The sequence below is a fragment of the Palaemon carinicauda genome, chromosome 24 (assembly GCF_036898095.1).
Source record: "Palaemon carinicauda isolate YSFRI2023 chromosome 24, ASM3689809v2, whole genome shotgun sequence".
Classification (NCBI taxonomy): domain Eukaryota; kingdom Metazoa; phylum Arthropoda; class Malacostraca; order Decapoda; family Palaemonidae; genus Palaemon; species Palaemon carinicauda.
The window spans coordinates 6,676,347-6,820,525 of NC_090748.1; the positions used below are offsets into that span (position 1 = coordinate 6,676,347).

At 40.4% G+C, this 144,179-nt stretch overlaps 2 protein-coding genes across 10 annotated transcripts in view; both read right to left on the bottom strand.

The window, feature by feature from the left end:
- Window positions 1-10,749: 10,749 nt before the first annotated feature.
- On the bottom strand, window positions 10,750-78,523 carry LOC137618058 (phytanoyl-CoA dioxygenase, peroxisomal-like). Of its 3 annotated transcripts, none has more exons than XM_068348020.1 (8): window positions 78,435-78,523; window positions 55,480-55,586; window positions 52,491-52,657; window positions 44,154-44,322; window positions 40,312-40,448; window positions 28,268-28,394; window positions 16,579-16,713; window positions 10,750-12,769 (listed from the first exon to the last, which is right to left on the bottom strand). In XM_068348020.1, exons 2-8 carry the CDS (start codon window positions 55,540-55,542, stop codon window positions 12,575-12,577), a joined length of 993 nt encoding a protein of 330 aa, XP_068204121.1. In that variant the 5' UTR covers window positions 55,543-55,586; window positions 78,435-78,523; the 3' UTR covers window positions 10,750-12,574. The 3 variants fall into 3 exon arrangements, with proteins under 3 accessions (XP_068204121.1, XP_068204119.1, XP_068204120.1); XM_068348018.1 differs by lacking the exon at window positions 78,435-78,523 and adding an exon at window positions 56,649-56,708; XM_068348019.1 differs by lacking the exon at window positions 78,435-78,523 and adding an exon at window positions 56,595-56,668.
- An 18,697-nt stretch (window positions 78,524-97,220) lies between these two features.
- The window catches only part of LOC137618059 (sodium/hydrogen exchanger 9B2-like), a 161,445-nt gene continuing 114,486 nt past the window's right edge, over window positions 97,221-144,179 (bottom strand). For 3 of the 7 annotated variants that reach the window (XM_068348024.1, XM_068348023.1, XM_068348022.1), the window contains exons 8-15: window positions 140,218-140,400; window positions 123,617-123,792; window positions 121,047-121,225; window positions 120,246-120,329; window positions 117,217-117,300; window positions 111,638-111,802; window positions 109,443-109,520; window positions 97,221-98,295 (exon numbers count right to left, since the gene is read on the bottom strand). In XM_068348024.1, the coding sequence (XP_068204125.1) occupies window positions 98,158-98,295; window positions 109,443-109,520; window positions 111,638-111,802; window positions 117,217-117,300; window positions 120,246-120,329; window positions 121,047-121,225; window positions 123,617-123,792; window positions 140,218-140,400 (1,087 nt within the window). In that variant the 3' untranslated portion in view covers window positions 97,221-98,157. The remainder of the gene's footprint in view (window positions 98,296-109,442; window positions 109,521-111,637; window positions 111,803-117,216; window positions 117,301-120,245; window positions 120,330-121,046; window positions 121,226-123,616; window positions 123,793-140,217; window positions 140,401-144,179) is intronic. The other 4 variants (XM_068348021.1, XM_068348026.1, XM_068348025.1 and 1 more) reach the window with 4 other exon arrangements.

Sequence of the window (144,179 nt, forward strand, 5' to 3'; positions counted from 1 at the left end):
GTCATTTATCAAAAGAATGAAATAGGGTGTTTGACTCCAGTTTTGACATTATAAATCCCCTTTTGCATAAATATTCTACTGGATTGGCACATGATCTAGGAAACAATTTAATCGCTAACCTAATGTACTGTCTTTGTTGACCAGTTACATTTAAGTGCATTTCATTGATCTAATATGATAGACCATATTCCTTTTTGGTTTTACCAAGCCTTTCTCGTATGCCAGCATCTGAAATACACTCTCAATTGTTAAAGAAAAACTTGTCATGAAAATCATTTCCAAAGAATTCGATAAAATAGGGAACATTAGAGAACACAAAAACTTTCTGCCTAAGGATTTTGAAAGATACCACATTTTCAACAGATCTAATACATATTGTTTTCAAATATGGAGATTTGTAGAGCTCATGTAATGCACCACTGCTACTACAGTATAATCTACATCCTCTACCTCCCATGTTATTTCTAGCAGTACTTTATGCATGTCACATTGATCGAACTGATAATATATTGATTGTCTCTATTTACCTATAAGACATCGTAACGTTGCCATCTGTATATCTTATTGCAGTTTGTAGAAAAATGTTCCTTTATCAAAACTCCATTCTTTCGAATGACAACCTTTCTCAGAAGGGTGATAGTTTCTGCTTTTACTTTTTTATGTCAATACTGATACTGTACCTAAATCCTCAATTTGCACTAAAACTTTTCTTAATTTTATGGGTAGCAAGCTAAAGCATAGTTTTTGGTTAACCATGTAAGATTAGAGTGCACGGCATCACTGTAATAGTGATTCTTACACAAAGCTACATGCTGGCTTACATGTTTTATTTGGACTGTGGGCGGGGTCTAATTGCCACTCCACAGCCAGCTAAGTTTACCTCGTTACAAGTTTAAACAGACATTTCAGCATTGCTGTTTCATAGGACTCAGATTGGTGTAGTTAGGAATAATACAAATTACAATAAAAAATTGTGATATTTCAGGGACCTTGGGTTTTTTTACTTATAAGCGCTGACATTATCATAAAGCCTGCAGTAAGCGTGAAGGATCTTTGTAGGCCTTAAATTCAGGTCTCTAGCATTCTCTTTGATAATGAAATTCTGTGATTACATTTGTTTCCAAAATAAGCCAGTCTCATTCACATGATAATAGTCTCAAATGTCCAATTCATATACAATACTTCTCAATGGCAGATTTGTCAGCAGAGGCAGCTTTTCCCTGCAGGGATATATTCTTAAGGTTGAACCTCCTTTATCAAACCAGCACTTGCTGGTATTAAATTAAGTTAGTTTGGTGGGAGCTGTCTTGGATGGTCCTGGTTCTGGTTTGTTGTCACTATTCCTAAACTTGTCGCACAGCAGCCTGGCCTTCTTGCATATGGTATTGGTATCTAGTGCAATGTTCCTTTTTATCTTACAGTCACTGATCCAAAAGGCTAATGCAGACGTCTTCATCTTTTCATGGTATTATTGCAGAAGGTAACCATCTTTTTATAAGTGACATTTACTATCTTCCTTAAACAGAATTCTTTTCGTTGTTCTTGGTACTTCATTGATGCTGTAATGGTGACCCATGTCTGCAAAGCTTCTCCCATCCTTAAGCAGGATGAGTTTCATCTTCTCTGCTAAAGTAAGCATCTTCCTGTGGAACTTGGGTTCACTTCTATGAGCCTTAAAAGATGCGGGATGTTTGGCTGACATCATAGGGCTTGAAAGCACAGCAGCACAGATAAAGATGTGGAACAATGTCATGTACATATGTGTAAAAGTGAACTGAACAACGAGAGGTTCTGAATGCTGCAATTGGCTTTAGTGATGGAATGATCCTGCATTCGGGATACTGACCAGCGCGCTCTGATTAGTTGAGTTTCCACCATCAGTCAATAGTGTGCCATGTATGAAATTATCTAGAAAATTGGGGCAGAGCCCCACACCTCCAGAGTTTCATTTTCCATACAGTTTAAAGGTTGCTCATGAATAGCAGTGGCAAGGGATAGTGACAATGCCCTAGAGGCTGAGCATATATAGATAGAGAGTACAAAGATGTTAATTGAGAGTAAGATAGAGAATGGTGTACAAAAATGTTGATAGGGAGAAAATACAAAAATGTTAATTAAGAGATATATTACTTGGGCTGAACTGTAAGGATATCCAAGGGGGATTCAAGAATTTCAGCTCCAACTGTGGTCCTGAGAGATGCAATTGTTGGAGAAAGGTAACCCAACTTTGTCACTGATTGCTCACTGTTGAAGGAAAGTAGCGAGTTTGGCATTGTGTTGTGTTAGTCTGCAAGGGATGGGTACCAACAGGACATCATCTTCAAAGATTTAACATGAGAGGAAGAAGGGACACCTATTTAGCCATTCCATTACGTTTCTCTTCAAAGGCTGAGAAAGACATTGTGGTTACCCCAAAGAGAAAAGATGCTGATGTGTATTGGAAGAATTTCAGGTTACAATAATCTTAGGTAAAAAAGTAGAGGAAGTCATGGTAAGTTAAGGAAGATGATGTGTTAGTTCTAAGGAGATAAGGTCTTCTGGCAAAGAACCAAGTGTTTGGATTTGAATCTATAAAATTTGGGCTATATGTTCACAGCTTGGACTATGATGTCATTCAGCATTGATGTGCAATTGGGTGAAAACACCCTCAATTGTACTATGAAGTAAAAGTTAAAAGGTTGGACATCATAGACAATGAGCAAAATCTTCCTGAACTGATCCCATTATTGCTTCCTGCTGGAGAAGGAAGGGTTAGAGTTCATGATTCTCTAACCCTTGACAATGTCTAAGGCAACCAACTTTCATAATTACTACATGACAATGTGAAGGTGTTGTTCTTTCCTCCTAACACATCATCTCTTAATATCAAGTCGATGGCATGAATCATAATAACAGAATTTTAATAAATTTCTTTGAAAGCCCATTACAGTAGATGTGTGATGGCACGACTTGAATCGGCCATGTATAATGATCATGTCATTGAAGTAATGAAGAACTGGAAGGGTTTCACTATTGCTGACTGCCTCACATTGAACATTTAGTCAATGATGGAGAAGGTCTGCTGGACAGGTGTGAAGGACTTCATTGGCTTTGGTCCTGACGGTACCTTTAACAGGAATGTCAATAAGATATTGGCGTTGGCACAAACAGTGACAAGCTTCCAGGGAGTGGCTGAGGACAACATTTTGGAGATGCTTGATGGGTATAACAAAGGGCTTGTTGAACTAGTCCATCCAGCATGCGAGGAAGAGAAAGAAATAACCATGAAACTGACAAAGAGGAGCAAGGTATCACACTGCAGAAATTGAGGGAGATATGACAGAAGCTGGAGAATTTAAAGGATATGTCATACATCATGGACACTTAAATTATTTCAATAATTTCAATTAATTAACTGGCACAAACTTCAAATTATGACTGTATACTGTAGTAAGAAAAGGGTTCAGAAACAAGTTAACAACTATTAACAAAACTCACAAACTACACTCCTTACATTTATATTTTCATTTGCCGCTAGTCTACCTCCAGACTGGCCTCAGCAGCTTGATGTCAAAAGAAACTCTTTGAACTTTTAATCTAGGAAATAAAAAACCTGATTTGAATAAACCCTCATCTTACTTTCTATCCTGATCACTCAGACTCTTAGCCACCAATAAGATATGGTTGACATCATGACTAGCTGAACAAGTGTAACATAAGATCACTGAACAGCAGCTAGTAGCCTATTCCGTTAGTACTGCTCGGCTAGAGATGGCTAACAGGGATAGTGTGCGTTAATCTCTTCAAAACTACCAACCTTATCATCTTTTAGTAAAAAAAATGTTATTTTTATTAGTAAAATAAATTTTTGAATATACTTACCCGGTGATCATATAAGCTGTCAGCTCTGCTGCCCGACAGAAAAACCTAAGGACAAAATACGCCAGCGATCGCTATACAGGTAGGGGGGTGTACATCAACAGCGCCATCTGTCGAGCAGGTACTCAAGTACTCCAAGTAAACACAGAACCAATTTTCTCCTCAGTCCACTGGGTCTCTATTGGGGAGGAAGGGAGGGTCTTTTAATATATGATCACCGGGTAAGTATATTCAAAAATTTATTTTACTAATAAAAATAACATTTTTCAATATTAAACTTAGCCGGTGATCATATAAGCTGATTCACACCCAGGGGGGTGGGTAGAGACCAGCATTACATGTTTACATTATTATGAGCTAAGTATTTTGTATTTCATTTTAGCAGTTATTCAAAATAACAAACATAAAATAAATAAGTACCTGGTAAGGAAGTCGACTTGAACAATTACTCTGCCTTTTTAAGTACGTCTTCCTTACTGAGCCTCACGATCCTCATAGGATGCTGAGCGACTCCTAGGAGCTGAAGTATCAAGGGTTGCAACCCATACTAAAGGACCTCATCAAAACCTCTAATCTAGGCGCTTCTTAAGAAAAGAATTTGACCACCCGCCAAATCAACCAAGATGCGAAAGGCTTATTAGCCTTCCGGACAACCCAAAAACAACAATAAAAAACATTTCAAGAGAAAGATTAAAAAAGGTTATGGAATTAGGGGAATGTAGTGGTTGAGCCCTCACCCACTACTGCACTCGCTGCTACGAATGGTCCCAGGGTGTAGCAGTTCTCGTAAAGAGACTGGACATCTTTAAGATAAAAAGACGCGAACACTGACTTGCTTCTCCAATAGGTTGCGTCCATTATACTCTGCAGAGATCTGTTTTGTTTGAAGGCTACTGAAGTTGCGACAGCTCTAACTTCATGTGTCCTTACCTTCAGCAAAGCATGGTCTTCCTCATTCAGATGGGAATGAGCTTCTCGAATCAACAGTCTGATATAATAGGAAACTGCATTCTTCGACATAGGTAAAGAAGGTTTCTTAATAGCACACCATAAAGCTTCTGACTGTCCTCGTAAAGGTTTAGTTCGTCTTAAATAGAACTTAAGAGCTCTAACAGGGCATAAGACTCTTTCTAGTTCATTTCCAACCAAATTAGAAAGGCTTGGAATATCGAACGATTTAGGCCAAGGACGAGAAGGTAGTTCGTTTTTGGCTAGAAAACCAAGCTGTAAGGAACATGTAGCCGTTTCAGATGAAAATCCGATGTTCCTGCTGAAGGCGTGTATCTCACTGACTCTTTTAGCTGTTGCTAAGCAGACGAGGAAAAGAGTCTTTAAAGTGAGATCTTTAAAGGAGGCTGATTGTAGTGGCTCGAACCTTTCTGACATAAGGAATCTTAGTACCACGTCTAAATTCCAACCTGGTGTGGCCAAACGACGCTCCTTCGAGGTCTCAAAAGACTTAAGGAGGTCCTGTAGATCTTTGTTGTTGGAAAGATCTAAGCCTCTGTGACGGAAGACTGCTGCCAACATGCTTCTGTAACCCTTGATCGTGGGAGCTGAAAGAGATCTTTCCTTCCTCAGGTATAAAAGGAAGTCAGCTATCTGAGTTACAGAGGCACTGGTTGAGGATACTGATACAGACTTGCACCAGCTTCGGAAGACTTCCCACTTCGACTGGTAGACTCTAAGAGTGGATGTCCTCCTTGCTCTAGCAATCGCCTTGGCTGCCTCCTTCGAAAAGCCTCTAGCTCTCGAGAGTCTTTCGATAGTCTGAAGGCAGTCAGACGAAGAGCGTGGAGGCTTGGGTGTACCTTCTTTACGTGTGGCTGACGTAGAAGGTCCACTCTTAGAGGAAGAGTTCTGGGAACGTCCACTAGCCATTGCAGTACCTCGGTGAACCATTCTCTCGCGGGCCAGAGGGGAGCAACCAACGTCAACCTTGTCCCTTCGTGAGAGGCGAACTTCTGCAGTACTTTGTTGACAATCTTGAACGGGGGGAATGCATAAAGGTCTAGATGGGACCAATCCAGAAGAAAAGCATCTATGTGAACTGCTGCTGGGTCCGGGATTGGCGAGCAATAATTTGGGAGCCTCTTGGTCATCGAGGTTGCAAATAGATCTATGGTAGGTTGGCCCCACGTGGCCCATAGTCTCTTGCATACATTCTTGTGAAGGGTCCATTCTGTTGGGATGATTTGACCCTTCTGACTGAGGCGGTCCGCCATGACATTCATGTTGCCTTGAATGAACCTCGTTACTAGAGACAGGTTTAGATCTCTTGACCAGGTGAGGAGGTCCCTTGCGATCTCGTACAACGTCATAGAATGGGTCCCTCCTTGCTTGGAGATGTACGCCAATGCCGTGGTGTTGTCGGAGTTCACCTCCACCACCTTGCCTAGAAGGAGGGACTTGAAGCTTCTCAAGGCCAGATGAACTGCCAGTAGCTCCTTGCAGTTGATATGTAACGTTCTTTGCTCCGAGTTCCAAGTGCCCGAGCATTCCCGACCGTCTAATGTCGCACCCCAGCCCGTGTCCGATGCGTCCGAGAAGAGAACGTGGTTGGGGGTCTGAACAGCCAGGGGCAGACCCTCTCTGAGGTTGATGTTGTCCTTCCACCAAGTCAGTGATGACTTCATCTTCTCGGAAATAGGGATCGAGACCGCTTCTAGCGTCTTGTCCTTTCTCCAGTGAACAGCTAGGTGAAATTGAAGGGGTCGGAGGTGCAGTCTCCCTAACGCAATGAACTGGTCCAGTGATGAAAGCGTCCCTATCAGACTCATCCACTGTCTGACTGAACATCGGTCCTTCTTTAGCATGTTCTGGATGCATTCTTGGGCTTGACTTATTCTGGGGGCCGACGGAAAAGCCCGAAAAGCTTGACTCTGAATCTCCATCCCTAGGTACACTATAGTTTGGGATGGGACCAGTTGGGACTTTTCCATATTGACCAGGAGACCCAATTCCTTGGTCAGATCTAGAGTCCACTTTAGATTCTCCAGACAGCGACGACTTGACGAAGCTCTTAGAAGCCAGTCGTCCAAATAGAGGGAGGCTCTGATGTTTGCTAAATGCAGGAATTTGGCAATATTCCTCATCAGTTTCGTAAAAACAAGAGGCGCCGTGCTTAGGCCAAAGCACAGGGCTTGAAATTGGTAGACAACCTTCCCGTAAACGAACCTTAGAAAAGGTTGGGAATCTGGGTGGATGGGGACGTGAAAGTAAGCGTCCTTGAGGTCTAAAGAGACCATCCAGTCTTCCTTCCTGACCGATGCTAGAACCGACTTTGTCGTCTCCATGGCGAACGTCTGCTTTGTGACAAAGACATTCAGAGCACTGACGTCTAGCACCGGTCTCCACCCTCCTGTCTTCTTTACCACTAAGAAGAGACGGTTGTAGAAGCCCGGGGATTGATGGTCCCGGACTTTGACTACCGCTCCCTTTTGTAGTAAGAGAGACACCTCTTGCTTCAAAGCTAGTCTCTTGTCCTCCTCTCTGTACCTGGGAGAGAGGTCAATGGGAGTTGTTGCTAGAGGGGGCTTGCGCAAGAATGGGATCTTGTACCCTTCTCTGAGCAACTTCACAGATTGTGCATCTGCACCCCTGTTCTCCCAGGCCTGCCAGTAGTTCTTGAGCCTGGCTCCCACTGCTGTCTGAAGAAGGTGGCAGTCAGACTCTGCCTCTAAAGGATTTGGTACCTTTCTTCTTGCTCCCACGTTTACCTTCGGCACGAGCACCTCCTCTGCTGGAGGCTCTGCCACGAAAGGGCGGAATGAATCTTGACGCTGGAGTATCCATCCTGGGTCTAGGCACGGTAGGCAAAGGGGTGGCTTTGCGTGCAGATGACGCAACCAGGTCATGCGTGTCTTTTTGAATCAAGGAGGCAGCAATCTCCTTGATCAACTCCTCAGGGAAGAGGCACTTCGAGAGAGGAGCAAACATAAGCTCCGATCTCTGACATTGAGTTACTCCAGCTGACAAGAAGGAGCAAAGGTGTTCCCGTTTCTTGAGGACCCCGGAAACGAACGAAGCCGCAAGCTCACTGGAACCGTCCCGTATAGCCTTGTCCATGCAGGACATAATGAGCATGGAAGTTTCCTTGTCAGAAGGGGAGGTCTTCCTGCTCAACGCTCCCAAACACCAATCCAAAAAGTTAAACACTTCGAATGCTCTGAACACTCCTTTCATCAGATGGTCTAAATCTGAAGGAGTCCAACAAATCTTGGAGCGTCTCATGGCCAGCCTGCGGGGAGAGTCTACAAGACTTGAGAAGTCGCCCTGGGCAGAGGCAGGAACTCCCAAGCCGAGAACTTCTCCCGTGGCATACCAGACGCTCGATCTGGAAGCGAGTTTCTCAGGGGGAAACATGAAAGCTGTCTTCCCAAGGTGCTTTTTGGACTGCAACCAATCTCCCAACACTCTTAAAGCTCTCTTGGACGAGCGGGCGAGGACGAGCTTCGTAAAGGCAGGCGCGGATGACTGCGTGCCTAAAGCGAACTCAGAGGGAGGAGAGCGTGGTGCTGCAGAAACAAACTGGTCAGGATACATATCCTTGAACAGTGCAAGCACTTTCCTAAAGTCCAAGGAGGGAGGCGTGGTCTTGGGTTCGTCGATGTCCGTGTGCGGGTCGTCAAGGTGTGCAGCGTCGTCATCATCAGAGAGTCCATCATCTGAATGCTGAGGAGGAAGCGGCAAAGGAGTAGGAATTAGCTGGTCAGCTGAGTCCGGCAGCACGGGTACATGCGTGACTGCACTGGACGCAACGTCATGGAACTGTTGGCCAGTCTGTGAGCTGGCAACAACCATAGCTGCGCGGGGTTGCAAAGCGTCTACTCCTGACTGACTAGTCTGCTGTGGGCGAGTAGTGGTAACCACAGTGGGTTGCGGAGGTTGACGCACAGCGTCAAAACAAAACAACTTAACTCCACCCTCCTGTTGTTGTGGTAACTCGCGAACGTCAACGGAGGGTTCCGTGCGTCGCTGAACGTCAACATGCGGCTGGCAGGGTACACTGCGCATGGGTGGCGGGACTCTCACAGCTGGAGTGCGGGAGAAGGTAGCCTCAGCGTCTACTGGACGTACAACCGTGGTTGGTTGTAGGCTAACGGGTGCAGCGTCAACCTTCTCCGCACGAAAGTCCTGCATTAAAGATGTTAACTGCGTCTGCATAGACTGCAGCAAAGACCACTTAGGGTCTACAGCAGCAGGTGCGGCAACAGACGGTGTTACTGCCTGTTGCGGTACCGCTTTGCCTCTCTTAGGAGGTGTGCAGTCATCGGAAGACTGCAGCGAGTCCGAACTGACCCAGTGGCTACAACTGGGCCGTTGGACTTGCGCGGAAGGGACCTTGCGTTTGAGAGGCCGTGAGACCTTGGTCCATCGTTTCTTACGCGAAACATCTTCCGCAGACGAGGAATAAATGGGCTCTCTCGTCTTCTTGTGGGTGGGGCGATCTTGGCAAGATACGTCCGAAACCACGGAGGGAACGTCTGTCCGCTGATTAAAGCCTGTCGAACCCTTTGGTCGTACGACATTGCTTCTCCCCTGGGCTTGGGAGCTTGCAAGAGGTCCCGGACTGGGAGGACGACAGGCACGAACAGACGCACCCTCAAGCGCAACACTAACACTTTTCACAACACTACCACTCACTTTGTCATTACCCACTGCACTCTTACCCTTCAACTCCTTGACGTCAGCCATGAGTTGGTTACGGTCACTCGCCAATGACTCGACTCTCTCACCCAGAGCCTGGATGGCACGCATCATATCTGCCATCGAAGGTTGTTGAGTGCTAGAAGGGGGATCAGGAGCAACCATTACAGGGGAAGGAATAGGTTGTGGGGCATGGGGAGAGGAAAAATCAACGGAGCGAGATGAACTTCTCCTGACTCTATCTCTCTCTAGCCTACGTGAATATTTCAGGAATTCGAGAAAATCGAATTCCGAAAGCCCAACGCATTCCTCACATCGATCTTCCAATTGACAGGTTTTGCCCCGACAATTGGAACAAATGGTGTGCGGATCGATAGAGGCCTTCGGAAGACGCCTTGAACAGTCCCTAGCACTACACTTTCTGTATTTAGGGACTTGAGAAGGGTCAGACATCTTGAATTAGTCAAAGGGGGTATTCAAAATCTATCCAAATCGTCAACAAATAATCCAAAATTCAATCAAAGAATGCAAGGAAGTATTGAAGATAACCTCTGCAAAGCGAAAGCTAATAACTAGAAATGAGTACTTCACCAAAATCTGTGAAAATCAATCCAGTAAGCAACAGCGTATTTAGTAGGTCTTGCCGGTGGCACAACAGAGAGAAAATTGGTTCTGTGTTTACTTGGAGTACTTGAGTACCTGCTCGACAGATGGCACTGTTGATGTACACCCCCTACCTGTATAGCGATCGCTGGCGTATTTTGTCCTTAGGTTTTTCTGTCGGGCAGCAGAGCTGACAGCTTATATGATCACCGGCTAAGTTTAATATTGAAAAATCTTGTTTAAGAAGCAAGAAACTTACCTTGCTAATCCTGAGCTAAGTTGCACCATACAAACACTATGCTACACAACATATTTATGACAACTGGTAGTTACTGCAGCCTACGATGTAGATATTCTGACGGTCAAGAGATTCAAGGGGGTGGCCTTGTGTAGTATCCCTCCACCAATATGAGTATAAAACCAGGCTTTTTTGTCCAAAGAAGGAAGAGATGTAAGGGTGGCTATAGAAATTATTTTACCTTTTTAATTGAAGATCAAGAAACTCATGTTTCATAGATGAGAGCAATGAGATTAACAGGTAAGATACATCAAAATAAAATTGTTTAATAAGCCTAATTTTATGGCTAAAGTATTTCAAAAGTGGCTACAACTATTAAGACAGGAAAAATATACACTTGATCCCTTTATATGAATTTTGATATAGAGAATATACAATACAATATTATTATCCTTTGCCACACACCACACATATAATTCCCTATTTTAATATTTCTAAATTTATCGGTATGAAGCACTGTAATCTTAACAAAACCACAGTCATATTTCTAAGACTCCCATATCGAACACCTACAATATCTATCAATACAGTATATCAACTTCAGAGAGTACACTAGTCTAAGTATCAATATATATCTATCATATCTGTATTTGCTACCTGCAGTGTACATCACAATTGGTTACAAGAATCAATAGGCACATATATGAGAAGTTAAGAACAATATTTCTAAAAATTCTATATTAGATTTTTTAAGAGCTTTGGCTGTAAATGTGGGAAATATAAAACATGATGACCAATAAAAGCAATTTTTTAAAATATACATGTTCCTATCTTCTCCATAAACAGAACTACATTATCTTGATAATTATTACTTAATTTTGCTTAGTAATATAAATCATATAAAACTATATTATATCAAAACCATTGGCATTTTGAGGTCTTCAAAGTTCTTGTAACTAATTTTTTGCTGAGCAGGCTCTCATGTGCTTCACTTCATTACTTATTGGCTAATCTTTGCTTTTTACTTGTTTCAGATTTATTCTTCACTTCTGACATTCTTATTCAGTGCCGAGCAGCTTTCATTACTGAAGCCACAGGGTTTATGGTATTTTGCTCTCCAATTTGGGTTATTGCTTGGCAGATGATAAAACAAATGATAATGGTAATGATTAAGACCTCACACAAAATTGCAATGCCAAGGAAAAACTCTAACGGCAATATTAATTTAAACCATAAAAATAAACCAAATACGAACAGTCTTATAATTTCATAAGCACTGGATAACTGAATTCTCAGGATGAAATAGAAGTTTATACAATGAATTTAGAACTTACACATTTCATCTGTTAAAATTAAAAGTACTTAGAAGTTATCCAATCAAATAGACATTTCTTCAATAAGATGGTTTAATATACTAATAGCACCAAGATTAAGACATTATTACAAAGTGGTTTACAAAACTACAAAGTCATAAGCCTTGTCTAAAAGATTTGTTCTTAAAAGTGAAGGTAGAAAGTTAATATTGAAGAGACCAACATGAAATGAATAGAAGAAAAAAGAAAAGAAGGCAATACTATGTGCTTCATAAAAAATACCTTATGTGGGGGTTACCAACACAAATATTTTTAAATGATTGATTAAATGACATTACTAAATAAGCATAGCAATCAATGAAGCATTAGATTTAAAGAAACATCTAACTGTACTATACAGCTTATTTTGTGGTTAAAGCTGTTGTTTTTTAAAACTGAACAATTGCAAATAACCTAAGAAACACCCATATTTGAACACAATTAAAGAAACTTGATTTTAGCTAATGTCTGCACAATAAACCAACAACTGAAAAAAAGAAAAAAAATATGATTGTGTTAATAGGAGAAATTCAGTCAATACTTGAAAACTTTGTACTGCATTATTTCTGATAGAAAGAGTTAGTTACTTCAGCCCAATTTCAGTTGATTTGGTCTATGAAAGAGCTTAGGAGCATACAGTATTATGATCATAAGAAAATTACAAGGATATTATACATTATGTCCATAAACATAACCTTCTTATTTAAGAACATTCTACAGATAATTATTACTTTTTATTCTGTAATGCGCTATGCCTTTTTCAAAATCTCAAACTCCCAACAAAAGTATAACGTTGCTTTCACTACCCTCTTTAACTGATTATAAAACTATGTCTTGCTTGTTATATAAATTCATCTAATGACTCAATATATATTTAAAGGTTCACTTCAGTCCCACGAACTACACGACTGCGAAGTTTCCAAATTTCTTTGAAGTCTAATCCAGTCACCCCCCTTTTTTTGGCGATCTCTTCAACTTCCTTGGCAATGCTTTCCTGTGTTGTTCCTCGCACATCAATGTAGTTACATTCTGATGCTGCATAGTGACAGGAAATGGCTTTGCGGAAGTGCTGAAAATATAATCCCAGTAAAATTTGATTCCTTTGCCAAAACAATGCCTGTAGGCTTGTAAATTGCAATTATTAATGAGGAAAGTCCTTATACCATTTAATTAAATTATCTCAGGAAGGATTGAAAATTAATTTATATTTTATCCATTATTTTCCAAATGCAATACTGCACTGTGTCACACAATATACTGTAAAAATATTGGTAGTTTTTTGTGTCATGAGTTCAGGGAGTTAGTCTAAATATTATTCTATAAAGGACAGGGAGTTCAAAAAGGACCTGAAGGCCATAGAAGGGTGTGAGGACAACCAGAACATAAACTTAAAAGATGAATATACAAGACTGTAAATTGTTTAAGGTCTTGTAAGCATTAATATATATGGATATAGTATAAGCAGAACTGAGGCAAGAGAATGTACACTAGCTATAATGACACAAGATAACACAAACTTCCTGCCATTTTTAAAATCTCTGGTATTTTGGGTGCCCTTCTATCATATCCATGTCTTGGCTTGTACCAGTCTGGTGTCTGTTTTTTGTTTTTTGTGAATCTAAAATGCTTCACCAAGTATAAGTCATATCTCTTAAAAGGCAGTATGATAATTAGAAATTTCATGCTAACCTTGGGGAACTCAGATCTAATTTGGCAGATACAACAGAAAATTCAGATACTATCAAGATTGGCCAACTTGTTGCCACCAATAAACAAAGATGTTCAGTAGTAACCCTATCTAGACAAATTTATTACCTCAGAGCTGTATTAGGTGGGTAACTTGGTATGATCTGTAGTCTTGCTGCAATTTTGAGCTGACAATATAAAGTGTAGCAGGTCTGGCTATGATAAATAGGTACTGCATTATTGGTCACACAATAACCAATACATATTGAAACTATCTCTAATCTAATTTTGGTCTTCATCACATCATCAAAATCCAATGAAGAAAAATGAAATTATAATGAGCAGGACACAAACATCTCTATGCAATGCCTTCATGCAATATGAAAAGTTTTATTTATAAAACAGTATATATGGAGGAAATAGCATGGAAGACATTATTTCCTACCAATAAACTTTTGAGTGCCAACCCCTCACCAAATGATTTGGCACTCAAGCCCAAAGCCCTATCTTTGGACATTTTACTTAACTCATCTTAGCACAAACCCTAAAAGAAGATAAGGCTTTACAACATTTATTATCATATAGCTGAATAAATGTCCTTTTCTTTTATAAATAATGTTACTGTATTTATTTTCTTAAATTTTCATAGAAGTAACTAATAAAAGGAAGAAAAAATAGTAATGATTGGCATAAAGTAAGTCCAAAAGTGCCAAAGGAAGTAGGAAAATTGGAAGTAAAAATTGAATTTGACAAAGGAAAAACCGATTTTTGGGGAGGTGCTGTGTGGTCCCCAAGGACTCTTCTGCAAAATACTTGAACAGGAAATCTAATATGACATAAATACCAAATAAATATCGTCCCCACTGCTCAAGGCCAGTTTATCAATGTGCAAAGCATGGACTCAGTGCGTATATGTGAGACACTTTAGTTCAGCATATTAAACTAGACACAGCACCTCCAATAATGAAATCCTCTGGCTATCAATGACACGTCATCAATGTGAACCATCACTACAGCTTGAGGTAATGATACCTGCAGACAAACTATGCCCAGCAGCATTCTTTCAAACTTAAAGTGAGAATATGCCCAGCAGCATTCTTTCAAACTTAAAGTGAGAATCAATTGTCCTGCTACCCTGTACGAAGAAGAGGGAGGGTCGGGTCTTGGAGACCAGACATCACTTCCCCAAAATAGGGTTTTCCTTCGTCAAAACACTTTTGGGGGGTTAATGTGCTGTGTTATCTCCAAGGGCACTAAGCCTGTCACCAATTCTTCCTTTCATGGACCCAAAGAGGACCTGGTAGTTGGTCCTACCTTGTTGTTTCTCTCCCTTGCACAGCTAATGATGCCATAAAATTCCTTTCTCAGGGATTATCTAACATTATTCTTTTGCAAATTAATTTTCTTTGTGAAACATCCTCAACATCATGTTATACTGTAAAAGTTGAGTGAGCATTAATTTCCTCTTGAGCAGTAATTTCCTTTACAGGGTGCTGAACACCCTCTGCAGTTGGCGAGTGTTGGGTTAGGTGCATGCGAGAGGGAGGTATAGCACCTCGCCCACTAACCTCACTAGGTGATAGGTTTAGCACGCTAGATTCATCAATCTCTTATCAAAGAACAGAAGTTTCTCCGTTGTAAGAGTGTGAAACTATGAGGCAAAGTCCTGGCCTTGTAAAGCTCCATGAGCTTGGTTGTGCCCCAAGGGGCATGATGTACTGTAGTTCATAACCTCAAAGAGTTACTGTATAGCCTAGGGGTGGTTTCTTCCTTGTAAGAGGTTGAAACCATGAGGCACAGATTCTGAAGGACCTGGCCTCACAAAACTCCATGAGCTTTGTTGTGTCCTAGAGGTATAATCACGATGTAGGAGATAACTCTGGGGAGTTAAGAGCCTACAAGACTCATCGATGAGAGGCGGTGACCGCAACCAGTTGGCATCTAACAAGACTCGTTGTACCCTGAAGGTAAGACAGCGAAGAGCAAGCACAGCAAGAAGTCACTTAACTCCTTCTCCATCAAGCTCTGAAGAGCTCTGCAGGGAATGGATGAATCCAATCCCGTTGGAGGAATCCTCCAGAGAGAAAAAAGATAAGGTGAAGACTGTCTCTCCTGCCAGTGGGAAAGGCAATCAACCTCTGTTCCTGCCGTCGGCAACTCTCCCCGTAAGCAGGGAGATTGCTCGACAATGGTTGATGAAGGGTAAACCCTCGTAAGAAGTTGTCCAGCACCTGGAGACAGCACTCTATGCTTCCTATTATCGAGGAGAGCTCAAGTTGAAGGTTGGTATCAAGAGTTGCATGTGAAATGTAATCGAAGCTAGTTTCTAGGTTCCCCCCGAAAGAATCCCCTCCCTGACTAGAAGCACTGAAGGGACTCAGTCTGTCTCTGCTCTCATTCCTATGCCAAAGCTATAGGAATGAAGATGAGCACAAGTAAAGTGTGTTACAGTAAACTGTAACACTTCCAGAAACCATTCCGTATTGAAGAAAAATGAAAATTCAAAATCTTAAGCCAGTTGTTTCATTATTATGGTCGTTAAACCAAATAAAGCTGAGGAGAACCGACAGCGTCTGCTCTCCTCTGAGCCGAAATGTGGCTTGTGTTAGCTACTGCGAGTGTGAGCGGGGTGGTTGGTCTATCCCCCCTTAACTAGCTGAGGGGAGTACCACCTCGCTAAAAGTTTTACGGGTCGTTTCAGCTGTCGCCAAACTATATCTCCATAGTATAAAGCTAAAAGGTTTGTATTTGGTGCTGTAACAAATTTTGTTTTTATTATTTATGGTCTACAAATTCACCCTTTAAAGATATTAGCACAGTGACTCATAGGTAAGATTCATCGAAATAACCAAATAACATTCAGTTTGGGTCATTAGTCGACATTATGATGGTTAGTGAATGATTACAGATAATTAAAAGTTCTTTATGGTTTGAGTAATATTAAGACAAAATTCTGGACAATCTAATGACAGACTAGTCCCTCTATCAGAAGATGCTGGTTGTACTAATGATAAACATGATTAATCAAAGATTTCTAATAAAGATTTCTAAAAATGTTTAAAAAATATTTACCAATCACTAATCCATAGTAAAACCTATTGATATTTAGAAATACAACTAACTAAGCTAGTATTTACATATAGCCAGCACACATACATGAGAAAAAACACAGAATTGTATGTTTAATGTTACCTCTGTGCGATTATCTCCAGAACCATGAAGGAGAATGGGGTGGAAGAAAACTGTATCACCTTTCTCCATGCATAAGAGAGATTTAGGTTCATCATCAAACCCACGTACACCATGGTACATCTTGTTTACTCCTTTCTGTGAAAGAAGCAGTACAGTATCATAATATTAACATTTATAATGCCACAAAAAATCAGAGAATAAGAAACTAAAACTTATTTATAAACAACTACCAATGAATTTTCATCAGTTACAATTGAAACCACAACGACCAATTCAGCTCCACTTACAAAGGTTCTAAGTTTAAACAGTACATGAAGTTCCAATAGGAATCATAAAGGCTGGTGAAATAAAACTTCCTTGAATAAGCTTTCACTTTTATGCAAACAGTTATGATATTCATCATATTAGCTATGTTTAGTGCATGATATAGCTTAGGGAAATGCCTAATACACGTTGAGCCAATCTCAGTGTTTCATGACTCCATTATAATATAAGAAAAAAATGTGAAATGGTTGAGTGGATTTGCTTCAAGCTTTATCATGAAGTTTGTCAATAAATTTAATCTTTTTTTAGTTTTATTCTTGTTACTTAATCTAACATTCACAATGGTTTCTAGTCATTCCTAAGAAATTATTTTTTTCATAAAGCATTTTCATTGGGGTACTCATAAACTATGATAGGTAAGATGTAATTACAGAATTTCTCCATAGTAAAAAAAATTGCTGTACAGAACTGTACTGTATTTGGAAATTTCATATGAATCTAAAACAGCAGTAAGAGAGGCCACTCATTCATTTTTGTATGGACATACAGTATATGTATTAATATATCATTATACAGTATGTACTCATATACTGTAGTCTTTAAATCCTATTTTATGAACAAAAATATTCATGCATCATATGAAAACAGTAATAACAAAAATCACTGACAAATACTTGATTATGAACTTATCATTAACAGAAATATATTCTTTATTATTATTATTATTATTATCTAATCAGTTCTAATAAAATTTCTTGGCTTGAAAAGCATAAACTCAGAAAAAAAGAAGGGCATCTTTATGTGAATTTTTGAGGATTAATACTGGACACAGAGTTAAAGGGACAAAAAAAGGGAAGGGATTTGATGAAGGAAAACCCTTTTTGCTTTGTGTGTCCCCTAAAGACTTTCCTGTAAAATGTTATTTTTATTAATAAAATAAATTTTTGAATATACTTACCCGGTGATCATATAAGCTGTCAGCTCTGCTGCCCGACAGAAAAACCTAAGGACAAAATACGCCAGCGATCGCTATACAGGTGGGGGTGTACATCAACAGCGCCATCTGTCGAGCAGGTACTCAAGTACTCCATGTAAACACAGAACCAATTTTCTCCTCGGTCCACTGGGTCTCTATTGGGGAGGAAGGGAGGGTCCTTTAATATATGATCACCGGGTAAGTATATTCAAAAATTTATTTTATTAATAAAAATAACATTTTTCAATATTAAACTTAGCCGGTGATCATATAAGCTGATTCACACCCAGGGGGGTGGGTAGAGACCAGCATTACATGTTTACATTATTAAGAGCTAAGTATTTTGTATTTCATTTTAGCAGTTATTCAAAATAACAAACATAAAATAAATAAGTACCTGGTAAGGAAGTCGACTTGAACAATTACTCTGCCTTTTTAAGTACGTCTTCCTTACTGAGCCTCGCGATCCTCATAGGATGCTGTGCGACTCCTAGGAGCTGAAGTATCAAGGGTTGCAACCCATACTAAAGGACCTCATCAAAACCTCTAATCTAGGCGCTTCTCAAGAAAAGAATTTGACCACCCGCCAAATCAACCAGGATGCGAAAGGCTTCTTAGCCTTCCGGACAACCCAAAAACAACAATAAAAAACATTTCAAGAGAAAGATTAAAAAGGTTATGGAATTAGGGGAATGTAGTGGTTGAGCCCTCACCCACTACTGCACTCGCTGCTACGAATGGTCCCAGGGTGTAGCAGTTCTCGTAAAGAGACTGGACATCTTTAAGATAAAAAGACGCGAACACTGACTTGCTTCTCCAATAGGTTGCGTCCATTATACTCTGCAGAGATCTGTTTTGTTTGAAGGCCACTGAAGTTGCGACAGCTCTAACTTCATGTGTCCTTACCTTCAGCAAAGCATGGTCTTCCTCATTCAGATGGGAATGAGCTTCTCGTATCAACAGTCTAATATAATAGGAAACTGCATTCTTCGACATAGGTAAAGAAGGTTTCTTAATAGCACACCATAAAGCTTCTGACTGTCCTCGTAAAGGTTTAGTTCGTTTTAAATAGAACTTAAGAGCTCTAACAGGGCACAAGACTCTTTCTAGTTCATTTCCAACCAAATTAGAAAGGCTTGGAATATCGAACGATTTCGGCCAAGGACGAGAAGGTAGTTCGTTTTTGGCTAGAAAACCAAGCTGCAAAGAACATGTAGCCGTTTCAGATGAAAATCCGATGTTCCTGCTGAAGGCGTGTATCTCACTGACTCTTTTAGCTGTAGCTAAGCAGACGAGGAAAAGAGTCTTTAAAGTGAGATCTTTAAAGGAGGCTGATTGTAGCGGCTCGAACCTTTCTGACATAAGGAATCTTAGTACCACGTCTAAATTCCAACCTGGTGTGGCCAAACGACGCTCCTTCGAGGTCTCAAAAGACTTAAGGAGGTCCTGTAGATCTTTGTTGTTGGAAAGATCTAAGCCTCTGTGACGGAAGACTGCTGCCAACATGCTTCTGTAACCCTTGATCGTGGGAGCTGAAAGAGATCTTTCCTTCCTCAGATATAAAAGGAAGTCAGCTATTTGAGTTACAGAGGTACTGGTTGAGGATACTGATACCGACTTGCACCAGTTTCGGAAGACTTCCCACTTCGACTGGTAGACTCTAAGAGTGGATGTCCTCCTTGCTCTAGCAATCGCCCTGGCTGCCTCCTTCGAAAAGCCTCTAGCTCTTGAGAGTCTTTCGATAGTCTGAAGGCAGTCAGACGAAGAGCGTGGAGGCTTGGGTGTACCTTCTTTACGTGTGGCTGACGTAGAAGGTCCACTCTTAGCGGAAGTGTTCTGGGAACGTCCACTAGCCATTGCAGTACCTCGGTGAACCATTCTCTCGCGGGCCAGAGGGGAGCAACCAACGTCAACCTTGTCCCTTCGTGAGAGGCGAACTTCTGCAGTACCTTGTTGACAATATTGAACGGGGGGAATGCATAAAGGTCTAGATGGGACCAATCCAGTAGAAAGGCATCTATATGAACTGCTGCTGGGTCCGGGATTGGCGAGCAATAATTTGGGAGCCTCTTGGTCATTGAGGTTGCAAAGAGATCTATGGTAGGTTGGCCCCATGTGGCCCAAAGTCTCTTGCATACATTCTTGTGAAGGGTCCATTCTGTTGGGATGATTTGACCCTTCCGACTGAGGCGGTCCGCCATGACATTCATGTTGCCTTGAATGAACCTCGTTACTAGAGACAGGTTTAGATCTCTTGACCAGGTGAGGAGGTCCCTTGCGATCTCGTACAACTTCAGAGAATGGGCCCTCCTTGCTTGGAGATGATGTACGCCAAGGCCGTGGTGTTGTCGGAGTTCACCTCCACCACCTTGCCTAGAAGGAGGGACTTGAAGCTTTTCAAGGCCAGATGAACTGCCAGTAGCTCCTTGCAGTTGATATGTAACGCTCTTTGCTCCGCGTTCCAGGTGTCCGAGCATTCCCGACCGTCTAATGTCGCACCCCAGCCCGTGTCCGATGCGTCCGAGAAGAGAACGTGGTTGGGGGTCTGAACAGTCAGTGGCAGACCCTCTCTGAGGTTGATGTTGTCCTTCCACCAGGTCAGTGATGACTTCATCTTCTCGGAAATAGGGATCGAGACCGCTTCTAGCGTCTTGTCCTTTCTCCAGTGAACAGCCAGGTGAAATTGAAGGGGACGGAGGTGCAGTCTCCCTAACGCAATGAACTGGTCCAGTGATGAAAGCGTCCCTATCAGACTCATCCACTGTCTGACTGAACATCGGTCCTTCATTAGCATGTTCTGGATGCATCCTTGGGCTTGACTTATTCTGGGGGCCGACGGAAAAGCCCGAAAAGCTTGACTGTGAATCTCCATCCCTAGGTACACTATAGTTTGGGATGGGACCAGTTGGGACTTTTCCATATTGACCAGGAGACCCAATTCCTTGGTCAGATCTAGAGTCCACTTTAGATTCTCCAGACAGCGACGACTGGAGGAAGCTCTTAAAAGCCAGTCGTCCAAATAGAGGGAGGCTCTGATGTCTGCTAAATGCAGGAATTTGGCAATATTCCTCATCAGTTTTGTAAAGACAAGAGGCGCCGTGCTTAGGCCAAAGCACAGGGCTTGAAATTGGTAGACAACCTTCCCGTAAACGAACCTTAGAAAAGGTTGGGAATCTGGGTGGATGGGGACGTGAAAGTAAGCGTTCTTGAGGTCTAAAGAGACCATCCAGTCTTCCTTCCTGACCGCTGCTAGAACAGACTTTGCCGTCTCCATGGCGAACGTCTGCTTGGTGATAAAGACATTCAGAGCACTGACGTCTAGCACCGGTCTCCACCCTCCTGTCTTCTTTACCACTAAGAAGAGACGGTTGTAGAAGCCCGGGGATTGATGGTCCCGGACTTTGACTACCGCTCCCTTTTCTAGTAAGAGAGACACCTCTTGCTTCAAAGCTAGTCGCTTGTCCTCCTCTCTGTACCTGGGAGAGAGGTCGATGGGAGTCGTTGCTAGAGGGGGCTTGCGCAAGAATGGGATCTTGTACCCCTCTCTGAGCAACTTCACAGATTGTGCATCTGCGCCCCTGTTCTCCCAGGACTGCCAGTAGTTCTTGAGTCTGGCTCCCACTGCTGTCTGAAGAATGTGGCAGTCAGACTCTGCCTCTAAAGGACTTGGTACCTTTCTTCTTGCTCCCACGTTTCCCTTCGGCACGAGCACCTCCTCTGCTGGAGGCTCTGCCACGAAAGGGCGGAATGAATCTTGACGCTGGAGTATCCATCCTGGGTCTAGACACGGAAGGCAAAGGGGTGGCTTTGCGTGCAGATGACGCAACCAGGTCATGCGTGTCTTTTTGAATCAAGGAGGCAGCAATCTCCTTGATCAACTCCTCTGGGAAAAGGCACTTCGAGAGAGGGGCAAACATAAGCTCCGACCTCTGACATTGAGTTACTCCAGCTGACAAGAAGGAGCAAAGGTTTTCTCGTTTCTTGAGGACCCCGGAAACGAACGAAGCCGCAAGCTCACTGGAACCGTCCCGTATGGCCTTGTCCATGCAGGACATAATGAGCATGGAAGTTTCCTTGTCAGAAGGGGAGGTCTTCCTGCTCAACGCTCCCAAACACCAGTCCAAAAAGTTAAACACTTCGAACGCTCTGAACACTCCTTTCATCAGATGATCTAAATCTGAAGGAGTCCAACAAATCTTGGAGCGTCTCATGGCCAGCCTGCGGGGAGAGTCTACTAGACTTGAGAAGTCGCCCTGGGCAGAGGCAGGAACTCCCAAGCCGAGAACTTCTCCCGTGGCATACCAGACGCTCGATCTGGAAGCAAGTTTCGCAGGGGGAAACAAGAATGCTGTCTTCCCCAGGTGCTTTTTGGACTGCATCCAATCTCCCAACACCCTTAAAGCTCTCTTGGACGAGCGGGCGAGGACGAGCTTCGTAAAGGCAGGCGCGGATGACTGCGTGCCTAAAGCGAACTCAGATGGAGGTGAGCGTGGGGCCGCAGAAACAAACTGATCTGGATACAAGTCCTTGAACAGTGCAAGTACTTTTCTAAAGTCCAGGGAGGGAGGCGTGGTCTTGGGTTCGTCGATGTCCGTGTGCGGGTCGTCAAGGTGTGCAGCGTCGTCATCATCAGAGAGTCCATCGTCTGAATGCTGAAGAGGAAGCGGCAAAGGAGTAGGCATTGGCTGGTCAGCTGAGTCCGGCAGCACGGGTGCATGCGTGACTGCACTGGACGCAACGTCATGGAACTGTTGGTCAGTCTGAGAGCAGGCAACAACCATAGCTGCGCGGGGGCGCAAAGCGTCTACTCCCGACTGTATAGACTGTGGGCGAGTAGGGGTAACCACAGTGGGTTGCGGAGGTTGACGCACCGCGTCAAAACAAAACAACTTAGGTTGTTGTTGTTGTAACTCGCGAACGTCAACGGAGGGTTCCGTGCGTCGGCGTACGTCAACATGCGGCTGGCAGGGTACAGTGCGCATGGGTGGCGGGACTCTCACAGCTGGAGTGCGGGAGAAGGTAGCCTTAGCGTCAACTGGACGCACAACCGTGGTTGGTTGTAGGCTAACGGGTGCAGCGTCAACCTTCTCCGCACGAAAGTCCTGCATTAACGATGACAACTGTGTCTGCATGGTCTGCAGCAAAGCCCACTTAGGGTCTACAGTAGCAGGTGCGGCAACAGACGGTGTTACTGCCTGTTGCGGTACCGCTTTGCCTCTCTTAGGAGGTGTGCAGTCATCTGAAGACTGCAGCGAGTCCGAACTGACCCAGTGGCTACAACTGGGCCGTTGGACTTGCGCGGAAGGGACCTTGCGTTTGAGAGGTCATGAGACCTTGGTCCATTGTTTCTGCCGAGAAACATCTTCCGCAGACGAGGAATAAATGGGCTCTCTCGTCTTCTTGTGGGTGGGGCGATCTTGGCAAGATACGTCCGAAACCACGGAGGGAACGTCTGTCCGCTGATTAAAGCCTGTCGAACCCTTTGGTCGTACGACATTGCTTCTCCCCTGGGCTTGGGAGCTTGCAAGAGGTCCCTGACTGGGAGGACGACAGGCACGAACAGACGCACCCTCAAGCGCAACACTAACACTTTTCACAACACTTCCACTCACTAGGTCACTACCCACTGCACTCTTACCCTTCAACTCCCTGACGTCTGCCATGAGTTGGTTACGGTCACTCGCCAATGACTCGACTCTCTCACCCAGAGCCTGGATGGCACGCATCATATCTGCCATCGAAGGTTGTTGAGTGCTAGAAGGGGGATCAGGAGCAACCACTACAGGGGAAGGAATAGGTTGTGGGGCATGGGGAGAGGAAAAATCAACTGAGCGAGATGAACTCCTCCTGACTCTATCTCTCTCTAGCCTACGTGAATATTTAAGGAATTCGAGAAAATCGAATTCCGAAAGCCCAACGCATTCCTCACACCGATCTTCCCATTGACAGGATTTACCCCGACAATTGGAACAAATGGTGTGCGGATCGATAGAGGCCTTCGGAAGACGCCTTGAACAGTCCCTAGCACTACACTTCCTGTATTTAGGGACTTGAGAAGGGTCAGCCATCTTGAATTAGTCAAAGGGGAAATTCAAAATCTATCCAAGTCGTCAACAAATAATCCAAAATTCAATCAAAGAATGCAAGGAAGTATTGAAGATAACCTCTGCAAAGCGAAAGCTAATAACTAGAAATGAGTACTTCACCAAAATCTGTGAAAATCAATCCAGTAAGCAACAGCGTATTTAGTAGGTCTTGCCGGTGGCACAACAGAGAGAAAATTGGTTCTGTGTTTACATGGAGTACTTGAGTACCTGCTCGACAGATGGCGCTGTTGATGTACACCCCCACCTGTATAGTGATCGCTGGCGTATTTTGTCCTTAGGTTTTTCTGTCGGGCAGCAGAGCTGACAGCTTATATGATCACCGGCTAAGTTTAATATTGAAAAAGCTAGAACAGGGAATCAAATACTACAAATCTTTAATACAATTTGTATTATTCCTAGATATACTGTACAAAGCTTTGTCATTGATATGGGTTTACTCCTATGTCGATTTTCTACAATCAGAAAAAGAAAAGAAAAAGGGATGCTTAATTGGTAACTATAATAGGTTAATAAGCTAATCCAGTGGTGGGCAGTGCTAAGCTCTGTTGCAAGGCAAGCTTCACTCTATCCTGGTCAAGATTTGAGGGGTGAATGAGGTGGGGCCTTTGCATAAATGACTCGGGTTTGTATATCTAGGAAAAATACAAACTGTACTAAATATTTGTAGTTTACTCCTATGCACATGCAAATTTCTGAGTCATTTATACGGGGAGTATTCCTTAAGAGGGAAGAAGTCTGTTAAGAGGAGGTCAAGCTCTATGTCATGAATAGGACTCATGAAGAGGTGGGGCTGAAGTGTCAAATTTCTCTAAGTCAAGACCCAAGTAGGATGAAAAATTACCAGGTGCAGGCATCAAGAATTATATCAATACAGTACAATAAAAACCTAAACAGTCATTCTTACCTTAATTTGGGTATAACCAATATAAGTACTCCTTGGTCTAAAGCTTGGAGGAGAGTGCATCCAGGCTTGATCTACTTTAACCTTACAATGCAGAGAATAACTGATGCCGTGAAAAACGGTTAAGTGTCTCATAAGAGCTTTGGTTAGATTATCTGTTGATCCACAACAATAGAACCTAAGGAGAAAATATCCAGGGACCTATGAGTATAGCCTTTTAAATAATGGCCTATGAAGACAGTCTACCTCTTCCAGACCCCTGCACTAAGTACTTGGGCTACCGAGTGGCTTTTGCGGAAAGTCCACGGATGTCATGTGCTCGAGAAGGGGACCCTAGTGACGCTTCCCCTGAGGATTTATACGCTCTCATAATGGTTTCACACAACCAAAAGGAAATAGCATTCTTCGATACTTTCTTTTTGCAACGGCCAGTACTCACAACCAGATTAGGAATTCTTGGTCTGAGTGAGGCTGTTCTCTTTAGGTATTTCATGAAAACTCTTATGGGACAGAATAACAGATTATCCAGATCATCAGTTACCTCTTTGAGAGACGAGATTGTGAAAGATTCAAATCTACAATCAAGTACTGTATAGCTGGATTTTGTCTTAGCCACAAACTCAGTAACAACAGAGAAGGAAAATTCCTTCCAGCCCCTGGAATGTGATGTAAGATAATTTGCTTACTCTTTTAGTTGAGGCTAGAGCAAGGAGGAAGAAAGCTCTCAGGGCGAGACCCCTGTCTTCTAGCTAGGAATATCATGCATCGCAGAAACGAGCTTACACTTCTTGCTACCTAGGGAAGATGAGGAAGGGGAATGATACCTTTTAGCTCGTTTCTTACAACGGGAACGATATTTCTCCCACTGGAAGGACGGCCACTCCCTATAAAACTCACGAGGGGACTTTATAGAACATCGCTTACCATGACAGTTCCAGAAAAGGGGATGCGGATCTATCTCGACCCGACTCGTGAAAGTGCCACAGGGGCGACTATTACGGCCAGGGCAAGTCCACATTACAATAGCAACACTAGACATGACACAACAAAGCGCTGCAAAAGTAATCTAGTGTGATCAATTCATGATCATAGAGTGCCAAGAGATGACAGTATCTTGACAGGATGACCAGAAGATAAGTGAAGCTTGCCTTGTAGCAGAACGTAACAGCAGTGGAGTTACCAAGTAACCTATTTATATAATTACCAATTAGGCACCTTTTTCTTTCTTTCTGGTAACAGAAAATTGATATAGGAGTAGACCCCATATATGTGACTTGGGAGTTTATATCCGCATAGGAATAAAGTCCCTGTAGGAGCGTTTCACCGCCTGTGTACTTTACAAAACATAATTACGAGAATGCTAAAGAATTTATTTACAGCACCCTTATTGATTTCCTCCAACTTCATTAGTTCCTTATTTTCAGGTCACATTTTAGAACAAATAATTAAGGAAAGAACAAACTATGAGTCGTGAAAAGTGAATCTGTGGTCTTGTTGAACTAACTACTAATAATAGTTATACTGTAATAAAAATTACCTAATATGTTCTAAACACTACAATGCCAAATAAAAATAAATCACTGCTTTCCTTAAATCCCACTTGGATCTGACCATCTTATAATTTGACAGTACCTTACTATAATCAAACATTTTGAATTTAACACCATTTAACTTTTTTCTTGTACACTCCATTAACAGATGTTGGTAGTCATTCTATCTAAATAGTCTATAACATGCACAAGAAATATTCACACACATATGCAGTGTATATTGACTATGTATGTATGTATATGCTCACATACAAACATGCTTACTGTACCGTATATACATATATACAGAAGGTCCTCAATTTGCAAACATTCGGAAATACAAGCACATACCCAACTAAAATCATAAACATTAGATTTTGCATCAAAAGTTCATAATGATATACTGTAATAAAACCATATTATATAATTTAATACAGTAAGCAAGACAATATTTTCACTATAAAATGGGACTATTAACTGACTTACAGCTGAAAATCTGAGGCATGTGAGCTGGGTGAAGCCTACGCAAGGAGAAAATTTAACTAAATTCAACTGGCAAACAGCTTCTTGGAACCTATTAAGCTCTACTTTAAGAGCCTTCTGTATGTATGCATGTGTATTTATGTATGTGTGTGTATATATATATATATATATATATATATATATATATATATATATATATATATATATATATATAATATATATATATACTGTATATATATATATATATATATATATATATATATATATATATATATATATATATATATATATATATATATATATATATATAATATATATATATACTGTATATATATATATATATATATATATATATATATATATATATATATATATATATATATATATATATATATATATATATATATACTGTATATATAATCATCATCATCATCATCTCCTCCTACGTCTATTGACGCAAAGGGCCTCGGTTAGATTTCGCCATTAGTCTCTTTCTTGAGCTTTTAATTCAATACTTCTTCTTTCATCATCACATACTTCGCGCTTTATAGTCCTAAACCATGTAGGCCTGGGTCTTCCAATTCTTCTGGTGCCTTGTGGAGCCTAGTTAAACGTTTGGTAAACTGATCTCTCTTGGGGAGTGCGAAGAGCATGCCCAAACCATCTCCATCTACCCCTCATCAAATTCATATCCACATATGGTACTCGAATAATCTCTCTTATAGTTTCATTGCTAATCCTGTCCTGCCATTTAACTCCCAATATCCTTCTGAGGGCTTTATTCTCAAATCTACTTAATCTATTGGAGATTGTTTCATTGTCATACCATGACTCATGTCCAAAGCGTAACACCGATCTCACTAAACTGATATATAGTCTGATTTTTATATGAAATTTTAGGAGATTTGATTTCCAAATTGTACTTAACCTAGCCATTGTCTGATTTGCTTTTTTTCAATCTTTCACTAAACTCTAATTCTAAAGACCCTGTATTGGAGATCTTTGTTCCTAAATACTTAAATTATTCTACCTCATTAATCCTTTCCTTCCAATGATATTTCATCTTCCATCGCATACTCCGTTCTCATCATCTCTGTCTTTCTTCTATTTATACTGTATAATAAATCATATATGTAACATAATTAACCTGCTATGACCCTCTCCTCTAATCAACCTTCTATTGAAACTGAAAACTATGATAGATACGAGTACATGCCAGCGACGATGAATATACATAATACACTATATATAAAGAATATCATATAAACAGTATAACACACACACACATACATATATACTGTATATATATATATATATATATATATATATATATATATATATATATATATATATATATATATATATATATATAATATATAAATATATGTATAATATATATTTTGTGGCTATCTTTTCTATAACATCTTACCTCCCATTCAGGGTACTCATGCTGTTCAAGTTGACCTTTATGAGATCCTGGGAGGACAAACAGGCATCCATTGTCCTCATTTATCTTTTCCATAGCAGTCCATGCGCAAACAATTCGATTGGCTGGTCTGAAGAAGAAAGTAGAAAAATACTTTTCTCATGAACTGTTATTACTATTTACTAAATATAAGGAGACAGAAATGTATTTTCTTGCACAATACATGAAAGCATACAATACATGAAGACTGTAGAAAGCAACCCACTGGAAAAAATTTACGTATCACCAATAAAAATACTCAATAGTATTTACTTAATACCTCTATTCTTCTCCAAACCCCTTGCTTATATTAAAACGTCATCGGAGTCTACAATATTTCTTGAATTCAGATTTCTGTACACAATATAAGAAAAACACTACCATGGGGAGGTATTGGTATTTGATTGAGAGTTTTCTGGCATCCTGACATCTAAGGTCATTGATGCCGATATCATTTATTATAAATAAAGAATAAAAGGAAATTGCATTTACAAAAATAAAAGTAAAGATGTCCTTAAAAAAGTTAAATAGCTATCAGAAGACCTACTTCTTAAATAGCATTCAGAAGACCTAATTCTTAAATAGCTTTCAGAAGACCTACTTCTGAAATGAATCTAAAATTAACTCTAGCATGGTACGACACATCATGTCCAACAATCTTGGCAAGGATAAACTTGCCATCCTGACTTCGAGCCTCAAACAGATATCTATTTCTTAAAGTACTAGAAGTGGGGAATTCGGTCAAAAAATGTCTCACTGTCAAGGGTACCAAACAGTCATCACAATACGGCTGGTGTTGGCCAGTTAGCAGAAACTTGTGTCAACCGAGTTGCTTTAATAAGTCTTTCCTCCTAGTCAATGTCTACATGAAGACTAGGAGATCTAGAAACCATTCCATCTGCAGACAATAAGGGCTACTAAAATCATTTTTGCATTCATGGCTTGTCTTGGTTTGTTTAACACCTGCCTCATTACACAAATGATGGGAAAGCATAAAGTTCTATGAAGTTCCACTCTTGGAGCATTGTCTATTGCCTGAGCTCAATAGTCTGGCATTGGGGAACAATAGTTGGGAAGCTTATTGTTAATTAGTCCACTACAAGGATGCACCAAAGTTTCCAAAGTTCCTTGCATACATCTGGATGCAGTGACCATTCCGTGGGTAACAATTTGTACAGTATTGTCAATTTAGTTTGTCTGCTAAAGTATTTGTCTTTCCCGGGATGAATTCTGGACATAAAACTATCCTTTCTGAAGTGGTGAATGTTCAAATCTTCTGGACTTGAAACATCAGCTCTTCTGACTTGGTTCCTTCCTGATACTTGAGATATAACTGGGGTATGGTGTTATTCAAAAGTATTGCACCTATCTTTCCCCAGACTGTCTAGAAAATATTGGAGAGCCTTAAATATGGCTAACAACTCCAACAGATAGATAAGCAGAGTCTTCTCGGTTCATAGCCACATGCCAGCTGTGTCCTGATTATTCAGTGTGGGCACCCAACCTTACTTTGATCCATCTAAAAACAACATTAGGTCCGAGTCTTTCTGTTCTAATGACAGTCCTTGTACGTTGTTCCACCATTAGAAAGTTATCTATAAGTAACTTTGAATGTCAAACCAAACTGTGTCTCACTGAATGACTCAATTCCAAGACATCTTCAAGTGATATTGTACAAGTTACATCCTTCTCTAGAGGCCACATGGCCAAATATGCTTTATGCTTAGCCATTTCTTGGCTGTTGGTCGCTCTGAATACTAAAATTTGAGGAGAATTCTTATGAAATTCAGTAAACTCTTCATGGATGGGAAAGCCTTGAAAAGAATATACTGTAATCTATTTCCATCCCCCAACGACGTTAATAATTGGCAGGCTGTCAAATTTGATGTTTCAGAATTGAGAACTATTCCAAGCTTTTGTGTCAACTGCAACCAAAATATTTTGGCTCACATGCACTGTTTGAGAGTTTTTGGTAATATTAGTCAGAATACAAAATACTTGTAGTAGGTTCACTTCACTATGGGGTAAAAACTTGAGGAAGTGTGCTCAGTCTAAAGTACACAGCTTAAATCTGGAATGCCTTTCTTAGATGTACAAATCTCAAGTATTTTCTCGAGTCTGGATGAACTGGAATGTGAAAATTTGTCTCTTTCCTAAAATAAACATCCAAATCTCATGCTGGGAGAACAGAATGGTTTGATTCCATTTTATAGGTAGTAGGTTGGCCAGGGCACCAGCCACCCGTTGAGATACTACCGCTAGAGAGTTATGGGGTCTTTTGACTGGCCAGACAGTACTACATTGGATCCTCCTCTCTGGTTACGGTTCATTTTCCCTTTGCCTACATACACACTGAATAGTCTGGCATATTCTTTACATATTCTCCTCTATCCTCATACACCTGACAACACAGATTACCAAACAATTCTTCATCACCCGAGGGGTTACTGCACTGTAATTGTTCAGTGCCACTTTCCTCTTGGTAAGGGTAGAAGAGACTCTTTAGCTATGGTAGGCAGCTCTTCTAGGAGAAGGACACTCCAAAATCAAACCACTGTTCTCTAGTCTTGGGTAGTGCCATAGCCTCTGTACCATGGCCTTTCACTGTCTTGGGTTAGAGTTCTCTTGCTTGAGGGTACACTCGAGCACACTCTCCTATCTTATTTCTCTTCCTCTTGTTTTGTTAAAGTTTTTATAGTTTATATAGGAGATATTTATTGTTGTTACTCTTCTTAGAATATTTTATTTTCCTTTTTTCCTTTCCGCAATGAGCTATTTTCCCTGTTGGAGCCCCTGGGCTTATAGCATACTGCTTTTCCAACTAGGGTTGTAGCTTAGTAAGTAATAATAATAATAATAATATATTTCATGGTTAACACAAATTTGTTCAACTTAGCATATTGATAATTGGTTTCTATCCTCCTGGTGATTTTTCAGTCTTGAAATGCATTTGCATGTCTGCCCTCTTTTGAGATCTTGAGGATTTCTTGGAACTTAATTAGACGCAGATTTCCATAAGGGCTCCTGCAAAGGAAACGCATAATCTCTTGAAGGAGCCTGTGTAAGAGCTTGAGGTCTTTGATTAATCAGCTGTATAATAACTAAAGTTTTTTTGGCAAAACGTCTTAACACATTTGCTGAAGGTAATCATCTGTTCCCAAGTTTCCAATTTGGTTTTTGTAAAGGCATTGGAGCATATGATGCCCTTACAATCTCCTATGCTGTACAGAAATCTCTTGATTTTGGTCAAGAAGTTTCTATGATTGGCCTTGATTTTAGTGCTGCCTTTGACCGTCTTAATCATGAGGCCCTTGTTTTCAAACTCAAACAGTTGGGAGTGGGTGGGTTGTTTCTTAGAATTAAAATTGAATTTTCAAGTAATAGATCACAAAGAGTTGTTGTTGTTCCTCAGGGTAGTGTTCTTGGCCCATTACTCTTCATACTATATACACATGATATGTGGTTTGGCCTAGAAAACAAGCTTATTGCACATACAGGTGATGCTAAACTCTTCACATCAATTCCCTTTCCTGAATGTAGATCTGGGGTGTCTGAATCCCTTAATAGAGCTCTAGCTAAAATTAGTGCATGGTGGAAATTATGGGGCATGAAGTTGAACTAACAAAACTCAAAGTATGATTGTAAGTAGGTAAAGGACAGTAGCTCCTCAACATCCGGATCTAAGCATTGATGTTTCTTCAACTTTGTATGACTTAAGATTTTATGTGTGATTCTTGACAGCAAATTGACTTTTGAGAAACACATTAGGTCTGTGTCTTCATCAATTGTACAAAAAATTGGCTTATTGAGAAAGTCTTTTAAGATTTTTGGTGATCAATCTATTCTGAAAATGTGTTTTAATTATGTTATTTTTATTAGTAAAATAAATTTTTGAATATACTTACCCGATAATCATGTAGCTGTCAACTCCGTTGCCCGACAGAATTCTATGGAGGGATACGCCAGCTATCACAATACTAGAAGGGGGTGTACTTACAGCGCCACCTGTGGCCAGGTACTATAGTACTTCTTGTTGACACCTCTTCAATTTTTCCTCGGTCCACTGGTTCTCTATGGGGAGGAAGGGAGGGTCAATTAAATCATGATTATCGGGTAAGTATATTCAAAAATTTATTTTACTAATAAAAATAACATTTTTCAATATTAAACTTACCCGATAATCATGTAGCTGATTCACACCCAGGGAGGTGGGTGAAAACCAGTGTACAAGATTAAAGGATAGCTAAGTATCCCATATTTCATATAACAGTTATCTCAAATAACAATGAAATAATAAGTACCTGGTAAGGAAGTCGAATTGAACCGTTACTCTGCCTCTTTTTTAAGTTCGTCTTCCTTACTGAGCGCAGCGTTCCTCTTGGAGGCTGAATCAACCCAAAGGTGCTAAAGTATATAGGGCTGCAACCCCTACTAAAGGACCTCTACACAACCTCTAACCCAGGCGCTTCTCAAGAATGAATTGACCACCCGCCAAATCAAAAGGATGCGGAAGGCTTCTTAGCCTACCGTAACAACCATAAAAACAACAATAAAAGCATTCAAGAGAAAGGTTAAAAAAGGTTATGGGATTAAGGGAATGTAGTGGCTGAGCCCTCACCTACTACTGCACTCGCTGCTACGAATGGTCCCAGGGTGTAGCAGTTCTCGTAAAGAGACTGGACATCTTTAAGATAAAATGATGCAAACACTGACTTGCTCCTCCAATAGGTTGCATCCATTATGCTCTGCAGAGAACGGTTTTTATTAAAGGCCATCGAAGTACCTACGGCTCTTACTTCGTGGGTCCTTACCTTCAGCAATGCAAGGTCTTCCTCCTTTAAGTGAGAATGGGCTTCTCTAATCAGAAGCCTTATATAATACGAAACCCCGTTCTTGGACATGGGCCTCGAAGGTTTCTTGATGGCACACCATAAGGCTTCTGACTGTCCTCGAATAGGTTTAGACCTCTTAAGATAATACTTGAGAGCTCTGACAGGGCAAAGAACTCTCTCTAGTTCGTTACCTACCATGTTGGAGAGGCTAGGTATTTCAAACGATCTAGGCCAAGGACGTGAAGGAAGCTCGTTCTTTGCTAGGAATCCGAGCTGAAAAGAACATGTTGCAGATTCGGTCGTGAAACCAATGTTCTTGCTGAAGGCATGAACCTCACTGACTCTCTTAGCTGTTGCAAGGCAGACGAGAAAAAGAGTCTTGAGGGTAAGGTCCTTGAAGGAAGCTGACTGGAGAGGTTCGAACCTAGGTGACATAAGGAACCTTAAGACTACGTCTAGGTTCCAGCCTGGAGTGGATAGACGACGCTCTTTAGACGTCTCAAAAGACTTAAGGATGTCTTGAAGGTCCTTGTTGGAAGAAAGGTCCAAACCTCTGTGGCGGAGAACTGAAGCCAACATACTCCTATACCCTTTAATCGTAGGGGCTGAAAGGGATCTCTCATTCCTAAGATGTAGAAGGAAGTCAGCTATTTGGGTCACAGAGGTATTGGTAGAGGATATTGAATTGGCTCTACACCAGCTCCGGAAGACTTCCCACTTAGATTGGTAGACTCTACGAGTGGAAACCCTTCTTGCTCTGGCAATCGCACTGGCTGCCTCCTTCGAAAAGCCTCTAGCTCTAGCGAATCTTTCGACAGTCTGAAGGCAGTCAGCCGAAGAGCGTGGAGGTTTGGATGCAACCTGTCTACGTGAGGTTGACGTAGAAGGTCCACTCTTAGAGGTAGAGTCCTGGGGATGTCGACTAGCCATTGAAGTACCTCTGTGAACCATTCTCTTGCAGGCCAAAGGGGAGCAACCAGCGTCAGCCGTGTCCCTTCGTGCGAGATGAATTTCTGCAGAACTTTGTTTATTATCTTGAACGGTGGGAATGCGTAAAGGTCGAGATGGGACCAGTTCAGTAGAAAAGCATCCACATGAACTGCTGCAGGGTCTGGAACAGGGGAACAGTACAGCGGAAGTCTCTTGGTTATGGAGGTGGCAAACAGATCTATGGTAGGTTGACCCCACAAGGTCCAAAGTTTGTTGCACACACTCTTGTGGAGGGTCCATTCCGTGGGAATGACCTGATTCCTTCTGCTTAGGCGAACTGCTGAGACGTTCATATTGCCCTGAATGAACCTCGTGACCAGAGTGAGGTTTAGACCTCTTGACCAAATGAGGAGGTCCCTTGCGATCTCGTATAGGCTCCTCGAATGGGTCCCTCCTTGCTTGGAGATGTAAGCCAAGGCTGTGGTGTTGTCTGAGTTCACCTCCACCACTTTGCCTAGCAGGAGGGACTTGAAGTTCAGCAGGGCTAAATGAACTGCTAGTAGCTCCTTGCAGTTGATGTGGAGCCTTCCTTGTTCCTCGTTCCACGTTCCTGAGCATTCCCGTCCGTTCAAGGTCGCACCCCAGCCCGAGTCCGATGCATCTGAGAAGAGATGAAGATTGGGGGTCTGAATAGCCAACGATAGGCCCTCCCTGAGAAGGAGATTGTTCTTCCACCACAAGAGAGTGGTCTTCATCTCTTGGGTGATTGGGATAGAGACTGCTTCGAGAGTCGAACCCTTGTCCCAATGAGCTGCAAGATGGAATTGAAGAGGGCGGAGGTGGAGTCTCCCTAGTTCGACGAACAGGGCCAGTGATGAAAGGGTCCCTGTGAGACTCATCCACTGTCTCACCGAGCAACTGCTCCTCTTCAGCATGCTCATGATGCACTCTAGGGCTTGGCTTATCCTGGGGGCCGATGGAAAAGCCCGAAAAACCTGACTCCGAATTCCATTCCCAGGTACACAATGGATTGGGAGGGAATGAGCTGAGACTTTTCTATGTTGACTAACAGACCCAGTTCTCTGATTAAGTCTAAAGTCCAGTTGAGACTCTCCAGACAGCGACGACTCGTGGAGGCTCTCAACAGCCAGTCGTCTAAGTAGAGGGAGGCTCTGATGTCCGAAAGGTGGAGGAATTTTGCTATATTCCTCATCAGATGAGTGAATACCATAGGAGCTGTGCTTAGGCCAAAACACAGGGCTTGGAATTGGTAGACAACCTTTCCAAAAACGAATCTCAGGAAAGGTTGGGAGTCTGGATGAATAGGAACGTGAAAGTAGGCATCTTTCAAGTCCAACGAGACCATCCAGTCCTCCTGCCTGACCGCTGCTAGGACCGACTTCGTCGTCTCCATCGTGAACGTCTGCTTGGTGACATACGCGTTGAGCGCGCTGACGTCCAGCACCGGTCTCCAACCTCCTGTCTTCTTGGCCACTAGAAAGAGACGGTTGTAGAAGCCCGGGGATTGATGATCCCGGACTATAACCACTGCCTTCTTCTGCACAAGTAGCGACACCTCCTGGTGCAATGCTAGCCTCTTGTCCTCTTCTTTGTAGTTGGGAGAGAGGTTGATGGGAGATGTGGTCAGAGGTGGTTTGAGGAAGAATGGAATCCTGTAACCCTCCCTCAGCCAACTGACAGACTGGGCGTCTGCACCTCTCTTTTCCCAGGCTTGCCAGAAGATCTTGAGTCTGGCTCCTACTGCTGTCTGGAGATGCGGAGAGTCAGTTTTTTCCTTTAGAGGTCTTGGAGCCTTTCCTAGACTTGCTCCTGGAAGAGTCTGGACGGGAGCTTCCTCGGCTTGGGGCTCTACCACGAAAGGGCGGTATGAACCTCATAGCAGGGGTATCAGCCACTGGGGAGCGATAAGTCCTGGGGACTGAGGTAGCAACCTTAGACTTACGAGCCGATGAGGCTACAAGATCGTGTGTGTCCTTTTGTATCAGGGCAGCAGACAAGTCCTTAACCAGCTCTTCGGGGAAGAGGAACCTCGAGAGCGGAGCAAAAAGGAGTTGTGACCTTTGACAAGGTGTAATGCTGGAGGAAAGGAAGGTACACAGCTGTTCCCTTTTCTTCAGAACCCCTGATACAAACATCGACGCAAGCTCACCAGATCCATCCCTAATGGCCTTATCTATGCAGGACATTAAAAGCATGGCAGAATCCTTGTCCGCAGGTGAGGTCTTCTTGCTGAGGGCACCCAGGCACCAGTCTAGAAAGTTGAACATCTCAAATGCTCTAAATACTCCCTTCAGGAAGTGATCAAGGTCTGAGAAGGTCCAGCAAACCTTAGAGCGCCTCATAGCAGTTCTCCGAGGCGAGTCTACCAGACTTGAGAAGTCAGCCTGGGCAGAGGCAGGTACTCTCAAGCCTGGTGCTTCTCCTGTGGCATACCAAACGCTCGCTTTCGAAGTGAGCTTAGTCGGAGGAAACATGAAAGAAGTTTTGCCAAGGTGTTGCTTAGTCTGCATCCACTCCCCTAAGATCCTTAACGCTCTCTTAGAGGACCTTGCTAGGACTAGCTTAGTATAGGTGGACTTAGCTTGTTGTATGCCCAGCGAAAACTCAGATGGTGGAGAGCGGGGAATAGCAGAGACAAAGTGGTCTGGGTAAACCTCCCTAAGCAGAGCCAAGACCTTACGAAAGTCAATAGACTGTGGAGAAGGCTTGGATTCATCCACGTCTGACGAGGGATCCAGGTGTGCCGCCTCATCATCAGAAGCCTCATCACCAGAGTGAAGCGAAGAGATCGGACAAGAAAGCTGAACAGCAGAGTCAGAACGAGTAGGAACAATATTAGTGGTTTCCTCTTCAAGTATCTGTTGAGGGAAAACCTGAGGCTCAGACTGCAAAGGCTGAACAACAGACGAAGCAGAAGGAAGGCGCATGGGTGGAGGAGGCTGACTCCTGGCATGAGTGGTTGAACCCAAGGGTTGCGCTTGCTGAGCGGTTGGCGGAAGCGGAGTAGCAAGTACCTGTTCCTGCGGTGTGAGCGGAGCGCGATGAGGTAGAGGCTGCGCAGAACAAGGTAAATGTCTCGCAAGCTGAGGCTCCTGAGGCGCAAGGCTAAGGTGTTGTGGTGCTTGCCTTGTGGAGGGTTGAGCTCGCTGCAGCGAGAGCTGAGGAGACTGACTCATGGACGGGAGAGGTTGTTGTACCTCAACCGAGCGTTGCATCACTGGTGGAGCAGCAAGAGGAGGCGGAGGAAGAGTGGTATAATCCTCCTGATCCCATTGTAAAGGTTGCCTTAAGGAAGGCGGAGGCTGAACACCACTGGGAACAGCAAACTCAGAACGTGACTCAACATCGTACGCCTGGCAGGTGGTACTGCGATCAGGCGGAGCGAGCGCAGGCGGAGCGAGCGCAGGCGGAGGGAGTGCAGGCGGAGGCGGAGGCGCAACACTCTCAGCCCGACACTCACGCATTAAGTCCGAAAGCTGTGCTTGCATGGACTGTAGTAGAGTCCACTTGGGGTCGGCAGAAACTACAGTAGGTTGAGGTAAAGCCTTAACAGTCGAGCTCTGTTGTGGCAGAACCTTACTCCTCTTGGGCGGAGTGCAGTCGACTGATGACTGCGGCGAGTCAGAGCTGAGCCAATGACTGCAGCCTGGCTGAGCACTCGCGGACTGGACTCTACGTTTGAGTGGTCTAGAGACCTGAGTCCAACGTTTCTTGCCTGACAATTGATCAGCGGACGAGCGGAAGACGGGCTCAATCGTCTGCAGGTGGGAGTGACGGTCTTTGGAAGACACGCCCGCAACCACCGAGGATACTTCATTGCGCCGATCAAGGCCTGCCGAACCCTTTTGCCCTTCGACATTGCTTCTCCCCTGGGCTTGGGAGCTTGCAAGAGGTCCCGGACTGGGAGGACGACAGGCACGCATAGAAGTATCCTCACGCACCACACTGACACTGGCACTAGCACTTGGCACTGCACTGACACTAGCACTCGTCACAGCACTGGCACTAATCCCACCCACTGCACTCTTGACCTTCAGTTCCTTGACCTCGGCCATAAGAGACTTGTGATCACTTACCACTGACTCTACTTTATCGCCTAAGGCCTGAATAGCACGCAAAACAACAGACATATCAGGCTGAGGGCAAATAGTAGGTTCGGGGGTAGCCACTACAGGGGTAGGAAAAGGTAGGGGATCATGAGGTGAGGAAAAAAGTGAAGAGTGAGAAGAACTCCTCCTAACTCTACCTCTCTCTAACTTAGTTGAATATTTCAAAAGACGGACAAATTCAAGTTCCGAAAGTCCGGCGCATTCCTCACATCGATTTTCTAACTGACAGGGCCTGTCCCTACAGTCAGAACAAGCGGTGTGAGGATCTACCGAGGCCTTCGGAATACGCCTATTGCAAGACCTACATCGTCTATGGGTGGGGGCTTACGAAATGTCAGACATCTTGAATCCAAAGAGTTAGCCAAGGGGGGTTCCAAAATCAAGCAAAAGATCGATAACCGTTAATCAGTACTATATAAAAGCTATCTAAGCTAATATAAGAAGGTTTCCAGTAAAGCGACAGCCGAAATCTGAGAGAATACTTCACCAATTAGCCGTGAAAAAACTCGAAGATCATAAGCGTATCCCAGAACGTCTTGCCAGAAGCACGACAGAGGAAAAATTGAAGAGGTGTCAACAAGAAGTACTATAGTACCTGGCCACAGGTGGCGCTGTAAGTACACCCCCTTCTAGTATTGTGATAGCTGGCGTATCCCTCCATAGAATTCTGTCGGGCAACGGAGTTGACAGCTACATGATTATCGGGTAAGTTTAATATTGAAAACTTTCATTTTACCTTGTTTCAAGTATTGTTCTCCTGTTTGGTCTTCAGTTGCTGATTCTCATCTTCTTTTGTTAGACAGAAACTTACAGCCTATTAAATTTCATAATCCTGATCTAGATATTAATCTCTGGCACCATTATTCAATTAGTTCGTTATACATGTTGCATAATATTTTTCATAATTCTGATATTCCTTTACATTCAGATCTTTCTGGACAATTCCATCCTGTTCGTAATACTAGGCAGGCAGTTAATTCTAATAGTCAGGCCTTCTCCATCATGAGGCTCAATACTAAACAGTATTCTAGAAGTTTTATTCCAGCTGTGACCAAGTTGTGGAATGATCTTCCAAATTGGGTAGTTGAAATGGTACAACTTCAAAAGTTCAAACTTGCAGCAAATGTTTTTAAGTTGAACACACTATCATAAGTCTTTTATAGTTTATACATGAAATATATGTTCTGATGTTGTTACTGTTTTTAAAATATTTTATTTTAATTGTTCATTATTTCTTATATAATTTATTTATTTTCGTATTTCCTTTCCCGATTGGGCTATTTTTCCCTGTTGGAGCCCTTGGGCTTAAAATTTTTTTTCTTTTCCAACAAAGGTTGTATATTAGCTGGTAATAATAATATTTCATTTATTTATAAAAAAAAAAGAATGAGAGCAAGTCTATTCCGTCTGCAGGTAAGAACATGAGTTCCAAAGGGCATACCACTGTTTACATTCCGTGGGAAGATGTGCATATAATTTTCAAGTTTAAAAATCATGTTAATTCTTAGAGCCATGGGTTTGATTGCTTTTCTCAACCATCCTTCAAACCTTAATTTACTAAACCTGATATTTTAGTTGCTTATTTAATTTCCAACTAAATTTCAACTATGGTTTTAAGTACTGCACACCTATTGAGCTTGTCATAAACACATCTATTCTTTTAACAGCAAAATAAATTTCTCAGTGCTTATACAGCCCTTATACCCAGAGGCAAAACTCTTAACCATATGAAATCTTGCATCTAAATGGCTATATCACCCAAGAATTGAGGTAACTGACTGTTAAGAAACTGACGATCCAAGAGGACAGTGGAAGGCTGCCATCTTTTCCCATTTTTTTTTTTGCTAGAGAGGGATTAACTTCTTTATTTCTTTGCCACAAAGGACTGATGTTTCTATGAAATCATTAGACTTAGCTATAATCATAAGTAATGAGTTTGTATAAACACATTTATTTAACAAAAACGTAACTCACCTTGCAATAGCGAGTTTTCTGATTCTACAGTACTGAGTATTTCCAACAATAGTGATTTAAGCAGAAAGCAATGTCCATATAAAAGAAAAACACAAATACTCTACAATTAGCAAGCAATCTCAAAGATCTTTCGTTACAACACCTGAATGGGAAGTAGTGTAGATCCTGATGGAGAGGGTGTCGAGAAGTGCGAGTACCTGGGTCTGGTGGCTTGTTAATCAACATTGTATGCATAGCCATGATGTTGGGACCGGTAAAGCATTCAACATAGTCTAAGATCTGTAAAAAAAAAAAATTATTTTTTTAAAAATGAAATATTCTCTATGATTATCACTCAAGACTTAATAATTATGACAATTCACTTTAGCCCACCTCCGTTCAATTCAACCACATAAGCAATTCCCAAGTCTACATACACAAAAATGCTAGTGCTTTGCCTATTGTTCCAATAATATAAGTATATATTACAGTAAACATAAAATAATCAACAAGTTAACCTTGCCACACAAAGGCATTTCATTACTGAAGCATTTGTTTAAAAAGAAAATAGAAAATTATAATTTTCATTGATAATAAAATCATAATTCCATGATACTGTTTATCCTAATCATATGCAGTGCTAAAAATCAATAAAGAATAAATGTATAAAAGATTAATAAAAAAAAGAACTTTCTATAATTAATACTGATAGGTTTATGGCTGAACTAGCAATGGCAGCTAGTGCAGAGGAAGTAATGAGGCACAGTAAGTATGGCAGGTCACGGGGTAGTGATAGGAAGTTGAAGTGATCCACAGAGAGGGCAGGGGATGTGATAAAGGAGGAGTACAGTTACTGTAAACAAAACTTTGAATAGGACACTCTTTCTTGATGAAAAATGCATTTAAACTTTCCTTTTGCTATTTCCAACATGTCATCTGTATTACCTAATCCTATTGTACATCCAGCACTGCATGGGCCTGGGAGACTTATGGGAGTTCTTGTCTTGACAGCCAATGCCGCAAGAGCAGTCATAGGAGCTGAATGTCAATTCATTTACTCCTGCCTCTCATCTTGTTCTCTGAAGACTTTCTTGTTCTCTAAGTGCTTTGATAATGTGGAACTGACAGTAAACAAACAATATGCAGTGTGAAATGCTGAATGTCTTGGAATGTATATGATGAAATGAATGTGAATATCCTGTAGAGAGTAGGGTTCCCCTGCTGTATGGTACCAGAAAAGCAGTCCTTAAAGTAATTAATGATTAAAAAGGCCTAATAAATCCCCATCCATTGCCAAAAAGACAGTAAATTGTTCAATTTTGGAGAAGCATCAAGTCCATGACAGCAAAAGAAAAGACTCACCAATTCAAGAATAAATTTTAAAAGGTAAATATCCCACCTTACTTAAATATGTCTAAGAAAGAACTGCGATGTCATTTGCAGAAGACCTTGTGCTCACCATTCATATTGTTGAAAAGAAAATTCTCCTTACAGTAGTCATGAACGAGAAGCAAAAGAATTTTAAAAGATAATGCTTTGCATCATAGTACAGTCAAAACAATAGTAAATACTGCTTATGTGATGGAGCAGGGAAGTTTCAATGGATATGGGGGTAGTGTTGGTTCACATTTCCTTCTACAACATACAACACAATTGTAATGAGGTATGTGTTTACTACACTGTTTTCATTTATTGTCATATTACTAGTGTATTAGTGTTAGCATGAGTATTGTACTTGCTGTGCTTCCTGGATCTAACGTTATTACTAAACTTTTTAAGAATACAAATTATTAGGAGTGGGTAGTGTCCTTTTTGGGGTTAATGTGGTGAGGGGTCTCTGAGGACTACTGTAATCTCCACTAAAGTATAGCAAGTGTTTCAACTCGCAGAGCAGAAACTCGGTGTATATAGAGGACACCCATGGGTTCAGGCTCTATTGAATCTGTCACAGCACCTTGAATGCTGAAAATCCCCTGGAAACTGATGACACATCATCCACTACTAACAACTAACAATGTACTGGAGACATTGCTAGTTGCGCACTAATTGGCGCCAAGATGCCATTTTCATTCCTGTCGCCGAGCTATCAAAACGTTTGTTGCTCAGCTGTTAATTGATGACTGCATTTCGAGAGTATTTTTAGCTTTATTCTTGTAGCGATGGTAGCAACTTCCACACTTACTCCTGAAGCACCATCAGAATGCCAGTTCACTTTTACTACTTTATGGTCTTGTTTGTGGCTACAACCTTTGCCCTCATTCGTAACCACACATCTCCAAATCATTAACAATGTGTCGCTTTTGCTACATTAATTACGCACATAGATAACCGTCAAGTGAAAATTTTGGTTTCTCTCTTGCTTAGTGTGTTTTCAGCCACTTCTGGTATGAGATTTACAATAAAGTAGTAAAATTGTATTACAGCTTTCTAATGTTTAGACAGAACTAGCCCATGTACAGCCAAGGCAGTTACCCAACTATCGACAATTGCTAATTGAGAAAATTACCTGTACTACAAAATGAGACAAAAAACTATTGCTAGTTGAGAAAAGTTACAAAACAAAACCAGTTTCTACAGCAGGTTATTTATCCTTCTCTTATTTGAAAAAACAAGACAATTTTTTTTATTCTATTCTAACTTGATGCCCAAACAGTTCAGTACCAAAAATATGTCACTGAAACAGTCAGTGCTAGACTGGCAGTGCCAAAGTTTGTCAACAAAAAGTCCTAATCCGAATTGGTTCATATGATATGCAAACCCAATAAAGAGTGAAAGCTCCATTGTAGCAGGTGAGGAGCAGCATATCTAAGCAAAAGATGCCTTGTCTTCCCCTATTTTGTGAATCTATGCTGAGAAAATACTTTAATTCTTTCATTCTGACTTGCTTTAACTTTGACTGTCTGGTTTTTAGCTGCTGATTCTCATCTTAATCTACTGCGGTCTATTAAATTTCTTATTCTTGATTTTAAATATTAATCTCTGGCACCATCATCAAGTTAAAGAACATACATAAGATTCTTCCTAACTCTGACCATCCTTTGTATTTGGATCTTCCCAGACAGTACCATCATATATGTAGTACTAGGCATACAGTTAATTCTAAAGTCTCGCCATCTTGATCACAAGGCTCAACACAACAAAGTATTCTAGAAGTTTTATTACAGATGTAACCAGTTTGTGGAATGATCTTCCTAATCGGGCAGTTGAATCGATAGAACTTCTGAAGTTCAGATTGGCAGCAAATGTTCTTATGTTGAACAGGCTGACTTAAGTCTCTCTTAATAGTACAGTATATATATATATATATATATATATATATATATATATATATATATATATATATAAAACAGATCTAATTTTATCTTATCATTGTTACTGTTCTCAATATATTTTATATTCAATACTTTTCATATAGTTTATTTATTTCCTTTCCTCACTGGGCTATTATTCCTTGTTTAAGCCCTTTGGTTTATAGCATCCTTCTTTTACAACTAGGGTTGTAGCTTAGCTAGTAATAATAATAATTATGATATGATAAAAAGCTAAAAATATATAACCGAGGAAATCAATCACCTACCCACATATTGTTTAATTGATTGATTTGAGGTTTTCTGGCATCCTGACATCTAAGGTCATTGATGGCAATATCATTTATAAATAAAGAATAAAAGAATATTCAATTAAAACCAAAAAGCAACAATGTTTTAAAAGTTAAATAGCTTTCAGAAGACCTGCTTCAGAAGTAAAGCTAAAAATACCACTAGCAGGGTAGGACACAACATGCCCAAGAATCTTGGCAAGGATGAACCTGCCATCCTCACTTCGAGCCTCAAACATATATCTATTTCTTTCACTACTATATGTGGGGCATTCGGTCAGCAAATGCCTCACTGTCAAGGGTACCAAACAGTGAGGCATTTGCTGACCGAATGATTATGAAACAAACATCAGCAATTCAACATAAAAAATAAAACGCTTAAATAAATAATGATAAATGTTGTATACCTGAGGTAACATGCAGTGTTCAGAGAGAACCTCATCCCAAACAAAGTCCTGAATTTTGTTGACAATACGTTCAGCAGCAACACCTGTCTTATCTTTCAGAGCTATGTCCTTCATCTTTGTCATGCCTGCTGTATCAACACGACCTTCTACTAAGTCAAGGAACCTACCCCTGCAAGGTACATGAAATTAATGTCTAAATCGTACAATGCCTCCAACACTGAATAAAGGTGGATATATTAGTCTAGTACATACTGTATATTGCATTGTCAAGTTTGAAATACCATAAGAGAGTGCCAAGGCCTTAAGGCAATTTTTGTTACACAAAAATTGAAAAAAGGTAAGAAGATGATTTCAATCAATCACGTCGTATTTCGCTATAATGTATAAGAATATGACTGAAACATTCATAATATAAAAAAAAAAACTATTTATTTTGTTAATTAGAAAAACACCTGAATACACCAAATAGAGCAGTGAAAGTAATTGTTCAATCACTTCCATCACTATATACAACTTGCTACACTCTCCTTAGATATTGTGGTGCCTTTACCTAATACTGTAACTATATTGACTGATTTAGAAATATATCACAATAATAATAATATAATTGTTAGTATTTTTGTTTTGCATTACCAATGACATTAGATTATCAATAAAAAAAATGAAAAATATGTACACCATGGGTGTTAACTATGGCACAAATATTGTTAATCTATATTTATTCATAAAATTTTTAGATAACCCTTTAGAAGGAATATTTGCCTATGAATTTAGAATAAGATTTATTGATGATCTTATATAACTGAATACAGCAATTGATATAGATGTATTAATGTTAATTCAATAGACGCAAAAGTACAAGAAGTCTCTGAAACCAATATTTTCCCTTATAAAATAGAGCTCTGCCTAAATAACATCAAGGTAATAACCAACAAATTTCTAATGAAAGTTTATGATGAAACATTTTGAATTTGATAAATTAGGACTACTGTACCTACTTTTTACTACAATATGTTATTTTCATTAGTAAAATAAATTTTTGAATATACTTACCCGATGATCATGTAGCTGTCAACTCCGTTGCCCGACAGAAATCTACGGTCGGGATACGCCAGCGATCGCTATCCAGGTGGGGGTGTACATAACAGCGCCATCTGTGAGTAGGTACTCAAGTACTTCTTGTCAACAAGAACTCAATTTTCTCCTCGGTCCACTGGTTCTCTATGGGGAGGAAGGGCGGGTTCTTTAATTCATGATCATCGGGTAAGTATATTCAAAAATTTATTTTACTAATGAAAATAACATTTTTCAATATTAATCTTACCCGATGATCATGTAGCTGATTCACACCCAGGGTGGTGGGTGGAGACCAGCATACATGTTAACAAAGAAGCTAAGTATCCCGTATTTCATTTTATCAGTTATTCAAAATAACAAACATAAAATAAATAAGTACCTGGTAAGGAAGTCGACTTGAACCATTACTCTGCCTTTTTTAAGTACGTCTTCCTTACTGAGCCTAGCGGTCCTCTTAGGATGCTGAACGACCCCTAGGTGCTGAAGTATAAAGGGCTGCAACCCATACTAAAGGACCTCATCACAACCTCTAACCTAGGCGCTTCTCAAGAAAGAATTTGACCACCCGCCAAATCAACCAGGATGCGGAAGGCTTCTTAGCCGACCGTACAACCCAAAGAACAATAATAAAAAGTATTCAAGAGAAAGGTTAAAAAGGTTATGGGATTATGGGAATGTAGTGGCTGAGCCCTCACCTACTACTGCACTCGCTGCTACGAATGGTCCCAGGGTGTAGCAGTTCTCGTAAAGAGACTGGACATCTTTGAGATAGAATGATGCGAACACTGACTTGCTTCTCCAATAGGTTGCATCCATAACACTCTGCAGAGAACGGTTCTGTTTGAAGGCCACTGAAGTAGCCACAGCTCTCACTTCATGTGTCCTTACCTTCAGCAAAGCAAGGTCTTCTTCCTTCAGATGAGAATGTGCTTCTCTAATCAGAAGCCTGATGTAGTAAGAAACTGCGTTCTTAGACATCGGTAGAGAAGGCTTCTTGATAGCACACCATAAAGCTTCTGATTGTCCTCGTAATGGCTTTGACCTTCTTAAATAGTACCTAAGAGCTCTAACTGGGCAAAGTACTCTCTCTAGTTCGTTCCCCACCAAGTTGGACAGGCTTGGGATCTCGAACGACTTAGGCCAAGGACGTGAAGGAAGCTCGTTTTTAGCCAAAAAACCGAGCTGCAAGGAACATGTAGCCGTTTCAGATGTGAAACCTATGTTCCTGCTGAAGGCGTGGATCTCACTTACTCTTTTAGCTGTTGCTAAGCACACGAGGAAAAGAGTTTTTAATGTGAGGTCCTTAAAAGAGGCTGATTGGAGCGGTTCAAATCTTGATGACATTAGGAACCTTAAAACCACGTCTAGATTCCAGCCTGGAGTGGACAACCGACGTTCCTTCGAGGTCTCAAAAGACCTAAGGAGGTCCTGTAGATCTTTGTTGGTGGAAAGATCCAAGCCTCTGTGGCGGAAAACCGCTGCCAACATACTTCTGTAACCCTTGATCGTAGGAGCTGATAGGGATCTTACGTTCCTTAGATGTAACAGGAAGTCGGCAATCTGGGTTACAGTGGTACTGGTTGAGGAAACTGCATTGGCCTTGCACCAGCTTCGGAAGACTTCCCATTTAGACTGATAGACTCTGAGAGCGGATGTCCTCCTTGCTCTGGCAATCGCTCTGGCTGCCTCCTTCGAAAAGCCTCTAGCTCTTGAGAGTCTTTCGATAGTCTGAAGGCAGTCAGACGAAGAGCGTGGAGGTTTGGGTGTACCTTCTTTACGTGAGGTTGACGCAGAAGGTCCACTCTTAGAGGAAGAGTCCTGGGAACGTCGACTAGCCATTGCAGTACCTCGGTGAACCATTCTCTCGCGGGCCAGAGGGGAGCAACCAACGTCAGCCGTGTCCCTTTGTGAGAGGCGAACTTCTGAAGTACCCTGTTGACAATCTTGAACGGCGGGAACGCATACAGGTCGAGATGGGACCAATCCAGCAGAAAGGCATCCACGTGAACTGCTGCTGGGTCTGGAATCGGAGAACAATACAACGGGAGCCTCTTGGTCATCGAGGTAGCGAAAAGATCTATGGTTGGCTGACCCCACAGGGCCCATAGTCTGCTGCAAACATTCTTGTGAAGGGTCCACTCTGTGGGGATGACCTGACCCTTCCGGCTGAGGTGATCTGCCATGACATTCATATCACCCTGAATGAACCTCGTAACCAGCGTGAGCTTTCGATCTTTTGACCAAATGAGGAGGTCCCTTGCGATCTCGAACAACTTCCTCGAATGAGTCCCTTCCTGCTTGGAGATGTAAGCTAAGGCTGTGGTGTTGTCGGAGTTCACCTCCACCACCTTGTTTAGCTGGAGGGACTTGAAGTTTATCAAGGCCAGATGAACCGCCAACAACTCCTTGCAATTGATGTGAAGTGTCCTTTGCTCCTGATTCCATGTGCCCGAGCATTCCTGTCCGTCCAGTGTCGCACCCCAGCCCGTGTCCGATGCGTCCGAGAAGAGACGGTGGTCGGGGGTCTGAACAGCCAATGATAGACCTTCCTTGAGAAGAATGCTGTTCTTCCACCACGTTAGAGTAGACCTCATCTCTTCGGAAACAGGAACTGAGACCGTCTCTAGTGTCATGTCCTTTATCCAGTGAGCAGCTAGATGATACTGAAGGGGGCGGAGGTGGAGTCTCCCTAACTCGATGAACAGGGCCAGCGATGAAAGTGTCCCTGTTAGACTCATCCACTGCCTGACTGAGCATCGGTTCCTTCTCAGCATGCTCTGGATGCATTCTAGGGCTTGATTGATCCTTGGGGCCGACGGAAAAGCCCGAAAAGCTCGACTCTGAATCTCCATACCCAGGTAGACAATGGTCTGGGATGGGACGAGCTGGGACTTCTCTAAATTGACCAGGAGGCCCAGTTCCTTGGTCAGATCCATAGTCCATCTGAGATTCTCCAGACAGCGACGACTTGTGGGAGCTCTTAAAAGCCAGTCGTCTAAATAGAGGGAGGCTCTGATGTCTGCCAAGTGAAGGAATTTCGCAATATTCCTCATCAGTCTGGTAAACACAAGAGGTGCCGTGCTTAGGCCAAAGCACAGGGCTTGGAACTGGTACACAACCTTTCCAAAGACGAATCTTAGGAAAGGTTGGGAGTCTGGATGGATGGGGACGTGAAAGTACGCGTCTTTCAGGTCTAACGAGACCATCCAGTCCTCCTGCCTGACCGCTGCTAGGACCGACTTCGTCGTCTCCATCGTGAACGTCTGCTTGGTGACAAAAGCATTGAGAGCACTGACGTCCAGCACCGGTCTCCAGCCTCCTGTCTTCTTGGCTACCAAGAAGAGACGGTTGTAAAAGCCCGGGGATTGATGATCCCGGACTATGACCACCGCCTCCTTTTGTAGCAAGAGCGACACCTCTTGTTGCAACGCTAGCCTCTTGTCCTTCTCCTTGTAGATGGGAGAGAGGTTGATGGGAGACGTAGCTAGAGGGGGACTGCGGCAGAACGGAATTCTGTATCCTTCCCTTAGCCACTTCACAGACTGAGCGTCTGCACCTCTGCTCTCCCAAGCTTGCCAGAAGGTCTTGAGTCTGGCTCCTACTGCTGTCTGGAGAGGAAGGCAGTCAAAACTTGCCTTTTGCGGACTTGGAACCCTTCTTGGATTTGCCACGGTGACTGTCTGCACGGGTACCTCCTCTGCTGGAGGCTCTGCCACGAAAGGGCGGGATGAACCTAGAAGCAGGTGTGTCAACTGCTGCAGGGCGGAAGGGTCTAGGCACGGAAGGTAAGGTTTTAGCCTTACGTGCAGAAGATGCCATAAGATCATGAGTATCCTTCAGGATAAGTGAGGCAGCCATCCCCTTAATCAGCTCCTCCGGAAACAGACACTTGGAGAGAGGAGCAAACAACAACTCTGACTTCTGGCAAGGAGTGATACCAGCTGATAAGAAGGAGCAAAGATGTTCTCTCTTCTTAAGGACTCCTGATACATACGAAGCCGCAAGTTCACCAGACCCATCCCGAATTGCTTTGTCCATGCTAGACATGATCAGCATGGCCGAGTCCTTATCTGAAGGGGAAGTCTTCCTGCTTAAGGCTCCCAAACACCAATCGAGGAAGTTGAATATCTCGAAGGCACGAAAGACTCCCTTCAACAGATGATCTAAATCGGAAAAGGACCAGCAGATCTTCGAACGTCTCATAGCCAACCTGCGGGGAGAGTCAACCAGACTTGAGAAGTCGGCCTGGGCAGAGGCAGGAACCCCCAAGCCGGGTTCCTCTCCCGTGGCATACCAGACGCTCGACTTAGAAGCAAGCTTGGGAGGAGGAAAGACGAAAGAAGTCTTTCCCAGTTGCTTCTTGGACTGCAACCAGTCCCCCATAACCCTCAAAGCTCTCTTAGATGATCTGGCGAGAACAAGCTCGGTGAAGGCAGGCGCAGCAGACTGCATGCCCAGAGCAAACTCGGAGGGAGGAGAACGAGGGGTTGCAGACACAAACTGCTCAGGATACAAGTCCCTGAACAAGGCAAGGACTTTACGAAAGTCTAAGGAGGGAGGAGTAGACTTGAGCCCTTCAAAATCAGAGTGAGGCTCATCCAGATGTGCAGCTTCATCATCCGATACACCATCATCCGAAAGCTGAGTTGTAAGTGGCAAAGGCAGAGCAGAAAGCTGAACGGCTGAATCCGGCAGTACGGGTGCATGCGTACCTGCAGATCCAACATCATGCCGCTGCTGGTCGATCTGCGAGCTGGCAACAACAAAAGCAGAGGGCTGGTGTGTGGGAGGGGCTGCGGTGGGTTGAGGAGCATGCGGTATGGTATGCAGAGCATGCTGTAAGGTATGCGGCTCATGCTGCATGGTATGCGGAGCATGCTGTAAGGTATGCAGAGCATGCTGCATGGGCTGAGGAGAATGCCGCATAGTGCTGGAACCCGGCAAGTCCTGATGCGGCAGCTCACGCATGTTAGCAGATGGTGCAGCAAGAACATGCGTCTGGCAGGGTGGACTGCGCATCGGTGGTGGAGCTCTCACAGGTGGAGTGTGGGAGCAGGCAGCCGCAGTATCTGCTGAGCGCACAACCTCGGCGGGTTGTAGGTTAACAGGAGCCTTCTCAGCATGATACTCCTGCATGAATGCAGCAAGCTGAGACTGCATAGTCTGCAGCATGGACCACTTAGGGTCTACTGTGGTTGGAGCAACAACAGACGGAGCAGTAGCCTGTTGAGGGACCACTCTACCTCTCTTGGGAGGTGTGCAGTCATCAGATGACTGCGGCGAGTCCGAACTGACCCAGTGGCTACACCTGGGCCGTTGGACTCGCTCGGAAGGGACCTTACGTTTGAGCGGTCGTGAGACCTTGGTCCACCGTTTCCTCCTGGAAACCTCTTCCACAGACGAGGAATGTAAGGGCTCATTTGTCTGTATGTGGATGGGACGATCCTTAACAGATACGTCCGCAACCACTGAGGATACATCCGTGCGCCGATCAAGGCCTGCCGAACCCTTTGGTCCTTCGACATTGCTTCTCCCCTGGGCTTGGGAGCTTGCAAGAGGTCCCGGACTGGGAGGACGACTGGCACGCACAGATGTACCCTCATGCGCAACACTGACACTGACACTTTGCACATCACTAGCACTAACACTTCCCACTGCACTTTTCGCTTTCAGCTCTCTGACATCTGCCAAGAGCTGATTACGGTCATTAGCCAATGACTCCACTTTGTCACCGAGAGCCTGAATGGCACGCAACATATCCGCCATACCAGGCTGAGGACTCGTAGCAGGTTCGGGAGTCACCACCACAGGGGAAGGAAAAGGTTGAGGGGCATGGGGAGAGGAAAAATCCACAGAGCGAGAAGAACTCCTCCTATTTCTCTCCTTCTCTAACCTATGTGCATATCTAAGGAATTCGTTAAAATCGAATTCCGAAAGCCCAGCACATTCCCCACATCGATCTTCCAATTGACAGGATTTACCCCTACAATTGGAACATACGGTGTGAGGATCTATAGAGGCCTTCGGAAGACGCCTAGTACAAGTCCTAACGCTACACTGCCTGTACTTAGGTACTTGAGACTGGTCAGACATCTTGAATTTAGAAGTAGTCAAGGGGGGATTCCAAAATCTAGCAAAGTTCGTTACCAATTAATCTAAATTAATTCCAAAAGCTTGCTAAGCTAATGAAAAAGCTTCCTGAATAGCGAAGGCTATAACTTTAGAGCAAATACATCACCAAATCGTGAACAATAACTCCAAAATCAACAGCGTATCCAAGTAGGTCTTGCCGGCGGCACGACAGAGGAAAAATTGAGTTCTTGTTGACAAGAAGTACTTGAGTACCTACTCACAGATGGCGCTGTTGTGTACACCCCCACCTGGATAGCGATCGCTGGCGTATCCCGACCGTAGATTTCTGTCGGGCAACGGAGTTGACAGCTACATGATCATCGGGTAAGATTAATATTGAAAAATATCACTTAGTTTGACGTTTTCAATCATTTGTTCGTAATTCTATAGAATTACTAAAATTACGAGAATTTGTATGGAAGGTAGACTTAGATTTTTAATTGTCTTCCTTTTGTCAATAAATTAATTGAAGATGTTACCTACATTTCTGTTAAAAAAGTTTATAAGTAATTCTGAATGTACAGTATAAAGTTACATACAATCTATAAATTAAAATTTGATAAAGATGAGCGGATTTATATATACTGTATTTTTCACTAAACAACCCTTGTACAGATACTTATATATAATACACATTGCACACTATACATGCATATATATACATATATATATACAGTATATATATATATATATATATATATATATATATATATATATATATATATATATATATATATATATATATATATATGTATATACACACATACTGTTTTTGACTGCTGTACAATGATCTACAGTAAAAACCTAACATAGTTTCTCCCCAAATGTTACGAATACAAATCTTCATTCATTGATCCCTGGTTGAAAGAGGCATAAGGTTACAGGTTACAGAGAGAAAAATTCAAGTTCTTTTTTTCTATCAAGGTAAGGAAGGTCACACTTCATGGATATTAGCTATGACTCCCATATAAGTGTTGAATATTTTCCTTTTTTGGGGGGAGAATTCAGCTTCCTGAGCATCCTGGGTTTATATTAAGAATAATGTTAGAGAAATTAGCTTTGAACTTCCAAGAGAATTCCAACACATATAACAAAAATCTAACCAAAACTCATGCTTGATACACTTGCCTCCATTTATTGATAAGATCATGAGGAACCAGATTAGGGATGACGAGGAATCCATTTTCTTCATAAAAGGCACGCTGGGCAGGTGTTAGTCGAGGATTATCAAGAGTATACTGAAATTCAGTAACCTCTGGCCTTACACTCAGTCCTGCTGCAACAGGGCTTAATGACTAAGATATGGTTAAGGAAGACAAATATAATAACAAGAATCATTATACATATAGTCAAGTTATATACATAGTTAATAAAAGTTTATATTTTTTATGAATTTGTGTGGCTAATTGTTTAATTAAACTTTTCCATGATACAGATGTGCAATACAATTACCAGATTACACAAAGTTTACATGAAATTGCTTAAACTAAAATACAGGAACATAAATTATTACACCTTTCCTTATACACAAAACAAAAGAACTTTCTTGACTGACGATGAACTGGAACGTGGAAGTGAGTACCTGTTAGACCTAACATTAGTATTGTACATGGAGACTCTATGTAAATTTTGTTATTGTTACTGTCACGAACTTGTTTTATTTGGGAATGTCCAGTACAGTGGAACCTCTACACACGAACGTATCTACATCTGAATTTTCCAACATCCGAAGTAAAATTCGAGCAATTTTTCGACTCTACACCCGAATTTTATTTCGACACACAAAGTAAGCAATTTTCGTCGCACCGGTTGTATCCGAATTTTTCGACACGCGAAGTACAATTCGAACACGTTCCTACTCTACACCCGAATTTTTTTTCGACACCCGAAGTAAACAATACCCGTGCATGTAGATGGTACTCATAGCGCCAGATGTATTTCTTATTTCCGCTGATAGAAGGCAGCATTTCTACCTCGGAGGGACCCCCAATTAGCGTAGCTTGGGACATTCCTCTGTTCTCGTCGGCTTCGTGTGGTTGTGCCCTGTGCGTTCTGCTATTAACTGTGTTTTAATCGTGATTTTTTACGTTCATCCTTTTACGGTATTTTACGTAAATCATGGGTCCTAAAAGGCTTAGTTTCGCAAGTGGTAGTGGTAGTGGTGAGAAAAGGAATAAGGAAATGCTTTCTTTAGAAGTAAAGCAAGGAATTATTGAAAATAGGTTCGGCGCAAATAAAAGAGGGGTTAGGAAAATATCAAGACGTGGTCGACTTCATCGACAAATACCATCCAATGAAATTGCAGATATGTCGTGTAGTTGCGCAGTTTGATGATGTTTCCCTAACTTATTTTCGAAACATTCTGAAAAGCTGTACCAAGCAACTTTCTATCGATAGCTTCTTTAAAAAACTACAAAGCGAACTTGTGATGAAGAGGATGGAAGTGGTTCAAAGAAAACGGCAAAGAGTGAAGAGAAAAAAATTCAATCAATTTTAAGTGGAGAGAGTGAAAGTGATTAAAATTAATCATCAAAAAGAAAAAAAGAAAATGTAAAAAAAAATTATAAAATATGAAAATAAAAAAAATAAATAAGCTAAGTTAGGTTAAAGTTCACTTAGTGTAAGTTAGAATAAGTTACGGTAGTGTACGTTTATCGTAGTCAACCTCTCTACCTCCTCGCCGCCCGTCCGTCTCCTCTCTGCGTAGCAAGACCAATACCTGCGCTGGACTTTCTAAGGTAAAGTGACGCTAAAAACCTGTTTCTTATTTATTATTTCTTGATCATTATTCTTTTTTACATGTCTATTATCTAATTTAGAGTGCATATTGTCATGTGTAATTATGTGTAGTACAGTAATTTATTAAGGAGTTATCATAGTTTTTTGGGCTCAACCACGGATTAATCCTATTTCAATGTATTATTATGGGAAAATTCCTTTCTACATCCGAACATTTTCTACATCCGAAGTCGGTTGTGGAACGGATTAAATTCGAATGTAGAGGTACCACTGTACTAGATAATGTATCAAACTCTTCTGAACAATAAATAATAATTTTTAGAATCTTGAAGAGCAATACACAACTTTCTCTATCACTTTCTTGACCATTAACTTGTCTGCTAAGCAGACCGGAGGGATCGCGGGCCGGGCAGTGACTCCAAGGAGAAACTGTCAGTAATCTCGCTGTAAGTGAGGAGTTGCAAAAGACGCTGCAGAGAAGGGCTTGAGACCTACTGGAGGGAGCACTACTCCAGAAGCTCAAGGCCGTAGCCAACCTCTGCAGAGGCAAATATGTGCTCCCGCTGTGCCCTACACTGCAGCACCTTCAAGTCAATCCTTGGGAGGGACCCGAAACCCCAAGGAAGTCCATAGCTGACACAAGCGTCAAACGATCAACATTCTTATTCTTTTGTCCTCCAAAGAAGACAGAACGAACAGAGTCCATGGGGAGGGAATGAGGTGCTGGAGAAAGAAGTCAGGAGTTCTTCACCTTTGGGGATAACACCGAGAGAGAAGACTCCGTTTAGACTTCCTCTTCCATTACCTACCAAACTGGTCCCCCGAAAGTAAGTTTACATCTAGTGAGCCAGTATTATTTAGGGTTAACAGTGGAGAGAGATGGCATGTCTGCACTCCGCCCAGCCAAAATGAAAGTGACGTAATACACTGGGTGAGTGAGTGGGGTAGCCAATCTAACACCCGCTATCCCCACTAACTGGTGGTAGATTGTTACAATTCGCGCAAAAAGTTTATGGCTAGTTTCCAGCTACGCTGTAACAATATATACACAGTAAAAAGTGAAAGGTTTGTATACGTATAGGAACAAATGGCTTTTTATCTTTCTTATCATGACATGTTCATTCTATAATTGGCATTATATGATTGTGAATAAATAGGCTACCCGTAAATATTGCTCCAAGTAATGACAGGTCTTTCCCTTATAATCACAATGGTGAAGGGTAAGGTCCAACTGCATTCTTTTTCAAGAAATAAAAATTATTTACCTCACTTCAGTACAAATCTCCTTAATATAATCTTCAAAGAAGTAACGATCTGCCCTTATTGAAATGATGTTGCCTGTCATGAAATATATTAGCCATTTTTCTTAAAAGGATACAAAAGAATGATGGTCCCTTTGATTGATGTGGCCAAAGATGACCTTCATGCGCCCTTGCGCCATGGTTGCTTTTAGACGGCGACCCCAATCACAAGATCAAAAACTGTCTGAAAAGGAATAAAAGAAATTATTCTTTATTATCATTACCGTGACGATTTCTAAGTTTGGGAATTCTGGTAAATAACTATTTTTTAATTTTCAATACTTTCTAATATACAAATCATAATTTGAAATACAGTCTACCCTAAGTATGTATGTATGAATGTATGTATGTATGCAGGATGCTATAAGCCCAGAGGCCCCAACAGGGAAAATAGCCCCGTGAAGAAAGGAAACAAGGAAAAATAAAATATTTTAAGAATAGTAACAACATAAAAATAAATATTTCCTATATAATCTATAAATACTTTAACAAAACAAGATGAAGAGAAATTAGATAGGATAGTGTGCCCGAGTGTACCCTCAAGCAAGAGAACTCTAACCCAAGACATTGGAAGACCATGGTACAGAGGCTATGGCACTACCAAAGGCTAGAGAACAATGGCTAAAGAGTCTCTTCTACCCTTACCAAGAGGAAATTAGCCACTGAACAATTACAGTGCAGTAGTTAACCCTTTGAGAGAAGAAAAATTGTTTGGTAATCTCAGTGTTGTCAGGTGTATGAGGACAGAGGAGAATCTGTAAAGAATAGGCCACACTACTCGGTGTATGGGTTGGCAAAGGGAAAGAACCGTGACTAGAGAGAAGGACCCAATGTAGTACTGTCTGGCAAATCAAAGGACCCCATAGCTCTCTAGCGGTAGTATCTCAACGGGTGGCTGGTGCCCTGGCCAACCTACTACCTACTATTGTGAAATGTTAAATATTCTGAAGCTCTAATACCTATTACAGTATCTGTACTCTTTTTCTAAATTAGCTTTGTTGTAAGTTAAGTAAACTTTTCATTTGAGAGAGAGAGAGAGAGAGAGAGAGAGAGAGAGAGAGAGAGAGAGAGAGAGAGAGAGAGAGATTCACACAAATCTATCATTGCATATATGTGTACTGTATATATGCAGGAGCACCACATTACTAAAGTACAAAAAATTCCCTCGTATAAGCTAAGAGAGTACACATACCGTTAAGACGACTATGGCTCAAAGATGTCAGACTAAAAATGAAGTCAAACCTACCAGAATGTCAGGGGACTATAAACAACTGACAAGCATGAACCTTGGCACTCAACTAATTACCTTTATCACTGCAGATAACTTCTTATCATTATCAACTTTATATAAACAAACTCCGTATCATTATCCCCTTAACATAATCACCTAAAGTACTTGAAGTTCCACATAAAAAAGCTATTTTCCAACAAAGGCTTACTAAACTAAGAACAGTAAACAATTTAACCTAAAATAATACATTTTAAAAATTGTCAAAAAAAAAAATGAAAAAAAAATTCTTAGTATTTTATACCAAAACAAACACCAAAGAATGATTATGTACGTATTTGTATTGCCTGGTTCTTTAACAAGGTATATTTCTTATTCAGATGGCATATACATTTAGATTACATACCATACATTCAGCCTAATTTATTCCTGTATATGCTATATAATTTTCCTTAGTAGATTAATCATAATTTGACTACTGTTAACTTATTTGACATACATTGCCTAGGTGAAAATATTTCCCCTACATACTTTTCTCAAAGTTTAAAGGCATAATGTACAGATAATGATGAAAACTATACCCAAATGATACTGTTTTTAAACTACACTTACTGTACATATCTACAAGTATAACGGTACGTTCTTTGTCCAAAGGTTATTTGATGATAACAGCATTAGATCACATGATTACATTATATTAAAAAATCTCAGATATCACGATGTATTTTCTGTACATACGCACATGCACACACATATACATACACACACATACATACATACATATATATATATATATATATATATATATATATATATATATATATATATATATATATTTTTTTTTTTTCTAAGATGCCAATTAGTATTGACTGGAAGTGATGAAGTGCTAAATAAGCTGCTTTCAACTCCAGCACATTGTCCTCATGCCAGATGACCTTTGAGATAGGGTCCCCACCCTTTCTTTGATGCATCTGTTAAAAGGAGCTGGTCTGGAGGGGAACACACTTAACCCATTAGGTACCACGATGAAATTGCCTTATTATTCAATGATCGCATGTCCTGATGTTTCAAATTTTATTGAAATATATAGAGTAAACGGTGACATTTTCACTCATATAACTAAAAGTTATACAGGTGCATCCTAAAAGGGTAAAAAGATGCAATTATGTACTTCACTGTAACGAAGAACAGTCGCCCAATTTCAAATCCATATTTTTGAACTGTCATGTATGTTTATTTTCTTTCCCAGCAAAATGAATCATTGGTGATTGATCCTGGCTTTCACAATGTATTTGATGATGAAAATGGTCCTCTTGATAATGTTGCATTACCTCCAGATAAGTTTGATGTTATTTCTGACGAAGAAGATAGTGATGAAGATAATATGATTGAGCAGAATGACACTGCAGTACCGGGTCTGATAGAAATACATCATCATGGAAATGATGAAGCAGGCGAGGAAGCTCTACCAATATCTTCTGATGCTTCAAATAGAAAAAAAAAAAATAAGATTCTACCTGGATAAAAGAAAGTGAAGACTTTTATGGTGACGGGAGATGAAACCGAAATAAATGAGAGAACTAGCGATATAAAAATGAATTTCAAGATAAAACTCCAGTTGAAATGTTTGAAGCATTGTTTGATGGAGATATCATGAAGCACATTGCGCAGCAAAGTGTGAGCTATGCCAGTCAAAAAAATTGACATAATTTTCTGTTTTTTGATGATTGTCTGCGGAAAATAATAGGATTCTTCTTATACACTAGCTATAGGAGCGTGCCTCAAGAAAAACTGAACTGGTGTGAAGATGAAGATATAGATGACGGATTTGTTAGAAAAGGTTTTAGCAAGAATAGATACCTTGAGATAAAGAAGTACCTTCATTTCAATGACAACTCTACCTTACGCAGTAACAAACCCCAAAGATCATTCAAGATTGCTCATGTTATTGAGCTCAAGAATGAGAAGTTTTAAAAAACTGGAATACTTTAAAAAATGCTGAGTATTGATGAACAAATGATTCAACACTATGGTCACCACTTTATGAAACAATTCACAAGAGGAAAGCCCAATCACTTTGGTTATAAAAACTGGCCAATTTTTTGTTCTTCTACAGGCTACTGTTTCAACTTTGACCTCTATGAAGGAAAACAAGAACAACACTCAGAAGTAAATGGACTAGGACTTCAGGGGTTTGAACAGCTTCAGGGGTTTTGAACAAAGTTTCAAAAGTTACGTCACCGAGCAACCACATTTTTTTATTTTGATATTTATTTAACAAGGTTTCAACTCATGAAGATGTTGACAGAAAAAAAATGTTTCAGCTTCAGGTACTGTTAGAGTCGACTACACCAATAAAGGCCCTCTACAAACTGATGAATCATTGAAACAAGCAAGTGAGAGGGTTTTATGATTACTGTAAACCTACTGTCTAATTATCGAGAATCCCAGCCCACTCAGAAGGTGAAAAGGTGGAGCAAACAGAAAAAAATACAAGTTACTGTACTGTCAAACAACCAAAATGCATAGCTGAATACAACACCAGTATGGGTGATTTGATAAAATGGACTGGCTGATCAATGAGTATCAGATAAAGATATGAGGTAAGAAATGGTACTTTCCAATTTTCACCTATATTATTGACATGACTGTTGTATATGCTCACATCTTGTATTGCATGGAAAATGAAAAAATTCATCTCTTAAAATTTCAAGGAAAAATAGTGAAGAGCTGTATGCACTTCATCATTGTCTGTTCAAGGATATCTGGTCGACCATCACTTAGAAAGCAAGCAAAGAAGTGTGTACCTGAAGAGATCAGAAAAAGCAACACAGGCCATCATTTGGAATGAACTAAGATGAGCAAACAGAGGAAATTTACTGTCTGCAAAGTGAACATTGGAAAACAGTGCAGTAGATTTGATGTTTGGACTCCATGTAAACTGTTTTCCTGAATGGAATCATTAAGTGATGTATAGTAGTTAAACATAAAATCATCAACTTTGCTTATTTTGAAAGAAATAAACATTTTATATTTTTGTTTTAACCTGTTATTTGGCATTCTTGTAACACATGTTCTTCAATAAATGAATAACGATAGATTGAAGAATTTTATATCCTCTTTGTACCATGATACCCATTTGTGACTTTTTAGAAAAATGTCTATAACTTACTTAGTTATAGTTTAAATAACAAATTGGTATGCTTTTCATATTCACCGACACCAATTTTATGCATTCTAACTGAAATTATTGAAAATAAAATTGGCAATTGATGGGTTAAAGAAACCGCCAACAAGTAGGTAAGATCTGGTTACTTACTCGATTGGTTCCAGGTCTCAAGGGGAATCTGTGGTCTGCGACCAGTGTCTTTCTAAACACCATTGTAAGATCGTAGATAGAGGCAACCGTGAGTGAGGAACAAATTTCTCTAGAAAGGTCAGGTGGCCTAGTAGCTGTAGCCATTGTTGTGCTGGTAACTGTACCTGATAAAGGAAGGGATGAGCCACTTTCATGTACTGTATTGGGTTTCCCTGTCTTGGGATGGAGTAACTATCTATTACTGTGTCTATGTCTATGCCCAAGTACATATATCGTTCTTTGCTTGAGTGGAAGCCTGGACAACTCTAGTTTTATAAAGATCTCCAGATAACAACAAAACAAAGGGAGCCTGTCCCGATGATGACAAAGTTGGGAATCTAAGTCTGCCAGTAATTGCCAGAAGTCTTAGTACTGGATCAGACAAAATCTGTTGGCATGGGGTCATGCTGATACCAACGTGAACCCCAGAGTGAATACCTTGGGAGCCGTGGGCAACCCAATGCAAAGCAATTTGAATTGAAAGTCTTTGCTCCCTAGGACAAAGCATACATACTTTACTGAAAAACGATTTCTGGGGATCTGTAAATAAGCGTCCTTGAGATCATGTGAAATAATACAGTCATGTCTGTGTTGGGCTTTTCCAATGGCTGAACTCATTCAGGGCTGAAAGATCTATATATTGGTCTTCAGTCTCCTTAGGCCTTTTTGACAAAAAAAAAAGCTGAATCTATGACTGGTCAATAGTAAGATCACATCATCAGAGATGAAATGAGGGGATGGGGAGAGCTGGTGAACAGGAATCAGTATCCAAATCAAAATACGTCCCCCGTCCACTGCTCTGCTCCTCCATTTCTCTGCCAGGAACCCCCATACTGGAGGTGGTTAAGTGGGGTAATTGCCGGGCCTATTGTGATCGAGGGCCTCACCTACCTTTTCCTCTGTAATTTTAGTTCTGCCCCCTTTAATGGAAAAATGGCCGACTAGAATAAGAGGGCTTTCGAGACTCCCATAGTCTGGTTCTACAGTCATGTCTGCTTGTCTTCAGTCTAGGGCTGATCTGGAAGCTTGCTTAGATGGAGGAGACAGAGCAGATGGGCTAGTATGGGTATTGGAAGTGGAAGGCAGGTCGAGGGATCCTCAAAGACACTACCTGATGGAGAAGCAAATCCTGATTAAATTTTCCATCCGCCATCAGTTCTCCCTGTTCTAGGCGGAAGAGACAAGAACCCTTACGCAAGGAATTTCTGAGGTTCAGTACCTCTCTCTCGTCTACTTACCTCAGGAACTTAGAGGAGATCACATCTAGTTTCTTTAAAATCCAGTTGGGCCAGTGGTTAGCTGCCTGGTGAACCAAAAATTCCACAGCTTTTGTGAGGTCTGTGAACTGCCTCCTCTTCTCTGCAGCGGAGATATCTGAGTTCGACGCCAAGGATCCCACAGTATCTGCCCAGTGGTCCAAACAGGAGGCTGCGGCTTCCATGTTACAGGCCTCCAAAGTCATGAATGTAATGTGTTGAGCAGCTAGTTTTTCAGCAAAAAAGGATGGGGCTAGGGTAGAGACTGCCGGGTCCAGAGGCAGAGGAGAGGAATAAGAGTTCTGTGTCATGTAATAGCTTCTCTACCTCTATAAAGTTGGTGACAGTATCGTAGATGATCAGCCTGCTTTCAGGGAATCTTTCTGAGCTGATATCTGCATATCAACCTTGTCAAATGCCTGCTTAACAAGCTCTGACAGGGGAAGTTCTAGCCATTGTCTTGAACACTGGGGAGCACAGTACAGTCTGTCTATTGACACTTTCCTGACTTTAATTGGCAATCTAGGGGCTCTGCCAAGGTCATTAACCCTCCTGATCAGGTACAGGACCTGTACAAAGGACTCTGCTTCCTTGAACTCAGTACAATCTGGACCGTCTGCTTGCTGCAACTTCACCCCAGGAGAGGTGGCTCCTCCTTGGTGAGGAATCGTATTACATCTTGTGTTCTTATTCGATTACCATACCTAGCAGGGGCAGTAGCATGTCTAGTATTGCTCTCATTGGAGCGTGAACAGGTGAGCTGGCGCTCCAGTAGCAGTGTGCAATCACCAACAGGTACATGATCGCGAGGTGTGGTGGCGTTCCCCTACAAGATTGCAATCATGAACACCTAAGGAAAAAGTAAGTAGCACACAATCTCGTAGTTTCTATCTTCATCCTCAGTGAAGGATTGACCAACATTGTCTCTCCTACAGGGAGGTAACTGGTAGGAATTACTTAAATGAAACAACAACAAATTGGTTTTAAAAGGACTAATCGTACAATACAAGAAAAGGAAAGGCAGCAGCTCTGTTTTCTTCCAACCAGCAGTGTGTACAAGTTAGCTGACTACGTGTCTAGACCGAGGGAACTTAAGAGGTACGAACAAACACTCGTAAAGAAGTAGTTTCCCTCTAATCAGTAAGCGACATAATCTAGGCTGAATGCATGTGGAAGTTCCAACCTGCTGCACTTGTTCATCACCCATCCTTTGTCCATCTGGGAAAGCAAGTGCTTCAAATTAGCACTTCTGTCATCATTGCTAGCTTTGCAATCATCGAACGTACATGCGCAATTGTGATTATATGTTGAAGACGTAAGAAAACATCTCCCCATGGTGAGAGGACACTAAAGGTAAGGAGAGGCACGTGTGAATCCATGGGATCTTGTGAAGCTCTGTCACTGTGTGCACTACAGGCTCAGTAATGTTAAGCAGGTTTGTGTAATAGCAGGTTATTTTGTGTATATATCAGGAGTGCACTCTAAGCACAGACAAGGTCTGGCAAGGCAGGTTCCAATCTAGTCAGAGGAGGTTGTGTGTGTGAAGCAGTGTATTCATCAGTAAACGGTGATTCAAGAGTCCAAACCCCCTGCATGCTTAGACTCATATTGTTCATATGTGTGCAATAAACAGACGGCCTACGATCTTCCTTTCGGGAAGGAGAACTTGTTATTGTCAATACCATCTCCTTTCTGAACTTGTAGGGGGTAAGACAATCAGGGAAGCCCGACTCAAGGGCAGAATTTTAGCTGGCCGCTTGAGGTCTGACACAATGACAATGCCATAAAATACTGAAGATTTCTCTCCTTCGAGAGATTAAGTCCAAAGGCGTAGTGCAGTCGTCAATGGGAACAAGTGTCAGGAAATTAAAGAAAGAAAATTCTAAAGCCAATTTTGAAGAGATGGCACAGTGACTGTTCAGTGTACCAGCATAAAGGGTGGGGATTCCCCACCACTGCCCGCTAACTCGTTATAAGTTTTTAAGTGCCGAGTTTCAGATGAATTGAATTAATTTTCAGATGAATTGAATTAATTCTCATAATAAAGGACAAAGGTTTGTATTCATGTAGGAACAAGTAGTTAATAAGAAAACTCAAAATTTCTCTATATGGACCTAGTGAACTTTAGGGGACTTTAAGTAATACACTATGAACAAACTTTTTTTAAATACAAATAAGTGTTCCGTTAAGTCGTAACCATGGTGAAAAGTCACTTTTGTAAGAATTTCCATTTCTTTCGAATGGTGACCGGTAAATTCCACGAAGGAAAATTCCACTTCGGTAAACTCCACTTGGAAAATTTCCCGATGACATATTCAACGAAGGTAAATTCCACTACAGCAAACTACTGTAAAATACTTGTACACATACAAGTACAAATTAGTCGATAAGTCTATTCAACTAAATTCATAGGCCCTTATTACAGTAATACTACGTAATGCAACATGATCAAAATACTTTAGCTTTTGTTTGCCAAGACTATCTGGACGCTTAGTAAACGTGATTTTTCAATTCCATTTTCTACGGAGTCATTCCTAGCTGTGTTCATCATACTACAATCACCTCCTTACTTAATTGTGCGTATTTGTCTGTACTGTATGTTGGTACGCCAAATTAATACTAATCATTTATTGGCTTTTGTTCTGCCGTAGCTCGCTTCGTTCGCAGATAAACATTATCTTATTATTCTTATGTCCTGGCCAGTGGAAAATGATTTGCTACGAGTGCTAGCCCATGGGTTAGTATTTTTGCATTATTTGATTCATCTGACTTATCACCAAGTTCAATAGCTTTCTGCTCAGTCATAGCTAGCTTTCCTTGCGATATAACATTCTCATTGATCCTATGTTCCGGCAAACGGAACAAGTTTCGCTTCTTCCTTTAGCGCCGTAGAATAGTATTTTTGCGATATTTCATTCATTTGGAGCCTTTGTACATCAGCGGCCAGTTAAAAACTTGTGTATTATTATTATCATCATCATCATCTAAGCGACAACCCTACTGTAGTTGAAAAAGCAGGATCCTATAAGCCCAAGGGGCTCCAACAGGAAAAATAGCCCAGTGAGGAAATAAGGAAACTGAATAGTGTGCTCGAGTGTATTCTCAAATGACAGAACTTGTAACCTCAGACAGTGGAAGACCATGGTACAGAGGCTATGGCACTACCCAAGACTAGTTAACAATGGTTTGATTTTGGAGTATCATGTTAATAATGAAAGGTTAGGGTAGAAAATGTTATTTTCATTAGTAAAATAAATTTTTGAATATACTTACCCGGTGATCATATAGCTGTCAGCTCTGCTGCCCGACAGAAAAACCTAAGGACAAAATACGCCAGCGATCGCTATACAGGTGGGGGTGTACATCAACAGCGCCATCTGTCGAGCAGGTACTCAAGTACTCCATGTCAACACAGAACCAATTTTCTCCTCTGCCCACTGGGTCTCTATTGGGGAGGAAGGGAGGGTCCTTTAATTTATGATCACCGGGTAAGTATATTCAAAAATTTATTTTACTAATGAAAATAACATTTTTCAATATTAAACTTAGCCGGTGATCATATAGCTGATTCACACCCAGGGGGGTGGGTAGAGACCAGCATTATGTGTTACATTAAGAGCTAAGTATTTTGTATTTCATTTTAGCAGTTATTCAAAATAACAAACATAAAATCAATAAGTACCTGGTAAGGAAGTCGACTTGAACAATTACTCTGCCTTTTTAAGTACGTCTTCCTTACTGAGCCTCGCGATCCTCATAGGATGCTGAGCGACTCCTAGGAGCTGAAGTATGAAGGGTTGCAACCCATACTAAAGGACCTCATCAAAACCTCTAATCTAGGCGCTTCTCAAGAAATGACTTTGACCACCCGCCAAATCAAGTAGGATGCGAAAGGCTTCTTAGCCTTCCGGACAACCCAAAAACAATAATAAAACATTTCAAGAGAAAGATTAAAAAGGTTATGGAATTAGGGAATTGTAGTGGTTGAGCCCTCACCCACTACTGCACTCGTTGCTACGAATGGTCCCAGAGTGTAGCAGTTCTCGTAAAGAGACTGGACATTCTTAAGATAAAAAGACGCGAACACTGATTTGCTTTTCCAATAGGTTGCGTCGATTATACTTTGCAGAGATCTATTTTGTTTAAAGGCCACGGAAGTTGCGACAGCTCTAACTTCGTGTGTCCTTACCTTCAGCAAAGCTTGATCTTCCTCATTCAGATGGGAATGAGCTTCTCGTAATAACAGTCTGATAAAATAGGATAAAGCATTCTTTGACATAGGCAAAGATGGATTCTTAACTGAACACCATAAAGCTTCAGACGGGCCTCGTAAAGGTTTTTAAATAGAACTCAAGAGCTCTTACAGGACATAAGACTCTTTCTAGTTCATTTCCAACCATGCGATAAGTTTGGAATATCGAACGATATTGGTCAAGGCCGAGAAGGCAGCTCGTCTTTGGCTAGAAAACCAAGTTGTAGAACATGTAGCCGTTTCGGATGAGAATCCGATGTTCTTGCTGAAGGCATGAATCTCACTGACTCTTTTAGCTGTGGCTAAGCATATCAGGAAAAGAGTCTTTAAGGTGAGATCTTTCAGGGAGGCTGATTGTTGCGGTTCGAACCTGTCTGACATAAGGAATCTTAGTACCACGTCTAAATTCCAACCAGGTGTAACCAAACGACGCTCCTTCGTGGTCTCAAAAGACTTAAGGAGGTCCTGTAGATCTTTATTGTTGGAAAGATCTAAGCCTCTGTGACGGAAGACTGATGCCAACATGCTTCTGTAACCCTTGATAGTGGGAGCTGAAAGAGATCGTTCTTTCCTCAGATATAAGAGAAAGTCAGCTATTTGAGTTACAGAGGTACTGGTCGAGGATACGGATACTGACTTGCACCAGTTTCGGAAGATTTCCCACTTCGATTGGTAGACTCTAAGGGTGGATGTTCTCCTTGTTCTAGCAATCGCTCTGGCTGCCTCCTTCGAAAAGTCTCTAGCTCTCGAGAGTCTTTCGATAGTCTGAAGGCAGTCAGACGAAGAGCGTGGAGGCCTTGGTGTACCTTCTTTACGCGTGGCTGACGCAGAAGGTCCACCCCTAGGGGAAGAGTTCTGGGAACGTCTACTAGCCATCGAAGTACCTCGGTGAGCCATTCTCTCGCGGGCCAGAGGGAAGCAACTAGCGTCAACCTTGTCCCTTCGTGAGAGGCGAACTTCTGCAGTACCTTGTTGACAATCTTGAACGGAGGGAATGCATATAGATCTAGATGTGACCAATCTAGTAGAAAGGCATCTAAATGAACTGCTGCTGGGTCCGGGATCGGTGAGCAAAATATTGGGAGCCTCTTGGTCATCGAGGTTGCGAAGAGATCTATGGTTGGCTGGCCCCAGGTGGCCCAAAGTCTCTTGCATACATCCTTGTGGAGGGTCCATTCTGTTGGAATTATTTGTCCCTTCCGACTGAGACAATCTGCCATGACATTCAAGTTGCCTTGGATGAACCTCGTTACTATTGAAATGTCTAGACCTTTTGACCAGGTGAGGAGGTCCCTTGCGATCTCGTACAATGTCAGAGAGTAGGTCCCTCCTTGCTTGGAGATGTACGCCAAAGCCGTGGTGTTGTCCGAGTTCACCTCCACCACTTTGCCTTGAAGGAGAGACCTGAAGCTTTTCCAGGTCAGACGTACTGCCAGTAGCTCCTTGCAGTTGAAATGCATTGTCCTTTGACTCGAGTTCCATAATCCCGAGCATTCCCTACCGTCTAATGTCGCACCCCAGCCTACGTCCGATGCGTCCGAGAAGAGAACGTGGTTGGTAGTCTGAACAGTCAGGGGAAGACCCTCTCTAAGGTTAATATGTTATTTTCATTAGTAAAATAAATTTTTGAATATACTTACCCGATAATCATGTAGCTGTCAACTCTGTTGCCGACAGAAATCTACGGTCGGGATACGCCAGCGATCGCTATACAGGTGGGGGTGAACACCACAGCGCCATCTGTGGTCAGGTACTCCAGTACTTCTTGTCAACACCACCTCAATTTTTTTCCTCGGTCCACTGGTTCTCTATGGGGAGGAAGGGTGGGTCAATTAAATCATGATTATCGGGTAAGTATATTAAAAAATTTATTTTACTAATGAAAATAACATTTTTCAATATTAATCTTACCCGATAATCATGTAGCTGATTCACACCCAGGGTGGTGGGTGGAGACCAGCATACATGTTAACAAAGAAGCTAAGTATCCCGTATTTTATTTTATTAGTTATTCAAAAATAACATAAAATAAATAAGTACCTGGTAAGGAAGACGACTTGAACCATTACTCTGCCTTTATTAAGTACGTCTTTCTTACTGAGCGTAGCGGTCCTCTTAGGATGCTGAACGACTCTTAGGTGCTGAAGTATAAAGGGCTGCAACCCATACTAAAGGACCTCATCACAACCTTTAACCTCGGCGCTTCTCAAGAAAGAATTGACCACCCACCAAATCAAAAAGGATGTGGAAGGCTTCTTAGCCGACCGTACAACCCATAAAAAGTATTCAAGAGAAAGGTTAAAAAGGTTATGGGATTATGGGAATGTAGTGGCTGAGCCCCCGCCTACTACTGCATTCGTTGCTACGAATGGTCCCAGGGTGTAGCAGTTCTCGTAAAGAGACTGGACATCTTTGAGATAGAATGATGCGAACACTGACTTGCTTCTCCAATAGGTTGCATCCATAACACTCTGCAGAGAACGGTTCTGTTTGAGGGCCACTGAAGTAGCCACAGCTCTCACTTCATGTGTCCTTACCTTCAGCAAAGCAAGGTCTTCTTCCTTCAGATGAGAATGTGCTTCCCTAATCAGGAGCCTGAATAGGTAAGAAACTGAGTTCTTAGACCTTGGAAGAGAAGGCTTCTTGATAGCACACCATAAGGCTTCTGATTGTCCTCGTAAAGGTTATGACCTTTTTAGATAGTACCTAAGAGCTCTAACTGGGCAAAGTACTCTCTCCAGTTCGTCCCCCACCAAGTTGGACAGGCTTGGGATCTCGAACGACTTAGGCCAAGGACGTGAAGGAAGCTCGTTTTAGCAAAAAACCGAGCTGCAAGGAACATGTAGCCGTTTCAGATGTGAAAACTATGTTCCTGCTGAAGGCGTGGATCTCACTTACTCTTTTAGCTGTTGTCAAGCACACGAGGAAAAGAGTTTTTAATGTGAGGTCCTTAAAAGAGGCTGATTGGAGAGGTTCAAATCTTGATGACATAAGGAACCTTAGGACCACGTCTAGATTCCAGCCTGGAGTGGACAACCGACGTTCCTTTGAGGTCTTAAAAGACCTAAGGAGGTCCTGTAGATCTTTGTTGGTGGAAAGATCCAAGCCTCTGTGGCGGAAAACCGCTGCCAACATACTTCTGTAACCCTTAATCGTAGGAGCTGAAAGGGATCTTACGTTCCTTAGATGTAACAGGAAGTCAGCAATCTGGGTTACAGTGGTACTGGATGAGGAAACTGCATTGGCCTTGTACCAGCTTCGGAAGACTTCCCCTTTAGACTGATAGACTCTGAGAGTGGATGTCCTCCTTGCTCTGGCAATCGCTCTGGCTGCCTCCTTCGAAAAGCCCCTAGCTCTTGAGAGTCTTTCGAAAGTCTGAAGGCAGTCAGACGAAGAGCGTGGAGGTTTGGATGTACCCTCTTTACGTGAGGTAGACGTAGAAGGTCCACTCCTAGAGGAAGAGTCCTGGAAATGTCGACCAGCCATTGCAGTACCTCTATGAACCATTCTCTCGCGGGCCAGAGCGGAGCCAACCAACGTCAGCCGTGTCCCTTTGCGAGAGGCGAACTTCTGAAGTACCCTGTTGACAATCTTGAACGGCGGGAATGCATACAGGTCGAGATGGGACCAATCCAGCAGAAAATCATCCACGTGAACTGCTGCTGGGTCTGGAATCGGAGAACAATACAACGGGAGCCTCTAGGTTATCGAGGTAGCGAACAGATCTATGGTTGGCTGACCCCACAGGGCCCAAAGTCTGCTGCAAACATTCTTGTGAAGGGTCCACTCTGTGGGGATGACCTGACCCTTCCGGCTAAGGCGATCTGCCATGACATTCATATCGCCCTGAATGAACCTCGTTACCAGCGTGAGCTTTCGATCTTTTAACCAGATGAGGAGGTCCCTTGCGATCTAGAACAACTTCCACGAATGAGTCCCTCCCTGCTTGGAGATGTAAGCCAAGGCTGTGGTGTTGTCAGAGTCCACCTCCACCACCTTGTTAAGCTGGAGGGACTTGAAGTTTATCAAGGCCAGATGAACCGCCAACAGCTCCTTGCAATAGATGTGAAGTGTTCTTAGCTCCTGATTCCATGTTCCCGAGCATTCCTGTCCGTCCAAAGTCGCACCCCAGCCCGTGTCTGATGCGTCAGAGAAGAGACGGCGGTCGGGTTTCTGAACAGCCAAAGGTAGACTTCCTTGAGAAGAAAGCTGTTCTTTCACCACGTGAGAGTAGACCTCCTCTCTTCGGAAACAGGAACTGAGATCGTCTCTAGCGTCATGTCCTTTATCCAGTGAGCCGCTAGATGATACTGAAGGGGGGGAGGTGGGGTCTCCCTAACTCGATGAACAGGGCCAGCGATGAAAGTGTCCCTGTTAGACTCATCCACTACCTGACTGAGCATCGGTTCCTTCTCAGCATGCTCTGGATGCAATCTAGGGCTTAGTATATCTTTGGGGCCGACGGAAAAGCCCGAAAAGCTCGACTCTGAAGATCCATACCCAGGTAGACAATGGTCTGGGATGGGACGAGCTGGGACTCCTCAAAATTGACCAGGCGGCCCAGTTCCTTGGTCAGATCCATAGTCCATCTGAGAATCTCCAGACAGCGACGACTTGTGGGAGCTCTTAAAAGCTAGTCGTCTGACGGAGCCGGACACAAGATCATGGTACTGCTGCACAGTCTGTGAACTGTCAACCATGGGGAAGCGAGGAAGTACAGTGACAACCCGAAGCTGTCTAGACTGTCTGGGTCGTACAGACAACTCCTTATCGGGTTGCTGAGGTTGCCGCACTGCGTCACAACAAGTCACTTCTGCTGGTTGTTGAACGTCTTCCCAGTGACACACTGACTCCGTAAACAAAAAATCCTCTAACAAGGACTAAGCTTGGACTGCATGTCTTGCAACACAGCTCAAGGTCTATGGGAGCAGGTGTGGTAACAGACGGGGTTAGCGACTGAAGTGGAACCATTACCCTCCCTGGAAGCATGCTATGCTTAAATAAAAGTCCATAGGAGGCTAAGCAGCTAAAGGCTCCTCTCCAAATGACAGAGTCCTCAAGGGAAAATCAGAAGGAGGGAGAATAGTACTTTCTCATTTACAGGAACCATATCCGAGAAAAGCTAAGTTCTCTCAGTGAGGGTTTCACTGGTGCAAAAGCAGCAGACTAGAAGGCAACGTTATGAAACTGCTTGACAGTCTAGTGAGTTGGCAACAACCAAAGATGTGTGACTGAGAAGCATGCGGTAAGGTATGCAGAGCATGCTGTATGCAGAGCATGCTGTATGTAGAGCATGCTGTAAGGTAAGCAGAGCATGTTGCATGGCGTGCGGCTTATGCTGCATGGGATGAGGCTCATGCTGCATGGGATGAGGCTCATGCTGCATGGTATGAGACTCATGCTGCATGGGATGAGGCTCAAGCTGCAAGGGATGAGGCTTATGCCGCATGCGTTGAGGAGGATGCCGCATAGTATGAGGCTCCTGCCTCATGGGTTGAGGCGGTTGCCGCATAGCATGAGGCTCCTGCCTCATGGTTTGAGGAGGATGCCGCATAGCATGGGGCTCCTCATAGCATGAGACTCCTGCCTCATGGGTTGAGGAGGATGCCGCATAGCATGAGGCTCCTGCCTCATGGGTTGAGGAGGATGCCGCATAGCATGAGGCTGCCTCATGGGTAGAGGAGGATGTCGCATAGCATGAGGCTCCTGCCTCATGGGTTGAGGAGGATGCCGCATAGCATGAGGCTCCTGCCTCATGGTTTGAGGAGGATGCCGCATAGCATGAGGCTCCTGTGAGGTTCCTGCCTCAAGAGTTGCGTCTGCCTCAAGGGTTGAGGAGGTAGCTGCGCAGAGAGAGGCTCATGCTGTGAAGAATGCGGTTGCTGCATGCGTTGAGGCGGCTGCCTCATAGCATGAGGTTCCTCAAGAGTTGAGGCTCTTGCCTCAAGAGTTGAGGTTCTTGCCTCAAGAGTGGAGGTGGCTGCCGCAAGAGTTGAGGTTGCTGCCTCAAGGATGGTGGAGGTTGCCGCAACGCAAGAGGTTGCTGCCTCGAGGATGGAGGAGGTTGTCGCAACACATGAAGCTCCTGCCTCAAGGGTAGAGGAGGTTGCTGCAAAGCATAAGGCTCCTGCCTCAAGTGTTGAGGAGGTTGCCGCATAGCAAGAGGCTCCTGCCTCAAGGAAAGTGGAGGTTGCTGCACAGCGCTGGTATCTGGCAACTCCCAATGCGGCAGCTCACGCGTGGAGGTAGGTTGAGGAACCTCAACATCATACGTCTGGCAGGGTGGACTGCGCAGAGGTGGAGTTGAGGCGGCTGCCTCATGAGCGCTCGCAGGAGGAGGTGTGCTAACCTTCTCTGCCTGAAACTCCTGCATCAACACCGCAAGCTGAGACTGCATTGTCAGCAGCATAGACCACTAGAGTTTAAGAAAGACAACAACAAACGGAGCTACTGTCCGTTGAAACTGAGGGTCTAAAACAGCTGGTGCGGCAACAGACGGAGTTACTGTCTGTTGCGATACCACCTTGCCTCTCTGGGAGGTGTGCAGTTGTCGTACTGCAGCAAGTCCGAACTGACCCAGTGCTAATGGCACCACCTAGGAGTTGGACTTGCGCGGAAGGGACCGACTTGCACTTAAAAGCTGCAAGATTTGGTCCATGGTTTCTGCGAGAAACCTCTTCCGCAGACGAGGAATAAAAGGGCTCTCTCGTCTTTGTGTGGGTGGGGTGATCACGTCGGCTACGTGAGTTGGTAACACCCGAAACCACGGAGGGAAACGTCTGTTCGTCGATCAAGGCCTGCTGAACCCATAAGTCCTTCGACATTACTTCTCCCCTGGGCTTGGGAGCTTGTAAGAGGTCCCAGACTAGGCGAACAACTGGCACGAACAGACGAACCCTCGAATGCAACACTGTAACACTTTGCGCTTATCACTTTATCACTTTTGATTTTCTGTTTGCACTTATTTCACTGAACTCGAAACTTTAAGTGGTTTGTACCTGAAACACGCAATTCTATCCTTCATTAAAAGTTAGTAATTGCGAAAACAGTATTACAATGTAACAGAAAAACATAATGAAAGATAAATAATTCAGTGGCTGGAAAAGAGACTAAACACTAGATCAAATAAACTACGTTTAAAATCTCTCACCGCATAAAGCCTGAGAACAAGAATAAAACTCTAGAAACGTTTACCTTCTTCCCCTAAAGAGACTAGGGAGAAGAGCAAAAACGATAACAACGTTACCCGCTTGAACGAAACGTTTATCCTCCTCTCTCTCCCTCCGTCTCTATCTCTCTCTCTCTCTCTCAAGACTTAGCACCTGAGAGAAGAGCCCAATTATATATATCGTTAAAACATATTATTGTTAAAGGAAAAAAAAAAACTGAAAGATTTCCCAAATAAAAAGTTCCTTTATTAGAATTAAAACCATTTAAGCTAAGAAAGAATGAACAAAACGCTAGAATCGGTTTACTCTTACTGCAACGTGACACCGTGATAGACTCTCTCTCTATCGTAACGATAGAGCGCAAGTTGAACGTTCTGAACGTCAACAACTGCAGAGACAAAACAAAACGTTAGTTCAACTTTGAAAACAGTACAAGACTATCAAAGAAATTCTTTCAAAAACATTAAAATAGCATAATATGTTAACAGGTAAAAACGAAATGACGGGCTCAATGTTAATTAACTTCGGTTCCAAGAAAAGACCGCCTACTATTAGGAAAGGTCGAATATAAACAAATATAATAATTAATTTTAATAAGTTTATAATAAAAGGAAGTTAATCAAAGAGGCCTATAAAAGGCGGAGAGATATAAAATAAATCTATAACTTTGTTAAGCAAAATTAAGAGAGTCTATACCCTCTTCGACACCAACACTTCCGTCTAAGGGAAGGGTCGGCCATTTAAAAGTGAAAGAGAGTTCATACTCTCTTCGTACCAAAATTAAATCAAATTAATTCCAAAAACTTGCTAAGCTAATGATATAGCTTCCTGAATAGCGAAGGCTAAACTCTAGAGCAAATACATCACCAAATCGTGAGCAATAACTCCAGAATCAACAGCGTATCCATGTAGGTCTAGCCGGAGGCACGACAGAGGAAAAATTGAGGTGGTGTTGACAAGAAGTACTGGAGTACCTGACCACAGATGGCGCTGTGGTGTTCACCCCCACCTGTATAGCGATCGCTGGCGTATCCCGACCGTAGATTTCTGTCGGCAACAGAGTTGACAGCTACATGATTATCGGGTAAGATTAATATTGAAAAATAGTCCTTTCACCAAGTCAGACAAGACTTTAACTTTCCGGAAACCGGGATCGAGACCGCTTCTAGCGTCTTGTCCTTTTTCCAGTGAAAAGCTAGATGGTATAGAAGAGGACGGAGGTGTATTCTTCCTAGTGACACAAATTGATCCACGGATGACAGTGTCCCTACCAGACTCATCCACAGCCTGACTGGGCAGCGTTCCTTCTTCAGCATCTTCTGGATGGATAGCAGGGCTGGGGGCTGATCGTCTTGTTCAGCAACGTCCTCATCAGAGGGTTCCTCATCCGAAACTGATGAGGAAACGGCAACGGAGTGGGCAACGTCTGACTCGCTGAATCCGGTCGCACTGGTGGAGGCGTGACGGAGCCGGACGCAATATCATGGCACTGCTGCACAGTCTGTGAACTGTCAACAACCATGGGAGCGCGAGGAAGTACAGCGTCAACCCGAAACTGTCTAGACTGCTGGGTTGTGCAGTCAACACCCTACCAGGTTGCTGAGGTTGACGCACTGCGTCACAACAAGTCACCTCTGCTGGTTGTTGAACGTCTACCTAGTGACACACTGAACGTCAACAACCACCTCCGAGCGTCGCTTAACGACAACGTGCGACTGGCAACCCACACTGGGTTGCATCAGTGGAGGAACCACCTCAACTGGCAGACGCGAGTAGGATACCTCAGCGTAACAGGGCGCACAACCAACCGGTTGGAAGGTTGTTGGCCAGAAGGTTCTTCTCCGCATTTAAGTCCTCTATCAAGGACACAAGCTTGGACTGCATGTCTTGCAGCAAAGCCCATTAAGGGTCTACGGGAGCAGGTGTGGCAACAGACGGGGTTAGCGACTGAGGCGGAACCATTTACCATCCCTGGAAGCCTTGTTATGTGTGACATAATAGTACAGCAAAACTTCAAAGGCTCGACAACAGTTGAGAAGTTGACCTGTAAACAACTTGGAGCGTCTCCTGGCTAGGCGCCAGGGCGAGTCTACCAGAATTGAGAAGTCTATTTGGGCAGAGGCATGAACTTCCAAGCCGAGAACTTCTCTCGTGTCCTATCAGACTCTCGCTCTATAAGCCAGTTTAAAAGAAGGGAAATCAAAGGCTGTATCCCTAAAACTCCTCCTGGTGCAAAAACCAGTCGCCTAGCCAAAGTAACGCTCTCTAGGAGAGCGAGAGAGCACTAGCTTAACAACAACGGCTTCGAAGTAGCTAGGCCTAGTGTAAGTTCTGACGTTAGGCGAACGAGGAGCAGCATTTACAAGATCCGGACGAAGATCCTTAAAAAATCATCATGATTTAATTAAAGTCCATAGGAGGCTAAGCAGCTTAAGGCTCCTCTCCAAATGACAGAGTCCTCAAAGGAATATCAGTAGGAGGGAGAACAGCACTTTCTCATCTACAGGAACCTTGTCCGAGAAAAGCTAGGTTATCTCAGTGAGGGTCTCACTGGTGCATTAGCAGCAGACCAGAAGGCAACGTTATGTAACTGCTTGACAGTCTGTGAACTGTCAAAAACTGAACTGTCAACCACAACAGGTGCGTGAGGACATACAGCACTGGTGCATTAGTAGCAGACCAGAAGGCAACGTCATGTAACTGCTTGGCAGTCTGTGAACTGTCAACAACTGAACTGTCAACCACAACAGGTGCGTGAGGACATACAGTGTTCACTCGAGACTGCTTTGACTGTCTATACTGAGCAGTCAAACCAACTCTAGAATGCGGAGGTTGACGCACCGCGTCAAAACACGGCAGCTTAACTCCACCCTCCTGTTGTTGTGGTAGCTCACGAACGGCAACGGAGGGTTCCGTGCGTCTGTGAACGTCAGCATGCGTCTGGCAGGGTCGACTGCGCATGGGTGGAGGAGCTCTCACAGCTGGAGTGTGGGAGCAGGCAGCCTCAGCGTCTGCTGGGCGCACAACCGTGGCAGGTTGTAGGCTAACGTGTGCAGCGTCAACCTTCTCCGCACGAAACTCCTGCATAACAGCAGCTAACTGAGTCTGCATAGACTGCAGCAAAGACCACTTAGGGTCTACAAAAGCGGGTGCGGCAACAGACGGAGTTACTGTCCGTTGTGACTGAGGGTCTAAAACAGCGGGTGCAGCAACAGACGGAGTTACTGCCTGTTGCGGTACCACTTTGCCTCTCTTAGGAGGTGAGCAGTCGTCGGAAGACTGCAGCGAATCCGAACTGACCCAGTGGCTACAACTGGGCCGTTGGACTTGCGCGGAAGGGACCGACTTGCGCTTAATAAGCTGCGAGACCTTGGTCCATGGTTTCTTACGAGAAACCTCTTCCGCAGACGAGAAGTAAATGGGCTCTCTCGTCTTTGTGTGGGTGGGGCGATCTTGGGTAGATACGCCCGAAACCACGGAGGGAAACGTCTGTTCGTTGATCAAGGCTTGACGAACCCATAAGTCGTTCGACATTACTTCTCCCCTGGGCTTGGGAGCTTGCAAGAGGTCCCGGACTAGGTGAACGACAGGCACGAACAGACGAACCCTCGGACACAACACTGTAACACTTTGCGCATATCACTTTATCACTTCGATTTTCTGTTTTGCACTTATTTCACTGAAATCGAAACTTTTACTGATTTCTACCTGAAACACGCAATTCTACCCTTCATTAAAAGGTAGTAATTGCGAAAACAGTCGTATAATGCAGCTCATTAATACTAGCAAAAACAGAAAACATATATAAAGATAAAGAATTCAGTGGCTGGGAAAGAGACTAAACACTAGTTCAAATAAACTACGTTTACAATCTCTCACCGCACATAGCCTGGGGACAAGAATAAAACCCTAGAAACGTTTTACCTTCTTCCCCGTACAGCGACTAGGGAGGAGAGTAAAACGAGAACAACGTTACCCGCTTGAACGTAACGTTTTTTCTCCTCTCTCTCCCTCCGTCTCTATCTCTCTCTCTCTTTCTCTCTTGATTTTGCACCTGAGAGAAGAGCCCAATTATATATTGTCAAAAAAAAACATGTTATTTGGCTAAAGGAAAAAACTGAAAGGTTTTCCAAATAAAAAGTTCCTTTAATTTAGAATTTAAACCATTTAAGCTAAGAAAGAATGAACGAAACGTCAGAATCGATTTACTCTTACTGCAAAGTGAAACCGTGATACACTCTCTCTCTATCGTAACGATAGAGCGCATGTTGAACGTCCTGAACGTCAACAACTGCGTAGTCTAAAAAAACTAAACGTTAGTTCATCTTTGAAAACAGTACGAAGACTATCAAAGAAAATCTTTCATAAAACATTAAATTTAAAAAGTTTTAAATTCTTTAAAGGCTAAATACGATATAACGGGCTCAACGTTGATTAACTTCGGTTCCAAGTTAGGACCGCCTACTATCAGGAAAGGTCGCATATAAACAAAACATAAAAATTTATTTTTATATGTTTATAATAAATGGAAAGTTAATCGAAGAGGCCTAATAAAGGCGGAGAGATATAAAATATATAGATCTATAACGTGTTAAGCAAAATTACTAAAAACCTAAACACACTTCCGTCTAAGGGAAGGGTCGGCCATTTAAAAGTGAAAGAGAGTCCATACTCTCTTTGTCACCATAATTAAATCTATCCAAAACGAGTTCAAGTTTTGAGATGAAGATAAAACCCCTGCATAGCGAAAGCTCAAAACTAGAATAGTGTACTTCACCAAATAGTTGTGAAAACAAATCCAGTTAGTAACAGCGTATTTAGTAGGTCTTGCCAGTGGCACGACAGAGAGAAAATTGATTCTGTGTTGACATGGAGTACTTGAGTACCTGCTCGACAGATGGCGCTGTTGATGTACACCCCCACCTGTATAGCGATCGCTGGCGTATTTTGTCCTTAGGTTTTTCTGTCGGGCAGCAGAGCTGACAGCTATATGATCACCGGCTAAGTTTAATATTGAAAACTAGTGTTTGATATACAGTAGTTAGTTTGATAATGGGAAATGAAAGCCAAGTCAAGATTCAAACAGAGGCTGGAGGCTGGAGCGCGAAGCTACAACTCAACCCTTTGTTGAGTTTGTATAACTGAACTAAGATATACCGGTAATTAAAATGAATGGGGTGTATGTATGATAGCAGCCACCTGTACAGTATATAAGATTACGCCTGACTTGAAATACGGCAGCGTAGGGGGGTTCGCAGGACGACGTTAGCCCCACTGTTAGGTAAGTAGGTAAGGACAAGGTTTGCAGTTTAGGTTACGAGATAGGGTTTAGGTTAGTTGATGTCAATTTTTAATCCAAATGGGAGGAACTGGCCACTGATGTACAAAGGCTCCAACCTAAGTTTTTTCTGAACTATCGAGTGGAAGGAGGGTCCTGTGGCCTATGCTATGATGACAAAACAAAATTTTTTCTTATATTAAAATCTATAACTTCGTTAATTGAGGTTTCCGCCAGTAACATATGTGATTAAAAATAGTGTATTTGCCAAGATCTATTTAATTTAGCGAGTTCCAACGTCATTGCTACTATTGCACCATTCTATAATGAAATCAAGGTCAAGTTGAAGGGGTAGCCCATTGCGTAAATAAGGTCAGGTTACGGATGGTGACACAATTTAAAATGCATTCCTGTAATTTCATAATAATATTCACTAGAGCCAAAAAAATGGCAGTTATCAAAGTATCATAATCAACCATTACTAGATTTACCATATCAAAACTTAGTTTACTGTTGTTGTCAGCTGATCTCGAGTAATTCCTATTCCGTGCGCAATGTAAGCTTGCGGCCACTCTAGCACTTCATTGATAAATGCAAAACTTCTTATAATTGTACATATATCAATGAACTTTAGTGTTTTTGTTACATATTACTGTAATTAAGCTTATTCTGCACCAAAAATAAGGTATTACTGTAATGCAGTAAAACTTTACCAAAAATAATATTCCTAATGAAAATCTTAATCTTTAATATTATCCCATTTTACCTTGAAGTCAGTTGGACTAATATCTGCTAATTATCAGTTTTGACACCCATTGTGATCAGTTTGGACTTTTTAAATTCTTTCATATGCATTACCCTATTTATGTATATAACCAGCTTCATGCTAGGATTTTACAACATACATACGCTTGTTAACCATCTTGAATTTTCATGAAAAATTACGTCTGTAATTTCTTCTTCTTTGCATAGGTCACACACCATCTGTATACTTATCCCTGATATTTGCTTTTAGTTTGAACATATTATTATTATTATTATTATTATTATTATTATTATTATTATTATTATTATCATTATTATTATTATTACTTGCTAAGCTACAAACCTAGATGGAAAAGCAGGATGTTATAAGCCCAGGGGCCCCAACAGGGAAAATAGCCCAGTGAGGAAAATTAACAAGGAAAAATCAAGTATTTAAAAACAGAAACTACAATAAAATATTTCCTATATAAGCTATAAAATTTTTAACAAAAAGAGAAATAAGATATAATAGTATGTCCCAGTATACCCTCAAGCAAGAGAACTCTAACCCAAGACAGTGGAAGACCATGGTACAGAAGCTATGGCACTACCCAAGACAATAAAACAATGGTTTGATTTTGGAGTGTCCTTCTCCTAGAAGAGCTGCCTACCATAGGTAAAGAGTCTCTTCTACCCTTACCAAGAGGAAATTGGCCACTGAACAATTACAGTACAGTAGTTAACCCCTTGGGTGAAGAAGAATTGTTTAGTAATCTCATTGTCATTAGGTGTATAAGGACAGAGGGTAATCTGTAAAAAAAAACCACACTATTCAGTGTATGCATAGGCAAAGGGAAAGTGAACTGTAACCAGAGAGAAGGATCCAACGTAGAACTGTCAGGCCAGTCAAAGGACCCCATACCTCTCTCGCGGTAGTATCTCACAGGGTGGCTGGTGCCCTTGCCAACCTACTGTCTTCATTATAAGGATTGCCTTATACATAATTTCTCTGGTATAAGGCTGTGGGTCATTTCCTTCGATAAATCTCAATTTTCATATCCCTTTATTCTTTTCTTCAATAGTTCCCCTATCTTTTCCATAATTATTTTCTTAATTTCTTTTTATCAGCATCCTTTAACTCCAATTTCTTATTTCTTTTTCCATTCCATATTATTTTATAAGTTGCTTCAGCATTTTCCATACGGGGTCTTCAATCGACCTTAAATTACCTTCTGCCTTATGGGCTGCCAACCTTATACTGTACTTACCTACCTCAATGATCTCTCTGAATAGGCTTTTTTTCATCAGAGTACAGTATATGATGTCATGGAAGAGCATTTTTCATATTCTATTCTGCAAGGCACTTGCTATATTACAGTTTCTGTTAAGATGGCCCAATATTGAATAATTGCTGGATGTTCATACATATTCTCATTATCCTGTATTGAAGGTTTTCCAACTTTTTCATATATTTAGCTATTTCACTCCAGGTCTCCATATCAGCATTTTTGTATTCTTTGGGTCATATATGTGACCCTCTGGCTTTTTTTTTATTGATACTCGATTCTGTTTCCCTTTTCAGTGTATAATTCTCATAGATATCTATATTCCTTCTTACTGGCCCATTCTTCACTTTAGACTTAATCCTTCTTTTGTTAGTTATTAATATACCAGATTTTTTTGGGATTGGTGCCTATCTATAGCATATTTTACTCCTTCCTGTAGGAAAAATATCATCTACACATGGCCTACCAGTGATTCAATTTCAATATTCCTTATCAACGTTACATTTCTTTCTAATGATACTATAACATTACCAGTCACTTTAGGTTACTGCATGGCCTGGGTCCATGGATAATTGTTTTTTTTTTTTTTTTTTTGCTAATCTCAATGTGTTTTGCTGTTCCTGTTATGGCCCTCAAAAAAAAAAAAAAAAAATCCCATGTCACTGGAATAATGGAACATGAGTGAGTGATTAATGTTGTGAACATAAAAATAGTATCTGTAGAATGCCTTGGTCCTTGATGAGGATTCACTTGTACTGTTTCTTTGTCAGGTGAACAAATGCAGAGGAAATAAGTCTGACCTCTTTTACTATGTTGTTCACAATACTAAACACCCACTCTTGTTCCACAATTCCAGTGCAATGGAATTTTCTTGAGGGTTAAAGAATACTAGATAAAGTCAGACTTGTTTCTTCTACACTTGTTCACCTGACAAAGAAATAGTATAAGTGAATCTTCATCAATGAACAAAGCACACAAGAGCAAAGACTTTTCCCTTCTGCTGCTGTATGTTCCTTTTTCTTTGTTCACAACACTAAACAATCAATCCTGTTCCACTATTCCACAGCAATGGAATTATCTTGAGGGTCACAGCATACTAGAAGAATTTGGGACTTTTTTCTGCATTTTTTCTCCTGACAAAGACACAGTACAAGTGAATCTTCATCAATGAACAAGGAGTACTAGAGCAAATTAGACTTCTCCCCTCTGCTGCTGCATGATTCTTTTTTATGTTCACAACAGTAAACCATCAATACTGTTCCCCTATTCCACTGTAATGGAATTTATTTGAGGGTCACAACATATTAGTAGTCAGACTTGTTTTTTCTGCATTTGTTCTCCTGACAAAGTCACAGTACAAGTGAATCTTCATCAATGAACAAAGCATACTAAAGCAAATTAGACTTCTCCCCTCTGCTGCTGCATGATTCTTTTTTATGTTCACAGCAGTACACCATCAATCACCTTTAAATGGAGGGTTTGTTAGCTGGTTTACTAAAGTATTATTTGTGAGAAAAAGTGTATGAAGTGTTCCTCAATTACATTCTTTTGTAGTTATTTCTAGTATTATTGATGCCTACTTTCAGCAGAGGAGCCATGGCCTGTTATAAATAAATTGACTATAAATTATGTTCACTCTTGCAATTTACACACATCTATTACAATTTCCTTGGCAAATACTTTGGAATAAAGTCTTGGATAACATTATTTTCAAATACTTCTATCAAGGAAGAGGCATGTTTAAAATAATAATGGTCATTATGATAAGGCTTGAAAATCCTCTAATACAGTACAATATTTGTGAAGGGCAATAACTAAGTTTAGCTAAATTTTCAAAAATATTGATCACAAATTAGAAACACACATTGGTTACTTTCAAACAAGATGAAGATTAATTTTAAGGCCTCTAACATATATCCATTCCTGAAAATTATTGTCTTTTGTAATGAGATATTTTTGTAACTATTTTCAATATTATTATAGAGGAAGGCTAAAGAGGCAGATAAAAACTATAAAAGCTGAAATAATTTATCGAGAAAAAAAATAAAGATTCCTGATACAAACTTAATCATTATAATTTTATAATACATAAATCTACAGTGTAACTATACAATTGAGTCAACTTTTCTATATCATAGTGAAAAACTTTATTGTCAAACAGAAAAATTTAGATTTGTGTGCAAGTACAGTACACTATTTAATGGCATACAGGATACACTTTTCCTTGATAAGAGATATAAGCACTAGCTTTCTCTAATAATAACAAAGGTCAGTACATAAATGGAATATTATTTCATTGATTACAGTATAAATCATTATAATAACAGTATTCAAGGGAGGTAATTATTAATATGGGACTGTTATTCATGGAAACATTATAAGAAAGCACTGCTGTCCATACTAGTTAATATATAGGTCTGCATAAAGCCCTGTCCACAGATCAAGCATGCCTGACGGGCAAACAGTGATACCAGGCCACAATAGTTAGTGAAAATGATGGTTAATGACGCCAGAAGCGGGAAAACCAGACATCGATCTGGCATCATACAGTGTTGCCAGATCCCTGCCTTAGTTTTCCCGCTTCTGACGTCATCGACCATCATTTTCACTAACTATTGTGGCCTGGTATCACTGTTTGCCCGTTGGGCATGCTCGATTGTGTGGACAGGCCTTAAGGAATTAAAATTCCTTGATTCGTGTTCACAAACAATATAAAGATTTATGAGAATGAATTATCAGAGGTCAAATACAAGGCAGAAAACCCAGCATCAATAACAAAGTAAAGTAGCCAAACTGAGATGTTAGCACCCAAATGTTCACTCATAATGCTCATACTAAAGATGCCAGAATTAATGTTAACAGCATCAGCAAAGCATTCATCAGGCGTCATAGGAACAGATGAAATAAAAGACATTCTACTTTGGTGAGCAATTACGAGGATAGAAGCTAGAGAAAACATATTTGCAGGCTTCACCTTAGGCATAGGCATGACTTGGAGATAAAGGCATCTTAGAAGACACTAAAGATGCTGCCAAAGCTGGCACTATAGAAGCAGTGATCCCACATGTTACATTACTGATGAAGAACAAAGTGTGGAAATGAACCAATAATTTAAGGGGCTAGGCTCTCTTCTGCTTGGAAGATTTAGAAAAACTAATAAAATCAACATTACCATAAGGACCAGAGCTCAAACCAAGTTGTAAGACTAAAAACTTTATCGTGTATTTGTATAAAAAAAGATTAGTTAATTTTGATCTCACAGTATCAATTTCATACTACACTTCTCATTAAAAAAGAAGAATTTATCCTCACTCTTGATAACTATAGACCAACCATTATAAAATCAAGGTTGGGGTATTCGAGGCGTGGATACACTGACGTCTTGCTGTCTAAACAATCGAGGTGCCAATTATCTGAATTATGTCAAAGACATTACAGCTAAGTAAATACACATCGATACAATATAAATGCAAATATTTTAGCGTATTAAAAGAAAGTAGACTTGCAATGCATGAGGCACTTGTAAAAAAATAAAGAAATGTGGCATATTTTACAGTGTTGCAGTTTTGTTGTTACGATTGCCCATGGAACACGTGCTCAGCGTTATTGTATATATGAGCTGTGTGTAATAAATCGGTCATTTTGATGGGAGCTAATAAGCAAGTTTAAGATTTAAGATCAAACTAGCCACATGACTCAATAGAGAAATAAGTCAGCAACAGTTTTCTAAATATTTTCAGGTAATGGTGATAGGCTGCCAATATACTCTAATGTTAACTTTGTATTGACACAAATACAACTTGCAATGCAAGCATCTACATAGTCAAGCCAAAAAATTGTTTTCCACGTAAGGCAGTATTTTCTGCAGGAGAAGCAGTACGGAGGAATTTTCGATGATGTTTCAAAGGAAATTATTTGAACATAGAGAGAGAGAGAGAGAGAGAGAGAGAGAGAGAGAGAGAGAGAGAGATGAAAATATCGTCAATAATCATGCTGTAAATAATATCTTAGTCACTACATGCACTTTATAATAATATAGGGTGTTCACACCGAGACAAATACACACATTTCATGCCCGATGATGCAACATACATATTTGGTGCCTCAATGACGTAGCAAAGGCGGAAACATGGTAACATCGGGTGAGCGGATAGCCCTGCTTGACCCTCCCTAAACCAAGGTTTTAGATTGGTGGAACTTTACGGCTTGGCCAACCTATGACATACCTGAACTAGCTTATGACTCTGCAACAAGCAAAACAATGAAAGCCTAATCCAAATTAATTACTAGCACTTGATTCCCTCTTTTAAAGGTTGCTCATGAATGGCATAGGGAAGGGACACTGAGATTGCCCAAGCAATCAGGACAATGCCCTGGAGACTGACCATATATTATAATATAATATATTATGATCAGCGCCCAAGCCTCCTCTCCACCGGAGCTAGGACCAGGGAGGGCCAGGCAGTAGCTGCTGATGACTCAGCAGATAGACCTATAGGCTCTCCCAAACCCGCCAACCTTAGCTCACAAGGATGGTAAGGTTGCAGACACTAATGACACTAACAAGTCTGAGCAGGACTCGAACCCCCGACTTTTGAGTTTAATAATGAGTACAATCATCACAACTACTCTGACAATGAGTTTAGGTCTGTAGATGATGATAAAAGTATATTAAACTTGCACCTGATGCCATAATGTGCTTCAGTAACATTGAAAGGACAAAGTACTGATATTTCCTGAACTAAATAAATCTGAAACATACCTAATAGTAAGTAGGGCACTACAGAACAGAAAAATACTCAGAGGCACATTTAACAGCTAAGCTCAGTGAGAAGATTTTAAAAGATTCTATTAAAAAGTTTAAAGGCCACTCATGAATGGCAGGGTCAAGGGACAGTGACATTGCCCTATCGAGTAGGACAATGCCCTAGAGACTGACCATATATACATATGATCAGCACCATAGCCCCCTCTCCACCCAAGCTAGGACCAAGGAGGGCCAGGCAATGGCTGCTGATGACTCATCAGATAGAACTGTAGGCTACCCCAAACACCCCATCCTCAGCTCACAAGGATGGTGAGGTTGCAGCCACCAAAGGAAGATGGCTAGCTGTCGTGCAGGCATCTGACAACAATATGTGGTTTTATCATTGTGGAGAATGAGGCAGATTAATTGAGGTTATTTCTTATTTTAAAGGTAATTCTTATATCTTATTCTTGCTTTGAGATGTAAAACAATGGGAGTCCTGGGTAAGACATTGAAATAATGGGAGTTTGTGTCACTTGCAAACACTAGGTCACTGAAAACAATAAACCAAGGGACAATCTCAGAAGTCTTCTGATAATTTACAATATATAAGCTTTTAAATTAAGCTAAAGCTTTTACCATTTAGATAATTATATAATGTTTCATATGAAAAACAGGGAAAAGCTTTTCTAATCATAGATATTTCCTCCTAAAATTGTGGTGTTTTTTGTTCCCATGCATCCCATATGCCATTAAATACAGAAATCCTAATATAGCACTTCATTTATGTACTGATGAAATTTAGAAAGGGATGAAAATGCCATGGATGGAAGAAAATCCCAATGTGTACTGTAAGGTATTAATTAGAAAATGTACAGATGTTACCATACAAATGAAATCTTGAGTTAAATGAACTTCCATAGGGACATAGGCTGCATAAAAAGTTTGAAAACTTCATAATCAAGATGTAATACTTTATCATAAAAATAAAAATATTCACATGATGAGGGATATATGATAAGATAAGTAGCATTGCAAAGGCATAAAATCCTTAACAGTCACAGAGATAAAGATAGGAAGTGTATATGTAGTACTGCATACCACTATTGTTCAGCATCGCACTATTGAAAACTGCATTTTTTATGTAAAAAATAGAATGTCTATACAGTATCTGAGAAAACATATTACTCTTTATACACGGAAATCCTTCTTATAGGCGTCTTGTGTCCTAGTGAACACAGTAGTAATATAGTAATTCCGAGTGTTTTCTAGCATGAGTGTGAAGGGAAGCATGAGTATAAGGGGGACAATATAAAAATTACAGAATTTTCTCATTCTTGAAATGTTATAAGAACCTGAGAGCTTAAAGAAAAGTAATATACAATACAATTAAAGTTCTGAACTTTGAAAAATGGTATATAGTGTACCGAACTATTTTGAATAACTTCAATGCATAAAACTGAAAAAAAAGATCAATTGACAACAATAAACTTTAATAACTTGCAATATGTTCTAGAATTCAAATATGTGGTTGTACATATTCATCAGGAGAGCTGATCAACTTAAGACAAATATCACAAGTACAAACTATGAATGTGAATTAAAAGAGTTCCCTTTTGATACTTCAGTGTATAAACATACAATAAATGAACTGTTTCATAATGACGAAAATAACAATTGTTTTATGACTCACAAAAGTAAATGAACATCAATATATATTTTACTTATAATTATGCTACACCTTTACCTTACATAGTCAACAATTTTATAAACTATTAGTGCAATGGGATTTAAGACAAATTTTTGTAGTATATTACTGTGATTTAAGCATAAGAATCTATAAACAGTATATTTACAGCTTTTATTATAAACTACTCATTCAACAATATCTACCTCTGTCCTAAATATCTTAATACTTGTAACAGTGCTATCTAAGATCAAGCATGGACATAATTCTATGGCACAGACCTTAAGTAAAGTGTTTGGTTAGATTTCCATGTAACCTTGAATAGTTTTCATGAATGAATACGTCTCTGGCAGTGAAAGATACCTCATGTAGCCTAAGATCAATCTCATAACAAGGTTATCTTTAGTTCCTTGACACTGAGCTTCAAATGGCTGGGAAATGGACCATGTCACACACAGGATATGTTACTTACACAAGCACAGCTGGCACTAACTTTGGCAACTACAAAATCCACTGCTTAAACTCCAAACATGATACTGATAAGTTTCTCAAATGAATGAAAAGTTTCTTGAAATGATTCTTAGCTTCAAAATACCAGGTAAATATAGTAACACAGCATTTTTCAATTCTACTGAAAACCTTTCACGGAGTATTCATCTCAAATTTTGTTGGCTCATTTAAAAAAAGGCTGGCATTTGATGCAATAAGAGGTAAATCTTATTTCACACAACATATAACATTAAGTAACCAACATCTATTTCAACTTAGAAATAAACTTTAAGTTAAGTGAGAACACAGCCTCTTTTGTAAGCAAGTACAATAGTTAAGTACAATATTCATATAAATAATTTTGCATTTATAAAGTACTTAGTAAAATTGGGCCATTTTGTTCCCATTTAATTGTTTTTCTTAGCTTCAAAATACCAGGTAAATATAGTAACACAGTATTTTTCAATTCTACTGAAAACCTTTCACGGAGTATTCATCTCAAATTTTGTTGGCTCATTTAAAAAAAGGCTGGCATTTGATGCAATAAGAAGTAAATCTTATTTCACACAACATATAACATCAAGTAACCAACATCTATTTCAACTTAGAAATAAACTTTAAGTTAAGTGAGAACACAGCCTCTTTTGTAAGCAAGTACAATAGTTAAGTACAATATTCATATCAATAATTTTGCATTTACAAAGTACTTAGTAAAATTGGGCCATTTTGTTCCCATTTAATTGTTATACTTAACAAAAAAAATAAATAAAACTCAAGTACAATTCTCATAACTACATAGAATATAGGAATAGAGTTTGGCACAAACATATAACTTCAGTTAAACACCTCTCCCAATACACAAATATAGTACTCAAGTTACCAAATAATGACCCAACTCAAGGTAAAACTGCAAGATAAAATTTCATGTCATTTACATTCTTGTTACTCCACACTATAGGTATCTAAATTTATAAAACTAAATCACTCACTGTAGTCTCAGAACCAAGACTCTTACCTTTATTCCTTGGCACATACCCAACAACAAAATAATAATTACGTGCCATATATACTAAGAAACTATTCTAGGGTATTTCACTCAAAAAAATATTTTTCAAACAATTTCAAGGGTTAATTAGGTAAATGCACAGACTCTGGCTCGACTGATAACAGAAACTAATTTCTGTTGTAGAGTGAATGATGATATTGCTGTACCATAATGTTTTAAGGTAAGAGTAACAAATATCTTGATTTGTTTGATGAATAATAATAAATATTATCGATTAGGTAGACAGGAATATGTCAGAATATTGTTAGGCAATGCTTTTTCTGCTGCTTGCTATACATTAATTTATGTTAACAATTCCACTTTCTACAAATAAACAAAAGTACTAAGCAATGCTATGGTCACTGCTGGTAGCGTAAACAGTAAATCAACTGCCGGTCGTACATACTAGTACGGTATAGTATTTGCTATTGACTTGGTTTCTAAACCTTTCATTAAGTACAATGGTCAAATTTACCTGTAAGAACAAGGGTTTATAATGGTATGTGAACATTAAAATTCAACTAAACACTGGAATCAACGCTGTACAATGGAAGCAACAAAAATACTAGGCATATTTATTTAAAGACATTTTTTAAAATGAGTGGACGAAATCGCTTTAAAAAAAACTGCTAATAGACAGGCAGAAAATATAACTGTCACTCTTCTAAATAAAATTAATAGTAAAACATTCATACTCTATCAGAATGGTAACACTTAAGGTTACTGTTAAATATTAAAGGGGAGGTAGAAGAGAATACAGTACCACAAGACAAACTACTTGGAATTCAATTCCAAAATCAATTTTTTTTCTGTAATAGTGATTTAACACATCTCAGAAATTAAACACTTTCTGAGAACTACACCAGACCTTAAATAGAAGCTTTATCAGCTCAGGAATCTCTGGCAGATCTGAAATTAAGAATGCATGCCCAATATCCATTTGGCAGTTATATCTGATATAACCTCATTATTCACAAACCAATACTCTGCCAATGCATATTCTTTTAGAATTTGTGCCTCCATGTGTTTTAAGTTTTTCATAAATCTCTCTCTTAAAAGAAGATTTTCTGCTACCAAAACAGTGTTGAGGGAACTAGCTGATATTGATAACATATCTTATAATTTTTCTTTATGTAAGTGTGTTAAATTTTCCACAACTACTGACACGGCATTGGAGGGATGATAATATTTGGTTATAGAATCAACAGTGTCTATATTTATGTACATATTTAATTTGATTTGATTATAACGTTAGGACCACAAGTCAGGCACTAGGACGGTTGGGTAATTCTGTGCCAATGTAAATGCTGTATAGTAAATAAATTAGAAAAAAATATAAAATCTGATCAAGAGTACTGTAATACATATAAAAAGGTACATTTACAAAAAAAAATACCAAATTTAAAATAGATAAAAATTATAAAATGTCATGAAAAATACTTATTTCAAATAGATACCCAAGAAGTGCATCAACATTAACATCCTCTTCAAAAAATCAGTACTGGATTTATTACCATAAATTTTTCAATCATGACCTACACTTCGCAATGAAAGCATACACTGTACTGCACAAACACTCCTCTTCTACAATTTTTTCAAAGCAATTGCTGTACTGTTTTATAATGGCTGATGAGACGCTATGATAGTCTTGCGTTATAAAATTCCAGTAACCATATTTCTGGGTCGACCTGTGACGCCCGGTGAAAAGGTCCTTCTTTACACTTTTCTGATATAAATCTTCCAAATATACCAGAGAAAGATAAAAGCATGGAATGCAGAGGTTACTACCCTCGCGCGAGCACCTTGTGGGTGTTGTGTATAAAGCAGGGGCATGTGAAAACCACTATTCACAGGCTGTCTCCCATTTAGATAATTCCTTCATCAAAGGGAAGGGCCGTAACAGAGGCCCTAGCAAACACACTTGGACCACGCCACCGACACCTAACACGAGCGCCCTCTAGGACATCCTTCTGTTTTGGACTTGCTCGCTTGGTCGTATTTGTTTGTGCTCTTGGTGTTTTTCCCGTTTTTTGATTTAATTCATCATGACTGACGCTACTACTTCACCTTTACCAATGTTGAGTACCATAGTTTGTTTTGACAGCTTTTTACAGTACCGGGCATTTGTTCTCTTTCCAGTAGTGTGGATTTTAATTTTGGATCGGCTTGGCCTTCCTCGGCGTCAGCAGCCATTGTTGTTTTGTTTGCCTCACTGGAATTTCACGTTAATATTGCCCATCTGGTACTCTGTCATCTAGGTTCTTGGTTAAGTCACTTACGATTTTTGAACCATTATTGTTATCATTATGCTATTGTTGTTTTACTATGGTATTTTTTGCTAGCAAGTCCAATTTGGACGAACGAAGAATAACGTCCTTGGCTTTATTATAGTTTAAGTACTCGCCTCGGGAAGGCGTTCGTTTTTAGACTATATCTTTATATTTATTTGTTAAGCAGTCGTTATTCTTCGTTCATGGTTATTACAATTTTATTATTATTCTTATATCATATTATTGTGTGCTTTTGGTTCTTTATAGTGTAACCATGAGAGCGTGAGCATGGAGTTCTCGTTTTCTGTTGCTACAGTTACGAGTTACCCTTTCTTTCATTTTCTTTCTTAATCTCGAGTAGGAGAGGTGGATTTCCCGTTTTCCGTTTTATACGCTTACGGGTTATCCCTCCCCCCTCTCCTTCTACGGGTTTATGATATTTACGTTTTATTTTATTATGTGGTTACTGTTAATATAGCTAGCATTATTAATAGGTCCTGTTCGTGTATGAGTCATTATTTTGGGCCCGCTTTATGCCGCCACCCATAGTTCCGTCCTCTCCCCGCTCCGCCTTGGGAGTAGGTTCGGAACGTTCATCCTCTCCGCCTTGAGTTCTACTCCGCCATAAGGGATACTCATTGAGTTTGGAACCTAGTCAGATATTTGGAGTGCAACGGTGAACCCCTGCACTCGGACTCCGGCTTCGGCCTTATGCACAAGAACCTTTTCATTATTAATCACAATTTCATTATTACGGACCTTTTTCACCGGACCTCCGGCTTGACTGGAGATCACCCAGATGATCAGCATTGAGGTTAACATTAACTTACCGCTGATGTTTATAGTTACATATTACTTGGTTACAGACCTGTCACTGCATCCTCGGCTCGTCCGTGGATCCGCAGTGTACATTAGTTTATTCTGATTTTGTTTTAATATATTAATATATAACTCTAGCTCTCAATTATGGAACCATGCTATGCACACATAATTATTGTTATCTAGACTCTTTTGGTTGATCTGATCACTGACCAGAGTCTCAAGGAACATCGAGACTTATGTCTCCTTTCTTTTACAGAAGGTCCGCTGCGCTGCCAAGGGCTGCCCCGCTGCCTTTAATGATCCCGTGGGCCATGACCTATGCCGGTCCCATGCGCATTGCGCCATATCCTTCTCTCGGGAACCGGGACAAGCCTCCTATATGGTGTAGTTCCCGGAGTCGTGCACGCTCTGCTACGAGCTGTCCTCCCTACTCCTGAACGATGATGTAAGTTGGTTCTAGTTTGTTCCTTTTTTATCCTTTGGGGATGATTTAATTTGTTCTTTATATATGTATACATCGCTTATTGCGGAGAACGGTCTTCTCCTTCATCACTAATCCCCTCACCTCTTTCAGGCTGATGATGACTCTCTCCGGGCTGCAAGAGCTGCTCTCTGTCCTTGGGTGTCAGGCTTTGGAAGGAATGCTCCATCTGGCGCACCCTATCTCCTCGACGGAGACATGGCCTTTCGTCTGTTCCCAGGCTCTACCACGGCAGCAGTTCCACCGGAGACAGCGGCCCCGTTAATTGAGGCGGTTAGAGCAACCATCCCAACGGAAGAGGAAGCTTTATTGGCAGGGGACGTGTCCTCTCTAGATTTGGACGTCGAACCCATAGACGAGCAGGTAGGTGGTGCTGAGTTGGTGGACCCCCTTTTATCTCTCACTCCTTCCTCTACCTCTTCCTTCCTCGGTTTTGATAAGCCTACGGCTTCTCCTCGGGATCCCTCCGTCACTGTATGACCCAAGGTGAAGCCACTACGTACCTTTAAGCCTTCAGCTTTGCCATTATCTGCGTCACCGGTCCCCGGACCCTCAAAGGATCCTGATGTTCATATTACTTTACATAAAACCGTGACTGCTAAAAAGACGAAGTCCGCTAAGTCCAAGGCTTCGTCAGTGGGTAGTGCTCAGGATCCCTCCTTCCCCGCCGACCTGATCAGGGATATTGTTAAAGAGCAGATACAACAACATTCTAGGGCAAGTCAAGGAGCTATGACGGAGCTCAAAGATATGGTGGCGAATCTGATCCGTTCAGGAACTCAGATGCCTCCTCCTTCAGCCCCAGACGCATCGAAGTTACCCCCCTTCGATAAAAACAACCCATGGAGGTTTGCCTTGCATGCTCCATATATAGATGGTACCAAAACTCTGGATGGCATAGGCACCAGCCCTCTAGAGGACCTAGAATTTTACCCTCCGGGACTAGAATTCCAATTCAACGGCTTCGTCCGTTTGAAAGAGCATGCCTTGGTTAGGTTAGACAAGGTGCTGAAGGAAACGGTAATATTTCCTAAAGAACAGGCCCAAGCTGTCTGGGCCAGGACGTTGTCTGAATGGGGGTGCGCTAACTCCAAGCTCACCCCACACAAAGGGGCCTACACCATATTTACAACTGCTCCTGCTATTACCTTACCCATTACGGATAAATTGACAGATCTTACTATTCAAGCTGTCAAAGAAGGTTTTGCCATGCCGGCTCTTAAAGAGACGGACCCCACCTCCATGCTCATCCCGAGTACCTCTACTACCTGGGACGATGCTTCCTCTACTTTCACAGTAGGGAAGTTAGACCCAGACTGCGCCTCTACTCTGTTTTCCGAGAAGCTTCCCAAATTACCGGAGAATCTTCTCAGGACTGAGTTTGAGGCACGGAATAGGTTAGCTAGGTCTCTCCTCTCCATTACCTCCGCGGAGTCCCTGGCCTCACTTTACCCGACTGTGACCTTGTTTCGGATATTCACGAAGAACCTGTCTCTGTCCTACCAAATCGACCTACACGATTTCTGGTCGGCTCGGGTTAGTTGCAGGAAATACATTCTGTCTGAGGCCTCTATCAGACATGAACCGAACAGGCTGATAGCTTCCTCCTGCTGGGGTAAAACCCTCTTTCCTCAAGAGGAGGTGAACAAGGTTCGGCAGGACGCTGCGAGAGCAAACCAAAATTTGCAAGTAAGGTGGGGCCTCACTGCCAAAAGGAAGGTCGAACCCCAAAACAAGCTTTCTTCAAGAAGAAGCAGAGATTTACCCCTTACAAGACGAACCGGGGTCACTACCATCAATCATCAGTTACCCACTCGTCATCACAGTCTCCCTCTGCTTCGACGTCTCAGCAACCGAATCCCCCTCAACAGGTGATCTACCTCACTGCTCCCCCAGGTACACAACCCAACCCCATTTGGATGCCCTCTCCTGCATACAACCCTAGCTACGAACCCTCAGGTTCCTTTCATGGACACCAGAGAGGAAGCTACAGGGGTAGAGGACAGTTTCGCCAATGAGGCGGACCTAGGACAAGGGGTGCTCGGGGAGGGAAAGGACCTAGATTCACTCCCTCGCAATGATGTGGTCCCGGTAGGGGGGAGACTTTACCACTTTCGAGACCATTGGACCTTCAGTCTGTGGGCTCACAGCATAATCTCCAAAGGTTTGGGTTGGAAATGGTCATAGGGTTCTCCACCTCCACCAGTGACTTTCTTCCAGAAACCCACTCCCATCCTGAAAGAGTACACCACAGAGTTACTCAAGAAGAAAGCAATCAAACGGGTTCGATCGCTGAAGTTCCAAGGCCGCCTGTTTACAGTTCCGAAGAAAGGCTCGTCGGCATTGAGGGTGGTCCTGGACTTGTCAAAACTAAACTCTTACATTCTCTGCGACAAGTTCCGGATGTTGACTATCTCTCAGGTACGGACCTTACTTCCCCGTGGGGCCGTCACCACCTCTATCGATCTTACCAACGCCTATTATCATGTACCAATAGCTCGAAACTTCTCTCCTTACCTAGTTTTTGCCTAGGCAGGAAAGCCTTTGCGTTCAAAGTCATGCCCTTCGGCCTCAACATTGCTCCCAGGATATTCACGAAACTGGGAGAGACAGTGTTAGAACAACTCAGGAACCAAGGGATACAGATCATTGCTTATCTGGACAGTTGGCTCATTTGGGCCCGGTCGGCCATAGAAGGCAACAGAGCTACGAAGGAAGTACTTCGATTTCTCAACAACCTGGGATTTCGGGTCAATCTCCAAAAGTCCCGCCTGCAACCATCAGGCCACTTCGAATGGTTAGGCATTCAGTGGGACCTTTCAAAGCACAAGCTATCCCTTCCTTTCAAAAAGGTAAGAGAAATAGCTTCCAAGATCAGGAATTTTCTCAAACACAAACAGGTGTCCAGAAGAGCCTTAGAAAGAATCCTCGGCCTTCTCCAATTTGCTTCAGTAACAGATCTCCTATTAAAAGCCAAACTTAAAGACATCAATCAAGTTTGGAGAAAGAGAGCTACAGTACCTTTAAGAGACAAGGTCTCGAAGATCCCCTCTGTCTTGAAAATGAGACTACGCCCATGGTCCAAACCGAGGAACCTCTCCAAATCGGTTCCTCTACAATTCCCACCTCCACAAGTGACAATTCATACAGACGCGTCTCTGAGTGGATGGGGGGGTTACTCCGAACATCAGATGTTTCAGGGCTCTTGGTCACCCGCCATGAAACACTTCCATATCAATGTTCTCGAAGCCATGGCAGTGTTCTTGACCCTGAAGAGACTCTCTCCTCAGAGGTCGACCCACATCAGAGTAGTGTTAGACAGCACAGCCGTAGTACACTGCGTCAACAGAGGAGGATCCAAGTCACCCAACCTGAATCAGGTCCTGGTCACTATCTTCGCCTTGGCAACAGAAAAGAACTGGTTCCTGTCAGCAACTCACCTAGCAGGAGTCCAGAATGTGATAGCGGACTCACTATCCAGGACGAAACCACTGGAGTCAGAATGGTCTCTAGACATAAATTCATTCCGGTGGATACTCAGGCTGGTTCCGGGCCTCCAGGTAGATCTATTCGCAACTCAGATGAATCACAAACTTCCTTGTTATGTGACCCCAAACCTGGACCCTCAAGCTTATGCCATGGACGCATTAACCCTGGATTGGAACCATTGGAAGAAGATTTACCTATTCCCCCCAGTGAATCTTCTAATGAAAGTTTTACACAAACTACGCTCCTTCCGAGGGGCAGTGGCTTTAGTAGCACCTCACTGGCCAAAGAGCAGTTGGTTTCCTCTCCTCCTCGAGTTGAAACTCCGTCCCTTCCGGATCCCATTCCCCAAACTGACCCAAGTAGTCCAAACTCAGACTGTGTAAGATTCCTCAAGGATAGCCAAAACCCTAACTTTGTGGACTTCATGAAGTTTGCAGCTCGTAGAGACGCAAACATTGACCTGGAAAATGTTCTCTTCATCGAATCAAACAAAAGGGACTCGACAATTCGTCAATATGATTCGGCCGTTAAGAAACTAGCAGATTTCCTAAAGAATTCAGACCATACTCGTATGTCTCCGAATTTAGCCATCTCTTTCTTTAGGTTCCTATTTGACAAAGGCCTAGCAGCTAGCACTATAACCACCATCAAGTCAGCTTTGAAGGAAATCTTCCTTGTTGGGTTTAACATTAACCTAACTGATTCCTATTTCTCATCTATTCCACAAGCGTGTGCTAGGCTTCGACCTTCGGTTCGTCCACAAAAGGTCTATTGGTCTCTGAATGATGTCCTCAAACTTGCGTCAGACACGGACAATGAATCCTGCTCTTATATCACTCTTCTTAGGAAGACTTTATTACTAACGGCTTTGGCCTCAGGTGCTAGAATCTCAGAACTAGCAGCTCTCTCACGAAACTCGGAAGACATAGATTTCCTCCCTTCAGGCGAAGTACTCCTTTCTCTGGACAGAGCTTTCCTAGCTAAAAATGAGGATCCGCAAAATAGGTGGCCCCCTTGGAAGATTATTCCTCTTCCCCAGGATACTTCTCTGTGTCCAGTCACTACTCTCAGGGCCTTTTTAGCTAGAACTGCCACCCGCTCGTCTGGCCCCTTGTTTATCAGGGAATAAGGAGGTACTATTTCCATTCAAGGTATCAGACAACAAATCCTCTACTTCATTAAACATGCTAATCCGGAATCATTTCCCCATGCTCATGATATACGGTCAGTAGCTACCTCCATCAATTACTTCCAGAACATGGACTTTGATGACCTTAAAAAATATACGGGTTGGAAATCTCCTATGGTTTTCAAACGCCACTATCTAAAGAACTTACAGGCCCTTAAATACCAAACGGTTGCAGCTGGGAGTCTTATCTCTCCCCATTAATCTCTTGTTCTTCCTTTCTTCCATCTCTTCTCTTCTCCCTCCTACCCGCCACTCACACTACGTCGCCACTCTCCTGGGTGGTTCGTTAACCCTAAGATATTTACCATGTTTAATTCCTATGGTTTAACTGTTACTGTATTTACCGTTACTTTAATGTTTAGATATGCTTAGACATGTAAGATTTGATGCCTTTTGCGTTTGGACACTCGGATGTTTCCTTGTCTTCATATTTATTTAGCCTTACGTTCACTATGTCCTTTGGCTAGTTTGTAATTTTATGTTTACTTACATTATTTTATTATATTAATTTCTTACATGGTGTTTGTATTCTCCTCATTATGTTATTACTTTATTGGGCTTGGAAGGCATTCTCTGGTACATTTTCACCAGGCGTCACAGGTCGACCCAGAAAAGGGATTTTGACGAAGGAAAAATCTATTTCTGGGTAGAGACCTGTGACGCCCGGTGAAACCCTTCCTGGTTATTTTGTACGGACCCACCCTTTCCTTGCCAAGCCATATGTTCTTGCAGAAGGATGTCCTAGAGGGCGCTCGTGTTAGGTGTCGGTGGCGTGGTCCAAGTGTGGTTGCTAGGGCCTCTGTTACGGCCCTTCCCTTTGATGAAGGAATTATCTAAATGGAAGACAGCCTGTGAATAGTGGTTTTCACACGCCCCTGCTTTATACACGACACCCACAAGGTGCTCGCGCGAGGGTAGTAACCTCTGCATTCCGTGCTTTTATCTTTCTCTGGTATATTTGGAAGATTTATATCAGAAAAGTGTAAAGAAGGACCTTTTCACTGGGCGTCACAGGTCTCTCCCCAGAAATAGATTTTTCCTTCGTCAAAATCCCTTTAAAGTTCAAGCTATCACATGAAATGCCGGTTATCTAAGCCACCATTAAATTGTCCATGAGTGAATGAACTCCTTTCATCCTACAGTATATAGGGAAAATTTATGGGAATGGATATGCCCATTATTTTTGTTGCATTGATTAAAAACACGCAGTCTGTAAAACTAAAAAAGATTCCCATTTGAATGTCAATAGAATTATAAAATTTGATAAAGGATAAAAGTATTACCCTACATTCATCTTCATTATTAATGCATTTTTCAATGAAAAAAATACAACATGTAAACAAAGGAACTTCTCTGGTTATTTAAGAAAATTTAAGCTATAATTATTTTTTCTTAAATTGATCCTGCCATTAAACTCAAATATAGAACTGACTATTAAAAGAAAATATTCATAACACATAAGCAAAAAAAATTTTGAAGAAATAAAACTGGTAAAAGACAAAAATTTTAGTTAAAATGTTGCAAGAATCTAGAAGTGAGACATTCATTCCCTTATTTCACATATCAACTTGTAAAATCTTAAAAAAGTAAAAATTTCAGAACTACTGAAAGCTACTGAAAGCTATATTTTTCATTAATTTCTGCATGAGTAACAAAAAAGTGATCCTATAGATGTGGAGAACCTTGACTGGTTACTAGGGTAATATCAACTAATTTTGCTTTCTGATTGATGTCTGCAGATATTATACTATACCAGTATTTTTACAACCTTCCTTGTCATCAATAAACAGCAATTAAGCAACTAAAAACATAATTACAGTACAACTAAGGTAGCAAGCATACATTTTTTCTAACCTATGACACAGAAAAAAACTTGAGTATAAAACCTAATCACATTTTTATATTGCACTGTTCCACATATAAATAATCAATAAAAAAAGTAGTAAAAGAAAGACCATAGTTATGCTAAACTGTTGTTTCTGGATCATCAGGAGATCGTTGGACACTAGGTATTTTTGCAAGGAGCTTCGGACCAGTAAGTTTTATTGCTGCGGCACCTATAGGTGCAGTCACTAAAATCACCATCACTGCTATAGTAACAACCTGAAATCATTACAGCAGATTGATAAACAGTACTTACACGTTCACACACATACAATCATTATAATACTTCTAAGAACCTTCCTTGAAGTTCCTATTACTTCTCCAGAAGCTCAGTTTATTGACTTTTACCCAACAAAAAAATATTCATCTTTTCTTTACTTTCCCCTCTCTCACTAAAGTAAGAACTTCTAAGCAACCTTGTTTTCATTTTGTGGAGAAGGTTCCATTTCATAAATTTCTCTTAGCTGTTTAATGTTGTTGGTGATGCATCAGCTGAAACTGATCAGTTGCATCATGTTTCCAATGGCAGTGTGCTTCATTCTTTTGCAAATAACGTGAGATAATCTAAAAAAATATTACTGAAAAATGTAGATATGTTGGAGGACTTTATTCTATAAGATAATTATATAGAAATAGCTGATCTGTTATGCTGTACCAATGATTTTGATATAAATTTGTTGGATAAGGAACAGTATTTGATTTCAAAATGGTAAATATTTGACGGGGAAACGCTGACGTTTGATCACGTAACTAAGAAATTAATACAGAAAGAAACTACATTAGAAAGCTGAATAGATTTTCTATAGGACAAATATAAAACTGATATGTACTGTTAGAAATAAAGAAAGGCAATAAATTATAATTTTCATATAATAAAATTCCTAACATCAAAATGTAGATATTCTAAAATTTCTTTGAAACCATGTAAAAATTAAAAGAATGCCCTATCAAATCATAAATGAAACATGACAATTGCAATTATTTGCAAATGCACAAAGACAGCTAGAAAATGTTATCCAAGACAGGTTGGCCAAGGTACCAGCCACCTGTTCAGATACTAGGCTAGAGAATTATTGGGTCTTTTGACTGACCAGATAGTATTACATTGCATCCTTCTCTGATTATGGCTCATTTTTCCTTTGCCTGAACATACACCAAATAGTTTGGGCTATTCTTTACACATTAAATTCTTCTTTACAAGGGGATAATTATTTCAATGTAATATTTCAGTGGCTACCTTCCACTTGGTAAGGGTAGAAGAGACACTTTAGCTATGGTAAGTAATTCTTTTAGGAGAGGGTCACTAAAAAATCAAACCATTGCCCTCTAGTTTTGGGTAGTGCTTCCACTGTCTTGGGTTAGAGTTTTCTTGCTTGTAAGTACACTCTGGCACACTATTCTAGTAATAATAATAATAATAATAATAATAATAATAATAATAATAATAATAATAATAATAATAAAAATAATAGCAATAGTTTAGAATTACTAGTAAAAAAAATGACTTGAGCACTTTGGCAGTGAGCATATCTATTCTGTTATTTTGTGTAATAAATCTGTAATGAATAACACTATGCAAAAAGTTGAGATTTCAATGGAAAGGTGAATAAAATTTCTATATAATACATCAGTAGAGAAAAAAGAGCAATCATAGCACAGACAGAATACACTTTCCTCTTTCGCAACTAAATTTACGATAAAATTCTTTATACCGTACTGAAATTGATATTCTTAATTTTTTATCACCATGTAAAAATGCAAAGAATAACTTTTCAAATGGTATATGAAACATAATTGCATTTACTTGGGAATGCACAAATGGTGCTAGAACAAAAGATATTGATGCATTCGTAAACTTCCAGTGAAAAAGATGTACTAAGCGCATGTTATCATGAACGTACCTTCTTTGCCATTTTGCATAATAAATAAGTCATGGATTATGCTAGAAAGAAAATAAAGATTGCAATGAAAAGCTGAATATATTTTTTACATAATTCATCCATAAAATACTGTATATAATTTTAGTCAGAAAAAAATAGCTATCATATAGCAAAGACAAGCAATACATTTTATCTTGATGCAATTAAATTAATGATTAAGTTTTCTTATATATAGAAATGTTGAAATAATATTTTTTTGTACTGCATGAAACTAGATATTGAGCCCTTTCAAAAGGTATATGCAACATGAAAATTGCAATTATTTGCAAACGCACAAACAAGGCTAAAAGAAAATGTCTATTGCACTTGTAAAATTAAAAAAAAATATCGATTATACTCATAAAATTCTTGTGTAAAAGATGGTCTAAGAGCATCTTTCCATAAGCATACCTTCTCTGCCATTTGGCATAATAAATAACTAATAAATAATGGTAGAATGCATTATAGATAGCAATTAAAAGCTGAATAAATTTCCTATTTAATTAATCAATATATTGTGTGTATATATATATATATATATATATATATATATATATATATATATATATATATATATATATATATATATATATATATATATATATATATATATATGTATATATATATATATATATATATATATATATATATATATATATATATATATATATATATATATATATATATACACTGTATTATTATAGAAGTTGAATAAAACATTTTCTGGTAATCAAAATTCTTAAATTTTGATTTAAATTATAGTATGTATTAACTTCCATGAGAAATTTCATTGTAATGGGTGATAGGTTATAGTTTTACTGTCAAGTGTTTAGGATGCATTTACGAGGAATTCCTAAATTATAAATTTCTTTGTATCATTATATAGTTGAAAGCCCTTCATGAAAAACTAGTAATGCATTTTTCAATGTTGATGCGCTAGTTATTATATAAATTACTCTAGTTTACAGTGAATCCCACATCCCCATTGAATATTGAAATCAAGAGACCATTGAGTTAGTTTCACATTCAAGTTTTGAAACAAAAAGGAGCTATGATTTACCAAAAAAATTCAAGTTGCTAATGAAAAATGTTATTTTTATTACTAAAATAAATTTTTGAATATACTTACTCGGTGATTATATAAGCTGCAGCTCTGCTGCCCGACAGAAAAACTCTACGTTCAAAATACGACAGCGATCGCTATGCAGGTAGGGGGTGTTCATCAACAGCGCCATCTGTCGAGCAGGTACTCAGTACTCAAAGTAAACACAGAACTCAATTTTCTCCTCGGTCCACTGGGTCTCTATTGGGGAGGAAGGGAGGGTCCTTTAATATATAATCACCGGGTAAGTATATTCAAAAATTTATTTTACTAATAAAAATAACATTTTTCAATATTAAACTTAGCCGGTGATTATATAAGCTGATTCACACCCAGGGGGGTGGGTAGAGACCAGCATTAATTGTTTACATTATTATGAGCTAAGTATTTTGTATTTCATTTTAGCAGTTATTCAAAATAACAAACATAAAATAAATAAGTACCTGGTAAGGAAGTCGACTTGAACAATTACTCTGCCTTTTTTTAAGTACGTCTTCCTTACTGAGCCTCGCGATCCTCTTAGGATGCTGAGCGACTCCTAGAAGCTGAAGTATCAAGGGTTGCAACCCATACAACAGGACCTCATCAAAACCTCTAATCTAGGCGCTTCTCAAGAAATGACTTTGACCACCCGCCAAAACAAGTAGGATGCAAAAGGCTTCTTAGCCTTCCGGACAACCCAAAAACAATAATAAAACATTTCAAGAGAAAGATTAAAAAGGTTATGGAATTAGGGAATTGTAGTGGTTGAGCCCTCACCCACTACTGCACTCGTTGCTACGAATGGTCCCAGAGTGTAGCAGTTCTCGTAAAGAGACTGGACATTCTTAAGATAAAAAGACGCGAACACTGACTTGCTTTTCCAATAGGTTGCGTCGATTATACTTTGCAGAGATCTATTTTGTTTAAAGGCCACGGAAGTTGCGACAGCTCTAACTTCGTGTGTCCTTACCTTCAGCAAAGCTTGGTCTTCCTCATTCAGATGGGAATGAGCTTCTCGTATTAACAGTCTGATAAAAAAGGATAAAACATTCTTTGACATAGGCAAAGATGGTTTCTTAACTGAACACCATAAAGCTTCAGACGGGCCTCGTAAAGGTTTAGTTCGTTTTAAATAGAACTTAAGAGCTCTTACAGGGCATAAGACTCTTTATAGTTCATTTCCAACCATACGATAAGTTTGGAATATCGAACAATATTGGCCAAGGCCGAGAAGGCAGCTCGTTTTTGGCTAGAAAACCAAGTTGTAGAACATGTAGCCATTTCGGATGAGAATCCGATGTTCTTGCTGAAGGCATGAATCTCACTGACTCTTTTAGCTGTGGCTAAGCATACCAGGAAAAGAGTCTTTAAGGTGAGATCTTTCAGGGAGGCTGATTGTAGCGGTTCGAACCTGTCTGACATAAGGAATCTTAGTACCACGTCTAAATTCCAACCAGGTGTAACCAAACGATGCTCCTTCGTGGTCTCAAAAGACTTAAGGAGGTCCTGTAGATCTTTATTGTTGGAAAGATCTAAGCCTCTGTGACGGAAGACTGATGCCAACATGCTTCTGTAACCCTTGATAGTGGGAGCTGAAAGAGATCGTTCTTTCCTCAGATATAAGAGGAAGTCAGCTATTTGAGTTACAGAGGTACTGGTCGAGGATACGGATACTGACTTGCACCAGTTTCGAAAGATTTCCCGCTTCGATTGGTAGACTCTAAGAGTGGATGTTCTCCTTGCTCTAGCAATCGCTCTGGCTGCCTCCTTCGAAAAGCCTCTAGCTCTCGAGAGTCTTTCGATAGTCTGAAGGCAGTCAGATGAAGAGCGTGGAGGCCTTGGTGTACCTTCTTTACGCGTGGCTGACGTAGAAGGTCCACCCTTAGGGGAAGTGTTCTGGGAACGTCTACTAACCATCGAAGTACCTCGGTGAACCATTCTCTCGCGGGCCAGAGGGAAGCAACTAGCGTCAACCTTGTCCCTTCGTGAGAGGCGAACTTCTGCAGTACCTTATTGACAATCTTGAACGGAGGGAATGCATATAGATCTAGATGTGACCAATCTAGTAGAAAGGCATCTATATGAACTGCTGCTGGGTCCGGGGTTGGTGAGCAAAATATTGGGAGCCTCTTGGTCATTGAGGTTGCGAAGAGATCTATGGTTGGCTGGCCCCAGGTGGCCCAAAGTCTCTTGCATACATCCTTGTGGTAGGGTCCATTCTGTTGGAATTATTTGTCCCTTCTGACTGAGACAATCTGCCATGACATTCAAGTTGCCTTGGATGAACCTCGTTACTAGTGATATGTCTAGACCTTTTGACCAGGTGAGGAGGTCCCTTGCGATCTCATACAACGTCAGAGAGTAGGTCCCTCCTTGCTTGGAGATGTACGCCAAAGCCGTGGTGTTGTCAGAGTTCACCTCCACCACTTTGCCTTGAAGGAGAGACCTGAAGCTTTTCCAGGTCAGATGTACTGCCAGTAGCTCCTTGCAGTTGAAATGCATTGTCCTTTGACTCGAGTTCCATAATCCCGAGCATTTCCGACCGTCTAATGTCTCACCCCAGCCTACGTCCGATGCGTCCGAGAAGAGAACGTGGTTGGGAGTCTGAACAGTCAGGGGAAGACCCTCTCTAAGGTTGATATAGTCCTTTCACCAAGTCAGACAAGACTTTACCTTTCCGGAAACCGGGATCGAGACCGCTTCTAGCGTCTTGTCCTTTTTCCAGTGAAAAGCTAGATGGTATAGAAGAGGACGGAGGTGTAGTCTTCCTAGTGACACAAATTGGTCCACGGATGACAGTGTCCCTACCAGACTCATCCACAGCCTGACTGAGCAGCGTTCCTTCTTCAGCATCTTCTGGATGGATAGCAGGGCTGGGGGCTGATCGTCTTGTTCAGCAACGTCCTCATCAGAGGGTTCCTCATCCGAAAACTGATGAGGAAACGGCAACGGAGTGGGCAACGTCTGACTCGCTGAATCCGGTCGCACTGGTGGATGCGTGACGGAGCCGGACGCAATATCATGGAACTGCTGCACAGTCTGTGAACTGTCAACAACCATGGGTGCGCGAGGAAGTACAGCGTCAACCCGAAACTGTCTAGACCGTCTGGGTTGTGCAGTCAACACCCTACCGGGTTGCTGAGGTTGACGCACTGCGTCACAACAAGTCACCTCTGCTGGTTGTTGAACGTCCTGAACATCAACAACCACCTCCGAGCGTCGCTTAACGTCAACGTGCGAATGGCAACCCACACTGGGTCGCATCGGTGGAGGAACCACCTCAACTGGCAGACGCGAGTAGGTTACCTCAGCGTCAACAGGGCGCACAACCGACCGGTTGGAAGGTTGTTGGCCAGGAGGAGGACCCACCTCAACTGGCAGGAGCGAGTAGGTTACCTCAGCGTCAACAGGGCGCACAACCGACCGGTTGGAAGGTTGTTGGCCAGGAGGAGGAACCACCTCAACTGGCAGACGCGAGTAGGTTACCTCAGCGTCAACAGGGCGCACAACCGACCGGTTGGAAGGTTGTTGGCCAGAAGGTTCTTCTCCGCATTTAAGTCCTCTATCAAGGACGCAAGCTTGGACTGCATGGCTTGCAGCAAAGCCCATTTAGGGTCTACGGGAGCAGGTGTGGCAACAGACGGGGTTAGCGACTGAGGCGGAACCGTTTACCATCCCTGAAAGCCTTGTTATGTGTGACATAATAGTACAGCAAAACTTCAAAGGCTTGACAAAAGCTGAGAAGTTGACCTGTAAACAACTTGGAGTGTCTCCTGGCTAGGCGCCAGGGCGAGTCTACCAGAATTGAGAAGTCTATCTGGGCAGAGGCATGAACTCCCAAGCCGAGAACTTCTCTCGTGTCATATCAGACTCTCGCTCTATAAGCCAGTTTAAAAGAAGGGAAATCAAAGGCTGTATCCCTAAAAACTCCTCCTGGTGCAAAAACCAGTCGCCTAGCCAACGTAACGCTCTCTAGGAGAGCGAGAGAGCACTAGCTTAAAAACAACGGCTTCGAAGTAGCTAGGCCTAGTGAAAGTTCTGACGTTTAGGCGAACGAGGAGCAGCAGTTACAAGATCCGGACGAAGATCCTTAAAAAAAATCATCATGATTTAATTAAAGTCCATAGGAGGCTAAGCAGCTTAAGGCTCCTCTCCATCTGACAGAGTCCTCAAGGGAATATCAGTAGGAGGGAAAACAGCAACTTCCTCATCTACAGGAACCTTGTCCGATAAAAGCTAGGTTACCTCCGTGAGTCTCTCACTGGAGCATTAGTAGCAGACCAGAAGGCAACGTCATGTAACTGCTTGACAGTCTGTGAACTGTCAACAACTGAACTGTCAACCACAACAGGTGCGTGAGGACGTACAGTGTCCACTCGAGACTGCTTTGACTGTCTAGACTGAGCAGTCAAAACAACTCTAGAATGCGGAGGTTGACGCACCGCGTCAAAACAAAACAACTTCGACTGTTGTTGTACCTCGCGAACGTCAACGGAAGGTTCCGTGCGTCACTGAACGTCAACATGCGGCTGGCAGGGTACACTGGAACGCATGGGTGGCGGGACTCTCTCAGCTGGAGTGCGGCAGAAGGTCGCCTCAGCGTCCACAGGACGCACAACCGTGGTTGGTTGTAGGCTAGAGGTTGGTGTCAACCTTCTCCGCACGAAAGTCCTGCATCAATGACGATAACTGAGACTGTATGGTCTGCAGCAAAGACCACTAGGGTCTACAAGAGCAGGTGCGGCAACAGACGGTGTGACTGCCTGATGCGGTACCGCTTTGCCTCTCTTAGGAGGTGAGCAGTCGTCGGAAGACTGCAGCGAGTCCGAACTGACCCAGTGGCTACAACTGGGCCGTTGGACTTGCGCGGAAGGGACCGACTTGCGCTTAATAAGCCGCGAGACCTTGGTCCATGGTTTCTTACGAGAAACCTCTTCCGCAGACGAGAAATAAATGGGCTCTCTCGTCTTTGTGTAGGTGGGGCGATCTTGGGTAGATACGCCCGAAACCACGGAGGGAAAAACGTCTGTTCGTTGATCAAGGCCTCTTGAACCCATAAGTCTTTCGACATTACTTCTCCCCTGGGCTTGGGAGCTTGCAAGAGGTCCCGGACTAGGTGAACGACAGGCACGAACAGACGAACCCTCGGACGCAACACTGTAACACTTTGCGCATATCACTTTATCGATTTTCTGTTTTGCACTTAGTTCACTGAAATCGAAACTTTTACTGATTTCTACCTAAAACACGCAATTCTACCCTTCATTAAAAGGTAGTAATTGCGAAATCAGTCGTATAATGCAGCTCATTAATACTAGCAAAAAACAGAAAACATATATAAAGATAAAAAATTCAGTGGCTGGGAAAGAGACTAAACACTAGTTCAAATAAACTACGTTTACAATCTCTCACCGCACATAGCCTGGGGACAAGAATAAAACCCTAGAAACGTTTTACCTTCCTCCCCGTACAGAGACTAGGGACGAGAGTAACACGAGAACAACGTTACCCGCTTGAACGGAACGTTTTCTCTCCTCTCTCTCCCTCCGTCTCTATCTCTCTCTCTCTTGATTTCGCACCTAAGAGAAGAGCCCAATTATATATCGTCAAAAAAAAAACATGTTATTTGACTAAAGGAAAAAACTGAAAGGTTTTCCAAATAAAAAGTTCCTTTAATTTAGAAGATAAAACATTTAAGCTAAGAAAGAATGAACGAAACGTCAGAATCGATTTACTCTTACTGCAAAGTGAAACCGTGATACACTCTCTCTCTATCGTAACGATAGAGCGCATGTTGAACGTCCTGAACGTCAACAACTGCGTAGACTAAAAAACTAAACGTTAGTTCATCTTTGAAAACAGTACGAAGACTATCAAAGAAATTCTTTCATAAAACATTAAATTTAAAAGGTTTTAAATTCTTTAAAGGCTAAATACGATATAACGGGCTCAACGTTGATTAACTTCGGTTCCAAGTTAGGACCGCCTACTATCAGGAAAGGTCGCATATAAACAAAACATAAAAATTTATTTTTATATGTTTATAATAAATGGAAAGTTAATCGAAGAGGCCTAATAAAGGCGGAGAGATATAAAATATATAGATCTATAATGTGTTAAGCAAAATTACTAAAAACCTAAACACACTTCCGTGTAAGGGAAGGGTCGGCCATTTAAAAGTGAAAGAGAGTCCATACTCTCTTTGTCACCATAATTAAATCTATCCAAAACGAGTTCAAGTTTTGAGATGAAGATAAAACACCTGCATAGCGAAAGCTCAAAACTAGAAATGTGTACTTTACCAAATATGTGAAAACCAATCCAGTAAGCAACTAGCGAATTTAGTAGGTCTTGCCGGTGGCACGACAGAGAGAAAATTGAGTTCTGTGTTTACTTTGAGTACTGAATACCTGCTCGACAGATGGCGCTGTTGATGAACACCCCCTACCTGCATAGCGATCGCTGGCGTATTTTGAACGTAGAGTTTTTCTGTCGGGCAGCAGAGCTGCAGCTTATATAATCACCGGCTAAGTTTAATATTGAAAATTCCAATTCAATAACCTATTTCATGATCCACTATCTTTCTTATTGCCAAATTTTTCTGTACAATGAATTGATTGTTTTTATACAAAACCATAACACTTAAAACTGAAAATTTTCCCTTTTAAAGTCTTGTTAATTCATTGCAGTCTATAGGAAAAGAAAGGCAGTGGTCTGCTGTGAACCTTCAGATCCAGACTGCACACATGCAGATCTTCTATCACTTTTTTTGTGTTTATTAGATAAAAAAGACTGTAGCGTCTAGATAAGTATTTGGAGACAGTGAATGTCAGCTATATATGACAAAAGGGTTTGTGTGAAAGAAACAAATGTGTATTGCTAAAAATAAGCTTTTACATATTAAGAGGCATCCTATTGGTACTGCTGGAAACCACCTTGGTTTGCAATATAAGGTACTAAGAAATCTTAACCCTTTTACTCCCAAAAGACGTACTGGTACGTTCCACAAAACCCATCCCTTTACCCCCATGGACGTACCGGTACGTCCTTGCAAAAAATTGCTATAACATTTTTTTTTTTCATATTTTTGATATTTTTTAAAAAAAATTCAGGCATTTTTCAAGAGAATGAGACCAACCTGACCTCTCTATGACAAAAATTAAGGCTGTTAGAGCAATTTGAAAAAAAATATACTGCAAAATGTGCTGGGAAAAAAAATAACCCCTTGGGGGTTAAGGGTTGGAAATTTCCAAAGAGCCCGGGGGTAAAAGGGTTAATAATGTCCTAAGTATTTCATGTTTTCTTGTTTTTATTTTTCAAAGCCCGGACTTTCCAACGACACAATCTACAGAACATATGGTCAACTGTAAAATTATTTCAGCCCACAAATATTTTGGTAGCATCTAAGCAAGAAATAATAACACAAGATTAAACTACTTAAATTATTTTGGTAGCATCCAAGAAAGAAATAACAACACAAGATGAAACTACTTAAAATAATGACAATATTTCATTTGTTAGGAAATTCATCAATATAAAAATTTAATACGGTGTGTGAACCGTGGATACCCATAAAGTTCATAACGAGAAACAATCAGTATGGAGGACTCATTGAAAAGCGTTAAGAACAAAACGAGAGAGAGATAGGAGGGAGCCGAGCGCCATGAAAGACCCACGCGGGGTCGTGAAAAATAAAACTGTTATAATATAAGCAAAAAAAGAGCAAGGCCCCCTCCAAAATCTCAAAACTCAAAACTTAAATGGAGTGACATTGGAGTGCGACATCTTGAGGTATATCCAGAAAAAACCAGTGAAATTCACACACGTGAAACGTTGATGTATAATACATGTTCAAACCGCGTTTGGTGTGAAATTGCGAGATTGGTTCCATCACTTTTTCCGTATGAATTACATAATAGAAAAAATACACGATACATAGTTATTTAAGGCAAAATAAGGCTTAAATAGCGCGTGCTATAAAAGGAGTGACGTCACTGCCGTGGGATTTCTAGTAGTAGTAGGATGTTGAACGGCACCTCGCTGTTCGGGGATATTGACAGGAGATATCTAAATGGTGCGAGGCCTCTGGTTGTGATTAATTCACGCCCCAGTAGTATACCAACACCTTATTAAGGTGAGCGAGCTGGGTACAACCTAGCATTCCTATACAAATTTTTCTCTGGTAAATTTATAGCAGTTTTTACCTTAGAAATGATGTAAAAGGAGCATTTCACTAGGCGGCACGGGTCTCTCGCCCAGAAATAGATTTTTCCTACGTCAAAATCCCTTTGTTAGGAAATTGCCATATAATCAGCATATTCAAATATAGCCATCTTTTCATTCCCCAAATATGAAAGACTTACTTGCTCTCCTCGTGTAATATCTTCCTTGCTGCCATTAGTTAAACGAACATGGTCCAATGCCTTTGATCCTATTGCTGCCTGGAAAAATGTACAATTTTCAAACATGAATACAAGTGAATTCTGACAAGTAAATATTACACGGCACAGTCAAAATTACAGGTGGCGTATTTGAAAAGTATTGGTAATTTTTGTTATAAAAAATACAGCATAGAAAGACCTTATGAGAAACTAATGTATGGATTTTTATCTTATAAAATAACTTTCTTCCCCATAACAAAAGAAAGCAAGATGAACAGTGTTCATGTCAATATACCATTTATATGTGGAAAATATATGGTTTTGTTAAAGAAAATAGCCCTCAAAATAGAAAATACTGTATCTAGATATTTAAACAAATTTATGGAGGCTTTGATATATTTGATCCCCATAAAATACCTCACTTTTCATTACTTCTCTATACAGAAAGAAATGCAATTGTTTGCATCCAAATTTCTTGGGGGAAAATCATACTTCTAACACAATATATTCCGGCTAATAAAGTAATGGCTGTGATCTGTTAAAAATATCCTGTGTATCTACTTTGTTATCTCACCCTCAGTAATGCTCTTTGCCTCTCAGTCTGTTGATGACCACTGTCTCATGCTGCACAATTACCTATAAAATGAGTCTGACCAAGATGATTGCATAAATTCCTAATTTTTCAACCCAGAGAAAGACCTTAATAGTTTCCGGTGCTTCAGCAAAGATTATAATGACACTTAACTTGAAATTTAAACAGATATTAATGGAAGTAAAAAGGAGGCAGCATAACTGAGATCAAACATAAAGGAAATATAATGAAATACACCAATTTCATCATCTTCAAGGAAAAGAAAACGTAAAAGAGGTGGCAATGAAATTAGCCAAAATGGGAAATATATACGAGCAAACCACCTGCTCTCTGTTTTCTCTGAAAGAATGGTAAGAAAGAAACTACTTTAGATTAAAATGGAAGATCATCCAGTATGAAGGAGTAAAAAGAGTGGATGAGAACACACAAACCCCATTTCATCAAAACTACCATCAATGAACTCATATACGTGAAACAGGATACTGCACATGAAACTATTTAGCAAAACCACCGTTAAAGCAGTACTGTAACCTCTTTAACCTTTATCTCCTAGAATGGTCTAAAACCAGTAAAAAAATCAGTGTGGGAATTTGTGTAAATTACATCAATACAAAAGGATGCCTTATGTATTACATTGCAACTACTGTATACATAAACAATAAAATAGTACTGAAATCCCTTATGGGGAAGCCAATACTGTATATTCTCATCATCCCTATCCTTAAAACACACATCCTAAATAGGTGTTCCTCTACCCTTCTGATAGAGCAGCACACATCAAGATGGCACATTCATTATTATATAGTATCTCTATAAATATAAGTTGATCAAATTAATTCTTATAATGAATTTAACTTTGTACAATTATGCACAATATAAACTCTTGCCTTAACAAATTAAGGAGATACCTTTACATCCTAAAACTAAGGCAATATTAATTACATAAAATAAACAGAACTTCATGTATTTTTTCTGACAATTTCTCACGACAAACTATCAACGAACATCCTTTGTTTCCGCCATATTCTTCATACCAATCCATCAGGGAACATTCTTTGTCATTGCTCTTGGTCTATCTCATGTGTGGATCAACCTTCTACACTGCATCCCATATAAAATTGCACTTTAAAAAATGGAGCATATATAACTGAATATCAAAAAATATAACAGTAACAACAAGTTCTAAATCATAAGGGAACTACACAGATACAAACTAAGTACAGAAGAAGAAAAATGGACCATAACAAAGGGAGCCATATGTTTGTCCATGTCCCCAAAACCAAGAGGCAATGAGTAAGTGCATCTCTAAGGTTTATTTCACCTTTAGAGGGAAAATCCTTGTATTAGAGGAATAGGTTATCAAATCTTTTATTTTGGAGAGTCACAAAATTTTCTTGCATAAAATTAAAACTATCTTAAATCATACACAATGCTATAAACTGAGAGCTCAGAACTTACAAAATAGTTAAAATATGTTTGAGCTTTAAACTTGTAAAGCAAACATAGTAATGAACAAGCTGTTAATCAAATAAGATAAAATCATCTTTCTATTTAAAACTAATAAAACAGATAATATTCAACTTACTTGGACAGTTGCTTTTGGGAGCCAGGCAATGGCAATAAACAGACGTTCCCAAATATTGAAATCTCCTCCCATCACAACAATAAACGATGTAATAACTCGTAATGTTAGGCAAATCAGTAACATTAGCAGACCCCATCCAATAGTGTCAGGGTTAATAGCAACAACCTGAAAAAAGTAATAACGTACAGTACTTAGATTTTGTTATGTTCATTGAAAATCAATACTATCATATGTAGTTTAACAAAAGCATTAAGAAATGGTCATAATAAGTAGCTTTAATGAAAGTTTTAAGAAGTTTTAATTGCTTCAAAAGTTTCCTAACAGTTAATTTTGTGTGACTTAATAAGGGTCATTCATATATACTGTATTTATACCCCATGAGGCACATGAAGTACCACATATAAGATTATAAATAAAAGATATCGATATAGATATTGTCCCTTATAAGTTTAATAACATTATTAATTTGGGCAAAATTAATCAATAGAACATCAAATGTTTAATATTGTGGAGGATACTAAAACTGTTGGAAAAAAATGCTCACATTATGCTGGCATCATCACTTTCCAGCTTAGTTAATCCAACAATGAGAGAATTTTAGTTTACTTTATCCCCAATAAAAAAGTGACCGATGCTAAAACTCATGCATGTCTAGTCAAGTTCACTTATAGGACACAAAACATTTAAGGAAGAAGTCTGAGAGCCATATACAGAAAAAAGGAGTCATGTACTCAATAAACATTAAAACTACTGTATATTGAATGTTAATTTTCATCAAGGATATATAATGGTATTTTTATCAGAATAATAGTACCAGAGGTGTTACTTAGATGAATAAATGACTCAAATTCCACTAAAAATTACACAAGATCTACAATAGAAGAAATGAGATTCTAATGATAAAATTGGCTATTTCTATACTAAGCCAGTGTGCATACTGCTTCTCTCTCAAAGTTTGGCTATTAAAGTACGTATAGACATTTACCTAAAAACTTAAAAAAATGTTTTCTCTCTTTTATAGAATTGAGGAAATATAGCAGTGAATGGCAATAACCTTGGCTTGGGTATGCAATTAATGTTTAACTACATCTCGAAGTTGAAAATAATTGTCTGTCTCCTTGACGTCACTGTTAGTGGGGAAGCAGGTGGGCATTTAAATTAAAATCGGGTGAGTATAACCTATGTAATACTATATAATTTAGGAGTGCTTACTTCAGACAATGGAGGGATATTAGGCTCTAGATTACCTAATCGAAGTCTTCTGCTTTGGAATATAGTTGTGGCATGCAATGGTTTAGCAGTAAAAGGATCTAAAGTAAATAAAGAATTAGAATTTGAGGTTCTGCGAGAGGAGTTCAAATCTGTAATGCACAGAGAATTTTCAGACCCTTACTGAAAGAAACACTTTGAAAACTAGACTCAGCTTGGTAGTTAGTTTAGGTTAAGCAGAAAGGACCAGACTTAGCATTTTACGAGTGGATTCACTAGACTCTGAAGTTTAACAAAGAAAGCAAGTGATGTCAAGAGCTTAGGAACCTCAATTACTATGGGAAGTTGGCTATGTGAAATGTCTAAAGGTGCAGGCTTGTCATTATCATCGTCACTCCTGTCACAATCAACTAGCCTAGCCTTCCTTTGCTTTTCCCTTGAACAAAAAGAAAGTTTCAGACTTTCCTTTAGCACTTGCACTATCAACTTGATTGACAACCATTACAAAGTACTATCATATGAGAGGTACTGAGAAGGAAATTTTTTTTCACAAAAAATTTTATCAAAATATTGTCCCTGTAATACACCTAGGGAATGTGGATAGTTAACTTCCAGAAACAGTTACTGTGCACTTTCCACCTGGTAACTGCTTGGTAAACCAGGGAAAAACATCTTAATGCACAGTAACAAGCAAACAATTTGAAGTAGGTCTTGCCAGAAGCCGGCGACTGAAGAACCTGAGGTGACAAAGAGAATGGTGCATGTTACAACTTACTGCTAGAATGCTCTTTCCTTTACCAAGTGCAGTTGAAGAGCAGAAAATGGGAAAAGCATGAAATTTCAAAATTTTATGGGTTATGGTCACTTAAGCCGAGCTTCTGGAGAAGAAGCAATATGAACATCAGGGGAGGTTTGAAGAAATAATTTTGTTCATTTTTATCAGCCTTCTTTGATGTTCACATTGCTGACTCCCATATTCTGATGGAAGGTCAGTGAAGGAGATATAGGACATTTAAAGACCTAAAATATTTAAACTTATCTAGCCCCTTACTCTCACATATTGCCTTGGTTAGAAAAAAAAGAAAGCCTTCAAATAAATTTTGATTCCCCAGATCCCATTCCCAAATACAGGCCCTCCATCCAAATCACTTATTAATATACCTAACAGTGTATTCAAAAGGAAAGATTAATCCTTAAATTGTTTAAAATTACATTATCAAAAAAAAAAAAAAAAAAAAAAAAAAAAAAAAAAAAAAAAAAAAAATTCATATACCACATCACCAGCAGCTACTACAGCATCTAAACCCCAGCAGTTATGATAAGCAAACCAGGTTCCTTAAAGATAATTTTCAATGATTTGTTATGTTGCTGCTATGACTCTTTCCAAAGAAAGTTCCAATAGAAATTAAGAGAAGTTGCAGCTCCTTTATTATTCCCAGCAATCTTCATCTTTCTGCTTCTCTAACCTTTCAGCAATTTTAAAGGTAATGTTAATGATGGTAGTAATAACATATAGATTGGCATAATATTGATTTTTCATTAAAAATCCATCATGATACGTATCATTCTCACTCCTCCAATCTCAAACCATTTTCTCTGTCCCATCAAACATTTTAGCAACAGCACAATTGTTTGATTCCTTTATTTGTATAACTCTTAATTTAAAACTAGTTTTGTACTTTCATCTTTTTGCAGGGTGTTTTATAATTGATGTAGTTCAAAGTTGTTAAGAAATCAAACTGACTTAGAGCTAAAGTTACAAAAAATATTTTGGAAATGGAATGTACAATTATCATTTGTAAAAAGTTATGACAATCATAATACCATAAAATCACAGTATCATACTTTCATTTGCTGTAGTTTTATTATTGACTTAACACAAAAAAATTGTTTTCCTGTCATGTGACATGTAGGAATTGCTAGGGATAGGGTAAATATTTGTAATAACATCATTGTTACTGGAAGTGGTTAGTATCATCGGTTATCACTTGGATGTGTAAATGTGTTTGTTTGCTCGTTATGATTGGCGAAGAAACATGAACAAAACAATGGTTTCTGTATTAAGCGGTATGTTTAGGAAATACATGATATAAAATCACTTATTTCATTTACAGTACTTTGAATTTCTAAGGAAAAACTAAGTAGAACGACAATAGTAATATCATCATCATATAACCAATAATTGTTAACATATCTGTTGCTGCAAAAGCTAACCTATACACAGATGTGTAAATTCGTTTGTTTGTTTGTTATGATTGGTGATAAAATGTAAACAAAACAATGGTATTCGTGTTTAGTAAAAGCCTGATATAATATTGCCTTTGATTTATTTTGGATTTTTAAGGATACAGCAAAAACTAGCCTATAAAATGATGGTTTTGTAATTCACCAGACATCTTATACAACATATATTACCTAATACTATTAAAATTTTCCCTAATTTTCAGCCTCGTCTTATCTAAAGGTTGTCTTATACGCAGATACGGTACTTTAAGAACCACCTTGGAACTAGTTTCTCCAAGTACAACTGACATACAGTAGGCCGATAGCAAATAAACAAGACTAAGGTCTTTCTATGAAACAAAGTAAACAGATTGCCATTGCTTTATAAAATTAAACCATTGAATATAACTCTGTCATCCACTTATAGATCAAGAGAAAACATATCTTTCTCCTCTAAACATTTCCTTACACTTAGACCAAGCATTTCATTGATCCACTAAGTGAAGAACAGCCTGGTCAGATCACATTTAAGTAGCTTTTATGCACAGTGATTTGTCTAGAAATAAAAATAGATTCTCCAAGTAGTATATCAATAAGGGTTTGAATTATAAATCACCACTTTTATCATAATACAAGTGAGTTGAGCTGTTGCTCAGTGGCTTGTGAACGGCAATGCCTCCTCTCGTTTGATATTGGTCATGTTTAAAGGTTTAAAGACTACTCATGAATGGCAGAAGCAAGGGACAGTTACAATGCCCAAGCCCCATCTCCACCCAAGCTAAGACCAGGGTGGGCTAGGTGATGGCTGCTGATGACTCAGCAGGTAGCCCTATTAGTTCCCCTAAATCCCCATCCTTAGCTTACAAGGATGCGAGGTAAAAGACACTCCAAGAAACTATCGAGCTTGAGTGAGACTTGAATATTTATTACGGTAGAAGAGAGCCTTTTAAAACTGCGAGCGAGAGCCCTTTACAACTGTAAAAGAGAGCTCTTTAAAACTGTAGATGAGAACCCTATAAAAATGCAGACGAGCACCCTTTAAAACTGTAGACAAGAGCCATTTTTCTCCAATATTTTGTAGAAGCGTTAAAAGAATAACAGGTTCCGATATGCACGAACAGTCTCGCCCCGTTAATTTACGCCGCAAAGCATTTGCACGCCCCTTGTATTATACGAATATGGCAATCGCCAGGTAGGAACATTTCCTTATAGGTCATCATAATCTTCCTCTTCAGGCTCTTTAATGAAGAAATTAAAGATAAACAAACTCAAGCCAGTGCTCCAGGTGTACTTAATGAATTCATCTTGGTCAGTGAGGGCTTGAATTATAAGAGGAATTCTATCCTAGATAAATCATCAATCAAAATATAATGCGGTTTAGGGCAGAAACGAGTACTGTATCAAGTGCTATACTTAAAACAGATTACAGGTAGGTAGCCTATACATTAGGACCAAGTGCTACACTTTCACTTTGGATCCAAGGCTGGGGAAGTAGAATTTTCAACAGACTTATTGGTTTTCTCATTCTTGCTTGAGTAATTTCACCTAAGCTTACCCAAAAAGATTATGCAATATGAAGAAACACATTTAAAACACATAGTGTATCTCCTTTGCACATATCGCCACATCCATGAAAAACTTTCCATCAAATATACCCATATTCATTAAAGATGAAAGGACACAACAGTATGATCACAAAAGTATGTTGAGGAATGGGTGGTCAATCAGCATACTCCTTTTTTTAATACACAGGAACAAAATTATAACTGCATACATATGCTGTCTATCCAGCAATATTATTCTATATTTCATCTTATTTAGATTAAATGACTGATCATATTGACTTCAATTCCGATAATAAATACTGACGAGGAAGAAAAACAAAGTAAAACATGTGCATAAAGTCCTTGCTAGTGGTTATGAGATAAGATCAGTACCGTAATTATACATGAAAAGATGGTTTCTCCTGATGGCTAAATGCAGGAATCAGTTGAAATAAGATATGGCTCTTCTTCCAAGAATAACGAAATTCTCGGGTAACTAGAGAGCTTGAAAGATATAATTAATATATTTGTTTATGCAAAAACACTATTTTCCTGTGAGAAAAAGTAAAAATTTTAAATTATAAGAATTACAACAAAACTTACATCTATTTCGGATCCTATTAGGCTGAACATAAGTGGCATAACATATCCCCAGATACTCTTGTAGTAGTCTTCAACCTCAGGATCCTACAATGTGATAAAACATTGGGAATAAATTACTGAAACATGATTTATGTAGTGTACTTACAGACAAGCAAAACCAGGAATTTTAAACTAAAATACTTATTTCTAAACTTATCAAATAATTCTGTACTACTTACTAACTGTCAACTTCACCCTCAAAATGAAAATAAAAGGTATTAAAATTTTCCTCTCTAACAGCAAGTTATTGACTCTGTGGGACCACTATAATGCCACCCATCTGCCATGTCACGAAAGGTAAATGGAGGAAACTAGGTCCCGGAAAAACACCAACAATGGCCACCAGATAAATGGCTTTGATTCATATTTTCTGCATAGCAATATGTGCTAGTGGTTCATATGCCAGATTCCTTAGAAACTGTACCACAGCAACTAACAGGATACCATGTCTAGTGCAAGGGGAATGGCAGTGTATATTAGGACTGAGAACCCTTCTTCTCATAAGTCCTGCTTTGAATGTATATGTCATAAGATTCAGGTCATAAAATTTTGTGCCATGCGTAACTTTTATTTGTGTTCCATCTATTGGAATCTAGACATGGATGATTCCATTTCTTACAGTCATCTCACCACTATGGCTAAGATACAAGATTATGATAGAAAGGCCTCTTTTGTGCTTGACGATTTCAGTGTCCGACATAGCTAAATTGTTTCTGCAACTGAGTGTCATGGCTTAAGAGCTGTCGACTTTGGTTCTCAATTAAGCTGCATGAATATAACAAGTGAAGCAACTCGAGTCTAGTAATTACTTGGTGTTATAACAAGCAAGGTTGGTCTTGCAGTTGGGATCTCTGATCATCTTGGTTTCTTTCATAATTGAGACTGATTAGCCTGTCTCTGATGTGTCACTATTGTAAAATATATATAAAATCTCAAGTACAGTACACTACTTTGATCTTGAGTAACCTTTTTCCATTTAAATTGGTCACAATTCTATACAGTAAAGGGGTTGAGCTTGTTCTCTTTAATTAAAATTTGATCAACATAATTAATAGGCGTATTCATTCTCACGTGAAAATACCAAATGAAGGACAAACCCTGGTTTAATCATGACTGTAGATGTGCCTATTTTGAGAAACAATGAGGTTTGGAAAGGTAACAGATCAGTTCACTTGGAATAACTATACTGAGCTAAACATCCTGTTGGTCATATAGTTTATGCTTAAACTGAAAAGGAACAGAATTTGACCATATAAGACACCCTTTCTTGTTCAACTTATTTACTTAAGTTCCTCCCTTGCTTCAAGGAGGAACTGTTTGGTTTTTTCTACACATTATTTACACCACAGAGAATGAGAACTCAAGACGGCAGCAGCAGTTGGAAAAAGCATTGTTTACACATGCTCTAATCCCTACCTTATCTTTACAGTGGGGGCAAAGTATTGTAAATAAATCATTATAAAGTTTTTCTAATTATTTCTAATTTAATTTCCGATGAGCTTTTCATTTTGAGAAAGAATTGTATGTGAATTTTACACAAGTATTGAAATGATGCATTTTAGTTTCATTAAGTTTTTCATATTTTATGGCAATTTAGGGAGGCAAGTAAAACTTAAACTTAAAGGCATAGCTTACAAAATATCCAGTAATTCTTATTTGTCAGGTGATGAACCGTCTCCTCTTATCCTCAAATCCTTTTGTCAAAATAAACAAGTTACTTATACAGTACAAAAGAAAAGGACATTCATACAGGTCTTTCTAAGAATATTACACAGTACCAGTAAGTCCTTAGGTTAAAACAGTAGCAACTTAGGTTTCATGGATAAAACACAGCTCCCATGATGGAATAGCATTACTGTACTTGTTTTGTAAATTACCTTTTATTATTCTATATTCAATCCTCAATGTGTTTATTCTTGGTAAATTTATGTTTCCAGGTGATAAAGGGGGTTTTCCATGTCCTAGCTTGTGGCTTTACTACAGATTTCCATTGTAGCCCAAGAACCTAATTACTGTATTGTATCAAAATTCATTTATATATGGTCAGAAGTGTTATTTTAGTTTTCACAAGTTATTATTTGCTAGTTTTAACAGATGGAGTTTGATATACACACAGTTCTTAAGTCTACAAAGAATTGTCATTTTCACAATCTTAATTGTTCCTTATTACCTTCATTTTGAACTGTACAGTATTTATTTTTGTTATCAATTTTAGGTGCCTTTTTAGAACCTACAGTACAGTGAGCACGTTTCTTTTTCTAATTTTTTTCTGTCAGTTGAATTTTCTCTCTTTCTATGGAGCTATCAAGAATAAGCACATCTATTTGTAAAGAATATTAACTAAAATAATAAAATAGTAAAGCAAATATAATTCAATTTAGAATTCAATATAGTTACGTAAAAACATAGCAAACAAACACATATCTGCTACTTGCAATGTTTCTTAGTTATCAATGTTAAATAATTTCAAAGACCTCCAGCAAATAGTTCCACTACATACTACACACGTTGAAATAAATCTGTATGAATTATTTCAGTTTATGTTCATCCTAAAGTGTTTTTACTTTTAAATTTTACCTTGTTTTAATACAAATATTTATATCTTTTCAGTTAACATACATTCACATCTATATAATTGTGATTGCTCATCCTTATTTGCCATTTTCTAGCTGCGAAACCTGGAAATACTAAAAAATATTACTCATTGAATTAGTGGGCTTTCCAACAAATAATAAATTTAAAAAATATTAACCCTGTGAATGTTATGAGTTGACTAAAAGTAAACATTCCCTCTTACATTGTTTTCTGTCAGCAATCTACCACTATAATCAATGCTACAAATTACCCAGTGTGAACAACAATTCTTCTGAAGATTTCACATTGAAAGCTCAGCAAAACTACTGAATAGCAAAGTTGCCTAAACAGCAAAACCCAGTCCATAGGGTTGAAATACTTAGTAAATATAAAGTACTTGTAGAAACATGTCTTACCTCTGTTTCTGGTTTTCTCCAGCCAAGACCAGCAACAAATGCTACTGTTAAAACTCCAATAGCTCCAGCACTTTCTAATGCAGCCTGTAACATGGATTTTACTTTTAATAACAAACAGCTTAATCTTTGAATGCTAAGTGTCATATTACTAGCAGATTCTTATTCCAAGGATCAATACAATAAAATTGCCTCATGCCATTATAAAAGTCCTTTCATTGAAGAATTCACAAAAAATTAATAACCGATAAACTACATAGGTACTGTGATCGTCTCATGTTGAGGTTTCTCCTCGATTCCCTTAACTAGAGCAAATCATGTGATGATCTATAGATGAAAATTCAAATTGAGGGAAAATGAGATAAAGATACTTTCATTCACTTAAAGTACACCATTCACACCCAAGGCCAAAGTTTGTGAATAAGGTTATTCAATTACCCATTCAAGTAATGAATACGTACATGGTTTGGGCGGTATCGACCCAACAGATATTTGCTCAAAATTGGCTTTTGCTATGTCTAATAGGGTTTAAAGTCTCAATCAATGAAAATGGAAATATATATCAAAGTACGATACAAAGAGGATAAAAATTAACGGAAAATAAAATAACTAAATTAGTGGAAAATCACCACATAACTAATAAAACTGATTGAAAACAGGTTTGGGCATTCAAAAAATAATAGTATTTGAGACAGAAATCAGAGCTTTAAGTAGTGCAGTTATATAGCTAATGCTGGACTCTAGCATTATACCTAAATTAGCATGACAAATATATTCCAATCTATTAAAGACAAAATTACCAACCTTTTGACTGCCAAAGAGGGCCAAGCAGCCGAGCACTAAAAGAATAATTAGTTTGTACATGGGTCTGTTCTTCTTTTCTCTATAGGGTAAGTACCAGCATAGAACACCAAAGATTACACCATACATGATTCCAACAAATATCTCAATTGGTCCTTTCAATATCGTCCATGTAGGTGAACCTGTCAAGGAAGTCAATAAAATTTATTCACGATTACTTTGATTACATATCTTCATGCTTGTTAAATATAATACAGTGCTCATATCTATCCACTGACATGGGAGAAATTATGTTGACAGACTAAAGTAAGTGATAACACAGGATTTACAATGAATGGTATTTAAACAATAAAACTCATCATTTTTATACTCGCATGAAGTTCATATTTTTTCCCTCTCAAAGCCTGGTTTTATGTCGATGTTTACTCTAAAATAAAAAATTCCCCATTGTCTTCTTTCAGAAAGCTTAGGCATTTTATACAATACTGAGAAAACCTGGCAGTAAATGGCAATAAACTTAGTTTGGGATTAAGAACCTTTTGTCTTTTCATTCTTGAAGTCAAAAGTATATCCCTATCCTCTTGACATCACTAGTCAATGGGGATTACTGGTGATTATGAACATCAGGCGAGTGCAAAAATAATAACTCTTTTCATCATTAAAATTCTGTTCATATTTATAAGACTCCACTGATGGCTCCTACACCCTGAGGGAAGTGGGTTGATGAAGGAAAAGCCACGAAATGTAAAGCCATAAACTAATAAACTTATGTAGCACCTGAAACTCACCTCTTGGCCAAGTACCACGGTAATTAACCATCACCAAATATGGTGTTTATAACTGGGCTCCTAATTGTGAACCAAATAAAACTTAATAATCAAGCTTTTTACTTTTATAAAATACAAAGCACTGTGTATTATAAAGAGAGAAAAACATTTAGATCACTGATAATGTTTCTTTATATTTATGACTCCTTTAAAATTCTCAGTGTGATTCATGATTGGTAATTTACTTTTGAGAAACACATTTGACCTGTTCCTTCTTCAATTGCACAAAAACTGGCTTTCTGAGAAAGTCTTTTAAAGATTTTCAATGATCAATCGATTCTGAAGAAGTGTTTTAATTCCTTCATTTGCTTTGTTTCAAGTACTGTATTGTTCTCCTGTTTGGTCTTTAGCTGCTGAATCTCATCTTAAATTTGTTGGGCAAGAACTTGACGTCTATCAAATTTCTTATTCCTTATGTAGATATTATTCTCAGGCACCGTCAGTCAGTTAGTTCATTATGCATATTGCAAGATCTTTCATAACTCTGACCATCCTTTACATTCAGATCTTCCCAGACAGTACCATCCTGCTTTTAATACTAAGTATGCAGTTAATTCAAATAGCCATGACTTTTCCATCATAATGCTCAATACTACACAGTATTCTAGAAGATTTATTCCAGTTACAACTAAATTGTGGAATGATCTTCCTAACCAGCCAGTTGAATTGGTGAAACTTCAAAGGGTTAAACTTGCAGCCAGTTTTTATGTTAAATAGGCTGACATAAGTCTCTCTTTATAGTTTATATATGAAAAATTTATTAAAAGGCTGTTAAAGCTCTTTTATCAATTGTTTATTACTTCCCTTGTAGTTCATTAATTTCTTTATTTCCTTTCCTCACAAGGTTATTTTTCTGTTGGAGCCCTTGGGCTTAAAGTATCCTGATTTTCCAACTGGGGTTGTAGTTTAACCACTAATTATAATAATAACCTGATCATTTGATCTATCTCTAGTTGTAACTTTCTTTGAAATGTTGCTATTCTTTCTCTTGCAAATGAAACAGAAGGCCATCCACAAAGGGTGTGTAGAAAATGTCATCCTGAATTTCAAGATATTTGACATTTTTTACTATTACTTCTCGTATATATAGTTTATTTATTTCTTTACTTCCCTTCCTCACTGGGTTATTTTCCCAGTTGGAGCCATTTGGTCTGTAGCATCTTGTTTTTTCAACTAGGGCTGTAGCTTAGCTATGACAATAATAATAATAATAATAATAATAATAATAATAATAATAATAATATTATTAATAATAATAATAATAATAATAAAGATATACTGTACATTGTTTTTCACATTGTGGACTCCTACTGTGTTCACTATACATAAAACAAACCAAAAGATAATTAACTTTAATAAAGGAGAGACTCAAGTTGACCATTACTCATGACCAACGTAGATACAATATATTAAGACGGCTAGAATAGGTTCCAAGGACCACTGAGCAGTTGGAGTCAAAACTGAGCAAGATGATCCCAACAAGGACGGGATATTGGGGTAAAGAAAAAAATTTTTGTCTATTTATTTTAAGGTCGAGAAGTTCTTGCTTCATAGATATTATATGCGGAACTCCCGCGTAAGTGTAATATGAATACTGATCCTAGAGAAAATTTTAGGAGAAATATTTCTTGTTAAATGCAATAAAAACTCATGACATGTCTCAGATAACAGACAGTTCCTCTTATAATGGATACTATACTACGAATGAGATACATATGTTTTCATACAAGATTAAGGGCAACTCACCTTCAGCAAAGGTTAACCCTAGCAAAACACTGAACCCTGAGATTGCTAACACATCATCGATACTAGCAGCAGCAATAACCAAAGTGGGGATTCCTTTTTCTACTCCGTACCCCTCTTCACTCAGCTTTAACAAAGAAGGAACCACGACTGCGGGTGAGACTGCAGCCAAGATAAACCTGAAAGAGAACAATGATGAATATCTATTGAAAAAACAATGCAGATCTCTAAAAATATATTCTACCCAAACCCATTTCTTCATTACTATTATCAGCTATACCAAGAGGAAACCATCTAGTGCTATTTTAGAGTTCGTACGATCCTCTAGTAGCAGAGTACCTAACGGTTTCTTATCTCTATCTTCTGTGAGAAACAATGGGAGAGGTGGAAAATATCTGTAACATATTAAGTTTGAGTATATTCTTTCCTCAAACTACGTTTCTTTCAAAGTGAACTCAATACTTTGTGTTACCCATAATAGTTATTTGAGTGTGAAGACATTAGTTACTTATCTCATGTATAGCAAAACAGAGCCAAGGTCTGGTGAGATCAAATGAACTTCTACAGCAAAATTGAATATGACCCAAAAGTTTGGAAGGCCAATCAGTGATCAAGAAAGAGATTGGAATTTTACTAGTAATATAATCTATACTGTTTGAAATCTTTAAGCTTTAGAGCCCAAACCCCTCACAAATTATTAGAGATTCAAGCCCCAGGTTGTTTTCTTGGACATTCATCTTAGCACAGAATCTATAAAAAATAGGACTTAACATTTATCATCCTATAGCTGACAAAATATTTTTCCAATGACATAAATTATAATGTTACATATTGTGTTAAATTTACATATGCACAATTAATAAAAGAAAGAGAAAATTGGTAATTGCTAGATGTAAATTATGTCAGATTGTGCTAAAGGGAATAGAAATAGTGGACTTGAATTACATCCAATAGTGCTCAAAGGGTTAAAAAAATATTTACGAGAACAATAAATATGTTACAATGCCTGTTCCATCCCCAACTTTTTTCAGGTACAGGAAAACTTGCCCTGTTGCTACTTTTAAGGACATTAAAGTATCTATGGGTCAGAACGGGAAAGCATATATAAAAAAGGCTAATGAGATTTCTTCATGGGCAGCATTTAAAAATAAGAGTTATGCCAAAATGTTGTTTGAAAAAGCATAATTCTAAGATTTGTAATACTCACTAGGTAAGCTTGATCTTCTGAAGTATTAAAATATGACTTTTCACTAACTTCTTAAGGACAAATGGAAATCCTATTATTACTTCTATTTAAGACTTCACTGGTGGATAAAGGCAATGTATGTTGAGCTGCCTTCAACTCTAGGATGTTCATGTATAGACCTTTGCCTCTCAAAACTATTATCCTGATATCTCTACCTAGCATACAACCTGTGGTGAAAATATATGACATTCTAACACTTCTGAAAGCATCCATAAAAATAACAAGACAGTACAACAATAGAAAGATAGCTAGCTCCCATGCAAAGATTTTGGCTTTTTCAACTCTAACCGTGAACTACTGGAGTTTATTAAGTTGGTACCGTTATTTCATTAAACGGAAGCAGATTACTTGCTATCCAACTGAAATTGGAGATGCCTGGCATGGCTAAAGATATGAGCACTAAATTCTCTAATGATATTCTATGGCCCCTAATTTCCTGTCACTGGTTGGTAAGATGTGTTGAAGTTCTTGCATCCTGACTTATCCGAGGCAAATCATAGCTGTTGATGTGGTTAGATTCCTCTTAAGGAAGATGGTGACCTAGTAAACTCTAGATTACAGTTGTAAACCAAACTTAATCACCTGCCAGACCATGTAAGTCTTGAGGATTTTGGCTTCATTTAGGTACTGAGGCAGTAATTACCAGCTTTAAATACCTCACTTGAGTACTAAGCCAATTCAAGATAGATACCCAAGAACTAAGCTGAAGCACTAGACTCCAAATTTGGAGAGCTTTCTTCACCAAAAGTGCTTATTTTTTTGTTATTTACTAAGCTGAAGCACTAGATTCAAAATTTGGAGAGCCTTCTTCACCACAGTGCCATTTTTTTTTTTTTTTTTTTGAAGACTGACAGATTAGCATCCAATAATACACCATCTTCAAGTCTATAAATGGTGACAAGCGCCCACTTGGAGGAATTGATGACCTGATACAGCCCTCTTCTTTTGGGAAAGTGTCTGGAAGATATAAACAGATGTCAAAACTTTGCAAACAACCTGTACCTTCATCCAAAGCCTATCTTTTATTGCAAATCTCAGAGTTATATATCAAGAGGAGACTCTTCATGCCCTTGCCATATCTTCCATCAAATCCGCTTATAAGCTACAGGGAGCCTAAAAATATGAAATCTTCCCCTAGTAAATATTTCCACGATTGCAATAGAGTTTGAAAATTTGTATAAGCAGAGACACCCTCTTATATAGTGGAGAAGTGAGTTAAAAACTAGCGACTTGGTAACAGAAACCCATGTGAGGGTATCCTTTCTGTACTCATGTACACACTCATAATAATAAAAGGAAGAAAATCACCTACAGTTATTATTTTCTGATACTGTAGCATGGGACATAAATGGTTTAATATAAATGGGGTCTGAGTAGTGATGTGAGCAAAACGAGTGTGGTTAAGCTAGAAAGATAAGAGAGTAAATTGCTCAAACCAGCTAGAGCTACCGCAGTAGTTGCTATTTCAACTGATGAAAATAAAGGGGCTGTGGGTTACATACAATGGACTTGATGATGTAAACAGGGTAGAACAATGAAAGGCTTAGAAGCCAGATTCAATAATTTAGCACATACAGTCGACAGAGTATTATCCGACTGCTAACAATAGTAGCAAGCTGGCACAGAATTACTGACGAGTTCAAATGTTGAACAGATGCATACGAGTAGAAACACGGATGCACTGACGACAATGATGATACAAGATTTTATGTTATGTAAACTACTCAAACTACAGTTGACGGTTAGGCCACTTGACAACCAATGCCCAATGAAGGGTTTCAGTTGCTCAAGGTCTTTTTGAGAGAGATCAATCTGACCACACATGGATAGTCAGAAAGAAAAAATACAGTAAAGATCTTGTGGTTATTGGTAGAAGCCATTACAATGGAGATGACAGGTAGGCCACAGAAATGGTAAAGAAGCTATAATGAAAAAAAATGACAGTTACTACATGAATACAGATTATCTAATGCAAGAAATGGGGATATGAAGGCAAATTAACAATGGAAATTTGGGTTGGAAAGTCTATTCTGAGTTTTGCAACTCGTACATACAAGGATTGCGATGGCTTCACCAACCAATGTGCCAACCCATTCAAAGGTGATAGAATAGCAATCACCTGGAAGTATATAAGAAGGCTACTGAACCCCCATCTATGAGGATATTTATTTGATAAAAACCAAATATTGGTTGAGGTTATACAAAATATTAAAGATAATCTGTCACAAGAGAATATGCCCAGGTATGGTAAACACACAGAGAAGTATCAGCCCTAAGAATAATACCTTTAAGAAAAAGTTGTAGGTGCCAACCTCCAACCCAGGGAAGAGATTATAGTCAACAATATGTGTGGGAAGTGCAGGAAAGTGGGGCATCAATAAGTAGAGTTCCCCATCCTGGAGTCTTCCTGCTGCTATTCCTGTCAAGCCTACGGCCATATATTCCAAATTACCCGACTAACAATGATGAGTGACTAAGGGTATTCCGTCCAATGCCCCACCCAGTATCAGAGGAAAATAGGGCAGAGGTCGCAGTGGCAGGTGAATGCAAGGGAGAAATGTGCTTTCCCACTTGGCAACACCAGCAGTCAAAGAAGCAGTGAGGATCCAAGGGCTGACGAGAGGAGTGGGGACACCCACCCAAAGGGTCTCCCTTGAGACCCCTGACCTCAGCCCCGTAATACAAGACTAGGGAGAATGACAGTGGGATGCAAAGGTTTCATTAGTAAGATCATGAGCCAATCTTCTGACCCAACTATGTGGCACGGGGTACTGGCACTTACTATGACATTAGGCCTCATGCCTGCATATAGATTTTACCACCAGTATCAGTTTAGGTCTGGGCAAAGAAAGACATCACTTGCACCTAGTATAGATGCGTAGATAAATTTAGGAGATATCATGTAAAACGAATAAAAATTACACGAGAATCAGCTTTAGTGGATGAAAAGGCAACAGGAGCATATCTAGCTAAACTGATATAATTATAAGAGAAGTAGGGGGTTTGGGGGAGCCTATAGGTCTATCTGCTGAATCATCAGCAGCCATTGCCTGGCCCTCCTTGGTCCTAGCTTGGGTGGAGAGTGGCCTTGGGCACAGGTCATATGTAATATGGCCAGTCTCCAGGGCATTGTCCTGCTTGATTGATAAGGCAATGTCACTGTCCCTTGCCTCTGCCATTCATGAGTGGCCTTTAAAGCCTTTAAAGTCTGCCACTTCTTAACAGCATCTGCAACCACAACAGTGCATAACAGGTACCCAGGACAGACAAGGAAGAATCACTAGACTGTAGTTCCTTGTGGGGACACAGTGAGCCACATAATTAAGCCAATTGTGGTTTAATGCTTCAAGAACCTGAGAGCCTTGAAATACAAGAAAAGTGAACACTTCATATTTTCTAGTAACTGGCTATAAAACGTAAAGGCACGGATCACTGGTATATTTCTTAAGCAGTGGTTCAATAAACCCTCGACTTTTGAAGTGAAAGCACATGTGGAGAAAGAAAGATTGCCATTCAAGGTGTTGCTCTTAATCAACAATACTCCCAAACATCCTCAATATAAAGATAGTATAATGAAAAATAAACATATGTCAAATCTCTGCCACCAAAACTACCTCTATCCTACACTATCTAGATTAAGGCATCGGTAAGTGCATAAAATCCCCCTATAAATGAAAACTATGATAATTTCAAAACTTATAAATAAAAATGATGTGCAAAGATTTTTCTCAAAATATATAATCCATTAATGCATACATTTCTGGGCTCCGACCTGTGCCGCCCAGTGAAATGCTCCTTTAGCATCATTTCTAAGGTACTGTATATAACTGCTAAATAATACCAGAGAAAAAATTGCATAGGAATGCTAGGTGTGAACCCAGCTCGCTCACCTGAAAGGTGTCGGTATATTATAACAAGGGCGTGAAAATCACATGCAGAGGTCTCGTACCAATTAGAAATCTCCTCGTCAATATCCCCAAAATCATGAGGAGCCGTCCCAAGTCCACCACAGACCGCCGCTACCAACAAGCCCACCCACGCCAATGACGTCACTCCTCATTTAGCATCGCTCTCGCTTTGTTGCTGTGATTTTTTCGCTTGTGCTTTTTGGATTTTTACACCCTTTCTGCTCATGATGTCGGACTCTCAAGCTTCCTCATCGAAGTTAAGTACCAGACTTATGTTTTCTGAGCTTTCGGAGGTAGCATTAACCTTACTTTTAGTGTTATTCATGATTATTTGTTTCGCTATTGTTGTCGACCCCGCGACGCGGCGGCCATTTTAGTTCTTGCTACCTCTAAGCCCGTTCTTAACGATTTACATTTGGTCCTCCATACTATTTGTTATTCGTTTTGAACCTTGCGCTTTACCGATGCTTGAGCAGTTATTTTACTATTATTGTTATCACCATGGTTATCCCATGCTGTGTTAGGTTATGGCGGCACCCCTCTCGGTCAGTACCGTGAAGACGCCTTGAGCTGATATTTTAAGATTAGTTCTCTTCCCACGATTCCATGGAATCGCTGTTATTTAAGAGTTTAGTCATTTTATCTGAGGGGGACTCTCGATCGGCAGTGTTTAAAGTTTAGTTTACCATTCGGTTTGTTTCCGTTCGGTGTTATGTTGGCACCCCTGTCCAGCCCTGGTCCTCCCCGTACTGGCGGGCGCGCCCTTGCATTGTTTTGTTTTTCCCTGCCTTTCTTGCGTCCCTCTCTCTCATATTTATTGTATCAGCTTATCTTGCATGCCTTAACCTAGTTATTTTTATTCCGTGTTGTGATCATTCGTTATGTTAGTGTCTTGCGATCCTGGCCGGACAGGTTGGTACTCCTGTCCTCGCTCGGCCTCTCGCGATCGCCTCGTATCCTTCTGCGGCTCTTTGACTCCTCCCACTCCCTGATCTCGAGTATGCCTCCCCGTACTCCTCTTCCCCTCTGGGGTTCCTCCCACTACCTGAGCCTGAGTATGCCACCGCATACACCCCATCCCCCCTGGGGATACCTGCCGTCTCTTAGAGACCTGGAGTCAGCTGTTCGGGTTCTCAGCCGATCCCTCTCGTCCGTACGCTCCGACCTCCCCCCCCTCCCTCCCTGGGATACCGCTTGACTCCTTGCCTTATCAAAGCCTAGATCTGTTACACTTGCGAGTTATTCACTTCCTTCCGCCACAGCCGGATTCCCGCCCTCTTCGATTGGCCATCAGGAGATCGGGAGTTTTGGTTGTCCCTTTGGTTGTGAGCTCTCTGTTCATTCCCCAGGCGGGATGTTACATGGTTTTATTGAGTGTTTAAGGTTCCTTTTAGTAGGGAGTCCTCCCCCTCCTACCCCGGTAGGTTCAGTGCCTGTCTCCCTCACTCAGTTGTCTCTCCGGAGCCAACGGAAACATGTTATGTTAACCTTATATCTCTACGTGTTCACTCTCTGATGCCTAAGTGATATTATCTCCCTTACCCTTACCCGGAATGATCTCACCATACACGGAATTCCCTTATTGTTATTATTAAGTTAATCATTAACTATACGGTTAATCCTAATTATTGTAGTTAACTTAATTTGTATGCCTTTTCTCCCGGCCCTGCCGGGAGAACCTCATATACAGTAGGGTCCCGAATTACACGTGTTCTAATTACGCGATTCCTCAATTACGCGATCGATAGTTTTTAAAAATTGAATTTCCTGTATCTGCGAGGAGCATTCTAAATCCGCGAGTCAAGCACCGCGAAGCGTAGGAAATCTATTGTTTTCTTAATTGTATTGGGGGGGGGGGTGATGGTTCCCCGATGTCTGAGAAGGGGGGGGGGGGGTGGAGAATGTGAGAGAAAGATTTCTGTTCAAACATTTTAAGACTAGTTATGGATGAAAAATGTTAAGGTTTGCCCATCTGTTGTGTGAACTTGTCGCTAGGCTAGCCTAACTGTCCAACACCTATATGTATAATATTCCATATTTGTACTAATTAATTTTTATACTTACGTTGTGATTATGGTGAAAAATCCTTATTCATAAAACTTTAAATTAAAAACCATCAAAATCAACAGTGCCATTTGAAATATTGAAAAGTTTCCAAAAAAAAATCAACAGAACAGCATCGTCATGGGAACACCTTTGTTGCTTTCGTGTGCAAGACTACCGCTATCATCCAGTAGTAGTGCGTTGTGCTCCGTTTCATCTAAATTGATTGAAATTCTTTTATATATATAGTACTTTTGAAACCAAAAATTAAATCAAATAAAGACTATTTTATATCATGCTACTGCCAAACATGTCACTACAACCAAACCCATTACTTTGTGTAGTACGTTCCATCGCCGATCATAACGAACTCACTAACCAATTTTAACACCTGTCTATAGGTTAACTTTTGCGGCAAAAGATATCTTACCAGGTACTATGTAATAATAATGTTATAATTAATGTTGTTTTATTTATCCTTAGAAAATCAAAATAAATGAAATATGAGCAATTTTGTTTCGTGTTTTTTTTTTCCTAAAAAAAGCCTCCTTAAAAGGAAAACGTTTTTTTTTACGTTTCATCGTCGATCATAAACGCATTTACTCCTGAAAGTGATATTGAAGAGCTTTTACTAAAGATGTTATTATAAATAAAGATTATAAATAGGTGGTAAAATATCTATAATTAAAGTGTAGCAGCATCAAGAAATGTTGGGGTTCGCCCTTTACATAAGAATGTACTGTACATTGGATTAGACAGATCGTAGAAAAAATCAATTAGGGAAAAATCGGTATTCGATATCCTCTTCATCAGCATCGTCAATCGGGCTTTTTATTTTTTTTATTCTCAGTCGCTAACTAGTTATCGCACTGTCAAGATCTGCACACATTCCGATAATTCACATTTGAAGGTTTTCTGGGAGAGGATGGATAGAGAAAATACCGAACTATATAAAATGTTTTTTTAACCTGTTAAGCGTCACCCACGTGATAAACCGTTCACCACGATCTAATCGGTACCGCCTTCAACTGTATATTCCGTTCATGACTTTAATTGCCTTTTACAAGCCGTCAGTCTCGTGATATTACGTTTACTCGTATAGTAAGTATAGGATCACCACTTGGCAACACTCTCAGCATATGGGGACTGTGAATAGAAACTTATATGATGTCTGGCAACTATTTTTCTGAAGGTAGCTTGATGTTGGAAAACTGGTTTCCTATCAGTGCGCTCGGGCGTTCATGCATAAGTGGTTCTTTGTAGTTCCTTTTGTAATGAACGGTCTAAAGAGGAAGGTTATTTCTTTAAATGAAATAAATGATATTCTTGTTGAGGAATTTGATAATGATAACCTGTTTGATAATGAGAGCACTAGTTCTGAATCCTCCAGTGATGAGTATATTGAAGAAACAAAGTTTTCTTTCGATGCCGAAAGCGAAAATGACTTCTCATTACCGAATGACTGGACAACGAAATTTCACAAAACTATAAAGGGAAAGGAAACGCCGAGAGAGAGAGAGAGAGAGAGAGAGAGAGAGAGAGAGAGAGAGAGAGAGGAGAGAGAGAGAGAGAGAGAGAGAGAGAGAGAGAGAGAGAGAGAGAATAAAGTGGATAAATAATGTACAAATGTATGACGAACATATTTGAAAACTATACAGGAAACGATATGAGAGAGAGAGAGAGAGAGAGAGAGAGAGAGAGAGAGAGAGAGAGAGAGAGAGAGAGAGAGAGAGAGAGAGAGAGACTTATCCCTTTCCTTTTGTTGCTTATCCAGGCGTAAGATTTACGATTGAAGATAAAAAGAACCCATTAGAATATTCAGTATCATGTATCCATTTGAAATGAAATAATAGTAGTATTAATTGTTCTTTTTTACTCAACCATTTAATTAATATCCCTACTTTTAACTATAATTACGAATTATAAGCATAAAGAAATGATATTAACTTTGAAAAATTATCATTAGTGAAATGACCGCTCAGGGCAAACAAAGCGTGACGGTACGTTAGCGGCAACCTGGTCCAGGGGGGACGCTTAGATGTTTTCTGGCAGAAAATTACGGTAGATTATCGTACAGCAGCCTAGTGCACACATGCGCCTAGTGGCCGTGTTTACGTGTGGGAGTGTCATCATGGATATACAGTACTACAGTATACTGTAATTTTTAACTATTGCTAGATACTGTATCAAACCTTGAAAACCCTTTTTTGTTTTTTGTATCTATAGGAAATAATTCTACATCATTCGGAAAATACTGAAAACAGTAGGCTATGCATAGTACAGTAGTAAATACTACAGTCATAGAAAATAATCAAAACTTTAACAACTTTTTATTGTTTTATTTATCCATAAAAGAAATTGTGTACAGTATTTCATAAAAAAATCTATAAGAGGGATTTCTTACAGTATTGTTCAGATAAAAGCTACAGTATATATATATATATATATATATATATATATATATATATATATATATATATATATACATACACACACATACATACACACACACAGTGTATATACAGTATATATATAGCTAGAAAGCTAGAAATGGAGTGAAAAAAAAATGACGGGTAGGTTGCTGTTTGCCGCCATGATGTGTTTCGAAATATACGAATTTCCAATTACACGAGGCCTTTCATCGACCAAATTCTCGCATAATTCGGGACCCTACTGTTGTATCCTAATGCTAACGTTTCTTATCGTTTACTTTAGTCCCGGCACACCCGGGATCCCCGTAGGATACTGAATTACCTGTGATACTTATGTATCCTTTATATTACAGGTTGTTCGCTGTATGATAACAGCCTGTGCGGTCGTTCTACAGCAAGCATGCGGACATGATGTGTGTAGGTCACACGCCCACTGTTCGGTCCACGTCGGCGATTTAACTGTCTGGCATCCCGACAACTGTGTGGTCTGCTACGACCTTGTCTCCGTCCTCACTTCAGACTCAGTAAGTGTTCCTACCGTTATTTTACGTTATAGTTTACTTAGACTAATTTCGGGATTTACCTGCTATCCGGTTATATTCTAATCTAAAATTAGTCATAGGAGACTCCGACGACGCATGCGTTCGGTTTATTCACCTTCTCGGTGTTCTCTACCTCTCCTTCCTTAGTAACGGTACCTTCTCTTTCAGAGTTCACAGTCTTCCAAGTCTACAGCCTTGGCGACTCTCAAGGTATGGGTTGGCGGGTTCGCCCGCAATGACAAGGCCCGGCACCCCTACGTTCTCTCTGAGGAGATGTGCAACCTCCTTTATCCAAACGCCAAACATTCAGCAGCTGTTCCTAAGGAGGTGGCGGAACCTATCATCGCCGGGATCACTGAGCAACTCCTCTCCGAAGACCCCGGTGTTCCTGGAGAATCCATCACCAGTGACGTGGCTGCTATGAACTTGGACGTCGAACCCATGGCCTTGGATGAGCCAGACCCAGGTAGGACTGTAAGTGAGGTAAGTGTGTCCCGGTCTAAGATTCCTGTCCTTAGTCCGGCCTTTTCTACATCTTCTACTTCTTCTTTTCCGGGGTTCTCTGGACGACACCCCACTGATGTCAGCAACCCTCCTGTGTTGCCGAAGGTTAAGTCGTCACGCAAACCCCTAACTAAGACCCGCAGGTCTTCCAATGCGACGAAACCACCCAGAACCCCTAGGACTTCGTCCTCACGAGTTTCGTCTTCCAAGGTCCCTGTGGACCCAGTCACACATGCTCCTCCCGCCCCGGAGTCGAGAGTGACACCCGGCTTGCAACCTACGCAGCCGGCGGTAAGCGCCCCGGCGCCTTCTTTCGACGTGTCGGCCTTTCCCAACACCTTGGAACGCCTTGGTACCTTAGTTAATACCCTCGTCTCGAAAGTTCAAAACCAAGAGTCTCTCGTCGAGGGTCTCATGCGCTCCAGTCTGCCCCAACAGCAGCAGTACGCTATTCCGGATGCCTTGAAACTCCCGGAGTTTGTCAAAAACAACCCGTGGAAGTTGGCAATTCATGCACCCTTTAAGAATGGGATGTTGACCATCGAGGGTTTTGGAACCCGGCCGGTGGAAGATTTTAAGTTCTACCCGCCAGGTTTGCAGTTTCCTTTCCCTGGCTTCGCCCGCCTCACTGAGGAGGCTCTGGTCCGCCTGGACAATGTTCCTAGGGAGACCGTAATTTACCCGAAAGAACAGGCCCAATCCGCTTGGGTTCGGACCCTAAATGAGCTGGAGTGCGTCAACACGATGCTCACTCTATTCAAGAGTTCTTACACCATGTTTGTGGCAGACGAGCACAACCCTACGCCGTGTGTCACTAAAATCATGGACCTTGCCATGCAGGCCGTGAACGAAGACAAGCCATTACCGCAGTTGCGGGAAACAGACTTGACTTCCCTTGTTTTCCCGGGGGACCATGAGTGCTGGACTGGTGCCCCGGCGACATTCACTATGGGTAAGCTGAGCCCTGATTGCGCCTCCACTCAATTTAGTGAGAGACTCCCTAAGCTCCCGGAGTCCCTGATTCACCTCGAGTATGAGGTTCGTATGCGCCTGAGTCGCTCGATTAACTCGGCAACTATGGCGGAATTGACATCCTTCATATATAAAGAGGAACCCCTCTTCAAAGTGCTAACAAAGTCGTTGCTCCACACCTTGTTGTCGGATGCTTACGACTTCCTGGCAGCTAGGCGTCGCTGCCGCTAACATGTATTGGCGGAAGCCATTATCAGGCATGAGCCTAACAGGCTCATTAAGGCCCCAATCTGGGGTACAGACCTATTCCAAGAAGATCTGGTGAATAGTGTCCTCAGCGAAGCGGCCAGAGTTAATCAGAGCCTCAAGGTTCGTTGGGGTCTAGTCCCTAAACGCAAGTTTGAACCTGTCGCTCCCCAATCTCGCGGCAGGAAGAGACTGAGGCCTTTCCCCTCTTAGCAAGCCCGACAGCCCCAGCAGATGGTTCAATCGGTCCCTTTAGCTCAGGGAAACCTCCCTTCCACCTCAAAGGGCCATCACCAACAACAATACGTGTTGGTCCCTCAGGCTCAGCTAGCCTCCGCTACCTATGCTTCCCCGGTCTACAACCCCACCTTTGAGACTCAGGGGCCTCTCATGGATACCAGCGTACCAGAGGCTCTGGCGCAAGGGGCACCTTTCGTGCCAGAGGTGGAAGGATCACCTCTCGAGGCCGAGGTCTCCGCGGAGGACGAGGAGGTAAACCCTCCACGAATTATTGAGACATCACAGGTAGGGGGAAGACTCTACATCTTCCGGAAGAACTGGACTTTCAGCAGTTGGGCACTCAGTATAATTTCCAAAGGTCTGGGGTGGAGTTGGATAGAAGGGCCCCCTCCACCAACCAGTTTTTACCAACACCCAACAAAAGAGTTAGCCTCATTCACGGACGATCTGCTTCAAAAGAACGCAATCTCAAAGGCACGTCACTTGAAATTTCAAGGTCGCTTATTCAGCGTGCCAAAGAAAGACTCGGACAAAAGAAGAGTAATCCTGGACCTATCCCATCTAAACTCTTACATTCAATGCGACAAGTTTCACATGCTAACCGTCTCTCAGGTGCGGACCTTACTTCCCCGTGGGGCCGTCACCACCTCTATCGATCTTACTGATACCTACTATCATGTTCCGATAGCAAGGCATTTTCGTCCGTACCTAGGCTTCAAGCTAGGCAAACAAGCATACACCTTCAAAGTAATGCCATTCGGACTAAATATAGCACCCAGAATATTCACCAAACTGGGAGAGACGGTAATACAAGAATTAAGAACCCAAGGAATTCAGGTAGTAGCGTACCTAGAAGACTGGCTCGTTTGGTCGAACAACGTCGAGAATTGCCTGACGGCAACAAACAAGGTCATATAATTCCTTCAACACTTGGGGTTCCGGATCAACTTCGTGAAATCTCGCCTAGTCCCGAAGTCGACTTTCCAATGGCTAGGGTTACAATGGGACCTAAACTCCCACACCCTATGCCTTCCATCGGCCAAAAGAAGAGAAATAGCAAAAAACACAAAGCGTTTCCTCAAGGACAAATTGACCTCCAGAAGAAACCAAGAGAGAATTCTGGGTGCCCTCCAGTTTGCCTCAGTGACAGACATATTACTGAAGGCCAGGTTGAAAGACATAAATCGGATTTGGCGTTCCAGGGCGAACAAGAAGTATCGAGACAAAAGAGCTCGTCTCCCTCCAATCCTAAAGAAAAGGCTCCAACCATGGACATTGGTAAAGAACCTGACAAAATCCGTCCCCTTGCAATATCCACCTCCAAAGCTGGTCATTCACACGGATGCCTCCCTGACAGGCTGGGGGGGATACTCCCAGTTCAAGAAGACCCAAGGTCTTTGGTCACCAATGTTCCGCTAGCTTCACATAAACGTTTTAGAAGCCATGGCAGTGTTCCTCACTCTGAAATGCTTGGCCCCAGCCAGAAACCAACACATCAGATTGGTTCTAGACAGCGAAGTCGTAGTTCGCTGCTTAAACAGAGGAGGCTCAAAATCGGGACACATAAATCATGTAATGTTAGCCATTTTCTCCTTGGCAACATCCAACAAGTGGCATCTGTCAGCAGTCTATCTGGCGGGAGTAAGCAATGTAGTGGCGGACGCTCTGTCCAGAACGACCCCGCTAGAGTCGGAATGGTCCCTGGACCACAAGTCATTCAAGTGGATTCTATCCCAGGTCCCGGGCCTTCAGGTGGACCTGTTTGCGACAGAGTCCAACCACAAACTAGAGTGCTACGTAGCCCCCAACCTGGACCCCCTAGCCTACGCCACAAACGCAATGTCACTGGATTGGAACATTTGGGAAAAGATTTATCTATTCCCTCCCATCAACCTATTGATGAAAGTATTGGACAAGCTCAGAACTTTCAAGGGACAAGTGGCTCTAGTAGCCCCCAACTGGCCCAAGAGCAATTGGTTCCCCCTTCTGGTGGAACTGGGTCTCCGCCCCCGGCGGATCCCCAATCCAATACTAACACAGACAGTACAAACTTGCACTGTGTTCGCTTCCTCAAACGCTCGGAGTGCCCTAATTTTATGAACTTTATGAAATTCGCGGCCCAAAGAGGCGCAGATATTGACCCTCAAAATACTTTATTTTTGGAATCAGATAAGAGGGAGTCCACCCTTCGACAATATGACTCGGCTGTCAAGAAACTCGCCAAGTTCTTAAAGGACTCAAAGGTTGAGAGAATGACTATGAACCTAACAGTAACCTTTTTTAGGACTCTATTTGAATCGGGCCTAGCAGCTAGCACTATTACTACCATTAAATCGGCCTTGAAAAAGATTTTTCAGATTGGATTCAATATTGACCTTACGGATTCATACCTCTCTTCCATTCCTAAAGCTTGTGCCAGATTGAAACCATCAACTCGTCCTACCGCAGTTTCCTGGTTTCTGAATGATGTTCTCAAATTAGCTTCTGACACTCCTAATGAATTATGTGCCTATATCCCATTATTACAGAAAACCCTATTCCTAATGAGCTTAGCCTCTGGCGCCAGAATTTCGGAGCTTTCAGCCTTGTCTAGAAATCCAGGCCATATTGATTTTCTCTCATCAGGAGAAGTTCTACTCTCCCCTGGCAAAACATTCCTGGCAAAGAATGAGGACCCCCAAAATAGATGGTCCCCCTGGAAGATTGTTCCCCTTCCACGGGATCCATCCTTATGCCCAGTTACGACTTTGAAAGCCTACCTAAATAGAACTTCCACTAAGTCCTCGGGGCCCTTATTTATTAGAGAGAACGGAGGAACCATCACTCTTAAAGGGATCAGACAACAGATTCTGTATTTCATTAAACAGGCTAACCCAGAATCATTCCCACATGTCCATGATATTCGAGCTGTAGCTACTTCTATTAATTATTTCCATCACATGAAATTTGATGGCCTCACGAAATATACAGGCTGGAAGTCCCCAACAGTTTTCAAACGCCACTATTTAAAACCTTTGGAAGCCCTAAAATTTGCTACAGTGGCAGCAGGAAATGTGGTTCCTCCTGATCATCATGAATCTTAATCACTAAGTCTCGCCCTTCTCCCCCCCCTTTTTTTTCTCTTCCCCTTACCTGCCTCACTTATTGTCCCTACAGTGGTTTGGTTTATCTTTTGGATCGCACCCTTCAGTTGCATCCTTATGTATAGTCCTCAACAATTTATAATTTTTGCCCATGATCACTTTTATTCATTCGAGATTGTTATATTTTATCCTAACAGTAATCTAATTGTTTTGATTGTCCTGGTATTCTCTTAGTTGGGACCTTATTTTGATGCTTATGTTTTTCTCCTATATAACCTAGGATTATACATTGTTTGCATCCCATGTTTTATATTTATATTGCATTTATATTGTTACGTAAGGAGTTTTCTCATTTATCTCTAATACTTTGCATTTACATTTAACCCTTTTACCCCCCAGGCTATTTGGAAATTTCCAACCCTTAACCCCCATGGGGTTATTTTTTTTCAAGCACATTTTGCAGTATATTTTTTTTAAATTGCTCTAACAGCCTTAATTTTTGACATAGAGAGGTCAGGTTGGTCTCATTCTCTTGGAAAATGCCTGAAGTTTCTCAAAAAATTATCAAAAATATGCAAAAAAAATTTAAATAGCATTTTTACACAAGGACGTACCGGTACGTCCATGGGGGTAAAGGGATGAGTTTTGTGAAACGTACCAGTACGTCCTTTGGGGGTAAAAGGGTTAACGTGTATTAAATCATGTTTTTGGCATGTTTGACTTTAATTTTCTTTTTCACTTAATATTTTGGTTCCAAGTTTGGGACCATTTCTCTGGTACTATTTCACTGGGTGGCACAGGTCGGAGCCCAGAAAAGGGATTTTGACGAAGGAAAAATCTATTTCTGGGCGAGAGACCTGTGCCGCCCAGTGAACCCACCCTCTGCTCGCCCTCCCTGTTGGACCCAAACTTGGGTGCTATGAGGATTGACGTCATTGGCGTGGGTGGGCTTGTTGGTAGCGACGGTCTGTGGTGGACTTGGAACGGCTCCTCTTGATTTGGGGGATACTGACGAGGAGATTTCTAATTGGTACGAGACCTCTGCACGTGATTTTCACGCCCTTGTTATAATATACCGACACCTTTCAGGTGAGCGAGCTGGGTTCACACCTAGCATTCCTATGCAGTTTTTTCTCTGGTATTATTTAGCAGTTATATACCTTAGAAATGATGCTAAAGGAGCATTTCACTGAGCGGCACAGGTCTCTCGCCCAGAAATAGATTTTTCCTTCGTCAAAATCCCTTTTATAGTTATTGCCATGTATACTAAATCAATCTATTACAATTAAATTATCAACACATAATTAACTGAATTGTTATAAAAATATGAAAGAAATATGAGCCCTTAATTATTTAAGGTGAATAATAAAAAAGTTAAAATAACTTACCCTAGCATAAAACCCCAACTCCACGGGAGTCCCAAGAGTAACCACGCAGCAACTGCCGTTGCCAAAGTTTCCACTATACATGGCGCAAATGCAAGTCGTATAACAGTAAAACTGAGTTTTTTTAAGGCAACAGGGTCCAGACCCAATCCAGCACGTATTAAAATAATTACAAGAGCAACACCCCTGCAAAAGAAACAGAAACAAGGTAAGTAAACATTAGTTTCTTATACTAGAGACTTGCAACATAAAGCTAAAATACAATATAAATCATATATTATTTGTGAACCTATGTAGTAGGTTGGCTAGAGCACCAGCTGCCCATTGATATACTACCACTAGAGAGTTATGGGGTTCTTTGACTGACCAGACAGTACTACACTGGATCCTTCTCTCTGGTTACGGTTCTTTCACTTTGTCTACACATACAACAAATAGTCTGGCCTATTCTTCACATATTCTCCTCTGTCTTCATACACCTGACAACACTGAGATTGCCAAACAATTCTTCTTCACCCAAGGGGTTAACTACTGCACTATAATTGTTCAGTGGCTAGTTTCCTCTTGGTAAAGGTAGAAGAGACTCTTTAGCTTTGGTAAGCAGGTCTTCTAGGAGAAGGATACTCCAAAATCAAACCATTGTTCTCTAGTCTTGGGTAGTGCCATAGCCTCTGTACCATGGTCTTCCACTGTCTTGGGTTAGAGTTCTCTTGCTTAAGGGTACACTTGGTCACACTATTCTATCTAATTTCTCTTCTTGTTTTGATAAAGTTTTTATAGTTTATATAGGAGATATTTATTTTGGTGCTGTTGCTGTTCTTGAAATGTTTTATTTTTCCTTGTTTCTTTTTCTCACTGAGCTATTTTCCCTGTTGGGGCCCTTGGGCTTATAGCATCCTGCTTTTCCAACTAGGGTTGTAGCTTAGCAATCAATAATAATAATGAAAGACAGTTCAAACTACGAAAAAGGAAATTGTCCTACATTACAAGTTTTCATCCTATAACTTAAAAGTATCGGGTTAATGTAAGTAACAAGGTCTAGATAAATTGAAAAGTTAAAACATTCAAAACTAAATAATTGAATCTTTTATCTCACATAAAAAGAACAGGAAATGATAGAATGTTCAACAAAAGGCAAGAATTAACACTTTTTTAATAAAATAACAGATAATATATACTACATTATCTAACTTGAAATATATTAAAACTTGAATTTCTTATGGAAGGCCAACTTTAGCAATACATTTTAAAACCACCGCTAACTGCAATTCATATTCTTTCCAAAAACCTTGGTGAAGATGTACCAGTCATCCCACCTTGATCCTCAGATAGAAAACAGTCTCAGATTTCTAAGATTGGAGCACTCATTCAACAAATGTTTAACAGTCAAGGATTGGGGAGTTGATTTGAAGGTTTCTGGGATCGTGACATCAAAGGTAATTGAAGTGAAGAGCATTCGTCAAGATATAATAAAAAGAACATCACGACTACAGTTTTACTTGTCTCCATTACAATAATATAAAAATTCAAATATTCTGTAGAAGACCAGCTTCAAAAATGAATTTAAAAATAACACTAGAGTCACAAACTACATTCTTTCCAAAATCCCATCAAGGATGTACCTGTCATCCTTGAAATGAGCCTTACAGAGGAATTGACATGTAAAATCCCCAATAGTGGAACATGCAACCAGCAAATGTCTCTCTAGGGGACCACGGAATCCTCACAAATGGCTTGTGATTACCATATATTAAATATTCATGAGATGGCCAAACATGTCCTATTCATAATTTGCAGTGTTTGCCATTTCATAGGTGTACCGCCACTAACCCAAGGTCATATACATTTTTTGTTACCTTCTTTATTTCATTAGGGCTGGCCAAGTCCAAATTGACTTTTGATACTGGGGTAAAAACCGTTCATCGTAAGTAAATGGTTAACAGGTTTTTCTTATAATCACATGGCGGCTGACTGATTCCTGCCTCGGACCATGAGTTTAAGTTGCTTACTGTTACTGCTGTGGTTGAGCACCACAGTGGGGGTTGGGCTCGCCCGGCTGACGTTCTGGTGAGCATCTCTTCAGGTTTATTAGAACTCAAATCAGACACCTTTAACCTTTTATCCTTTAAGAGGATATCTGCTTGGAGGTAATTTAACTGCTGCTTGCTTTGCCAACCTATCTGATGCCTTATTTCAAAGCACATCCACAAATGCTGGAGGACTATACTGTAAAAAATTTATTTGGATTTCCGTACATCTTATGTATAAAGATTCTAAAATCTTTAAAATCTTAGGATTAGAAGTCAGACTTTCAGTGCCTGTAAAATGCTTCATGAACAAAGGAGAATTTTGAAACTGGCTTTCTTTAAGGTGGTAATTTTCTTAATAGCAGCTTAATATTAGGTAAGTGAAACCTTACAATGAAATTCTCTATTATAAACTAAAAAATCAAAAACCAATATTGGATTCATGGCCATCTGTAAGAATCAAATTGGTGTCTGTCTCCTTGAGAATGTTCCAAACAAACTTAATGGCTCTCTTCTTCAATCAGCTTATTTCTAATATCAGTTACATTCTTGTAGAAAAAACCTTCTGATAGTTTTTAGGGAGGCGTTAATACTGCATACGGTAGAACTTGAGTTAAATAAATCAAAATCAGTCAATAATTTCCTGACCTAAAACTATAAAAATGAAGATTTATAGGGTAATATTCATAATATCTAAACTGGCTCTCTTTATTCACATTCAAAAGTAGTAAGAGAATTTGGTAATCTTTGCAATCTGTACCAATATCTAATGGTGATGTAGATCCAAAGGAAACTCTCCTGCATCCAATAAAAGACTTGATATAGGTGATGTTCTAAATGCTCCTGTGGCCAGCCTGATCATATATTGAGTCTAGGATCTTCAATCTGTTTGGGGTTGCTGAGGAATATATTTTTCACCCATATGGAAATTTTGACAGCACAAACGGTCTGTATATTTTAAGCCGTATTTGACAGTTTTCACCCTATGAGATATGCAATAACCCTTCAAATATTGTGTAAGATATTTTGCTTTCATTTTTTCTTAATATGCAATCAATGTTAGTCTATCATCAAATACCAGCCCTAAGAACGATTTTATATCAATGCAACAGATCCGGTGTCCTTTGATATAAATATCTGGATCCAAATGTACACCACAGATGCAGCAAAATTGGATGATAGAGTTTTGTTTGTCAAAACTTTAAGCTATTCATTTCTGGCTACTTTGTAATACCATTAATGCAGAGTAGTAATTTTATTTCTACCACACACTTTTTAGTCTGAAAATAAGATAAAGAGGTTGTCTACAAATGGGGTGTGAAGAAATTCACATGGAATAAAACTGGATTCTCCAATTAATGCCAGTGCAAACAATGTTACACTAGGCACAGATATCTGCAGAACTTCTCCTTGGCCCTTTCTTTCTGATAGACAACTTTCACCTTCAACTGAAAAAGGCAATGTTCCAAGAATGACAAAATTAACGGCAGCTCTCCTCTTAATCCACAAGCATGAACGGTTTTTAAAATTCCATTCCTATTAGCTGTATCCTATAACTTTTCAATGTCGCAGAACACTGTCAGGTGATGCTGCTTGGATGCACATTCCCCACAAATGGAAGCCTCCTCTCTAACTAATATATCTTTAGTGGAAGGAATTTTTTAAAACCCACATTGGGTAGAGGGGATACTGTACAATTTCTTTCTTTCCTAGGTACCAGACATGTCTTGCATTGACTATCATTTCCATAGCCTTGCCTAGAGAGGATATAAATACAATTAGAAAGTAACTTTATGCTAAACAATTATCTTTTCCAAGTTTTAAATAGTATGAATAATAGCAAGTTACCAGTCACTAGGTAACTTGCTATCATTCAAACTATTTAAAACTTGGAAAAGATAATTGTTTAGCATCTCAAAGACTATCCCATCACCAAGT

Excerpts from the sequence above, each read along its gene's own strand:
- LOC137618058 (XM_068348020.1), bottom strand. The coding sequence starts at position 55,542 with ATGGCGCAAGGGCGCATGAAGGTCATCTTTGGCCACATCAATCAAAGG. Across the intron at positions 52,658-55,479 it reads AAAGGGACCATCATTCTTTT|TCATTAAGCCCTGTTGCAGC; the intron begins GTATCCTTTTAA and ends ACCATATCTTAG. Across the intron at positions 28,395-40,311 it reads CTACACTACTTCCCATTCAG|ACCAGCCAATCGAATTGTTT; the intron begins GTGTTGTAACGA and ends TTTCTTCTTCAG.